Source organism: Thalia democratica, chromosome 1 (assembly GCF_965202585.1).
Source record: "Thalia democratica chromosome 1, ktThaDemo2.hap1.1, whole genome shotgun sequence".
NCBI classification, from domain to species: Eukaryota; Metazoa; Chordata; class Thaliacea; order Salpida; family Salpidae; genus Thalia; species Thalia democratica.
The window spans coordinates 58,675,787-58,819,965 of NC_139165.1; the positions used below are offsets into that span (position 1 = coordinate 58,675,787).

At 26.3% G+C, this 144,179-nt stretch overlaps 2 protein-coding genes across 2 annotated transcripts; both read left to right on the forward strand.

Annotated features, from left to right (window-relative positions):
- The first annotated feature begins 3,541 nt into the window (after positions 1–3,541).
- On the forward strand, positions 3,542–6,572 carry LOC145849171 (mutS protein homolog 4-like). The gene has a single exon (XM_082954270.1). It carries the CDS (start codon positions 3,661–3,663, stop codon positions 6,433–6,435), a length of 2,775 nt encoding a protein of 924 aa, XP_082810396.1. The 5' UTR covers positions 3,542–3,660; the 3' UTR covers positions 6,436–6,572.
- LOC145849172 (solute carrier organic anion transporter family member 4A1-like) lies at positions 3,572–98,080 on the forward strand. The gene is made up of 18 exons (XM_082954271.1): positions 3,572–3,726; positions 13,943–14,071; positions 25,966–26,176; positions 31,447–31,561; positions 34,876–34,991; positions 36,456–36,510; positions 39,210–39,380; positions 44,928–45,021; positions 50,451–50,602; positions 50,953–51,145; positions 57,925–58,079; positions 61,792–61,981; positions 66,906–67,062; positions 72,748–72,796; positions 87,152–87,281; positions 92,818–93,037; positions 97,182–97,281; positions 97,602–98,080. The coding sequence occupies exons 1-18, from the start codon at positions 3,698–3,700 to the stop codon at positions 97,643–97,645; spliced, it is 2,310 nt and encodes a 769-aa protein (XP_082810397.1). The 5' UTR covers positions 3,572–3,697; the 3' UTR covers positions 97,646–98,080.
- Positions 98,081–144,179: the final 46,099 nt, after the last annotated feature.

The window sequence follows — 144,179 nt, forward strand, 5'->3', positions numbered from 1 at the left end:
TTGGTTTCATCGCTATTTAACTGTTTACGATAATAAATTTTCATATTCGATAACTGTAAGCTTTTTTTAAACGTTGAACACTTTCTTCAAAAAAGCTATCTTTTGTGCGCAGTAGAGCGAAGGATCTGTTTGCTAAACGCCAAGCCACCCCTATACAGTAACCTCTCGCTTATTTACGCACATTGTATCCACAGAAAAAGTGCGTAAAGATATGAGAGATCGTAAAGAAACGAGAGGTACCAAATATACTTACTAAAATGGCTGTTTTTTAATATTGCTTCTAGTTAAAAGCAGACTGGGCACTTTCCCACTTTTAACAATTTGTTTACTTTATTCATAAATATGAAAACAACAGATAAAACTATACATATATAAAAAAAAAGGATTTGAATTTCTATAAAATAACAATACGAGTAAAAATAATTTTACTATTTTAATAATAAGTAAAAGTTATCTTTATCTTTATTTATATGTGACATTTATATTCTATTCTACTTAGCAAATTCAATTTATAATTAAACATTTTTTTACAAATATAAAATGGTGTTTATTAATATATAATGCGAGACTGCTGTATTATTTCTTTGTGTTTTAAACTCTCATTATTTCATTATACTTTCATTATTAAAAACAGTCATGTTTTTTTCAGAATTTTGATTTAATCTCTTATTGTTTACAATTTTTCTGATACACTGAGGTATAACTAAATGTTTATCAATTAGTCAAGGAACATAAATTTACAAAGTCTAAAGATATAGAGAGGTGTGTTAGCATTCAAAAACATATTTTAATTTAAAAACATACATTAAACCTATTTTTGCAATATTAAAAAAAAAAAAAAAATATATTTTCTTAATTTTATAGAATTCTGAAATGCGTAACTAAACGAGAGTGCGTAACGTCACGAGTGCGTAAATATCCGAGAGGTTACTGTACTATAACTTTTAAATAGTGATGTACCGGACTCACTATCCGGGTCCGGGTCCGGCCGGATATTGCCATTTTTGTCTGATATCCGGATCCGGCCGGACTCTAGTTTAGAAAAAAAGTCCGGATCCGGTTCCGGCCGGATTCTGATTTGAAAAAAAAGTCCGGATCCGGTTCCGGCCGGATTCTAATTTGAAAAAAAAGTCCGGATCCGGGTCCGGCCGGATCCTAACAGAGATCCGGCCGGACCCGGATCTAGTTAGTAAAAAAGAGCATACTGAAAAGTTTTTTTTTCAAAAACATACTCTGTGTAAATTAATAAGAGTCATTTTCGTCAGTTAAAATTAAACACCTACCGTGATTGGCTAATTTTGTACACTCGACTAGTTTACATTTAAACTATGAAATAAACATTTCAGAAATGCAACTTTTTACATATTTTGTATAATTGAAAACTTTGGAATGACTACTTGCATTATTTATTGTTTAAAGTTGAGCTCAGAGAATATTTAGAGTTAATACGGTTGAATGTACGAGCCAATGAGAATCATATGACGAAATGTTTCAAACTAAATACTGATGCAACAAAACATCAGAACATGACGGGCAGTTTATATGTAAGCAGTCAGTTAGTTTGGTGTGCAGCTTGAAGCAACAAAATATTTTGAACTTTTTTGTGAATGCTTATTGTAAGTAGTGTTTTGTTTTAAAAGTAAATATTTCAACTGGTGTTAAATTGTTTAAATATTTAAGCCAGGTTTATAGTTTAATAGTTTATTAGAAATTTTACAGAGTCTTGTTTACTAAAAGTTTTATTTAATTTTTAGTTTATTTTTTTAAGTCTTTTGATATAGGTTTAAATAGCTTCCAGTTTTCAATGTGTTACCAAAGTAATTAATAATTTTGCATATGCTAGTATTTCTTGTTGTGTTTTATATAAAAGATTCATCACTCAAAACTGTCGTGTCTGATTATAGAAAGTAGATTCAGTTATAATTTAGTATTTGTTAGATATTAATTAAATAAGGTAGGATTTAAAAATGATGTATAGTACTAATAAGTTAAGTGTACCACAATCAGTCCACAACTTTACTACCAAATTGTCAACCTTTGCTAGCTGTTCTACTGATTATTAGATTAAAGTAATTTTTCAGTTTTTAAAAACCTCATTCTGACTCAGGCTTGTTTATAGTCACTCTAGCTAGTTTTATTGACTTAAACAGTGGCAACCCTACTAGTTTGAAAATTTTTGGAAATTTTAGAAAATCTTGGACTGCCTCAGGCTAGTTTAGTTTTTTATAAAAACTAAGGCTAGTTTTCTTTTAGATTTTGAATAAGTTTGAGCTGATCCAGTTTTAAATATTTTGTAATTTTCTAGTGTATTTTGTTCAAGAACTTGATTTCATATTTTTAATAGTAAATAACACCTAAATTTGTAAACCTTGAGGGTAGCTGTTCTACTTATTATTAGATTAAAGTTCTTTTTTTTCAATTTTAAAAACCTCATTCTGACTCAGGCTAGTTTATTCTAGTGATGTACCGGACTCACTATCCGGGTCCGGCCGGATATTGCCATTTTTGTCTGATATCCGGATCCGGCCGGATTCTAATTTGAAAAAAAAAGTCCGGATCCGGTTCCGGCCGGACTCTTATTTGAAAAAAAAAGTCCGGGTCCGGTTCCGGCCGGATTTTAATTTGAAAAAAAAGTCCGGATCCGGTTCCGGCCGGATTCTAGTTTGAAAAAAAAATCCGGATCCGGGTCCGGCCGGACCCGAAATTGTGGGTCCGGTACATCACTACTTTTAAACTTTGAGCTAAATCATTTATTGATAGTTAAAATAGAGTCAAACTTAACTCTTGAGCGACACTCAATGTTTAAAAATTTTATACGTCAACTTTCCTACAAAACTAAAAGGAGGACAATCGATAGCTGAGTAATTCTGGCAACTATGCCTTTATGTACTTAAAGGTTACTGTTTAGGTTGATCTATTATATTTGATGTTATTATAAGTTATAACTTATAACGGTTTTTTACGTTTCTTTATAAGAATGTTTAAATTTAATGTAAATTTTTCTATAATGTAATTATAAAAATAAAACTTACCTTTTTAACCTTTGTCTTTTTAAAAATGATTTAATGGTTTCAAATATGTTTGAAAAAAAAGTTTGTTTGTTATTGGTTTTTATATTTGTTTTTGTAGTATTACGTTTTAGTTAAATAGAAAAATAAATAGTCATATTTTAGTTCAGTAAAAGAGTTAAAAAAAGTATGGTTTTTGTTTTTTAATTTTTAAAATGGTTGTTCTTTAGTATTACTTTAATAAAGTATGATTTAAAATTTTTAATTTTATTCTACGTTACGTGAGTAACAATAAAAATTGATAAAACATGCATATACTACTTGAAAATTTACTATGTATTTTCTAAATAAATCAAGTATAGTTTTCAATTATGTTTTATTTTTCTACTTAGACTGTGTGAATATTGAATAAAAAATGTATTATTTGTAAATAATTTTAACTTTTTTCATTAGATTTTATTTGTTATGAAATATATATGTAGATGTTTGGACCTAGTACAAAAAATACTGAATAGTAAATAAAGAAATAAAATGCAGTTTTGAACATGTCCTTTTAGAAGATATGTTTTTGTGGTCAAATAACCAAGTATAAATATTACTAATAAAAAAACAATACTTTCCTACAAAATAATTAAACAAAATTGATTTCGAAATGTATAAAAGAAAATCACCAAAGTTTAATCAAAAAGATGCACCAAAAACTTCAAGCATTGAGAAGGTATTAAATTTAGAGTTGTTTGAATTTCATTCAAAAAATAAAAACATAGTAAGTAAGCATTCAAAAATACAATCAAATAACATATGCAATTCTAGTGTATTAAATAATGAGAAATTAGGTTTTGTTTTTCCTAAAAAAATCAAATATAATTCAAAATTACTTCAATCTATGAGTGATAAGACTCTGAATATGTCTTCGTTTGATTGTAGTCATGATATAGTTACTCCCTTAAAAACTTCTTTTAATAAGAAAGAAATTTGCTTTAAGATCGCTAATAGTAATAGTTTGAAGCATACTAAAAGAAGTACTAACCCTTTGAAACTCACTCCATTAAATGAAAGTATGAGAAAAACACCAAGATCAGCTTACAGAATGACAGATACACCCAAAAAAAAAAGTTTAGAATCATTAGTGATAGTTGCTTTAGTTGAGGGTAGAGGTCTAGCTAGAGGTGAGATTGGGATGGCTTCATTAAATTTACGTGACCCTATACTTACTCTATCTCAGTTTTCAGACTCTCAAACATACGTCAAAACTGTAACAATGTTGCACATTATTAGACCCAAAGAAGTTTTGTTTCCATCTACAGTTTGTGATAATGGAAATAGAGCTAAAGTTTTTAATGTAGTTAATGAAAATTTTGAATCCATAATCAAAACAACAGTACAAAGACACTATTTTAATGAGTCAAAAGGTCTAGATTTAATTGAACACTTAGCAATAAAAGAAAATAGTTCTGTTGTCATGAATATAAGATCAAAGTACTATTGTTTGGCTGCTTGTGGAGCTCTTATCAAGTATATTGAGCATTCACAAAAGTTAGCTTATGCTCCTCAGAGTTTAAAAGTAGTTTTTAAGGGTTCAGATCAAACAACTTTAATTGATGTAAACACAGCTAATTTGCTTGAACTCACTACCAATTTATCTAACCCAAAGAGTAACCAAAGTTTGTTTGGAATTTTAAACCACACAAGTACTGTAGGTGGGTCAAGACTTCTTAGAAGCAATATTCTTCAGCCTCCCAACTGTTTGTCAACAATACAAGCTAGACTTGATTGTGTTGAAGAATTGTCTTCTAACTCTGACCTTTTTTATGGTGCTAAATCAGCTTTAAGCAGAATAAAAGTGGATGTTGACAGCTTGCTTTCATCTATAGTTCAAATTCCTAAACTTAATAGTGATAAAACAAGAGAAAATAATTTGAACAACTGTATAATTTTAAAACATGTTGTTGATTTAGTTCCAATCATACTGGATAGTTTAAAAGACGCCACAGCAGAACTTTTACAGGCTTATAAAGCTTCTCTTCATGATTTAAGATTTAAAACAATTCAAGAAACTATTAGTTTAGTGTTACGAGATGAAGTTGAGTATCAGAAAGGTCACTTGAAAATGAGAGTACAAAGGTGTTATGCTGTAAAGGAAGGTAAAAATTGTGCTTTAGATCTTTCAAGAATAGCTTATAATGACTTAATTGAAGACATCAATGAATTAGTCAAGCAGTTAAGTGAAAAATATAATCTCACATTAAAGTTATCCTTCAATTCTACCCGAGGATTTTATGTTCAAACACCTGTTGAGAATGCTGATAAACTTCCTGAAATTTTTGTGAATCGTTTTAGAAACAAAAAAGTTATTAGCTGTACAACACCAGATCTTGTCAAACAGAACACAAAAATAGAGCAAACAGTTCGTGACATCAACAGTATTGCTGATGTCGTTATATCTGAATTATTATTAAAAATACGAGAAAGTATTGGCTGTCTTTATAATTTTTCAGAGATTGTTTCAACATTAGATGTACTTTTGGCATTTGCACATGCCAGAACAACTTCTACCTACACTCGACCAGAATTCACTGAAACCTTAGCAATAAAAAATGCTAAACACCCAGTTCTTGACAAAATTGTTTCCAACATTGTCACGAATAATGTTTATAGCTCAGAAGAAACAAAGTTTTGCTTACTAACAGGACCTAATATGAGTGGAAAATCTACATATTTGAAAACTATAGCTGTTCTTCAAGTGATGGCCCAAATAGGTTCTTTTGTACCTGCACAATATGCATCATTCAGAATTGCTGACCAAATATTTTCTAGGGTTGGTGCAGATGATGATATCGAGACTAACTCTTCAACATTCACAACAGAAATGAATGAAGTAAATTATATCATACAAAACATTTCTAACAACAGTCTGGTAGTTATAGATGAGCTTGGCCGCGGTACTTCAATCAATGAAGGAATAGGTTTATGCTGGGCCATTTCAGAACATCTATTAAAGTATAAAGCTTTTGTTTTTTTTGCCACACACTTCTTGGAACTTTCAAGGCTAGAATATATTTTTCCCTCTGTAAAAAATTATCACTTTGAAATAAAAAACTCTATAAGTACTGCTGGGAGCTTAAGAAGAATAGTTTATACTTATGTCCTAAAACCAGGTCATATGGATGAACTTCAGTATGGTATAAATTTAGCAAAGCAGTTTAACTTTCCCACAGTTATAACTGCAAAAGCGAGCATCTTTGTAAACAGATTAAAGAAAACTATAAATAATAGTAATAAAAGTTGTAGTGTAAAATTAGAAGAAAATAAACTTAATTACAGCTTTGCAAGCAAACTGCTTCAGGTGGCCAGAAGCTCTAATCTTGAAAGATCAGTTTTAAGCAATTTTTTGAACCAGCTAAAGTTAAATAACTTTAAAAAGTAATGATAATAAAACCTTTTTTACCTTTGTAAATAGATTTAAGACTGAAATTTTAAAAATATAATAATTTGTTATTTGTAATAAGCTTTTTATGTTTATAGAATTTATAATAAACTAAGATAAAAGACAAAACAACAAAGTACAGTACTAAACAAAAAGTTTATTTAAATTATTTCATACTTAAAAAAAAAAAAAAACTTAAATATTTATTTTTTATGTAAAACTACTACTCTTTATTTTAAACATGAATAAAAAAAAAAATACAGAAAATTGACTTATTCTTATTTTTAGCTTTTTACCTTTTCTTATTCATTTTATCTAATGATATACTTTATATAAGCTTTGTTTCATTTGTTAATAGTTTAAAAATTAGATAGATTTTGCTTATATTTGTTCAAAAGTTTTATTTACATTTCACTTGCAAAATATGTAATAAAGAGTTTGAAAGCATGTAGAGTTGTTTATAAAGCTAATATTAAATTTAAAATCAAAACAGTTTTGAATTTTTATTAAATAATTGAATTTTAAGAAAAAAGTGGTTAAATGAAAAAAAAAAAGAATCCGCATTTAATTTTTTTCAAAGATTTATATAACATTAGTTAACATTGTTATATAATATAAGTTGTAATGAACTTGCCTAAAAAAATTGTTAAAAATCTGAAATAGATAATTTTTAGTGAAATAGTGATTTTTTGTCTTGTCTATGTCTTGAGTTTGCACCTTCCATAGAGGACCTATTAAACTTGCTGATTTTGATCCTGGCCCTTATACCCCACAAGTTACTTGAAATTTAGTCAATAGGTAAAGAGTACCTGAATTTTATGATAAAATATACAACTTAAGACTAACTTGTAAATAAAAAGTAGACTCTTATGTCTGTAAAACAGTAGTTTGTGCCTATCTGTTGGTTTTTGATCAAAAATATTTAAAAAATTTGAAATTACTTACATATATATTAAAAATAGTTATTAACATCATGAATATGTTAAAGAAACAATTACAAAAAAGAATAAAGTTGGATCAGTAAAGTAATTCTGAAATGTAGATGACAACCTTGGAGCAATACTAATATAGACTTAAGTGACTGCTATTTTTTTGCAGTCAAAAAGATTTCTTGTTTTGGTATTTTAAGTGTAACATTAAGTGAAAAAAAGTTTGAAAGGAAAATAAAAGGCAAAATACTGGAGTTGGTATTATTTACAATTGAATGTTTTGCAAAGTACACCAAGCCATTAGAAATTGTCAAAAAAAAGCTTAGAGGATATATGTCTAGGGTTGCCAAAAAAAAATGGAGTCCTGGAATTTGGCAATTAAGGCTAAAAAAACCTGGAACATCGAACAAAAATAATTAAAAAGTTTAGAAAAACCTGAAATTTTAAACAATTTTTACATAAATAATAATAAACTTTTATTTGAAAAAAAAAATTATACTATGTCTATAGTTGAATTTTTTTTTTCTTAAAATTAATTATTTTAAAATAAACATCTATAGTAGCTTTATAGTGTCTTTTCAATGTTCATACATTGTTTCAGACAGTTTTTTACCTTAAATCTGGTTTATTACTCAAAATTTACAAAAACTTGTACTTATAAAATCCTGAAAGAAATTTATCAAAAACCTTTGGCAACCCTGTATATCCCTTAATAAATAACTAAGAAAATCAAATTTTTAAGTATGATTTAAGCTTGCAACTAAAAAGTATAAAGTTTTCTTTGAGGATCCAAAAGCTGATAGTTCCTTCCTTACTGACTTACAAAATACATTTAATGATGATGTTGTAACAAATAACTGAAAAGCTATTTTAAGGTATTCATTGTGGCTTTAAAAATGTTTTCTGTTTTAAGTAGATTTTCAAAACTAACCAAACAATATTAAAGATTCTTTTATATAAGATATGTCATTATTTATTTACCATAGTATTTTTTGTAAATGCTGAAGTAAATCACTCCTGATTGAATGATTCATTAAGAGTAAGTCTCAATTTATAGGATCACAGATTAAGGGCATAGGAAGGGGGGTAAACACCTTTTTTGGTTTTTGATCTTATTTTATATGGTTTTTACTAAGCTACAAAATAGTTTTTACAGATTTAAAAAATTCAAAATAATTTTTCAGATATAGCCGATCAAAGTCGGAGGCAACAATAGGTTCCTTATGGGAGGCGCAAACTAAAACGGCATAATTAGACTATTTCACTAAAAATCTATCTTCTCCTACGTTTTTTGAGATAACTACCTCAAATTTTCAGGAAATGTTCCTTGAAATATTTAGAAAATTCTTTCAGACAAAAATTTTAAAAAGTTTAAAAATACAAGTTTTATACAAAAAAAAACAGTTTATTTTAGTTTTTTTATTAATTTCTTTTAATTTTTTAGTTTTTATATTCTGATCCCACAGTTTATTTTAAATATTGCAAGGAACATTTCCTGAAAATTTGAGGTAGTTATCTCAAAAAATGTAGGAGGAGATAGATTTTTAGTGATTTCTAGTTATTTGACATTTTAGTTTGCGCCTCCCTTAAGAAACCCATTGTTGCCTCGACTTTGACGGGCTATATCTTAAAAACTATTTTGAATTTTTTAAATCTGTAAAAAGTATTTTGTAGCTTAGTAAAAACTATATAAAATAAGATCAAAAACCAAAAAAGGGTGTTTACTCCCCTTCCTATGCCCTTTAAGTGGAGCTTTATTTGTTTTACAAAAAAATATATAAGTAATATTATGAACAGTGTAAGCAACTTAACATAAAAGCCTAGAATTTTTAAGTTTGTAAATTAGTTTTCACTGTCAAGAGTGGGCAATTCCCTATAAGAAATTAGTGATATCATGCTTTTTATTTTTTAATAATTTTTGATGCATCTTAGTTTTATCTTTAATTTGTTTACATACATCAATATTTAAATATGAATAATATTTGTATTATTACATTAAAACTCACTTGCCTCATATTCTTTAATCTGATGCTGCAGATGATTTTTTAAAGTTTATAATGTATTTATTAAATAAAGTATTATCTTTATCCTTAACTAGTGATCTACAAGTTCTGGTTTAAATAATTAAGATCCTGTTTCAAGTCAAAATTGAGATTTAACCAAAACTAAAACTGTATCCTGTTATTTAACATGTTCAATATATTAACAACTAATTTGAAATTAAATTACACTTTAATAATTTTTATTTTGTGTATTACCTACAATAGGGTTAAGGTGGACCAGCAGTCCATATGCCCTCAAGTTTAATTTTGTTCTAAAAATTTACAAAACATTCGCTTTTTAAAAACCTGGAAGACATTCAGAAAACGTGGAAGAAATTTACAAAAAAAACCTTTGGCAACCCTGGAACAAGCAATATGATAAAACAATAATGTTTTAAAATATTGTGTTGTAAAGTTTACAAATGAGTTATACATAAGTAATACAAGTGAAAATTAGAAAAGATAATAAACCTAAATAAAAAAGTTGAAATATCTAGTTAGTGAGGTATGTTTTGTGTGAAATAAATTGTTAATGAGTTTGATTAAAACAAATTATCAGAATTTAAAATAAAAAAGATTGAGCTAACTAAGATATAAATTAAAATTGAATGATGCCAAAACTAGGATCAATAATGTAAAAAATCCTTTCACAGGGTTGCCACACACTCAACATAACTCTGAATTTTTAGCTTTGTTTTTATAAAAAAACTTAAGATATTTTCAAGTTTTATGAAATTGTCAGGCTAGTTTTTTCTAGATTTTGAAAGAGATTTTGTTGAAAAAGTATTAATATTTTGTTATTTTATAACCAATTCTGTTGAAGAGTTTGATTTTTATTGGTTTTGAAAAGCTCTAAATTTTTTTAGATATTTGAAATAATTCCAAGATGATTCAAAACTGTATTAGGTCACTTGAGAATTTTTTTTGATGAATAAAATGGGCACCCTGCTTTCATTAGCACATGGTTGCCACACAGTAGGGTAATAAGGGAAACTCAAGGTTATTTTAAAATTCTAGAAAATCTCAGGGTAACTCGGAATATTTAAAAAAAATAAATTAGAATAACTAAGGGCATTCTAAGCATAGGGCAGTTTTTTTAAATATAAATCTCAGCATAAATAAATACCATTTGCAACTTAAAAGTAAAATAGTTATATTCATTGTTAATTCGAAGCTTTTTGTCTTAATTCCATAAAACTTTATCAAGAATGAAATATGAATTAGTAATTAATTTTGCATTAAGTTTGAAACTTGTAATATTATGATGTAAATAATAGATATTTGAGTTTAAAATGTTAATAACTGTAGATAGTAAACATGCTAACTAAACAAAATTTACACCAGCAGAAAACTATCCAACTATTCCAACAAATAGCAAATAGTCAGTAGCTTTCGATGCGAATGTCATTTATAAATATACTTGCTCTGAAGATCAGAACATCTCCTGCGTGGAAGAGACATTTAGACAACTTTTCTAACAAATCTAAGACCACAAAGGATCTGAAAGAAACAGTCATAAATCAACATATCTACAACTGCAAATCCTGCCAAAGCACAAATATCTGTGACAATTTTGAAGTTTTAAAGTGATGTATAATAAGTAACAATTGTAGTTTAGAATCAATGGTCATTGAAGAAGAACCCCTTGTATTAAATACGCAAATAACGTTGAATGAAAAACAGACAGTTTTAAATATATATTGATTTAAATGTTTTTTGTTATACTTTTGTTTTAAATTTTGTTTAGTTAGCATATTTACTATCTACAGTTTTTAACATTTTAAATCTAAAATATCTATTATTTATGTCATGATATTAACAAGTTACAAACTTAATGCAAAATTAAGGGCATAGGGGGGGGGGGGGGGGTAAAACACTTTTTACACAATTTGTTCTTGTTTTATATAGTTTTTACTAAGCTACAAGATGCTGTTTACAGATTTTTAAAATTCAAAATAGCTTTTGAGATATAGCCGGTCAAAGTTGAAGGCAACAATAGGTTCCTTATGGGACACGCAAACTAAAACGGCAAAAATAGACTATTTCACTAAAAATCTATCTTCTCCTACGTTTTTTGAGATTACTACTCTCTAAGAAAATTTTGTAGTAAAAAATTTCAAACGAATTAAAAAATTAAAACTTTATATAAAAAAATAAACAAAACACAGTTTATTTTTTGTTTTTTTATTATTATTTTTTATTTTTTAATACTTTTAAATTTTGTCTAACAAAATTTTGTATATATTGCAAGGAAAATTACCGGAAAATATGAGGTAGTTATCTCAAAAAACATAGGAGAATTAGATTTTTAGTGATTTCTAGTTATTTGCCATTTTAGTTTGCGCCTCCTATAAGGGACTTATTGGTGCCTTCAACTTTGACTGGCTATATCTCAAAAATTATTTTGAATTTTAAAAATCTGTAAACAGCATCTTGTAGCTTAGTAAAAACTATATAAAATAAGATCAAATTGTAAAAAAGTGTTTTACCCCACCTATGCCCTAATTACTAATTTATCTTTCATTCTTGATAAAGTTTTATGGAAGTAAGACAAAAAGCTTCGAATTAACAATGTTTAAACTATTTTACTTTTTAGTTGCAAATGATATTTATTTACAACAAAAAACCTTCCAACAATAATAAATATTAACCTCAGCATAGTTTAAAAAATCTTAGGGCAGATTTTTTCTTGATTTTGAATTAGATTTAGTTGATCCAATTTCTATATTTTTTAATTTATACACCCAGTTTGTTCAAGAAAATGTTTTTTTTTTGATTTTGAAATGCTTATTTAAATATTTTTTAGCCTTGCATCAAGCTCTTACTATTCCTAGTAATAACATCATAGTTTTTGTTTAAAATATGAAATTAGTATTTTTCATAATTTGAGTTTGTATTTATTCCTTCAAGACTTTATTGTGCAAACTAATTTTCCATCAAAGACTTGTCAGTGCTTAAATAAAAAGTCTAAAAAGATATGTAACAGTCATGAAAAATAGTATTTTAAAATTAAATAAAAACAAATTTTAACTTCAGAACATTATTAAATTTTAATCTTAAGGTTGAATTTATGGTAAAGTTTAGATTTTAGTTAAATTTGGAAATCAATATAATAATAATAATAATAATAATAAGAACCTGTATTTCGGCTTCTTTTTTCTTCTAGTGAGTTTTCAAAATAAGCATTTCTTAAATAAAAATGTGGCTAATAGTAGTAAATGAGCTTTAAGTTGCGATACATTTTAATGTAGCTTATTAAATTGTGACGTAACTATCAAAAGTTAAAAGAATTTTATTCTTGTAATAACTATGAAAATTTGAAAATTTGCTTGAATGCATTTTATAAAAACTTTTAGTTTCAAAAAAATAATAGCTACATAAAAACCTTTCAAGAGCATGCATAAAATCTTTATTACAAACAACTTAAGTTTTAAAGTGGAGATTTTTGAAATGCGGTCAGGAAAAAAAGAGTTTGTACCGTTTATTTAAGTTATCTCTTTTGTTGGCTTTTGCAATCGCGACCTTTTCTAGTATGCAAATACTGCACATACTTTGTGGGTCTTTGGCTTTGTCAATATGGTGGATTATTTACCAGTCTATTTTATAATCAATGTTGTTATTTTTCAGTTTCCAGATGTATTTCAATATTTCTGTGACGTTTTCTTTGTAGATTTTAAATCACTGATATGGTTATACTATCTTTTTTTGAAAGTCCCAACCATTGATCCCAAATAGTTTTTTGTTTCGTTTTCTGATCTGATTGTTGCTTTATATATGACATTTTCAACTAAGCATTTGTTATTGAGAGGACATTTGTTTTTTGTTTGACAGTTGCATCGTTTTTCTTTTTCTTCATCGTTTATTGTCTTTAAGTATTTTCGATTATGATTTTAGATTAATTTCTTAATATTGCTTGTGCAGCAGTATGAAATTATACAATTATTTCTATTTATTATTTTCCTTAACTTGTGATCTTCTTTAAAATTTTTATCTATAATTTGCAAAAAAGCTTTGCTTATATTGGATCTTATTGACTGGCGGTAGGGTGGGTTGAAGTAGATAGTTTTCTTGTTCGTGTTGGTCTCTTTTTGTTTTGATTGTTTCGGTGATTTGAGTATTAAAGTTTGTGTTTGAAATTTGAGTTACTTAAACCATTCTGGTATCCGGTTATTGATTCTTTGAAAGTTTGTTCCAATTTTGATAGTCTGTTAAGTCTTTTTTCGATCATTTTTGAAAGGTTGTTTTTGATAATTGACATAAATTTGATTTTATTTATTAGTGGGAACCCTGCAGTTTCTGCCAGAGTCAAAATTAAGAAATAAAAATTAAAAAAATCTCAGATTGACTCAGGGCAGTTTAAGGTCACTCAAGGCAGTTTTTTTGCCTTTAAGAGTTGAAACCTTCTTAGCATGCTTACAAATTTGTATGAATTTATGTATAAAAGTTTTTTAATTACCAACATTTGAAAAGTTTATAATTAATTTTTACTGTTTAGCTCTAATAATATGATAACTACAAATGTTTACACATTTAAAGGATGAATAATACTGATTATCAAGCAAAAGAATTGAATAAAGAAAATAGCTCTTACAAAATGTCTGAAGAGCTTGAGTTTGTTGACAAAAGAAAACAAATTGTTCAAGAAAATATTACGTTTAATGATTTGTTAGTTTAGCCAAAGTTTAATTTAGGACAGTTATGGTTTAAACTACAATTATAAATGGTTCTTTGCTTTTATAAAATAATTTAGTTAATAAAGATTATAGTAGACAAGTTAATAAATTAAAAAATAATTAATAATGTCTGTTATATCTAAGCTTAAAAAATATAAACTAAGTTTACAATTTATAGAACATATAATCCTACAACAAAAAATTGTAAAGTATCTGCTTTGATTAAAATGATATGTATATATCTCTGTGTTAAACTAGCAAATCAGTTCGCTCAGAATTCTAAATAACAAACAAAACGAACAAAGAATTTGGCTAAAAATGTATCTTCTACTGGTTTTGATCAATTGTTCTAAAGCTTTCTCAGTAAAATTTTTAGCAAACTCTGAACAATTTATAGAAAAGATTTTTAATATTTATTAAATATTTTTTCAATAAATCTTGAACAAAAAAAAATATTTTATATTTATTTTTAGTCATTATATTAAATTAAAATGCAATTTCCAATTAAATATTTTTTTTATCACTAAATTTAAGTGTAAAAAAAATCTGATCTCATCAAATATTAATAAAATAATCATAATATTGATAATTACTACTTTCAAAAATTTTCCTTAATTTAATTCCTTAATTTAATGAAATTTATAATAATAACAATAAATAATTATTTTACTTATTAATCTCAAAACTATTTACTATGGATAAGTTAACAAAAACTTAAAGCTCTCATCTTAATTTGAGTGCGTATATAATATTTTACATTGCATTATTATGTTATAGTAAGCATATAAGCTTAGCAAAAAGTTTTGGAAATTCCAACAACGAAGGGACACTTTTGCACGGCATCAATTTTGCACGGTTGAAACTTTTTTAATTTTTTTTTTTAATTTTAATTTTTTTTTAATTTTTATTTTTGCCATCACTGTCACCCCTAACCCTTACCCTCGATCTGAACTTCTTTTTTCTTCTATTTGTCTTTTTATTAATTAAATTTTTATTTGTTTATACTTTTAATTTTAAATTTTTTGTTATTAGATTTTATTATTTTTTTTTACTATCCCTAACATTTACCCTCAATCAGTAACTTTTTTTTTTTTGCTATTTATTAATTTGAATTTTGTTTATTTATTTTTCTATTTTTTGATTAATAATTTACATTAGTTTTTTATTTATTTTTTATTTTTACTATCACTGTTACCCCTAACCCTCTGTCGAAAACTAATTTTTCTTCTGTATTTTATTAATTTATCTTTTTGTTTTCTGTTTTTTTCGTTTTTATTTATTTATTTTATATTACTCTTGTGCAAAAATGACCTATTGTGCAGAAGTGACCCTCCGTGCCAAAAATTCCTTATGCAAAAGAGACCAATTGTGCAAATGTGACTCTTTGTGCAAAAGTGTCTTTTTGCATGTTTGACCGGTTCCCATATTTGCTACCTATTGTTCTGTTACATTTTCTCTTTTAGTTACGCACTTTTACTGTAAACACATTGTGAGTAGATTCTTAAAGCTTTCAAATAAAAGTCAATGTAAATTAAATAAAGTAGATTGTTGGACCCTCTATAGCATTAATTATTAAGGGCATAGGAAGGGGGGTAAACACCCTTTTTTGGTTTTTGATCTTATTTTATATAGTTTTTACTAAGCTACAAGATGCTTTTTACAGAGTTAGGAAATTCAAAATAATTTTTGAGATATAGCCGGTCAAAGTTGGAGGCAACAATTGGTTCCTTATGGGAGGCGCCAACTAAAACGGTAAGAATAGACTATTTCACTAAAAATCTATCTACTCCTAAGTTTTTTGAGATAACTACCTCAAATTTTCAGGAAATGTTCCTCGATATATTAAGAAAATTCTGTCCGAACAGAATTAAAAAAAAAAAAATAAAAATTTTATAACAATAACACTAAAAAAAAACTGTTGATTTGTTTATTTTTTATATAAAATTTTTATTTATTTATTTATTTAAGTTCTGTTTTGACAGAATTTTTAAAATATATCAAGGAACATTTCCTGAAAATTTTAAGTAGTTATCTCAAAAAACGTAGAAGATAGATTTTTAGTGAAATAGTCTATCTTTGCTGTTTTAGTTTGTGCCTCCCACAAGGAACCTATTGTTGCCTCCGACTTTGACCGGCAATATCTCAAAAAATATTTTGAATTTTTTAAATCTGTAAAAATCATCTTGTAGCTTAGTAAAAACTATACAAAATAAGATCAAAAACCAAAAAAAGGTGTTAACACCCCTATACCCTTAAATAAAATTTTGCAGAAATACAAATATATATAAACATTAAACTAAAAAAAAATATTTTAAAATTTAATTGTGATTTCCTGGTCCTTTTGGCGCTGCTAAAAATCTTTTCTTTTATTCACTTTTTTGCTGATAATTTTTTTTTTAAGATTTGATTATTTGATTATACTCAGTTATCCTGATATTTTAAAATACTTCAAACTGTCTGTAGTTATCCAGAGTGATACTACTGTAAGCTACTGTGTATACTGTTCATTAAACAAGATTGCCAACGGTTTTTTGAGTTTATTTTGCAGTATTTTGAAATTTCTTCCATATTTTTGAAAATACAAGTTTATTGATCTTTTATAGTATAAAATCAAGTTTAAGGTAAAAAACTATTTCAGACGATATAAAAATACTATAGAGATACTGTAGTGGTAATATAATTGTGTTTTATGATAATAAAATCTAATTAATACAAATGAATTGTATATGATAAATTTTTCAAATAAAATAAAAACTTCAACAAAAAAACTTTAAATCAAAATTCAAAAGTTACAAAAAAAAAATTGTTCAAAATTCTAGGTATTTTTAAGTCTTTTAGTTGTTTTGTACATAATTTTAGATTCTTCCAGAATTCCAGACTTTTTAGCAACCCTTTTTAACTTAGTTTTTAAATCAACTGATAAGTTGAAATTTATTTTCATTAGAAGAGTTATTAAGTTCACTTTTATAGAATATAGTTAAGTGTTTCAAAGTCTAAATGACTATTTTATATTTCTTATAGAATATAATAACAACTATTGCATCTTTAATATTATAAGTATCAAATCTTAAATACTTTACCTATTATTCTTTGTTTCCCTCACTTAAAATAAAACAAAAATAGCAAAAAAAAAACTGATTAATATCCTGCTAACTATTTTTATAATATTTAATTCTACCTTTTTTAAGGCATTAAATCTAGAATATAAATAAAGTTTATAAATCAAACAATAATATTAGTTAAATTATGACAAAAATTTTATCATCAAGCAAAAAAAGTGAATTCTATGGATTTTCACCTATTTTAAAATTTTTTTCTAGGAAAGTCAAATGGTTTTTCATAAGATTCCAAAATCTTGGGAAGTGGGATCCCTGCATAATAAATTTATCTTTATCTATATATTAAAAAAAATCCTAATTAAAATATTAATAAATTTAGTTTAGTTTTACAGAATAACCTAATTAATTATTATGTGTTATTTAAAGTTTATACTACATTTTTTTAAATATAAACCTTTCCATGAATTTAACTATATTCTTATAAATTTTTGCATAGTTCGTCAAATTAATTTTTTTTATTGCAGACTTGCAGTTTGATACCCATAAAGCAGTAAAGATTAATAACTGTTTAAATTTGTAAAAAATATTGATCAATAAGCTAGGCATTTAAGTGAATCATTTGATATATAAAACTTTGTTTATTTATACTTAAATGTATTTTTTTGAATTGAATTTTATTTATATGAAAGGTTCCTTTTTTGAAAGCTTTAATTATATACAGGGTGGCCAAAAACCTGGAATTCTGGAAAAACCTGAAAAAACCTGGAATTTGATAATTTAGGCTAAAAATCCTGAAATTTTGGGAATTTTGAAAAAAAAAACCTGGAGTTTTGAACAATCTTTACATATATAAACATTTTGATTTGACACAAAAAATCTCACATAAAGATAATTTTTTTTTGTCATCATCAAAATTTTTTGTATTAAAATACACATTTAAAGTAGCTTTACAGTATCTTTTCAATTTTTTTTACTGTTTAATACAGCTTTTTACTTTAAACTAAAAAATGACCCAAAAGTGTGTACTTTTAAAAACCTGGAGGAAATTTTGAAAACCTGGAGAAAATTTTAAAAACCTGGAGAAAATTTACCAAAAACATTTGGCAACCCTGTATATACTATTAGATACTTTTTACAGAAAAAAAGCTTTTGAGATATTGATAGTTGTGTAAAAAGTTTCAATATAGACATATGAAAAAAAAAATATTGCCGATTTTCTCAAAATTTAAAAATTTGCCTAAAATCTATCTTTTCCATTATAGTTAAGTCATTAACCTCAAGTTTTCAGAAAATGCTCCTTGCATTAATAAAAAAATCCTTGTAAGAATGTTTAAACAAAAAAAAAGTTTATTTTTTAGAATTTAAATTACAAAAAAAAAAAAGATCAAACTTAAAAAATTTTGATAAGAATTTTTTTTACTCAAAATCAAAAATTTCTAAAAAGAAATGTTTACAATTAAGTTTAGATCAAACTTAGAAAGTTTCAGAAAGATTGCTTAAAAACTGTAAGAAAAGATCGAGTTGGCCTGAGTATATGAGGTTATTTAAAAAACTAATTTATTTAAGCCAACAACTGAAACAAAAGTCTCAATCAAACTTTTATATCTAGAAATACAAAAATACTTACGAAAGGACTTCTTAGAATTTGAAAAATAAGAAAAAAATAAGTACCCTGAGATTGAAAAGTAAAGTTAAAAAGTACCTTGAGGTTTTGTACAAAATATCTAAACTAGCCTGAGTTTTTGAAAATAAAAAATTAAAACAACTCTGAGTCAACCTAAATTTTTCAAAAATTAATTAAGTATGTGACAACCCTGTGATAGATAAGAATCATTAAAACATAAATTTTGATAGTTTTCTCCACTCATAGAAACCTAATGTACTCTCTGACCTGAACAGACTATATCTCAAAAATTATTTTTATTTTTCAAATCTGTAAAAAACAACTGTAACTAAATTAAAACTACAAAATCAGATCAATTTCCAAAAAAGTGATTTACCCCTATAGCCTTTATAGGGGAGTGGGTCAGACTGACACAGCAACAAAATGACACGGTCGTCAAATAGACACGGTGCGTCACTTTGACACAGCAACAAAATGATACGGTGCGTCACCTTGGCATGGTGCGTCAGTTTGGCACAGAGGGTCACTTTGGCACGGCAACAAAACAACACGGTGCGTCACTTTGGCACAGAGGGTCACTTTTGCACGGTGACAAAATGACACGGTGCGTCACTTTGGCACAGCGACAAAACGACACGGTCGGTCACTTTAGCACGGAGGGTCACTTTTGCACAGCAACAAAACGACACGGAGGGTCACTTTGGCACAGCAACAAAATGACACGGTGCGTCACTTTGGCACAGAGGGTCACTTTGGCGCAGCAACAAAATGACACGGAGGGTCACTTTAGCACAGCGACAAAATGACTGTGTGGTTATTAAGGGAGGGAAAGATTTGTTGTGAAACTTCAATCTTCATTGGTTTAAACAACTATCTTATTTTTCTAGGAAACTTTTCGGTTTCCTGTCTTCTAACCGGTTTTGTAGAATCAGCAACAATCACATTGATTAATTTTAAAAACAAAGACCGCAGGAATTTTTGATTGTGACTTCATAGAATAAAGTAAAACATGTAATGTTTATACCTTCTATTGTCTATCGTCGTACTTATAAACAACATACTCATTTTTAAGCAGTAGCAAGGTGTTAGGTGTGCTTAAAAGCTGTGCTTAATAAATGACAAATAACTATTTGTATCAAACAACGTTCAAAAAGATGCAAAAGCAGCAACTTTTTTAAACAAAATACGACTGCCAAAATTAAAGGGAATTTATTTTTGATTTCTTTCGAATGGAAAAACTTAAACACAGTTTTGTACTAGAACTTGAAATGAGTAATAAAAATTAGAAAAAGACTTGCCATTTTACGAAAAAGAAAGATAAAAACTCATATAAACATATTTTTTAAACTTCAGCAACATTCTAATTCCCTGACGATTTACGTTAGTAACATCTTCAAAAAATCATTGTGCACTTGACTTAAATAATCGAAGTTTTGCGCCTCTATGCGACTTATGTTAGTTGCAACATATATCGTGCACTTAAAAGTAAAATATAATGCTCTTTCGCAAATAAAATTGTGCACCTTAGCACTAAAAATGCATAGATAAAAGTATAAATACAAATAACCGCAAATAAATTAATTATTTTTAGCAAAACATTCCCTACATCAAGCATCTCTTTAAATAAAACTCAATAAACCACTACTACACATTTGTAATACAATTGTAGACTTGCTTTAACAAAATATAATTTTTTTTACTGTTATAATAGTAAAACTTCGCAAAATAAAACATTTTCGCAATTAATATTGTCAAGATTTGATAATATACACATGAGTGAATGGTACATTTTACTTTACAAAATATTTTGAATGTTTTAAAACTCTTAAAACACAGTTTAATACTCAGACAAAGCTATTTTAGAATATTTATATTTAAAGGTGTTCAACTACTTAGAAATAAAATCAAAAGATACTTAAAAGTAGTAATGAGTGGTTAAAAAAGACTTAGAATAAATCAATAAACAAATACAATTTCAAAAACATGTTGATTCTAGGCTGCAGCAGCAATGTTGTATGTATAACCTCTAGTGCTTAATTTTCTTAAAAGTGATAAATGTATAAATGCGCATGAATGGTTGCATCAGACTCTTAATTTTCTCTAAACTGTTCATAATACTATTTTAACTTTTTCATAAATTTAGGCTCCAGGACCGTTTATTTTAATTATATGCTTTTAGACAAGTTTATTATACAAATTTCAATACAGAGTTTTGAGTAAACATCCTAACTTATTAACTTTTGTTGAATATTTTTTTTGTATGTTTTTGGAAATTTAGGACTTTACATTAAAAAAAATTATTTTTAACTGCTCGTAAAAGATTGTTAAAACATGTGATTCACGACTCGATAACTGAAATGTTCTTTGGTATAACTTTTCGAGCGATAATCTTTTGTCGTTTAAAAAACAGTAATGAAAAAAACTTTTATGTTTAAACAAACTACTAGGTTAAAATATCAAACATATTTAATATAACTGGCTCGTTCCTACAAAAGCAGCTTAACTCTGTATTTTTAAAAACTAGAGTTAAAACACGCATGACTTATTCTTACAACAAATTAACTCTGTAATAAATTAAATCTTAGTTATTTTTTATCACAATTCCTGATAATAATTAATTAAATGTTTAACAAAAAGTACCAAATTTTATTCATCACATAAATATAAAAAGTCGTGAAACGTAAAAAAGAAAACTTTAAAATATTTTTGTTTTTATACTATGACTTAAATTTTAAAGCATTGTATCATATATAGTTTCAAATGTATCAAGCTACTATAGTTTGGAAAAAATGTAAAAAATCTTTTGTTTAACTAATTGCTATCAAAATTTTACAAATAAAAGTTATATTACTGAAGAAGTTTAGTTTAGCTTATAAGTTTGTTAATCCATGCTATAGTGACGCACCGTGTCATTTTGTCGCTGGGTCAAAGTGACGTATTGTGTCATTTTGTTGCTGTGCCAAAGTGACACCCCGTGCCTAAGTGACGTACCGTGTCATTTTGTCGCTGTGCCAAAGTGACCCTCTGTGCCAAAGTGACGCACCGTGTCATTTTGTCGCTGTGTCAAAGTGACGCACCGTGTCATTTAGTCGCTGTGCCAAAGAGACCCTCCGTGCCAAAGTGACGCATTGTGCCAAGGTGACGCACCGTGTCATTTTGTTGCTGTGCCAAAGTGAAGCACCGTGTCATTTTGTCGCCGTGCCAAAGTGACCCTCCGTGTCAAAGTGACGCACGGTGCCAGAGTGACGCACCGTGTCATTTTGTCGCTGTGCCAAAGTGAAGCACCGTGTCATTTTGTCGCCGTGCTAAAGTGACCCTCCGTGTCAAAGTGACGCACCGTGTCATTTTGTTGCTGTGTCATTCTGACACCCACCCCCTTTATAGGACCTTTGTAGGAAGGAACTTTTTTTTAAATTTAGTTTTATTTTTAACATAATTGGGTAAGCCTCTTGTCTTTTTACTGCTTGATAAAATTCAAAGTAAAGCAAGCTATATTGGATTATCAACAAGATATTTAAGGAAAAGGATAAAAGAGCATGTACCAAAGAGTTTAGACAATTTTTACTTTTCAGATAAGAAATATGATATACCGGTCAAGGTTTTAAATGCATCTAAAACGTTCATCCATTGCAGAACATTTGATTAATATTCAACTTGTGTAAAGTTTTAATCTAAATATATTTGAAACTATTAAAACTTGTAGTAATGTTTTCGATTTGATTAAATTAGAAGCCACTTGTATTTTGTTAAGGAAACCTGTTTTATGTAAGCAAAAATATTTTGACTATATTGTTTCTTTATTTTCGTAATACTTTATAAGTGTTGTTTTTATTTTATTTGTGTTTAGTTTTACTGTAGATCAATTATAACGTAAGTAAACTTTTAATTATTTTAATTGTTACTAATTGCTTTTGTCTTTTATTAATCACTTGATTACTTGGTTACTATTTAAGTTTGTAAAATCTTATGTCTTGTTAGCTTTGTACTCTACTGATGAGAATTGCTAAAAATATATCTAGTTTTATTTAAATTGTGTGTATTGTATATCTTTTTATGTAATTACTGGTCTCATATGTTCCAAAATTCAAAGTAACTTTTGAGATATAAGCCATCAAAGTTAGGCATTCAATAGGTTCTTAATGGGAGGTGTATTATAAAAGGGCAAACATAGACTATTTTACTAAAAGTCTATTTTCTTTGGTTTTTGAGCAATTGTGTTAATAATTTTTCACAGTAATTTTAGATAAATTTTTAACGATTTGTATGTAACAGATTCTTGAATTCTGTAAATATTTCTGTTTTAATGAACAAAAAAATCGATTTTTTAAACTTTGGTCATAAGTTTATTTTTAATTTTTTTGAAAATTTGCTTATACAAGTTGTTTGTAATATTAATAGTACATTTACTGAAAATTAAAATAAATTGATTTTAAAATGAAGAGGAGATAGATTTTTTGTAAATTCTTCAGATTTCCTATAAAATAAACCTTGAAATTTTTGATTCTATACGGTTGTATCGGAATTTTTTTACAAAACTTGTTATATCTCAAAAGTTGATAGTATTTTTTTCTATAAAAAGTATCTAATAGTATACACTCTAAGCTTTGAAATAAGTGCCAATGTTAATTTTTGTAAAAAAATATTGGAACTCCCTGCTTAATTAGATGATATAAAAATTATATAAACTACTTTAAACTATTATTATTGTTATTAGTAAAAATTATTGAATTTTAATAATGTTCATAGTGTTTAAATTGTTTTTTTTTTCAAAACGGAAATGTTTGCTCTCCTACACGATACCACATCCTGTGGTAATTACTTCCACATGGTTTTTGTTCTGCGGAAAAATGAATTTTGCCACTGTCCGTTTTTAAAATCATGTTTATGTGTGATTTTTTATTATTTCCTCTCAAATTTTAATTGTTCTGGCAAAAACTGATTGAAAAAACCTTGTTTCCTTAAATAATTTTATAAAGAGTTAACAAATCAAATTCCTATCTTCGATATATTAAAGATTTTAAACCAAATTTAATTAATGCAACATTTTATAATGTATTGGGTATGTTATAATGATTACATACAAGACAGGTAAATTTTCTTTTGTACAAACATCTATTTTATTGATGTTGTTTTTTGTATTTGTTAGATTTGGGTATTGAACTCAAGCTTAAGATGAGTGTATGTTTTAGATGATTTTAAGTCTTACTTTATGAAATAAACTAAAAGTTTCTTGAGTTTGATAAACAAAGTTTAATAATTAAAAAAAGTTGAAAGCAAGTTACATTTTGTAAAACTATCTTATATTAAGGTTTAAATTTTACATGATTTAAAAAGTATTATATATTTTAACTTGATAAACTTTCTGTGACTTTTTAACAGGGTTTCCACACACTCAGACTAACTTATGCTAGTTAGAATTTTTTTTAAATTCAGTCTGACTCAGGCTCGTTTGGAAATTACAAATTTTTGACTTGCTTTGATATCTTTCCTAAATCTCAGGCTATTTTTTACGAGTTTAAAATATTTTATAGATTTCAAGTTTTTCTGTTATTATTTTTATGTTTTAGCTTTTTAGCTTTTAACAACTATAGTCATTTCACTGTCTGACTTAAACTACTAAATTTTAAACTTTCCATTGAACACAGACTAGTTTTTGGTCACTTAGACTGTTTTTTTTCCTTCAAATAGTGGCAAATTGTTCTAGATAATAGTTTTAGTTCAGAAAACCTCTGTTTTTAACTTAGTTATATAAATTTTTTAACTACTAAATGGTTTGTTTTATATAATTCTAAGTACATAACATTATCAAGTAGAGCTTCTTTGTATAAATAATTTTTAGTAATGTATTCTTATTAGGTCATTATGTTTCTATCAATATATTTAAAAAAGTTACAAGTAGATTTGTTATAAGTTGCAAATTAATGTTTAAATGAATATTAATATCCCAAAAATGATAGAAGAAAGACTTTCCAAAAATTCTAGCAATGAAAATCTATTCAATGAAATAAGTAAAGATTACAATGATGCAATAAAGTTAAGTGGCTATAATTACAAAATAAAGTTCAAAGATGAAGATGATGGAAAGAAACGGCCTAGAAAAAGAAAAAGAAAAATAATATGGTTTAATCCACCATACTGCAAATCAATAAAAACAAACATTGGCAAGAAATTTCTCCAAATAATAAACAAATACTTCGGAGTAGACAGTAAATTCAAAAAATACTTGAATAAGAACAACATCAAATTAAGTTACAGCTGTTTGCCAAACATTGAGGCAATCATAAAGAATCATAACAAGAAGCTCACAAACTGCAACAAGAATGATGAAGATGAAACATGTAACTGTAGAAACAAAGAGAAATGTCCTTTGAAAGGCGGTAACTGTAGAGCAAAAAATGTCATATACCAGGCCACAGTAAAAACTGACAATGCAACTAAATCATATATTGGTCTAAGCGCCAACCAATTTAAAAAAAGAGTGGCAACCCACAGAACAACAATAAATAGCAACCCAGAAGATAGAAATTATATTCAATACAAACAAGCAACTGAGCTATCAAAATACATCCACACATTGAAGAACGAAAATAAGAATTTTGAATTGACTTGGACAATACTGGAAAAAGAATATGAATCAAGACCGAGAATCGAGACGTGCAGGTTGTGCTTGAAAGAAGCATTAAAGATCCTACAAGCAGATAAGAACTGTATTAATAAAAGATCAGAAGTAATGAGTTCTTGCAGGCACAGAAACAAATTTTTATTATTCTATTGGAATGAGTCTAAAACCTAATAATTTAAATATTTTTAGCATTTTAATCATCCGTTAGTTTTTTTCAGAATTTTGTTAAGAATTTGTTGTGTTTTCGTTTATATTACTGCATTTAGTTTTTTAATTTCTTTTATTTTTATTTATTAATTAATACCAATATTTAGTTCACCTAATTATGCATTTTTCATTAAAATTTGAATAGTTAATGTTTATTTATTTTTTACGCATCAATGAGTTCAGATTCACATTACTGCCAATGTCTAAATGTTATTTACTGTTTTGAAATTATTTGAAAAGGTCGGCTAAGGCTCACCGAAACCAGGTAATAAACCAAAGCAGTGCTTAAACATTTGTATTATTAAAATGAATATTAAAAACTATCTAGTATGCATCATTGTTATAAATACTAACTTTTAAAAATATATTTTTAGAATGGACTCTAATACAGCTGAATCCTCAAGCAAATCCCAAACTAAGCTGAAAGCAGATTTTGAAGCTGAAATTTCCAGGTATAATGCATATGGATTTGGTATGTTTAAACCCAGTTGGATGCAAAGGTATATGAACAATGGCATTACTTTTGCATTCATTTGTAGCAGTGTAAACTTTCTTACTGGGGCAATTACAAATGGAGCTCTCAGGGTTATTTTATTAATTTTGTTTTAAGCATTGAGATAATTTTTACAACTTAAAAGACAAGTATGTTTACTAGGGTTCATTTGTTGCCCCTGAAAAATGAAAATTTTGGAGTTTCGCTTGGTAACATTTTTTGACGTTAAGAAATCACAAAAATAGACAGCACCAAAAAATTTAGCTTCTTAGCTAAAAGCCTGCTGGAGCAAAATACTTTTGAAAGTTTTACTTTATATCGGTATATTTAAAAAGAGGAAAAAAAAAAACTATTTCACTAGTTTTTTTTTTCTCTTACGTATTTTGAGATAATTACCTGAAACGGTTAGAAAATCTTCCTTGCCATATTTAGAAAACTCTGTATAAACAAAGTTTAAAAAAAAAGTTTTGCAAAAATAAAGAAAGAAGTTCAGTTTTATTTTTTATTAATTTTTTTAATAGTTTTTATTTTTTAAAAATTTTGCTTGTACAGAATTTTCTAAATATGGCAAAGAAACATTTCCAAACCGCTAAAGGTAAATATCTCAAATAACGTAAGAGTAAATAAACTTTTAGTGAAATAGTTTTTTTCCTCTTTTTAAATATACCGAAATAAAGCAAAATTTACAAAAGTGATTTTCTCCAGCAGGCTTAAAGCTAGGAAGCTAATTTTTTTTGTGCTGTCTATTAATGTGATTTCCCAACGTCGAAAAATTTCACTAAGCGAAATTTCAAGGTAAGCAACAAATGCACCCTATTGTTAACTGAAAAGTATAATAAAGTTATTTATAAATACTCATAATTGTATGTTTTTGTTTATAAAATCAGCTCTTTGTAATGATTACTACATACAACATTAAAGGAATGTACATATTCAATGTAAGCAATACACTGTACCAGGGTAGCTAAAAAACCTAGAATCCTGGAAAAATCTGGAATTTGACAATTTAGGTAAAATCCTTAAAACAAAGGAATGTAAAAGAATTTTACATGTGTAATGAAATTCTGATTAGATACAAAAAACTATCGTACACAAAAATATTTTTATCACTTTTTATTAAAAAGCACATTTGAAATAGCTTTACAGTATCTTTTTAATGTTTTTACACCATTTAAGACAGTTTTTAAGTTAAATTTAATTTTATACTAAAAATGGACCAAAAAAATTTGTTCTCTAAAAAACCGAAAAATTTTTTTCAAAAAACTTTTGACAACCCTGACTATACTAAAGTGGTTTGTCTGTTTTCTAAGTTGAATGTTGTCTTGTTTATGAATGGCATAATTTTATAGCTGTGGGGGTCAATATGTTTTTGTTCATAAATTAATAATGACTTAAAATCTACAAGTCCGTTTGTAAAGAATATAAAAGTTTCACTTATGATTACTTTTTTATTGTCAAAATACATAGAAGTTTTAAAATTTACTAAAAGTCTACCTTCTTCTTAAGAATTTAAGTCAGAAACTTCAAGTTTAAAAGAAATAAGTTTTAGATATAAAAAATAAAAAATATTTCTTTTAGTACAAAAAATATATATAAATTTTGATAAAAAGATAGAATTATATTTAATTTATTAAAAAAACAGTTTAAAATTTCTTAAAGTGAATTAATAAAATTTAGTATTGGATTAAATGTAAATTTAAAAAAAGATTATGTAGAATGAAGTCAATAACAAGTTTTCCACTAAAATAGTTTTTTTTGTCATTCCGAAGAAACTTCATCTCATTCAACTTTTTCAAAAAAATCTTTAATTTTGACAATTAAGATAAAAGTGTCTGATAATTTACATAAGATTATAAAATTAAATCAGCAAGTAAAAACAAGTTGTGACCCCTTGTGGTCTTTAGTAATATTCAAATAAGTTTTAATGATTATTTGTTAGACCATTTATTAAATAAATACTAATTGTTTCAGTAATTAATTGAAAGAATAACAGCAAAATTTATGAATGTTTGAAAAGTTATGGTAGTTAATCATTTTATAATTTAAAAATCCTACAGCTTTTAAACTAAATCTAGCATATTCCACGGTTAAAGTTTTGCTTGCCAACAATACTGCCGTATCATTATTATAAAGCCTTATCAGATTGTATAGCAAACACGTTCGTTTGTTGTTAGAAATAAATGATGAATAGGTATAGAAATTTTTAAACGTGTCTAAAATGATCTTAAGTGATTAAAGAAAAAAAAAGTTTTTTTTTGTTAAAAATAGAAATTAGCTAATTGTAGCTGTTGTATTATTTTATTTTTTTAATTTTAGTCAAAAGCTTGTATCTCCTTTTTCTTCTAAAAAAGTAGAAAGAAAATAGCTTCTGACAGTGCTTTATCACAAGTCTGGGTTAGATAAAGAAAAAAAAAACAGAGCAGGAGAAACTTAAAAGCTTGCAAAAACTACACTTTCGGATGTATTGAAAGTGTATTTAAAAAGTTAAAACATAAAGTAAATGTAAGATAATAATATTTTAATAAATATTATAACTTGAACTTTAAATTATAAAAGACTTGAATGAAAACTAAAATATCTAGTTGAAAACTTTTATATAAAACAAAAAAAAAAAAAAATTTAAGTATAGTTTATGGAAGTACACAGCCATAAAAGAAATTTCTGTACAATGCACAATAAAAGTTTCATCAGACGGATTTTCTCCTTTCAAAATTTAACTAATTGTCTCACTATTTTGCATGCTCGTTTTTTTCTGTGCAAAAGTATCTTCGTGTAATTTTGTCCCCTCGTGCAATTTTGTACGCTCGTGCAATTTTAACACCTACCCATGTAAATATTATTATTATTTTTTTTTTCATATTTAAGTTAAGTATAATTTTAATTTAATTTAAGTTCACATCAATACATGTTTATTCTTAATAATGGTTATTTTTATTAAAATAAGATTCTAGTTTTATTTTTATTAAAAACTATTTCAATTTATATTAGTTTTTAAATACAAATATTTAATTTTAATTAAAAATAAGCTAAATAAATTAATCAAAAAAAAAAAAAAATTAAACCTAATTAAATTATAATGAATTCCACTAATACATGCTTACTATTTAAAAAAAATAATATATAAAGGTTTTAATATTTTTTTTTTTTAGTTATTTTAAGTTAGTATTTTTTTGTGCAAAATTGACCCTCCGTGCAAAACTGTCTGTCGTGCAAAATTGACCTTACGTGCAAAATTGTAACTCGCGCAAAATTGACCTTCCGTGCAAAATAGTCTTCGTGCAACTTTGTACACTCGTGCAATTTTGTTCTCGTGCAATTTAGTCCCCACGTGCAATTTAGTAACCTCGTGAATTTTGTCTTCGCGCAATTTAGACCCGTTCCTATTACTACAAGGTCCTTTAAGATTTACTTGAATATTCTTCAAACTTCTAATAATTTTAACTTCCATTACATTTTAATACCTTTTATTAATAAAATAGTTTTGTTTTAAGTAAATTAGTTGATATAAAAGTTGAAATGCCACTTTAGAAAATTATTAGTTTTAGCAGAAAACTTAAGTAATAAATTTAAAGTATGTGTAAGTGAGTTAGAGACATTAAAAATTTTTTGTTTCATAAAATTTTAAATAAAGCATTTATTTTTTGTAAATGTTTAAATTTTAAAGAAAATGTTAAAATGCCACAATATTAATGTCGTGGTCGAAACATGGTCAGTATTTAGTGAACATGGTCAGTATTCAGAACAACCGAAACTTTAATAATAAAATAATAATATCTAATCTAAATTATTTCCTTATATTATTGGAAAAATTTCATAGTAAAAGACTTGGGAAATCTGCTTAAATACCTATCGTCCAAAATTGTCACTCGTGCAAAGTTGTCTTCATGCAAAAAAGACCCTATGTGCAAAAATGACCCTTCGTGCAAAACTAATCCGTCTCGGGTTTTAACAGTGTGTTTTTTAAAGTTGTCATGTCAGACATAGGTCTGTCTCATAAAAATTTAAATTTAAAAATTGCTATGTGATTTGAAGCTCTTACTTGGCAACTTAAAATCTTAAGCTATTGGTGTCTACAAAATGACTATTAAGGTTTTATCTATTCAAAATATAAATTTTAGCGTTTGTTAACAAAAGATCCTAGCGAAACAAGTTCACTGGAATATATAATAACAACAAATTATACAGTATCCTTCTTTTATTGCACTCACATATGTTTCTGTGTGTCAAACGAGTCAACATACTTCAACTGAGCTCTGTAAAAAAATAAATTCTGCAAAGAAAGAATAGAAGCTAAAGTAGGTATATACATATGTCCATTAAAAATAAAAGTAATTACTATAGGTTTTTATAGGTTAATAAAAATATAGTAAAATAATAGTATTTTATCTACTTTAGCTTTTATTCTTTCTTTGCAGTATTTATTTTTTTACAGAGCTCAGTTGAAGTGTGTTGATTCGCTTGACACACAGAAACATATGTGAGTGCAATAAAAGAAGGATACTGTATAATTTTTTATTACTATTGTGTTTTTACCTCTATATATATATCTTTAATATTTATAATTCTTGATGGTTATGTCTCTACTTTTATAGATTTGCTTAGAGCTGTTGCTGTTGCATTTCCCACAAGACAAATTAAATGTATCGTTTGTTGTTAATATGGGAATAATTATAATTTTATATGTCAGTATTATAATACTGTTATTATTTACAACTGTTTTTTAATAAATTGTTTGTTGTTATATTTTACATAAGGTAGTATTCAGACTTACCTCTGCCTCCATTCTGCAACGTAAATAAAAGCAGGATTTTTTAGTCAATTGCAAAATATGGTCAAAAAATAATTTTACAATGATAGTTCAAAAAAAAACTTGTTAGAAACTGTACTGCTGTCATTGATTAAAACATATCTCGTTGCAGCAGTTCCACTTAAGGTCCCTTGTAGACTTCTATGACATCACTGAAAGTATAAAAGCCATTGATACTAAAAAAGTTTGATTGTCTAAAAGACGACAAAAATCTGTTTTAGTTTATAATAACATAGTAATTTAGTTTAGCTATTTTCAAAATTTGATACTATCAGAATCTTAGAAGTTATTATAGTGTTGATTAAAAAGGTAACTATAAAATATGTTATTATTTTATCTTAAATTTCCACGATTATCCTAGAAGTCAACACACTATTATAAAAAAACTGCCTTTTTATTAAAATAACAAACTTATAAGTTAAACTTTAAAAACTTTCAAAACAAGTTTTCTGCTTTGTAACATTTTTCAATATTTTTTTATATTGTATACATTATTTTACTATTAGTTTAGTATTAAATTGGCAAATTTTAAGTTAACGATCCTGTATATAAAAGGTATCCATCACATCACTAGAAAATAGATATAAGATGAGTGCTTCAGAAGTAGGATTGATAGTCAGCATGTATGACATAGCAGGTCTTCTAAGTATTCTTCCTGTCAGTTATTTTGGTGGGTTACTCGATATGTAGTTAAAACATTTTTGTCTGTATTTAAAAAAAAATACTAGTCTGTAGTTTTATAAAAATTAAAAAACAAGACTAGACTTTTATAATTTTTATATCAACAAGTTTTATAGTAATAATTATCTTAAGTGTTTTAAAAGTTTACATTTATTGTAAGTTTTTACCGTTGATTTGCTTTAGTATGATTTTTAATTTCTATAAAGTTTTGAATTTTATTGTCAAAACAATGTTTCTCGCGTTTGAAATAATTCAAACGAGATAATCAGTTGAAAAATAAAATCTTATTCAAGTAGTATAATTTAAACTAATATTTTTTATCAGTTAACAGTAATGCTTTCATAGCATTATCTCTTAGTTATTTATAAATTATAATTTTAGACTCGATTATTACTTCATTTTATATATTATATATTTTTTTAATGTTTAAATTTCAGTATACTTTCATTTCTCTTTATTCTCACTAAAACACTGTTATGGGGCTGGTGGTTTACTTAAAGGTCAGTCTTATTTGCATATTTTCTGAATCAGCAAAATTTTTTTCTTCATGTTATTTTCAATTAAAGTTTTTGAAAATTTATTTTTGATTAATTTTTAATATGTTTGGATAAGAATGGTTAGAAATTAGCTTATAAAATATAAAAATCTATAAAATAAGCCTCGTAAAAGTTTGCTGACTCTGGAAATATAAAAATCAGACTGACCTTCAAGTATACATTTCCTGTTTTGATAACCCTTAGTTGAAAGTACTTTAAATAAAATAATAATAATCAAATGAGTTTTTTAAATGTGTTAATGAAGCTATGCACCGGAAAAAAGTTGTTGAAAAAGTCAATTGATATAATCTTGGGCTACATGGAAGAGAGTTTTGAAAATATTTAACACTAATAGTTTTATACACAACTTCACTATACCATTTAAACATTATTCTGGCCTGTTTTGTCTCCCTTTTTTAACATTTGTTAAAAAGTCAAAAATCTACTGTTATCCTAGATCTAGATGAACCGTTCTTTTTCCTGGTGACCACTGATGACCACCATACTGTGACACCAGCTTACAGGTTCACCAAAACGTTCGAATACACCAACTCTTTATCTCTAGTGAGATCTTGTTCAATCATGTTCTTCCAATCAATTGGCACTTGTGCTGGTATGTAAAAAGCTTGAGGATTGGTATCTTTCCCAAATGTGATTTAAATAGGGGTACTTATTTGTTTGCTCTACTTGTTTGCTGAATTTTGGTATGTTGACATACAATAAAGGTTGAAATTGGAAGTATGTGATCTTCAAGGGGGCACTCAAGCAAACTATTGTGCACCTTAATTTAAGGATGCACAAAATTTATTTTAAAACTTAAGTTAGATATTCTGGATATTTTTGAAAACTTACACGAGGCATTCTGGAATTTCTGGTGAAGAGTAAAAAAAATGTCTAAAAACTAAAAATAATTGGAGGGATGCGGTACAAGCTTTATTTAATAAAGAGTGAAAAATATAGATGATTAATAATTTTTTTCTCTACTATCTTTTTGTGCTCTGTAAAACTATTTTTTAGTAGTTTAATATGCACGCACAGATGCACACTGTGAAGACAACTTTGCTAACAGATAGTTTTTACAATATTAGGTTTGGTTAAGTGTCAATTTAATTTCCGACAATTCAAATTTTTAAAGAAAATGTTTTTTAGTACCGTATGTCAAAAAGTAATATGTATATAAAAATAGAATATAAAAAAGCTCTTGTACGTCTAATTAATGAGATTATGATAGTTAAAAAAAAAAGATTAAACTGAATTACTTAAAGAGAATTTTCAAAATTACTAAATGTTTAAACTAATTTAAGCCATATCTCAAATAATAATTTAATTTTAGAAAATAAAAGAATATGTTAGCGATGAAGAAAAACCTTAAATCCTTGTAAAACCTGGAATTAGTAAAAAAAAAAGAAGACTTTTGAACTAAAATCACTATAATCATGAAAAAACGTTGAATTTTAAACAACTATTATACATAAAATTTTGATAAGATACAAAATCTTATACAATAGTTTTTTGTAACTTTTAGAATTTTATTATGAAATAGCATAACAGTATGTGTTTAATATTCTTTTTACTATTAAAATAACTTTCTTTTAACTATACTTTGTTTTTAAAAAATGGATAAAAAAACTTGTACCTCAAAAAAACATAATAAATCCAGAAAACTTATAAAAATATTTCAAAAACTTTCAGCAACCCTGACATGTAGATCTAATTAATAGGATATTAATGTGAAATCAATTTTTTTGGAAATTTTTTGTTTAAAATAATATATTGGCCACATTAAGCCACGTTTTTTACAAGTTGATCTTATTTTATAGAGTCTTTACTAAGCTTTAAGTTGCTTTTTACTGTTTAAAATAATTCAAATTAGTTTTTGAGATATGACTGGTCAAAGTCGGGCCTTATAAAAGGTGTATTGGAAGGGAAAACTAAGACAGCGAAAAAAGACTATTTTATATAAAATCTATCTCTTACATTTTTAAGCAATCTCCTTCAAACTTTAACAGTCTAATCTTTATAAAATAACAAAAAACGTTACTTTGGACTTGAAAAAAATTTAAGTAAAATTTCTTAAAAAAAAGACTTTTTAAAATTTTTTTGTCATAAACTTTTATTTTTTAAAATTATTAAAATTCATAAGTAACGTTTGATTCTTATAGTGTAAGGAGCATTTCCTAAAAAATTGAAGAAGGTTGCTTGAAAAATGAAGGAGGAGATAGATTTTTAGTAGTTTTTTAAATTTTCAATAAAATTGACCCAAAAAATTTTGTGGTCCTTGCGTTTGTATCGGAAACCTTTTACAAAAAATAAAATATCTCAAAAGTTAAATGATATTTTTAAAATCTATAAAATCTGGCTTGTAGCTCCTACTTCAAAGCTTTCATATAAATACCTAAATTATTTTTTTGTAAAAAAAGTTGGACCCCCTTTGGCCTTAAAAGATATATGAACAATAGCACGGAATTTATAAAATTAGAACTGTCGGAATTTATTTGTTCGAATTTGAATAGTCATGCACCCTTAAGATTTAAAACAATATCAGAACACTTTTTTCATGGTAAGAAATTTTTTGAGATATGCATCAGTAAACAGATTCATATAAGATCACTCTTTAAACAGTAAAAAAAAACTATACTCAATGTTTCAAAAGCATAGTAAACTACTGAGTATTGTTGTATATGTTGTAATGATTTTCCTATTAGGTAAGTTTAAAAACTCAAAAAATATTATAGCTATTTAAAAAAATTATTCATAATATTTTTAGGAGGAAAAGGTCATAAGCCACGATGGATAGGATTTGGAATAATGATACAAGGAATAGGATTATTCGTTTTTTCACTTATCCATCTGTTTGGCAGCAATTTCAAATTTGAGAGTATTGTGAGATGTTGTATGATAGTATTAAAAAAGATGCTTATTTAACACTTATTGAGTTGTTTTGTGTTTAAAAGTATATAAAGTTAAGATTATTAGTTTAGCTATGTTCACGTTAGAACAAGGGTCGACAGGTATTTGGTGGTTGCGGGCATACTGCAAGTATTTGCGGGCCACTGTTGTATTTTCTGTTTTTACTATCATAACATACCTGAAATATCTACTGTAAGTTTCGAGTTTACCGTAAATTGTATCTATCTTCATTTTAAACCTTAAAATATCTATTTAAGTTTAAAAAAGTTTACTTCCTGGAATATTTAGTGTACGTTTTAAATTTCTGTGAAACGTTCGATCTGATGATCTTTTTTCACTCTACATTTTAAGCCCCAGAATATATAGTGTAAATTTAAAAATTTTCTGTTTTGGGCCAAATTTGCATGTTTGATGGCCGCATCCCATTTAAAACGAAAACTTTCTCGTGTGCTGCACTTTTACCCTTCGCGGGCGGCAGTTTTACGACCACTGCATTAGAACATATTTGTTTAGTTTAATTTGCTAAGTATTTTGAAGGGTCTTTTATGAAAGTAGTTAATTTAAAACATGTCTATGAAAAAAGTATTTCATTTATTGTACGTTTTAATAGGGCTTACATTTTTAGAAATATTCAAGTACAGTCACCTCTCGCTAATCAATGCACATTGTGTTTCCCAGCAAAAGTGCGTAACTAAACGAGAGGTAGCAGACGTAACTGCTATATAGACTATTACTTATAATACACTTGATTAAATACAGTTTTGGGACTTTCTAACATTTTTTGTTTACAAATGTAGTTTTTATTCGAGTTGTACAAATATGTGTACCATTATTTAACAAAAGTTTTTTATGCGTGTGCAACTTTTTTTCTACTTAATTACCTGCAAACCTGAGATTAATCTTGGATGGTATTAGAGAAATATGTATTTAAGAATTTTTTTTTGGTAAAATAAGTGTTAAATTTAAAGCTCAGTTTGGTTCTTATTATAGAGCTGTCATCATCTTTTAAAACTTTTAAAACTATAACTAAATTTTCATGTCAAAAAGTTAGTTTTAGAAGTACATCAATAAGGACTTTTTGATAGAAAAGGAGTGGATAATTTTTTTTTAGGGGGGCCAGATTAACCATAATTATTTTTAAATGGGGGTGCGTAATTAAAAATAAGTTGAATAAAACTAAAAAAGGACATTGAAATGAACTATTTATTTAATATGCAGTAATAGGTACTATAAATTAAATTACGAGCACACTTCAAAGCACCTGATATTAAAAGGATCAATTTTATTTTATTTGCATATTACATTTCAGGCCTAAAATTACGTCGCGAACCTGGCCGTACGTTGCTCATACTTGTCATAAATATCTAGTGTCAGAAAAAAAGTTTACGATTCTCATTACCAAATTTAATTTTATTAATAAATTTTTTAATTTATTAGAAAATAGAACCGGAGTCTTTGCTATGTGTTGAAGATAACATGACTATTCATAATGGTGAGATACTAGTTGTTTTTAGTTTTATAACTTAATTTGTATAATTATATATGAATTATGTTCTTCCTAAAACTGTAATTTTTTTTTGTAAAGCAAAATATTATGAAGATTTCTATGATTTCTAAAAAACCAAAGGCCACCCTCCATATATAGTATCTCATTACTTGCACAATAATACGAAAAAATGTTATAAGACTTGTTTGAAAATGTTATTTCTTTAAAACGTTATTATATATTAATATTTTAATTATTTTGGTGTTAATTATATTTACAAAAACAATCTTGTTGTAGAGTGGAATATAAGTTTCATTCACAAATATGTATTTACAAATTTGAAGAACAGTTAGTTTTTAATCTGATCACACGTGTATAATTCTAATTTGTTTAACTTATTGTAATTTTGTTATGTACTAAGTTTCGTTTTTGTTGTTTAATTTTATTTTTAAAGAAAGTTTAAATAAGTTCGTTTCCTCTTATTAAAATTGCTATTTAATGCTTTCAATTTCTAGTACTTTAGCTTTGTACTTTATATATTGTTATTTTTTTAAACTTTATTTTACGCCGTATAAAACCTTTTTAAAGCAGGTATCAACGTAATATTATAATTGATTTTTTAGAAATCGTCTTAACTTAATAATTTGTTTAGTATCTGATAATTTAGTCTTGTGTTTTAAAGTTTTTCATTAATAGTTTAAAATTACTTTATAATAGCATTGCATTGTACATATAAATTTACCTATTATGACGCATACCTTACAATTTTATTAAGCTTACTATTTTACACATATGTATATATTTAGTTATCTACATGAACTTTTGATAAGAGTAGATCGAAAAATTTTAAGTTAACAAAAAATAAATTACAAAATGAGTTTCTGTCTCCATTTTTTATTTAAATGCATTTATACTAACAGTTTTATTAAAACTTAAATATGTAAACGATAACTCAATTACGAATTTAAATCATATTTGTTTTACATTTGATTTTTATAACAACTATTTTTAACAAACATTTTTATACTACACTAAACTTGGATTTTAGTAACCCTTATCTGATAAACAGCTAAATAGAAGTTTTAATAAGCTTTTAAAGTAATTAATTTATTATCAATGTTTCAAATTTTAAGTTTGTTTATAACTATTCTGTGTAGCTATGCAAAGAATAACAAAGTTTTAAGCACAAGTTTATGACGCAATTTTTACTGATATATATTATTCAGGATTGTCACGAAACCTGGAAAAACCTGGAATTTGACAGTTTAGGCTAAAAAACTGGAGTTTGAAAGTTTTTGGAAAAAAAAACTGGAAAAACCTCAAATTTTAGATACTTTTTGCATCTTAGTAGTAAAACTTTGATTCGACTCAAAAAGTCTATCATAAAAATAAGATTTTTTGGTTATCATCAATTTTTTTATTTATCAAAAATCACTTTTAAAGTAGTTTTAAAGTATCTTTTTAATGTTTTTAAACCACTTGATACAATTTTTTAAATTATCTCAAAACTAAAAAGAGACCCAAAATCGTGTACTTTTCAAAAACCTGGAAGAAATTTCTCAAATACCAATGACAGCCCTGATTATCACAAAAAAACTAGTTTTAAGTTTAAGCCTAGGCGAGTTCGGAGGGCTTTTTTGCTCAATTTTTTTCCAACTTTTCATTCTATATTTTTTCAAAGGCGTTCGACGAAAGTCGGGCGCCTTTTTTTTACCCAATTTTTTTATATTTGGCTACCTCAAGAGAGTCATAGTTTTTTTCTTTAGTAAACGACTGTTTTTTTTTTGTAGCTACTGATATATAAGTTTTGAACGGTGCCGCCGAAAGGTGAGCATCGTTTTTTTTTTACAATTTTTTTTCAAAGTTTTGCAGGGTTTTTAAATGACAAAGTTGCCAGTAGCCTTAGTAGAATGATTGTTTTAATTTTTGATACTTATAATATATTAAGTTTTTATTCGAATAAGATACAAGTATGCTCAAAACTATGATGTTAGAAAGGTGGAATTACTTTGAAGTATGTGAAATAAACATTTTACATACTTCAAAACCTACTGTCATCATCTTATGTTTTGATATTTATAAAGCTTCTTAAAAGTAAGCTATTTTGTTATTAATTTATATTTAGTTATTAATTTATATATGTTATTAACCTGTTTTTTAACTATTACTACACAATAATTATATCGTTTTAAATATTTTAAGTTATTAATCTTAGCTGTAACTTAACTGTCATACATTATTATATAGTGTCACTGTTAAAGCTTATTAATTAATGTTAGTAAACTATGACTATTATAAAACTGTCTATGAAACTATATATTATTAGTAGATTTTGTAGTTTTATTAGCTATTACTTTGTCTACTCATACCCGTATATTTATTATTGATAAAATACATACATTTATCTACTTCCTTTTTTTATTATATAAAATACTTACTTTTTCAGAACTCTATTGAACTGTGTTATTAGTTTAAACAGAGAAACGTACGTCAGTTCAGTAAAGCAATTATTTTGTGAACTGTTGTTATTATTATATACTTATGAGCTTGTTTAGTTCGGATATCCCTTAACCAAATATTTTAGCAATCAAATATTTACAATATTTATAACTTTTATCCTTATTCTTTTTACTTTACGCAAAATAAAAGTATATAGTTAAGCTTTAGATTATGGTATCAGTAGTAAAAGTATTTAATTTTTACAGAAATGTCTTGTATAAGCAGTTTAGCATCAGACGAAAATAATCAAAATAATATAAAATATGCTTTCTGGTTAGCTCAAATATTAAACGGAGTTGGCTCTACTCCATTAACTGTACTTGCTATTGTGTATATGAACGAAAATATTAACTCAAACACATACTCTCTATGCTTAGGTTAGTTTTAAAAAGTATTAATTAGTGCCACAAATATATGTAAAACTAGAAACTTATAAAAAAAAGAAAGCATTTTAAACTATAAACTATATATATAAGCTATATAGTTGCCACAAACTCAGGGTAATTCTGGATAGTTTAAAATTTTATTGATCACTTTAGGCCAGTTATTTTCTAAATCTTAAAATGAAATTTAGTTGATGCAGTTTATTTTTATAATTTCTTACCAAATTTGTACAAAAAGTTGGATTTTACTTATTTTGAGAAGTTTATTTAAACTTTTTTTAGTCTTGCAACTAGCTCTAACTACCTAAAATTAAAATTGTAGTTATTTGGATATTTATTTTTATTTGATTTATGTTAAACAGAAAAAAGTTTAGAGCAGCGATTCTTAACCACGGGTAAATTTACCCTTAGGGGTAAATACCCTTGTTTTACGGGTTAAGTTTTCTTTAATATAAGTTACGTAAGTTAATGTTTATTAATTGTCTTTAAATTTTGAAGTTAGTATTCAAGTGTAATTTTTATTAAATACTGTTATGTATATTGGGTGTAAATTGAGTAATTACTTTCTTAAAAGAGGAAATTGGTAATAACCTTCTAAAACATGAAAAAAAAGATTAAGAACCGCTGGTTTAGAGATATAAAAGTATAACTTTGAATTATAAAGTTTTAATACAACTTTCAAATTTTGGCTATTTTAAAGTTTAGTAAAATTGAATAGTTTTGTATGTTTTCATAATTAAGTTTTTATATACCATTTGCAACTTGTTATAAACAAGTTATTCATTTTGTTTTATATTTTATTACAAAAAGCTTTTCAAAACTATACGAGTTTCATTCTCAAGTGATAAATGTTCAATGAAGTTTGAATTTTTTTGGTTAGTTAACAGCTATTAATAATAAGTTGCAAATGGTATATAAGTACGTTCAAAAACCTTCCTATAATAGTACTTATAATAATTAAATTAGTTTTATAAATTTATAAATGTTTGTTTGCAGTTACCAAAGCTAAAAAATGAGTTTAGACTAGTGTTGTCTTACTTTTACATGAGAGATTAGATTTTTTTTCGAAAATAGATGAAATAAAAATGTAATCTAATTTATTGTGATAATAAGAGTATTGTTTTATATTATACAGTTTTAGTTGAACTGTTTTTTAGGAACGGGATCAAAATTGCACGAAGACAAAATTGCACGAGGTTACTAAATTGCACGAGGTTACTAAATTGCACGAGGGACTAAATTGCACGATTGCACTAAATTGCACGAAGACAATTTTGCACCAAGAGTAAATTTTGCACGCATTACATTTTTGCCTGAGAGTAAAAAAAATGAAAAAAAAAACAATAAAAACTAAAAGATAAATCAATAAAAAAAAACTAAAAGAAAATAAAAGTTACTGGCCGAGGGTAAGGGTTAAGGGTAAAAGTGATAGTATAAAAAACAAAAAACAAAAAAAAATATTAAAAAAATAAAATAATTATAAAAAATAATTACCGACCGCGAGTAAGGGTTAGGAGTAACAGTGATAGTAAAAAAAAAAATAAAATAAAAATTGAATCCGTGCAAAAGTGACCTTTCGTGCAATTTTACCTTTGTGAAATTCTATCCCCTCGTCCAATTTTGTCTCAATTTTGTACGCTCGTGCAAATTTGACAGCTACTCTTTTTTTTGCTTTCGACAATGTGTAAAAAACTATGCATTAAAACATATTTTAAAAGAACTTAGCTGTAACATACTCATTTAAAGGATTTTGGTTGTTAAAGGATGAAAATAAAATAACTTGAAGTAAATTGTGTTGTAATACAGAAAGCTTTTATTTTCAAAGTTGTAAAGTATCATATTATTACAAAAAGACGCATTAAAAAAATCAGTCCTAGTATAAAACTAATGAGATTATCGCATACTATGGTGCGGATAGTACTTCCAAAAACTTTTCAGCTTCAGATTCTTCAATAACTGCTGAATTATGTATTAGGCTTTGAAATTTATCAAAGAAAACTGGTCAGGAAACTTAAGTGAAGACAACATTAATTCATTAGCCAGTTTATTGTATTATAACCCTTGGACGGTGACGCATGACGTTTAATATAAAGAAGCAGCTACATAACACTCATAAATAAGTTAGTTTAACTGGTAGTGTGCTTCGTTGACCTGTAGCTTGCTTCAATTCGTACTTATGCTCTAAGCATAGTTGCCATAATTTAGAGCTTTTTTGTTCGCGCTTATGTAGATTATATGGTAATTTACAAAAAAGTCTTAACTATGGCTGTAGACATGTAAAGCTCAACTGTTCTAACATCGCAGCAACGATTAATTTTCAAAACTATCATTTTCTTATACTTTTGATTAATATAAAAAACAAGTTACATGGAAATTCAAATTCATAAAAAAAATTTATGAGGCCACGACTTAATAAGTAGTATTGGTCAAAAAACTCAGGTATATTATATTTATTATGTTAAAAAATCTGATTTTTTCATTAAAACATAAAGTAAATAGTTACTAATAATTACTATATTTTAGTTTTTAAAGCTTATTTTAGCCATATCTCGAAAAATATTTTGAGTTTTAAGAAAATAAAAGTGCTCATGTACGTCTAATTATTAAGATTATCGTGGTATTTTTTTTAATAATCTTTATTAAACTAGATCAGGGGTCGGCAGGCAGTTGGTGCTCGCGGGCCAAATTTCAAGTTTTCAAAATCTTCGCGGGCCACAGTTTTAGTTTTAGTGATGTTTTAGTAATCTTTTGGCTTTAGTTTTGGTCACACCAGATATAGTTTAACTTTTATTCACTTAATTACTTTAAATGACTTTTAGCTACACATAGAATGCCTATTTAGTATATAAATATCTATTGTAATAAGTTTTACATTGTTTAATATATTTAAGCCTTAATGAAATATATACTTTCTTTAATACTTAATAAGTTAAACTTAATTAAATACTTTTATTATTTTACTTACAACCTAACTCTCTATAAACTCAAGCCATGAAAAACATTTATGGGTCACTTTTATACATTTTTTATATTATGAACCACTTTTTCATATTTAAAAAAATGTTAACTTTAGAAATTGTTTGTGCGTCTTAGATAGTTTACACTGTTAATTCAGTATTTAGTTAATTAAATAAGATTAATACCTATTTATACTGTAGATAAGCTAAATCAAAATTTTTTAGTATAGTTCATGCTGGAATACTTTAATAAAATACCTTATTAGTAATTAATTAGTCTTTTATACGGTTGCCACTTTAAAAGCAAAAATGTCTAAATTATATTAAAAGTTTACTAAAAGTTAAAAATCGAAAAACTTTCTGTTTAAAGCTTAAAGTTAAATCGAAAAGCTTAAATACATATTTAAAATATAATTATTTTAAAAAGCACAATTTGTAAATAGACAAAAATTACAATTAGTAAACTACACTACAGTCATAAAAACTATTCTGAGAATTCGAAGATTTATTCAAAGTGTTTGAAATAAAAGTTTTAGATACACCTGAGTTTTATAAAAAATTCTTAAACAGCTTTAACCTAGTCTGAATTAAAAAAAAAATTAAACTAGCCTGTTTGGCAACCCTGTTTAAAATAAAGTTTATAAAATAAAGAAATTCCGAAGTTTATTAAGAATGAATTAATTATATAACTAAAAATATTGAAATTCAGCTTGAATGGACAATTAAGTTTTTAAACATTTTTAACAAATGTATGAAAATTTATTAAGCTATTAATGAATTAGAAAAACCTATTTTTTGTTGAGCATTATAGCAATTCTTTATCTGCAATAAAGATGTTGCATTTAAAAAGAGCAAATGTGAATTATAAGACAAGCTATAAGAGTTATAATACGTTAGTTTGAAGTTATTGTGAGAAACAAAAAAAAACAAATCGCTTAAGTCAGTTTCAACAACGCACATAATTATTTTTAGTTACTACAGACTGATCAGAAAAAACTGTTTAGGTAAGTTATAAAGTAGCAAAAGTAATTACTAAAAAAAGATACCGTTGAAAGTTGAAAACTTATTAAAATAAATTGTGTTTGCATTAGTTAAATATTTTTCTTTATTTCTTCAATATCAACAAGAAGTCGTGTTTAGGAAATGTCTGAAGATTATAAAGCCGCATAAACCAAATTAGGACTTAAATCAATCTGTTAAGATGTGAGAACTGAAACAATAGATATTGCTAGTTTTAAGAGTTTTTATTACAGGTGGTTTTAAAACTTTTGACATTTTAGAAGAATTTGTAGGTTTAGTTCCAAAATAAAACACAACAATAGGTAAAGACATTTTGAAAGCAAAGGTACAATGCACCAATATAAAGTTTTCAGAAGTACAACTTTTTGCTTCTTTTTTAGTATATAATTAAGTTAAAGGTAAAAAAAAACTGTCTTCAATAGTATAGAAAAATTTAAAAGATACTGTTAAGATACTTTAAATGTGTTTAAAAAAAATATATATTTATATGGTAGATTTTTGTGTCAAATCGAAGTTTCATTACTTTACATGTAAAAATTGTTTAAAATTCCAGGTTTTTTCGATAATTCTCAAATTCAAGGCTTTTTCAGATTTTTTAAGTATAAATTGTCGAATTCCAAGCTTTTCCGGGATTTTTTGACAACACTAACTGATCACACTTATATATTTACAATTAGTATAAATAATAATTCAAATTATATCGGCTGAAATATGTAAAATTTAAATTTTAAAATATATTTTAATTCAAACCAACACTTGCATTAAACAAAACATACATCATCAATTTAATTTACTACTCTTTAAAGCAAAAAAATTCAGTCCGAGTGATCAAAACTAGTCTGATATTTTAGGATACAAAAAGCAATTCAATCCAAAAACTGAAAAGTGAATAACTCGGACTGAGATGTGAAGTCTTTAAATAGTCATAGTCTGAGTGTGTGGATATTTTATTTGTTTTTTTGATCGAATTTGAACTACTTTGATTGAATGTACAAACTTAATGAATTACCATTTCTCAATCTAGTTTTTATTAAATAGGTAGTTTCAAAAAACAGCAACTGTTTATATTATTATGCAACGCATAAAAATTAACTTATTTTGCCAAAAACATGGTTTGAAAAATCAAAAAGTACACTAACAAAAACTTTTTTAAATATATGTCATATATATTGTTTTAAATGTGTCTGTACACACTTAGATATTACATGTAGAAACAATAATGTTAAAAAATTATGCATAAACAAAATTTTATCTCGTTAAGTATTAAATAAAAAGTGGTTTAAAATATGAGCATCTTTGTTCATTGATGTGCATAGGAATTAAATTAAAATGCAAAAAAAACTTCTAAAAAATCAAAGGTGTCAAAACCAAAATAAAATTAACCTTATTTCTCCTTCTTCTTCTTTTTAATAATAATAATTCTTATTATTCTTATTATTCTTCTTATTCTTCTTATTATTATTCTTATTGTTATTATTATTCTTATTGTTATTATTATTCTTATTGTTTAATTTTAAATGAATTCGCTTAAAAATATTACTTCCTGTTATTTTATTTTTTTTAGGCTTGTATTTCCTCTCGACACTCATTGGTCCAGCTGCAGGTTTCTTTTTGGGAGTTATTTTTCTCGACAAGTTCGTAGACCAATCAATTCCTATGTAAGTTTAAGTAGTTATTTGTTTATACATTTTACAGTTAGTTTTGCATTAATTAGCTAATTTAATAAAACATGCTAATTGTGTGATCAAAATTTTAAAGAAATTCTGGGGATGAGATGTCAGTTTTTATGTCAATCTTTTCTATTCTTAAAGTTGTCTGTTTTAACTACATTGAATCTAAACGTTTAGTAGTAGCAGAGAGTTTAGATCAGTAGTCCTTATAGTGCACAAAAAATATACAATATAATATGTACAGAAGTTTTAAATATTTGTTAAGGGAATAATAAGTTTCAAAAGCTAGCCAAAATATTAAAATTGTATAACAATAACAATTATTTGCACAGTACTTGCATTATTCAACTGACGAACGTTTCTTTAAGTTAAATGATTAATACAGTTCCACGAAATTTTGATAAAATAAGTATACTGAAAAAATAAAAGAAGATAAAGAAGATGAATAAAATGTTGTTACTAATTATGAGCCTTAATTATAATATATAGTTAGTAAGAATTATACATCTTAGTCATTTACAGTGTATAATGTAGTAAATATAAGTAAATTAAAAAAGTAGTTATTAATTAACTTAAATTCTAGTGCTGTAAACTATATTTTGTTGATTATTGATACAACTTTATACAATTTTCTACGACATTTAAAACTACTTAAGTTAGAAATAATATAAATCAGTTTTAATAAAAACAAAAATAAAAATAAAAAGTAAAAAGATAAACAATACTCACATTCATTAAAACTTTTCAAGCAACTAAAACTTATATAAGATAGTAGCTAAGCAACCGATTTTTTGATTAGTAATTGCGTCATTATGTTATGCTTTAAATATAACTTTACTTATTGAAAAAATAACATTTGATAAGACATAAACTTCATATCTGAAATTAAATATTTTTAATAAAAGAAAATAATTGCACATTTGAAAAACCCAGTTTTGGTTGAAATATCAAGATATTTTAAATGTTACAAGTTAAAAATAATTATTTAATGAGTTATTGCATATTTACTTAGTTTATAAATAAAATCTTAAAAGCTTAGCTTTTTTTATGATAAAAGCAATCATTTTAGCAAATAACTTCAGAGTTGTGAAGAATAATCAAAGTAATAAATTTTCAGCCTACAGAGTTGACTCTCAGGTGAGGATTTTTTTGAAGTTTTTAAAAATATCAGGACAGCTGAAGTCAGCAGATACTGATGGCTCAGTATCTGCAAGACCCGTTAACTTATTTTTTTGTCTTAAGCCCTTCTTAGTCTTAATCATTCTAATGGTATAGTAATCACTTAAATAGTAGCTTAAATTAAAAACAACCGGTTATAAATTACACAGCACAGTTTAATTAACAATATTTTATAACAAATGTGATTTAAAAAATACGTATTAACTCAAGTAAAATTATACAAAAAGTTGATAAAGCTAAAGAATAATTCAATAATTTCTTTAATAAGCAACAAAGTTTAATCTATAATTTGGTACTTCTTTTAAAGCAACAAATTTACAAAAGTTTAAACACTCAACTGCAATCCACTCAGAGTTCCAATTCAATGATATGTCATCAGCCAGAGTTCAACAATAAACTGACCGTTGCTACAACAAGAATAGCATTTTGTATTAAAAATTCGTCGTTAAGCAAACGTCATAGTGCTTTAATAAATTTAAACTTGTCAGTGTTTACAACTAGTTATTTTGTAAACTTATTAACTATTATCACAACGCAGGGCAGATAGCGGTTACATTTTCCTTTCTTTTTACCCTTTTTTGGCATTCTTGGCCAGGCTCCAATGATAAGCCTCAAGGTCATGAGTAGACAGGAAAGAAAAATCACACATACTGGTTTGCTAAACAACTACTGACGTAACTCATTAAACTGCTTCTTTTCTCTTGCAGCTGAAACAGGTTGCCCGCTTGCAACTCGTCACACTTCTCTAGACACTGCTGGTGATTTCAAAAATGTCACGAATCCATGACTTGTCAGTTTTTTTTTAGTACCAAATTAAAAATTAACCACTTTTGAAGATATTAAAAAAATAGAAAAATTAGTTAAAAAAGAGAGAAAAACTTGTATTAAATTTGTACAGGTATTTTAACCAAAAATAATATTTTAATTGCAACAACTAAAAAAAAAAATCAACTACTAATAAATCATTAAATAAACTAGTTACCAAAGAAATAAATAGAAAGAAAAGAAAATTATAACCAGTTGTTTTCCATTCACTACCCTTATATACACATAAACGCTCAAAAACAGTAAAAAAAAAGATACTTACGCCGAATGAACGCTTAGAATTCATCCGAGCTACATGCTTCGGCATACTTATGGGGACTTTTTAGTTCCCTATTGTAGCTATCGATCTCCCTACACGATGCGACCCTTGGAACAAAAGCTTTCACGTTCCCTAGTCCTGAATTGTTCTGAAAAATCATACTTTTTTCTGACTCGTAGCCAGATTCACTTCTTTCTGACGAAGAATCTCGATACTTGTTATAACTGAAGCTTTGCTTGAAGCTTCTAAGATCCTTCCTTGTAAGTTGTAGGCTCAAATCGGAATTGTAATACCTTCTGTAACTATTTGGTCTCCTATTTCGCTGCTGCTGATTGCTTAATTTGTTGCAGCTGTCGTACATGTAACTATTTCGTAGAGGCGGTTGCTGCAATTTGAAACTTTTGTTATAGATGTGTCTCTTATCTTTAGCATACCGTGAACCTCGAACTGGTTTATTGTTTGGACCTGTAACATTAGCAGCCTCTGGTAAGTTTTTACTACCCATGACAACATCAAATTCAACTACCTCCCCTTTTGTAACTGATTTCATTAATTTTCTAGGGTTATTTTTGATTATGGCACTATAATGGATAAAAATATCACTGTTTAACTCTTCATTATGGATGAAACCATAGCCTTTGCGAACATGAAACCACTTGACTTGACCAGTCAATCTAAAGGCTATAGGTTTTCTGGGAACAAAAATTTTCTGCTTAGATACTTTTGACTGCTTTTTAGTGGATTTACTTGTCACGTTGGTTGGAACTAAATGGCATGACAAACAATGAGAAGCTTCAACCATCTTTGTAAGAGGTTTTCTGACCCCATCCTCAACTCCTCTTACTGTGTGTAGGACGGGAGCTCGTTTTTTTGGTGGTGTTGTTGCTCTAACGGAGACATAGGACAAGTTGCGACTGCAGCACAATAGTCTGCACTATATCCCAAGTTAGCATGTTTGTGACAAAGCGCGTTTTGTTCGTAATTCGTGCGCTTGTTATACCCTTCCCCGAAATACCCCTGACTACGACTGTGTTCATAGCTGCGGAAATGTTCCCTTTTTTGTGGGATGTTCTCATGCCATTTTTGTTTGTAAGAGTATCTCTTATTGTGCTTAAATCGCTGAGGTTCGTATGAAAAGTTTTTAGCATTTTCAAAGACCCTCTGTTCTTCAATATCGCATATAAACTCCGTGCGCCTAATAAACTCATTATATTCAAGCCCAAAACATTCCTTAATTTTGTTTTTTAAATTTTAGGGGCATGTCTGTGCATAAAGTATTTAATTCTGTCTTCCTCTTTAGACTTTGCCCATTGCTTAGCTGCCAAAAACAAGTCCTGGAATTGAACTGGCTCTGGCCATGATGGGCTTGCACCTAATATACGAGGCAATTTGCTACCTTTGCCTTGTAAAAAGTTAACAAGACTGCTATACGTTCTGTCTTCGTCATGTGTTTCAACGAAGTCAATTATATCTGAACGGGGCCAAATTCTCTGGAGAATTTCAAACTTCTCCATTTCAGATGTTATACCATAAGCCGTACACCGGTCTGCAAAAAAACGTAACTCCACAGCCGGATCGCGTACGGCATCAATTTTTTGAAAAAGCTTACAATTTTCAAGAGTTTTTTTCTTGAAACTTGTTTGTGTTGACATTTCGCCTAAAGCGTGCGAGGTGTGATTGTTAAGGGTGAGGCCGCTGTCATTTATGGTCTTATTGGTATCTAATCTTCTATAAATTGCTTTTAGTTCATTTTTTAGTTTATTTTTTTTCTCTAAAACCTTAGCTTGCTCTAATAAGTGAGCTAAATCCTCAACGTCTAAGTCAACTTCATCTAAAGCATTAAAATCTACAATTTCATTACTTTCCCTAGTCTGCGCGCTTACTTCTGTTTCATGAGCGCTGTTTATGGTCGCTTGAATATTGCTGGGAGATCGTGAGTTCGATATCAAGTCAGAGTCGCCATTGAAGTCAGCAGATACTGATGGCTCAGTATCTGCAAGACCCGTTAACTTATTTTTTTGTCTTAAGCCCTTCTTAGTCTTAATCATTCTAATGGTATAGTAATCACTTAAATAGTAGCTTAAATTAAAAACAACCGGTTATAAATTACACAGCACAGTTTAATTAACAATATTTTATAACAAATGTGATTTAAAAAATACGTATTAACTCAAGTAAAATTATACAAAAAGTTGATAAAGCTAAAGAATAATTCAATAATTTCTTTAATAAGCAACAAAGTTTAATCTATAATTTGGTACTTCTTTTAAAGCAACAAATTTACAAAAGTTTAAACACTCAACTGCAATCCACTCAGAGTTCCAATTCAATGATATGTCATCAGCCAGAGTTCAACAATAAACTGACCGTTGCTACAACAAGAATAGCATTTTGTATTAAAAATTCGTCGTTAAGCAAACGTCATAGTGCTTTAATAAATTTAAACTTGTCAGTGTTTACAACTAGTTATTTTGTAAACTTATTAACTATTATCACAACGCAGGGCAGATAGCGGTTACACAGCTAAGATAACTTTGAGTAATTTGATTTTTTTCAAACTCAGGCTGATTCAGGATGGTTTTGTTTTTTTTTATGAAAACTCAAGGTATTTTTGGTTTTTTAAAATAAACACAGGATAGGTTTTTCTAGATTTTGAATGATATTTAGTTAGTTTATTTTCAATATTTTGTTTTTTTATAACCAATTTAGTTGAATAAATTGAATTATTATTAGTTTTGTAAATTTTTTTTTTAAGTTTGAAAAAAAACACAGGATGATTTAGAAATAATATAAGGTAACTCAAAGCAGTTTTTTGACTCAAAAAGTGGCAACAAATGATGAGTCATAGGGGGTGTGAAGCAACATAAAGTGCCTTTTTTGAAACTATTTCTAATACTTCAAACATTCCATTTTTTTAAAACTTTGACAAAACTGCATACTATTATATGAATTACAATAACATTAGAGATATTTGAATTGTCTGTTCCCGCTATTACGTCATGATGCGTTGTCCTTGATGTTTTTATTTTTGCAGTTTCGTAATTTTCTCGATCAGCTAAGTATCCTTGCTTTATACAATTGGTTTTAAACAAATTATTATTTTATGTTTGAACCGTTTTAATGAAGTTTTACCATTAAATTATTTTGTTAACAGGCCAACTGACATTACACCTCAAGATCGTAATTGGGTTGGAGCATGGTGGATTCCCTTTTCGGTATTTGGGCCCCTTGTTTTTTTTTTGGGTATTCCTTTGCTTGGTTTTCCTAAAAAACTTCCGTTTCTTGCTAAGAAAGAGCATGAAAGAGGTTTTTTTAAATATATATTTTGACTACTAAAAAGTTAAACTATTTTTATTGGGTTTTTAATTATTATAAAAAGTTACAACTAAAGATTGTATTCATATAAAGTTAAGGATAACATAAGTTAATAAAAATATTTCAACATATTTTTAGTTTGATATTCCCGATATTTTATTGTGAAGTATAATCCAGTAGCAAAGAGTTGTAAAAGAAATTTGTACCATCAAAATGCGTCATAAAAATTTTTAATTATTTTTGTTTCAAAACCTTTGCAGAAGTATCTTAAGCATTTGAACTTTTAAGTAAATTCAGAAAAAAAGTTCTTTCAACATTAATATTTTATTGAACTTCTACAGCTTTAGAAATGCTTTCGCAGAAAAGCAAGCAAAAGTCAAGTTTTGATTCAGGAATAAATACAAAACAACCGCATAATGTGCCTTGTTGTGTTGAAAATACTGAACAAAATGTTACAGAAAACAATAAAAACAGAGATCATTCCCAATATAAGAAACCCAAACATTTCGATTTTTGTCATCAATTTCTTAAATGGTCAGTCTAAAAATACACATACATTGTAAACTAAAAAGTTCATTTAATTTTAATTAAAATCAAGGAATTAAGTTTTATTATGCAATAAAAATGATAAAAATATTGAAGCTTAAAGTTTTGTTACATATCATAACGTAAGTATTGAATAAAAAGAGGATTATCAAAGTTTAATTTTAAATGTTTTCTTTTTTATATTTTCTCTATTTTTATTAAAAACCAAAGTTTAATTATTTGCAACATTTCAAAAGCTACTTACTTTATCAAAACTTACCACACATCTCTATGTGGAATCAGTTACACAGCTCGAAGTAGCATTTAAAAGATTGCTAGCGTACTCTGTTTTTTTAGTTATATACTAAATTAAAAATTGTGTTACTGTAAAAGATTTTTACATGTATGAATAAATATTGTATATTAAAATAAAATATTTCGGTCAATAGTTCTTAACATTTAATTTGGGAGCTAAATATTTAATTATATAATAAACAACATTTTTATACAGCTTTTTAATGTTTTAGATAATTCGTTCTCATAAATTCCTCTGCAAACCTTAATTAAACATGCTTTTAAGAAATTTAAATATTGTGACGTAGTAATAATGAAGGTTTTTGTGCAGTAAATTAAGTTTGAAAATACGCTGCTTTTAGTTTTGTAATTAGTTTAAAAATCTTAAGTGCACAAGTTCCTAAACTAATTACAAAACTATAAGCAGCGTAGTTCAAACTTAACTTACTGCACAAAAACCTTCATTATTACTACGTAACAGTATTTATAAAACTCTCAATTTCTAAGTTGCTGCTAAACATGTTTAATAAACTAAAGCTTTACTGAGGATTATATGAGATAGAATTATTTCATACATGAAACAGCTGTATTAAACTGTTGTTTATTGTATATTTAAATAAATAAATATATGTTAAAGCTCTAGACAACAATAGTACAATAATTATTAAAATAGAAGCTAGATAATTCAAAATTAAGGAGCATGGAGTAAAAATTTTTAAGTCTTTTTTTAACCAAGCTTCCAGCTACCTTTTTTTCGTTAAAAAAACACTAAGTAACCTTTGAAATGTACTCAAACTTAATAAAAGAGTTTATAGGTTCATATGGAAAAAAAGATTACTTTGCACACATGAATCTCATCCTAATACTTTCCGTGTAATTGTTTTCAAGCTTTTACAGTCTAATGTTTATAAAAGTTTTCAAGTGTGTCGGAAGTATTTTTTAAAGTTTGTAGTAAGGATATATACTTAAAAATAAAATTAGTCTATTTTTTGATCATAAAGTTGTTACTATCTGACTTTAAAAAGTTATTCCAACAAGTTTTTTTTATAATGCAATGAACATTTTCTAAAAATATAAAGTCTTAGCTCAAAATACGAAAATGTTGATTAATTTTTAGATTTATCATTAAATGACGATAAAAAGTTGCAAGTTGCTGTCTATTGCCTCGTGCCGGGAATTAAAAGACTAATTTAAAAGAAACAATATTTATTAAAGAACTTGCTATTTTGTTCTGACATGCGATTCTCTGTGTTAAAATTTTTCCACAGTTCCACGAGGTTCTGGAAAAATAAGATTTAAAATTTAAGAAATAAAGAGTAGAATATAGATGTGTGTGTTTTTTGAATATAAAGTATGAGTAAACTAACTAGTTACTACAATATTTATTAACCATATTTACTGAAGATTTACAAGCATTATTTATAAGCTTCAACTATGGCACTGTGAGAGAATGTATGGTTATTATTTAAAACAAATTGAAATGATTATACTAGTAATATTTAAAACGGTATAGTTTAGGATTTGTTTAAAATAAGTAATAGTAATAAAGCATTTAACCTTAAATTTAGTTTCATACTAAAAATGAAAAAAAAAAACCTTACACTTTCAAAAACCTGGAAAACATTAATGATATCTTCATAAGTAGTTCTTACATAGCAATATAAACAAACAAAAATTTAAACTTAAGTAGTAATAAACATAATTGAATTAATAAAACCTTAATTACACAAAAAATTAATTAATATAATGTTTATGACCAAATTTAATTAAGTACAACAGTATATACATAAAAAAACATTAAGTAAATTATGCAACACTGTAATCGAACTCTTTTGGCCTACAAAGAGAAGAATTTATATTTCAATGCAGATAGCTTCCATTTAAATTAAATCAAATATGTTAAAACAACTTTAAATTATTTAAAGCATGTCCAAATTGAAACTTTATTTTAACTTTGATTATTCACTATCTGTTCAGCAATGGACGATCTTTTTACCAATTCAAATTTTCCAAATTTATTTTCTTTTTTATTCTCAGATGACCACAGAAACTTGTTCACGTAAATAGGTATATGCTCATTAACCCTTTTCTTAAGCTGCCTTGTTGTTAGACCGGTATAATTATTGTTACAATATTAATTAAATTTGTATATATATATGCAATTATCAAACCTGGATACCTGGCCTTTTTTGTAGGTGTCAATAAAGGGCTTAAAGTAAAAGTTATTCTCGGTTTTTGAATGTTTTGGTACTGGTTTTAACTAAAAAATTAAACATAAGTCACCCTTTTAATAAAAAGTTTATTAATTAATTTCATTTAGCGCATTATCAGAATAAGATTGCTTAATACTGATAAAAATATAGTGTAAATTTAATTATATACAATGATTTTTAAATGTCTAGCTAAACAAGTTACGTCATAAAGAGTTAAGTGTAAAAATCTGTTTAAAAGGTTTAAATTATAGTTAAGTTATACTTTAGTAATTTAAAGTTATTTTCAAGACAAAATTGTTAAAAAAAGACATTTAAAATAGTAGAAGTCTACTTGAAACTATATTAAAAAATACATTACAAAAAACGACAATAATAATACTAAAAACACGCTATTTATAAAGTTTTAAGTTGTAGAAATTTCGTTTTTTACAAATTTTCGGCTCGCGAGTTCTAATAAACAATGATTCTAGAATTCTGGGTTTGGCAGCAAAAGAATGTAGTAGCAATAACTATTTAACATTCTTCACCACACAAGTAGGTTTTTTATTTTTATATATGGTTTTTTTAAGATAACACATTTTCAAATCAAATTTTCTTGTCTCGTTTTAAACCATGTAAATAATCAATCACTTATAGAAAAACTTCATAAAAACTTTAAACACGTTAACAATAATAAAAGAAACGACAAAAAGTTTCCACAAACTTTTTATTAGTGATGCAACTCAAAGCGAAACGGGTCTCTTAGAGTCGGTTCTTAGATAAACATGTTTTTAAGTTATCTCAGGTAAGTGAAGTTGGCAAGTAAGTCAAACGCTGTTCATCTTAATAGTGGTCTCTCAAACCATGTCATACTTAGAACTCCACAATTGAAGGGTGATATAATTATGACTCAATCCGTTAAATTACTTTGACTTGAATCACTTGAGTAGACTTTTAATAAACTAACGCGTAATCGACAGTAAAACTCCGTTTTATATACGCAATTCATAAAAATATACTCTTTCTAATAGAAAGTATCAATTATTCTTTCAGTCCAAAAATTTCGTGTACTTTTTACTTACAATATATATTTCTTTAATATATACCTGATAAAATTATGATTTATTAGATTGATAGGTTTAAACTATAAGTTTTATTTGGTTTTTTGTTATAGCTTTTTATTTAAAGTTTAGCCTAATGTCTTCTTGCATGTTTATGTAAAAATAAATTACAGATTTTATTCAACTGATTATCTCGTTTGATTAGGTTCAAGCGAGTGAAATATTATATTGTTAATAAAATTAAAAAAATTCAATTAATACAAAAGTTTTAACAAGTGTTTATTTTTTTCTTTATTATAGCATTATTATTATTTTTATTTGTAGCATTATTGTTAATTTTTATTATTTTCAAAATAAAATATGCGATTTCGCTATAGTTTGATCTGTATCAATAAAATAAAGAAATTGACTATAAGTTTATAACTTAATTTTCTATAAAAAAAAGGTTTTCTGCCAGAAAAAAATAAATTATACATTTTTTTGTTAAGACTCTAAACTTGTCTACTAACTTGGATCTGGTGAATCAAGATTAATAAAAACATTTAACATAAGTTTTTGTTTTGATTTTTCTTTTAATTTGTTTAGTAGTAAATTATTTTATTATTTTGTAAAAAATATATATTTTAATCACATTAAGGTACGATAAGTATTAGTTCCACTAATTGGTTGAAAGATGCATATTACTACATCTATCTTAAATAAAAATAATTTTGTTGCTCAAAATAAAGAAACATTAAGTTTTTATACTAATAAACTTTCTAGAATGTTTTTTAAATAATCTTAATAAATTACGCTAAATAGATGATAGGGCATATATATGTTGTAGTTTTTTCTTGAGTTTACATTTAAATTTTGAAAAGCCATTATTACATCGTTTAAAGTTACAAGAGCAATAATAGTACAATTAAAATTTAAAGTTATATAAGCATCTGTTAAGCTAACTATATATATATATATATATATATAGTTTCAGATTATGACGGCTTATTTCCAACAAAAAAACGAGCTCCCGAGGATAAACTTTTAACAAATTTTGAAAACGACCTTTACGAATTAATAAATAATTTAAAATTCCGAAAATACCAAAATTCTTTTACCCGCAAACTTAACAAAGACTTAAAGGAAATAAGATCCACCAAAAAAGTTTTTGTTTTTGCAGATAAATCTAACAGCCTATACAAAATCAGTCCGGATAAATATAAGAAATTAATTACAGAAAACATTACATCTACATACAAAAAATCGGAAAAAAGTCTCATCGAAAAAATTAATAATGAAGCAAAGGAAATAGTATTGAAAAACAAAATAAAAGGTAAAATTCCCAAACTTTCTCAACAACAATGTTACATTACTTTAAAAGATCATAAACCAAACTTCCCAAATAAACTAAGTTGTAGAATAATTAATCCAGCAAAAACTTTTATTGGCAAACCTGCAAAAACTAATTTAGATAGAATCAACAATTTTATAAGATCAAAAAGTAATTTAATACAATGGAAAAACACTTACGAGGTATTGAACTGGTTCAATAGCTTAAGCAATAAACCAACTTCAAGGTTTATCAAATTTGATATAGTGAGCTTTTATCCTGCCATCTCAGCAACAATTTTGGAAAACTCCTTCAATTTTGCTGCAGGCCTAACTAAAATCACGGAAAATGAAAAAGAGCTAATCAGACATTGCTGTAAATCAATACTGTTCCACGAGGGTGAACCATGGTCAAAAAAGCATAACAAGAACAGCTTTGATGTACCAATGGGAAGCTTTCATGGCGCAGAAATTTGCGAACTGGTTGGCCTATACATTTTAGATAAATTGAAGAAGGAAAAGATCTTTAGAGATGGTAATTTTGGTATATACCGTGACGATGGTTTAGCAGTGGTGGACATCCTACCGGGACCAGATATGGAGAGAAAAGTCAAACATCTAAGAAAAGTCTTTAAAAACATTGGTTTTGATGTCACCATCGAAGCCAATCTGTTTGTAACAGACTTCTTAGATGTAACATTAGATCTTCAAAATGAAAGCCATAAGCCGTACAGAAAACCAAATGCGCATACGGTTTATGTGAATAGCAAGTCAAACCATCCAGAGCATGTGTTAAAACACATACCGGTTGCAGTGAACAACCGCCTCCAGAAGATTTCTAGCAGTCAAAGCATTTTTAAGGAAACAACCCAACAATACCAGGAAGCTATAAGAGAAAGTGGATACGATCACGAGTTAGCCTATAGCCACAAAAACGAGAAGGGTAACAACAAGAAAAGAAGGAGAAGAAATATTTTATATTTCAGCGCTCCATTCTGCAAAAGTGTGGCAACACAGGTTGGGAAGCGCTTCCTAGAGATTGTGGACAAGAACTTTACTGAAAACCATCCATATTGTAAAGTTTTTAACAGGAAGACACTAAAAGTGTCCTACTCCTGCATGCCAAACATGAAACAACTTATAATGGCACACAATCGAAAGATGTTAGACACGCAGTACAAAGAGAGGCGAATGTGTGACTGCAAAAAACAAGAATGCCCGGTAAATGGAAGTTGCCTGATGGAAAATGTTATATATAAAGCGACAGTCATAACTGATAACCAGACCAAGTTTTATGTAGGGTCGACTGGACTATCGTTCAAGAACCGCTACACAAAGCACAAGTACAGCTTCAAACACGAAAAACATAAAAATACGACAACTTTATCGCAGTACATTTGGAAATTAAAAAATGACGAAGTTAATTTTAAAATTCAGTGGGAAATATTAACAAGAACGAAAAACAAATACAGTTTAAAAAACGGATGTAAATTGTGCAATGCGGAAAAAATCGAAATTTTAAAAGTTAAGAAATCTGAATCTTTAAACAAAAGAAACGAATTACAAACTGGATGCATACATTATAGAAAGCAATTTATCTAAAAACTCTGTTAATAATTTTGTCTAAAATCAACTATCTATTATTACGTAATACCTAATTTTGTATAATTTTATTGCTGTACTTACAAGTTTGCTTTTCATTGAATAAAACTTGGCTGAGGACGCGTATTAAACGCAGAAACAGCTGTACCAAGCAAAAGTTTATTTTGTGTATGTTATTTCTATATATATATATATATATATATAATAAAAATTATATAATAATAAAAAAAAATATATATATATATGATAGAAATTGACGAAAATCATTATTTGACTAACATATTGTCTAAAATTAAGATCAAATAAACAGTTTTTGTTACATAATTAAAAGGGACATTTGGAAAATAGTATTGAACAAAAACTATATGCTCTTCTTGTTATCTGCTTGTGCTGCCGCTAATGTCATACAAGGGTTTCTATCTTTTGGCCCCAAGTATGCTGAAGCAGCTTTTGGAACTTCATCTTCAGGTGCCGCGAAGTTGTTCGGTTAGTTGTTGTTTCTTTACTTAATGAATACTTAAATTTAATTTTACTTGTATATACATATGTTAAAAAAATATATCTAGCTTAAAATAATTATTGTAAATTAAATATGATAGTTTAATATTACTTTAAATGAAGTATAAAAAGTAATTTAGAAAATAGTATTATGTTAAAGTTTAAATTTTGTTAGTACAAAACTTTGTTTTATGATGAGGCATTGAGATGTGGCCAAGTTTTTTGAATAAGGAGACTTTATGTTTAATGTTACACCAGGTTATTACATGATAATTTTAATTTATTAGTATTTGAATAATAAGTGTTATCCTTTTACTCTGGCTAACTCAATATAGTTTAACTGTTTAAATTAATTTAGCCGGTTTGAAGTTTTTACTCACTCATCTGACTCAGGCTATTTCTATTTTTGCTAAAGTCATTTATATTAGTATCAAAATTTGACTCAAAGTATGCTCAACATTAAAGATAATTTTAAACTATTTTCTTAAGCTTTTGTAGTTTTCTTCCCTTGCTGCTTAAAAATTTTATTAGTTGACTTTTTTTTGTAAGTTTAACCCTGAAACTGAGACAAGTTTGTAATGCTTCAGGCTAGTGTTTTTACTCTAAGGAGGGTTTTCAAAAATGGGACATATGTCCCCTTTGGGTGCTTTGATTAGTAAGGGGGCTATGAAGCCATAGTTTGAAACTTACACTAGATGTTCTAGAGTTGATGATGAAGAGCAAAAAAAAATCATAGGCATTTTTGAGATTAGTTTTATGAGAAATCTTGTTAATGGGGGCCATAGTTTTTTTTAGTTTCTCCAAAGGAATTTTCTTTATGAAATAAAGTTTAGGAAACCCTGCTCTAATAAGTGTTAAACCTGTAATTAACGAAATTGACCATATTTTGTTTTTCTAAACTTTTGATCAGGGTTTCTCAAAGTAAGCCATATGGCTCCCTTTGGGGCAATAAGCAGCATAGGGACATATTTAGTAAACGGGCTTGACAAGGCCATACTTTGAAACTTACACTAGATATTGTGGAGCTGATGATGAAGCAAAAAAAGGTCTTAGGCGTATGTAATGGTAGTTTTAAAACTTATAGTGTCAATCAGCTGTAAAAGGGGGAGCCGCAATGCCATAATTTGAAACTTACACTAGATATTTTAGAGTTGATGATAAACAGCAAAAAAAGTTATTGGCGTATTTAATTTTAGTTTTCCTAGAAATATTGTTGGAGGGGGCCATAGTTTTTTTATTTCTTTAAAGTGGGCCTTATGAAAAAGTGTTATAAACCCTGCACTTGACAAATTAGGTAGTTCAAAATTTTCTTTGCAATTAGGTTTTTTAATTTTTTTATAGTTATAAAATATTTGATTAAGTTTACAAAAAAATACTTATATATTAAAATTGAACAGCTATTTTACGGTGAATAACTTATTGAAAAATATAACCAAACCCATTTCAATTTTTTCCTTTACTTTATTTGAGATCTTTCGTAGTAAGTCTTATCAAAATTAGTTTTTTACAAAATTAAACTGAATTGAAATTGAAATAAGATTATAATGTAGTTTAAAGTTTTAAAATATAAAATGACGTAATAATCGAATGTAAAAACTAATTAAATGCTTACACTGTAGAACTTTGCTGTACGAATAAAACTCGTTAGATTAAAATCAAACTAATATAAACCAGCCATAAAAATTAAAATATAACTACATTTAAAAAAATTAAAAAACATTTACGAGAAACCAGTTACTTTAAAATTACTTAATATAAGGATTTAAAAAGTCTAGTTTGGTATAAGAACTTTTTCTGCTTTCATAAACTTTGCCTTGAAATTTGAATGCATAAAATAGGGGTGGTCAACGTTTTTTAATCAACTGGCCGGATCCGGGAAAAGTTAGTCTTTCGTGGGCCGGAGCATTTCGAATTAGTTATTTACCGGATCCAGCCAGATAACGACTTTTTATATCCGAATCCGGCCGGATCTTAATTTGAAAGTTTTATCTGGATCCCACTTGATACTAATTTTAAATCAAGATTCGGATCCGGACAGTTTATATTTTAAATAAAAGTTTTGGATCCGGCTCGAATCTAACTTTATGGATACGGTTGATTACTTTTTTGAATCCTTCTAATTCACAAAACTTTCTCAAATCTGACAACTTAAGATGTAGAGGAAATATGTTAGATGTTATATAGTGTCTTTAAATAGAATTGACATGGTAATTGACAAAGGTACGTATGTAAAATATCGTACTTAATTTAAAAACTTTGCTCGGGGTAATTTGACAAAAAGATATTCCAACTAAGTTAGAACAACACAAAATATTAAAATAGAATAGTGTATTTATTTGTACACCCTAATTTGAAAAGCCATTTTCAAACATGTTAAGTCAAATTCTTACAATTTTGTTAAGTTAAAATATGATACAAAACTTGATAATTTTTTTTAATACTTTAAAAGGCCTTTGCGGGCCTGTCACTTTGCTCACGAGTCGGTCATTTTAATTTGCGGGCCGGATCCAATTAAAATTTAAAAAATTATTGAGGGCCGGTAATTTTCACTCTGCGGGCCAGATCCGGCCCGCGGGCCGTACGTTGCCCACCCCTAGCATAAAGCTTCTAGAATATGTAGCTGAAAAGAGTTCTCCGCTCTAACTAAAACTTTTTGATAATATTTTGCACACTCATGGTTGTCCAACAAATAGTTGTCACTGTGGTAGTGACTACGTGGGAAAAACATCTCAAAGGTTTCACGTAAGAATCGATCAGCATGTTCCGAACATCTTGAAAAGCTGGTTTGATGGTCATTCGAGAAACCTACAAAAAAATACTTCTCGGTGATTGGGCAACATTTGTTGTACAATCCGGAGTGTGCTAAAAACTTTAAAAAAGAGAACTTTTCGGTTTTATTTAGAGCGGAGAACTCTTTTAAGCTACATATTCTAGAAGATTCATGCATTCAATCTTTAAGGCCTAGTTTGTGTAAGCAGAAAAAGTTCGTATACCATACTAGACTTTTTAAATCCTTATATTAAGTAATTTTGAAGTAACTAGTTTCTCATAAATTTTTTTGAGTGTAGTTATATTTTCATTTTTATCGCTGGTTTATTTTTATTAGATTTAATCTAACGAGTTTTATTGGTACGGCAAAGTTCTACAGTATAAGCATTTAGTTAGTTTTTACATTCGCTTATTACGTCATTTTATATTTTAAAACTTTAAACTACATTATAATCTTATTTTATTTTCATTTCAGTTTAATTTAGTATAATACAATTTTTGATAAGACTTTTTACGAAAGATCTCAAATAAATTTAAGAAAAAAAAAGAAATGTGTTTTGTTATATTTTTAAAATTATATATTATACTTCTATACGTATGTATGTCAAGTTGAGAATGATTTAGTTGCGTTAATTTTTTTAACTGTACGAATGCTTTAATGATAATGTGCCTAGCCAGTTTTTTAGATTCAAATAGCGGTTTCTGGCAAATATGTCTTGTAAACTGTTGGTGGTCGTGGGTCTAGTAAACTGGTGATGGTCGTGGGTGCAGTCTAACGCTTATTAAATATAATAAAATAGAAAATAGAACAGTTTGTTTTTAATAAACCTCTAATCAGTAGTTAATATGATAATATGAAGCAATCTATTTAGTATAAGTTCTAATATGTTATTCTACAATTTAATTAATCCATACCTGTAATACTAAACAGGAGCAGTTGGGGTGCCAGCTGCCTCTCTAGGATTGATAAGTGGTGCAGTTTTAATGTCAACATCTCGTATTTCAGGCAATGTAGCGGTAAAATGTTGTTTCGTTGTGTACTTTTTCTCAACTTTTCCTCATATGGCTTTCTTCCTAGACTGTGGAGATCATCAGTTTGCTTCAAATGGTTTAAGTAATAAGTTAGTTTTTGTAGTTATTTAAACTAGATAAGGTTTCAATAAAAAACTTCTTGAAATAATTGATAATTTTTTGAATTTCCTTTTCAAAATAATAACTTTATTAATGTACAGGATAGCCACTAAACCAACAGTTTGGCAATTTAAGCTAAAAAGCCTGAAGTTTAAGGATTCTGAACAAAATCTGGAGAAACCTGGAATTATAAACAATTTTTTTATGTTAAGTAGTAAATTTTTGGTCAGACACGGAAAACCTATTATATAGGTTAAAATTTTTGCTATCATCAATAACTATGTATGTTAAATAACACATTAAAGTAGCTTTACAGTATCTTTTATCCAACACAGACTATCTACTTTTAAAAGTATTGTATCATTTGGCTTGGTTAGGTATGGCAATTGAGTAATGTTTCTTTTTTGCTAAAAAAAAGTTATTTCAATTTTGATTTTTTTATGCATATACTATTACTTAAAATATCATATTTTGTTTTATGCCAGTTATTTTAATTTAATTTTTAGTTTTATATCATAATGTTAAAGATTTTTAAGTTAAAAATTCTGGTAAAGAGTATTACATGTTTGTGATAACTGCTAATAACAATAATATTTTAGAGTTTTAAAACCATTTGTTAAAGTTATTTTATTATCTTATTGGTAATCATCTAAAATACTTTTAAATTAGTTTTATGGCGAGTAAATTTTTTTTATATATTATATAAATATTCAAAATTTAAAATTGATTGTTTGCTAATAGAGATCCTGCTGAAACAAGTTCACTGAAATATATAATGATACTCTTTCTTTATTAAACTAAGACATGTTTCCGTGTTTTAACAAGTTAATACTTTAACGAAGTTCTGTAGAAAATAAATACTGTAAGGAAAGATAGAAGCTAAAGTAGGTGTATACATATGTTTAACAAAAATAAGGATAATTATTATACATTATTGTAGATTAATGGTTAATAATAGATACAATAATCTATAGGTTTATAAAAGTATTACTCTCATATAATTTAGATTTAATAACTACGAATATTATATAGTTTTATAACAGTCGGAATTATCATTACACATTGTATCTATTATTAACCATTACAACAATCTTCAGTAGTCTGTAGTAATTGTTCTTATTTTCAATAAACTCACACGTACACCTACTTCAGCTTTTATTCTTTCTTTACAGTATTCATTTGTTTACAGAGCTCCGTTGAAAAGTGTTAACTTGTTAACACACAGAAACATGTGTTAGTTTTACAAAAAGCGATTGCTGTGTTAATTTGTTATTATTATATGTTATCTATATAATTATATAATGGTTTATTTAAAGATGTAACACTTGAAGGACTCGAATTTTGTGCTTATGCACTCATCAGCTTCAAAACAAGTTAAGAATAAAGCACAAAACAAAACACACAAATGAAAATTAAAAAGTTTAGCATAAATAGATTATGACTTTTATGAAATTCAAGTTTTACATCTTGAAATAAACCTTTTTTATTAATAAAGCCCTTAAGGTGGGCTCAGTGTGAAAGATTCGATTTATCAAGTTAAATAACTTTTCTATATATATAATATATTAGGAAAACTTGATTTAAAATATTCCAGTACATACATTTCATAAAAACAAAAAAGATTGTCTTTAATTTTTAGCTGGTTCAATTAAAAATAAAAATCACTTTGGTAAACAGATATGCAAAAGTAATACAAAAAACAAAAGAGTATGACGTATGAATTGAACATTGTACAGTAAAAATGTTCGGTGCAGAAATTGATCATCCATCTAACCAAACAAACAACTAAAATTCACAAAAACCACAGTTAAGTGGCTATAAAATACTTCAAAATTTGTTGTATTTTAAGAGGAGCTTTTTAATATGTCGACAAGACGATATGAATTCACTCCTCTTATTTAAACAACCTTCCTTTTTTAACGCATACATAACGACTGTTAATTCTTTTAAGCACAGCCGACAAACAGGGTTATTACCATCTGCCATTGGCTGTGCTCTTTTTATCACCTCTCAAGTTAATCTAAAATCAATGATTTCGCGCATTAGGCCGCAAACATACTTTGAAAGCTCAGTCTCATTTTCGTATACACCACCCTTAAAATATTGTTTATGGTTAGCATACCGAAATCTGAAATGAGTGGAGCATAAGCCGATGTAGAACTTCATTTTAAGGTCAGAGTTAACTGTTGCCTTGTAAATAATGTTCTCTGAACGGCAATTACCCCCCTTCAAATCATATTTACAGCCACCAGCGCAATTACACTGATTTTTAATTAAATTACTTCTGTTTAAAATCCTTTGATTGTGTTACTTAATTAATCTCTCCAAATTCGCCATACATGAATAACCGATTCGCATATTATGTTTGTTAAAGATCTTTGTTAATGGATTATTTTTGTTGAAATGTTTTTTTATTAGATTTATTATTTCTCTGCCGATGTTTGTTTTGACTGAACTACAGAATGGGAGATTATACTAAATAATATTTCGCTTTCTTTTATTTTTATTGGTCGTTTTGATTTTTTGCTCCGTTGTTTCAAAATTAAGTTTATCTTTGTAACCGCATTTTTTCATTATTAATTCGTAATCTCGCTTGGTCTTTAAAAAATATCCTTCGTTGCTTGATCTTTTATTTAAACGTTGATTAATTATTTTTGGTATTTGGTTTATAATATTTTTTGGGTGGCTAGAACATTTATTTATGTACATAATTTTTGCGTTTTTCTTTTTATAAGGCATATAGGAGAGATCATACAAGTTGAGCTTCACATCCAAGTAGTCAGTCGTCAACATTGGTGATTCAATAGTGACTCGTAACCCCTTAGACTTGAAGAAGGAGTGTGTTTGTTTTTTAGCCTTTCAACTTTAAAGCCAGAAGAATTGGGCAGTACAGCTAGACCATCGTCCCTGTACAACCCAACTCTTTCTAAACCAAAGATATTTTTAACCCGCCCAGTAAAAAAAGTCATACTAATTCACATAACTCTGTACCCATGAACGATCCCTGCGCTACATCAAAAAGAGAGCTGGTGTTATTTGCTCTCTTCTTTTGCCACAGGTTTCCTTGTTCATAAAGTATTGATTTACATGCGTTTTTTATTAGACTTATGTCTTCAGTAGGTACGCTAGTATAATTACTAGCAAATCTTAGTGATTTTATTACCAATTCTTCGCTGATAGAAGGATAAAAATCAACTACATCAAACTTGAAAAGCTGTACGTTTGTTTTTCCAAACCAGTGAACCAATTTAAGACTTGGTCTGTATCAATCCACTGCATAAGTTTAGATTTTAAACGCACAGCCTTATTAATGCAGTCAATCTTTACCTTAACTATGCGACCTACATCGTACTTAGAAGTATTGATTAATCTACACTTGGGATGTGTCAAGAAATTTTCTTTATGGTCTTTGACCGTTATGTATATGCGTTTTTTAACAGAAGTCTTTTAATCCTATCATTTATTTTTAAGTTTTTAGTTAAATTTAAGGTTGTTTAAATAAGAAGAGTGAATTCATATCGTCTTGTCGACAAATGAAAAAGCTCCTCTTAAAATACAATAAATTTTGAAGTATTTTATAGTCACTTAACTGTTGTTTATGTTAGTTTTTAGTTGTTTGAAAGTTAAATGGTAGATCGATTTTTGTACTGAATTATTGTAATGCACAATATTATGTCATACTGTTTTTTGTTTTTTTGTATAACTTTTGCTTCTATGTTTAGCAAAGTGCTTTTTATTTTAATTTTAGCTGGCTGAAGATTAAGGCGTCTAGTCTAATGAAACACGTGTACCAGTATTTTTGAAATCTTATTTTTCTAAATTATATATATAAATTCACTCCGTATGTTTTGCTGTTTATCGATTAGATTTAGGCACAGTCTGTCATGAGAATATATTTTCATATCTTTGCGACCAGCAAGGAGGAAGGGTAGAGTAGAAAATCTCTTTTTAGCAAGTGGAAAGGGGTAGTGTTTCATCTTTCATTGCTATTTCATTGTTTTAATGTTGAATGTCGAGTGTTAAAAAATATCAACATAAGAACGCGACGTTTGTAAAATCTATAGAAGTGCATTCAAGCTTAACATTCAATTAAATACTTTTAAACGAATCACAGTTTTTAGTGTGAGATCGCCTGCCCGAAGTTACTTCCCTGAAGTCTACAGAAGCATTTTCATGCACAATAATTCGATATATATCTGTTAAAACTGCATGCCAATTTATCATTTGTTTTCATATTTTGATATTTGATTAAACAATAACCTTTATTAGAAATATATTATTTTTATTAAAGTTTAAGTTTTTATAGTTGTCATATTAGTTAAAAAAATATTAAAAATACTTTTTATTGGACATAATATATTTTTTGATTTCATTTAAATTCTCTGGTATTTTTTTATATGAGAAGTATAGTTAATATAATATTAGTTTATGTTTTTTAATAGATTCATCCACTAAGTTGTTGTGTCTAGTTTATTTAAAGTAGCATTAAGTACTTGTTGGTTAGCAGTTAAAAGTTAGTAATTATGAGTAATAGTATCATTTCTTTAATTTATACTATGCAACATAAAAGGGATAATGTTTTTTTTTTATAAACAAAACAATATTTTACATATGCTTCGAGAATGAAGTTTCATGACTCAAGTCTTCGCCAGACTAAGTTTATTATCAAAATTATTATTTATTCAAAGTATTTACGTAATATGAGGTAATGTTTTAGTAATCTATTAACTGGATTTAAAAACACTATGCAAATTAAACAATAATTGTTTTTTTTTTGTATAAATAATGTTATTAATAGTTTAATTTAAAAACTATTTGTTACGTAAAGGCTAGTAAAACTGTATTTTATTAACAGTTTTAGTATGTCTAAAATTATGCCATACTCTTTCTAATTTAACATAAAAAAAAATTCAGCAAACTCTCAACGATTGGATCCAAAGATGTCAATTCGTGTACGTCTCTGTGCAAATGTAGCAATTATATTTATTACCCAGTATGTGGAAATGACGGTTTCAGCTACTATTCACCATGTCATGCTGGTTGTACCAGATATACTACCAACAATACCGAAGTTTTTGATTTTATTATAAACAATATACGAAGTTTACTGTAAAAAGTTTAAAGAATAAACAGAATATTTAAACAGTGGGCTATAAACTGCTCTTTAATATTGTTATTTAAGCAGAAAGTAACAAATTATTTATTACTTGTGTTAATTTTTCACAATTTATAACTGTCACAAATGTTTTTTAACATCTTAGGTTTATTGGGTCATGGAAACTGATTTTGCGTACTCTAGATTAAATTATAATGGTTTTCTAGATACGACTTCAAGTGTAAGGTATAATGTATGTAAGCCATATATTAGGAATCAAGATAAAACAGTCAGAGTTCTAGAATTATTGCGAGCGTAAAGTCGAACATGTGTTAAGTTTTATATGCTACATATACATTTTGTCGTTTTGAAAAAATGTTAATGAAAGATCTTCTACAATAAATTTTAAAATAAATACTAGTTAATTTTTTTCTTAGTTTTGTTACGGAAACAGTTATTTGCTCAAAAAGCTCATCAGAGCTTAAACTAAAATTCTGAAAAAATTATTTAAAAGTCATTGAAAATTTATATTTATTTAACAGATTATTCAAAATACTGGTATTAAACAAAAAAAAATTTAAACACAAACGAATATTTACTTTAAAAACAAAATCAAATTATTATCCTAATATTAAGCTTAAGTGACTAGTTTAGTAATTAATGGTGAAATCATAATTTGAAAAAAAGACTATGGGGTATAAGATTAATTAATTCTTGACAAACATGCAAAGCTGAAGTTTTTTAAAGTTCAATTTAAATTGGTTGTTTTAAAAATATAGAGCTGTTCAACTGAAAATTAGTAAAAATCTAAAAAGTTTGATACAAGTTTAATGCTATTGTGTTTTTTTGCAAATTTAAATTTTGATTAAGTTGTATCTTGATAATTTTGAGGCAGAAAAAGTAAAACAAAAGTCAAATATAATAATAAAAAAAAACAACTTAGTTTTTATTATAGCTGATTATTATTTTTACATTTTTGGCGATTAATTACTAAGATACCACTTAAATAAAATTTAATTTTTCAAAAAAAAAAAAAAAAAATTCAAAGCAGATAGTATGAAATATGATGAATTTAATACCTTATACTATAGAAATCCATCATTTACTAGACAATAATCAAACTTCCAATCATATTACAGTATTTTTGAAACAGCTAACTAAAACTGAAATGTCTAAACCTCAGATAAAAACAAATTGTACAGTAATCTTCCGTTATTGTACCAACATATGTTACTGTGTGTTAACGAATCAACACACTTCAACTGGGTTGTTAATAACAGTTATATTTTTGAACAGTTAAACCTCAGATATGTATTTTTATCAAAAGTTTATAGATCTTATAACCTCAGCCTTTCTAAAAGTTACAATTTTACCATTTTTTACTAAATTAGTCATTTAACTTTAATCTTAAGACAATAGTTTTGGTTTAAATTAAATTTTGTTTTTATACCAGTATTTTAAATTACCATCCATTTTCCATGACTCTCAAATATAAATTTTTTTAGTATTTTAGTTTAAGCACTGATGAGCTTTTTAAGCAAAACACTGTTTGCGTACTAAAATTAAAAAATATCATTAGGAAGTTTTGTATGCTCTAGTTTATAAGTATTTTATTAAATAGTTTGACTAATTTTAACAAAAATGAAAGTCAGTAAATACATTTACCAGTGTGTTTTTAATACTATTATTTAATCTCTATTTAATAAAAAAGTACATGCTTAGTGTCAAATCTTTTATAAGGTTAAATTACTACAATTAAAATCATGTTGTTGTTTTTACGAATAAGAGTTCAATAAAAGTTATTGTTTAAAGTTGTGATCTACCGTATCCAGATCTATTTAAAAGTTAAAATCCGACTTACTCCGGATCTAGATTAGTTAGGAACGGATCCATATTTCATAATTAGAGTCCAGATGTTAGTAAAAAAAAACGAATTCAACTAGTTTAAAATCTCATTTTCAAATCAATGAAAATTATTAAGGCCATAAGGGGTACAACTTTTTTATAAATGTGGTACAACATTTTTATTATAAGGGGCTCTTATATGAAAGCTTTAAGTACAAACTACAAGCCAGTTTTGTTAGTATTAAACATTTTTTAACCTTTGAGATTTTGTAATTTTTGTAAAAATTTTCGATACAAACGTATGGACCGCTAATTTTTCATGGTCAATTTTCTCATAAATTTTAAAAGTTACTAAAAATATATCTTCTCTTCATTTTTAAGCTAGAGACCTCTAAATTTACGAAACGTTCCTTTTAAAGGTTTAAAGACTTTGAGTGTTGCGTTTTAAAAAATATAAAAATAAAGTTTTTAGATAAAATGAAAGGTGTTTTTTGTTATTTAGTTTTTATTCTTTTTATTTTTTAAAATAAAAAAAAATTCCTGCATTCTATGTAATTAAGTTTTAGTAAAAGACTTTCTGTAAAAATTTAAAGAATAATTAAAAAATGAAGGAAAAGATATATTTTTAATATAGATGTATTTTTTTTTGCTTTTATGATTTACGCCTTTTCAAGTATCATATTGAAGTCACCGACTTTGACCGCTTGTATCTCGAAAGTTACTATGAATTTTGTTAAGCGGTAAAATGTCTGGTAGCTCAGATTGAACTCTACAAAACAAGATCGACTTGCAAAAATCAAGGTGGACCACCAGCCCCTATGCCCTTATCTATAAGTTATGTATAAGTACATTTTTCGATACTCGCTTTTCAACTACTGTTGTGTATAACTAAGCTATAGAATATTATATTAACAATTATTAAGGCTTGACAAATTATATATCATAATGAGTTCAAATATAAATCTGTAGTAAATGTTGTTTAGGTAAGAAATTGGTTAAATTAAGTTTACAAGACTTTTTAAAGCATACGTAAGTAAATAAAAATTTGAGATGGTAAAAGGATATAACATTAAAGTATATACATACAAATTTCAAAATAATTTAAATGTAAGTAATAATAAAAAGGCTATAAAAACAATAAGTTTCTGGAAAATAAAGTACAACACACAATCAGTAGTATATCTGGAGCAGTTAATTTTCGAACTACTCATTTCACTAGAAAACCTTTGAATGGAATATTTAAAGATGTTACTTCCGATCCTTTTGATTCCGATGAAAGAATAACGTTATCTATCATTTTAAGTGTCACTGTGACAGTATAAACATTAAGACTACTATTCACAGGGTTACCAAAAAACCTGGAATTTAGAAATTTAAAAAAAAACCTTGAATTTTAAACAAACTTTACATGTTTAGTAAAAAAGTTTCGATTTGACACAAAAACTTTATCATATAGATAAAAAAAATTGTCATCACCAAAAATTTTTTTATTAAAAAACACATTTAAAGTAGCTTTACAGTATCTTTTTAATGTTTTTATAATATTTAATACAGATTTTAACCGTAAACTTAATTTTAGACTAACAACAAACAAATATGCTTACTTTTGAAAACCTTAAGGAAATTTTTAAAACTAGGAGAAAAATTGCAAAAAAAAAAAGTGGCAACTCTGTTCTCAGAGATTCCATCTGAAAAGGTATCAGCATGTATCAAAAACTGGATCGCCAATACAGGTAATAAACCTACTAAAAGTCCCTCGGAAATTTGAGATCATTTACTAAACTACCCGGAATACTCCAAACATTGTAATGATAACAATTTTAATTAAAGAACGTAACATTATCTCATTTAAAACTTTTTAGAATCTCTCTTTATAAAAATGTATCAGCCTAAGCTTTGTAAACAAAAGTTTGTTTACAATACTGACTTGTATAAACTGGTATAATTATTTTTATTTAGTTTTATTTTAAATTTTTTACTTAGTTTACTTTAATTATTTTTTAATTGCGTAAGTGATATTTTAATGTATTTGTTCTGAAGTTTTAATTCTTTAATACTTTAGCTTTTTTTATTTTTAATAAGTACATTAACTAAATTCCGATAATTATATTTTAACCCAAGCGTTTTATTGTTATTACTTACGTTTATATAATTTTGAAAATTGTAAGTATATTCTTTAATGTAATATCCTTTTACCATCTTAAGTTTCTAATTACTTACTTATGCTTAACAATTTAAAGATTTATAAATAATTCGCAAATCGGTTAATTAACCATCGTTTAATTAAATCGGTTAATTAATTTAAACCATCGTTAATTTATTTTTTGTATTATGCTTAACAAGTCTTGTAAGCTTCATTTTACCAATTTCTTATCTCTGCAGTATTTATTTTAGATTTTTTATTTAAACTCATTATGACGTATCTGTTATCAAGCCTTTATAACTGTTAATATTATATTCTATAGCTTAGTTATACACAATAGTAGATGAAAAGCGTGTATCGAAAAACTTCTATTTCAATAAAAATGCAATGTACTTTTCGATATTTTTTATTTAAATTTTGTACCCCGAAAGAAACTAAACATTTATGAAGTTTTTGTTGCTCATTAATCTGTAGAATAAATAGTTTTTTCTATTGTGTTTTGTACATTTAATTATTTTATACAATACCTAATGCTTAAAACAGTTTGTTTTTTAATAATCTCAGTGTAAATTTAAACTTTGTAATTTTTTGGATCCTAATTGTTTAGCTATCTCTGGATATAACTTCTTATAAACTGAGTGTCTCACAAATTTCTATGTCGAATTAATCTCGCTTGTTATGTACAAGCGATGCCGTACCGGGTCCACCGACTAGAGCAAAGGTCCATACCGGGTCCGAATCAACACATTTCAACTGGGTTTATAATGGAAAGAAATATTTTATTAGCAAACGATTAAATCTATATTTTGAACAGTTAGTTACTAAAGATATCTATATTTTAGTGATAAGAAAAAATTAGCCATATCTTAAAACATATTTAAATTTTCAAAAGCAAAATATATTCCTTAATGTCAAATAATAAAGTTGTCGATGTACAATAAATTTAAAGAAATAGTTATTGATGTACAAAAAATTTAAAGAATTAGTTTTCGATGTACAAAAAATTTAAAGAAATAGTTCACAATAACTGAAATTCATTAGAATTTTTAATATGTCCTAAACCCAATTGTCAGAATTTGAGCTATCAACTACCAATATTCTTACATGAGTTACTAGCTATCTAGTTTCTACAGAATAATTTATATAACAATAAAATTAAAAAAACTATCTGCAGTTTGTTAAAGAATGATTAAAGAATACACCTTATATAATAATTTCATTAATTTTATAAAAAATATATTTTCTTACAAATACATTAATGTTCTCTGAAACTACATTGTATTGATCAGGTTACTGAGTTTGATTCGGGGTTACTTGACCGCGTAAATTTACTGGTACCAAAATTCTTTTCAGCTGTCTGCGCACGTTTGGCATACTAAGTAACCATCTTAGAGAGGCTATTTGTCGATATAGGCTTAAGTTTCCTGTTACTTGATCACATAGTTTACACTAAGAGCTGACATTATAACGGTGGTAGTTTATTACATAAAAATAAAATAAACTTAGTTCAACTAATTATTATTTTTTTAATAAACGTTGAATAAACATTAAAAAAAGTAAGAGCAGATGTTTCTGACTTTAAAAGTAATCAAAATATCTTAATGTTACTTAGTAGTTTAATTAAAAAAGTTAATTGTATAATTATAATTAGAAATCGGTATAATTTTTTTCAGTTTATGAATTGTCATTGTTTTCTAAACACAACATCACCAGCTAAAAAAAGTAAGTGAAAATATCATAAACTTTGAGTTTTGTTACTTTATGAAATTGTATGTTGTTTAAACTTCACTTTTTTTGAAATCGACTGTAACTGTAGATCTGTAAATTCTTTTGTTTTTTAAAATATTTAGTAATTTTGTTTGATTCTTTTGAAATTGTCAAGTGATCCACAAACTAATAAGTTTCTTACATGGTTCATACGCGTCAGAATAAAATAGATTTTTGGTAAATTTTCAGTTTTAATGATTTAAGAATTTGTAATTACAGTAACATCTCGCATCTTTACGCACTCTCGTTTAGTTACGCATTTTAGAATTCTAAAAAATTCAAAAATAAAAACTTTAATTTTTTAAATATTGCACAAATTAGATTTATTGTAAATAGCTTAGGTGTCTTAACACCCCTCCTTTTATACCTTTAAATAGATAAAAAATTTCAATTCCTCAAACTTTTATGGCATGAAATTTCATTCCTACTCAAAAAATCTATAAATATATCTTTAATACAATGCAAGACAAGTTTATCCTTATGTGGGCAAAGGTCAAATTAAAAAAGTTTTAGTAACATAAACAATTTTTGTTAAACATTTTTCTTATATTTTATATAATTTTGTTCAAAAGAAGAAATCCATAACAGCACCAAAGGCATATTTCTGTAAAAGGCTATAGAAACAAATTTTTATATAGACACCACACAATTTTTTAACTATAAATTAAATATGCTAAGTAAAATTGAATATAAGTGTTAACTATTAAATAAGTCACATATGAATAAAGATAAAGAAAAAATCTACTTATATTAAAATGAGTAAAATTTTTCTACAAGTATTATTATTTTATATAAATTTAAATCCTTTTTTTTTAATAAATGCATAGTTTTATCTTTTTTTTTCATATTCAAAATAAAGTAAACAAATTGTTAAAAGTGGGAAAGTCCCCAGTCTGCTTTTAACTAGAAGCAATATCAAAAAATAGTCATTATAGTAAGGATATTTGGTACCTCTCGTATCTTTACGATCTCTCGTATTTTAACGCATTTTTTCTGTGGACAAAATGTGCGTAAATAAGCGAGAGGTTACTGTACTAAAAACTTAAAAACTGTTTTGTAGCCTATCACTCCATAGATAGAATGTTGAATATGTTTGATGCGGTAAGATAACAAATAAAGTTCAGACTACTCGAATTCTTTCAAATTATATTTTCCAGTGCCTTATAAATTTATTCAATTTGAAATTTTAAAAATTGCATTAATAAGTCGGATTATTAGTAGGCTACGCCATTACAACCTAACTACGTCGTTTCATTTGATTAGCCCCATTAGGCGCCAACCAACAAGGGCTAACAAAATGTAAGTTTAAATCAGGTAATGTAGTGTAAACTGCAAATTCGAATCCTGAATCCGAATCCTAAATGTTGTAGATAACTTAATTAGATTATAAATTAAAAGAGGTTTCGAAATAAATAAACGAAAATGATTTAAAATTATAAGTAACACTAAAGTGTTTTTATCATTCTTTATTAGCTTCTCTATCTTAAAATTAAAGAGTTTAGATAAAAATTTAATTTTGTTGAGTTTAGTTTAAATTAACTTAGTTATTGAACGTTAAATTAAACCTTACTTGGAAAATCCTGCTCTAGGGACATATATAGATAGTTTTGGGAATAACGTAACAAAATTGTTACATATTAAATCATTGTAGTTATTAACAAAATCGGCGAAAGTCTGCAGAACAAGTCCGGACTTTCGTTTGCCGTGAGACAAGCTCAAATTTATGATTGTGACTGACTGATGAGTCCTAATAAGGACGAAACCGGTCTCAGTCTACCGAAACTTGTGGTCTGATGATCGAATTGGCATGATCAACCCTTTTGTAGTTATTAAGAAAATAGTTTAAAGTAAATAAATAAAAGGCCCGCTATCAGCCGGGATCGGCTATGCGTAATTGTGCATAGACAATGAAAATAAATGATAATAAAAGAATAAAAAACACTGTGATGCAATAAATAAAAGTAAAGATAAATAAAAAATATACGAAATTCATTCTGATTCCCATTTCTTCATCTTCTTCGGTTTCTTAAAATATTCTTTTTCCCCTTCTTTCAGTTATTTGGGTGCTGTAGATCCTCATTTGGCGCGGTCATTTGCAAGCAACGCTTACTCATTTTTTCTTATCTTCAAGCTTTTGAGGTCGCGCTTGCATACGTACTTGAAACGTAATTTTGGACGACCTCGGTTGCGTTTGCCAACGACCAACTCGCCATACAACAGAGACTTTGGGGTTTGCTTAGCACCCATCCTCAGAACATGACCTAACCACTGAAGCCTGCGCTGACTGAGGGTAAAATATATGGTGGTAAGACTAGTACGTCTCAACACTGCCTCGTTGGTGATCTTTTGTTACCATGCAATTCTAAGGATGCGACGAAGGCATCGTAGGTGAAAATTAATTTTCTTCTTCTGCACGCTAGAAAAGTCCATGTTTGAATATTGTATAGCAGAGTACTGCATACACAGGAACGATAACGCTAGCCTTTGTGCGAATGCTTAGCTTTTAGTTATTCTAAACTCTTGTAGTCAAACGAGCGAACGTTGAGGCGTTACCAACGCGTCTATTTATTTCTGTATCCAATGATGCGTTTGGCGCAACATTTGAGCCAAAGTATACAAAGTTTGTTATATTTTTAATATCCTTGCCATTGATTTTGATTTATGGCGGAATATCTATTCCTTGACTTCTTGAGACTGATAGTAAGGCTGAAATCCAAGCATGCCGATGAAAACTGACTCAGTAGTGTCTGCAGGTTTTGGGGAGGGTGAGCCACGAGTGCTATTAACACGTTTGCTATATTAAAGCATGCTGCCATTATCAGCAAAGAGAAGATCACGTATTGTGACAATTTTCAGATTGCTCTTAGACTTGCAAGATTGAAAAGTCGTCCACCAGTTCTTGTATGGAGCTTGTAACCAGTTTTTGAAGAACCAAAAGCATGCTTTAATAGCAATAAAAAGAAGATTCCAAACAGAATTTGAGCAAGTACGCAGCCTTGCTTTACCCCATTTTCGATTTCAAATAAATCAGAAACACTACCATCATATTGGATGGTTGCCCTTGTGTTTGTGTAAAAAGACTTCACAACGTTAAATAAGTTTTGAGGACATCCAATCTTCAACAAGTAAATAAACACAGTATATAACTGTAATTTTCATTACCATTTAATGACACAGACAAAGAGTGAAAATAGCATTAGTCATCAGCAGTTGACTAATAAGCTAAGTTAGAAAATTTTCACATTCTTTTTATTAGTTCAACAAAAAACAGTTGTTGCATACAGAGTTCCCACTTCCCTATAATTCCCTATAAATTTGCAATACTCTGAAAAATCCCTAGAAAAAAGTGAAAAATATGTGAAAATCCCTTATAAATTACGTTTTTATGCTTGGTGATTGAAATTTGAAAGCCAAAACAGCAACACCGCAAGGTGAAAAAAACATAAAAAAATTATTAATTTTTCATTCAAAGTATATGCAACCTCAGTACAAAATTGTGACTCCATTGTGCCACCTAGCGGATAATATTTTTTATATAAAATACAATTTATCTAAATTATGCTTGTTTATCTAAAATTAGAGCTCAAAAACTCTCTTTTTGTAAATTTTAATAAGACTGTTATTAACGGTTTTTGACCTATTTTACTTTATGTCACTTAAAAATATGTTCGTAACGTTTAAAGTTCATTGTTTTTTTTTATATCCTTATAAATTTGGTATATTTTATAAATTTCCCTATAATTTTTTTTTTAATTTTAGTGGGAACCCTGTACATTTTTAAAACTTGTTCATAATTACCATAAAAATAAATGTAAATGCTAGACAAACTATTGAAGTTTGCCTACATTTCAATTTTTTTTCAGAAAAATTGTTGCTTTTTGCTCGCTGATCAACATAGTTCTTTTACGAATAACCACAATGCTGCTTAAAAAATGATTTAAATTTATGCAGTATAATGAAATTTAATCAGCTATTATAAAAAATCTATACGTAAAACTTTGCAAGGTAAAAAAAAAATCTATCTACAGTTTATTAAAAATATATAACAAGTTTGCCACAAAAACCTAGGAAAAACGTCGGACTTGAGGAATTTTGAACAAAAAAAACTGGAATTTTGAGCAAAAATCACTAAAACACCTGGAATTAAGTACTATTATAGGAAGGTTTTTGAACGTATTTATATACCATTTGCAACTTAATATGAATAAGTTATTCATTTTGTTTTTTATATTTTATTACACAAAGCTTTTCAAAATCATACAAGATTTCTTTGTCAAGTGATAAATTTTAAATGAAATTTGAAAAAAATGTTTGTTAAGTGAGTAGCTTAAAAAATAACTTTAAATTATGACGTATGAATAATCATACGTCATAATTATTCATACGTCATAATTTAAAGTTATTTTTTAAGCTACTCACTTAACAAACATTTTTTCAAATTTCATTTAAAATTTATCACTTGACAAAGAAATCTTGTATGATTTTGAAAAGCTTTGTGTAATAAAATATAAAAAACAAAATGAATAACTTATTCATATTAAGTTGCAAATGGTATATAAATACACCTGGAATTCTTATAGAATTTTCACATTTTAAGTAATTAATTTATGATTTGACACGAAAATGTATCAAATATATAAAAGAAATTGTCATGATCAAAAAAATATTTTATTGAAAAACACATTTAAAATTGCTTAACAGTATATTTTATATGTTGTTTTACTACTTAACACAGTTTTTAACGGGTGGCTTCAGATTTAAACTACTTTTTTGAAAATCATGCAAATAGTTTCCATATTTGATGAGTCAGTATTTTTTTCTTGTTATTTTTTATTTTAATGATAAAGTTTTAAATTTTGTTTAATTTTTATGTTTGGGTGAGGTGGGTTAGAGTTGAGGGTATAAATTTAAAAAAAAAACTTTTTTTTGCTGACTCAGCAAGTATGCAAATTATTTGCATGATTTTCAAGCAATTTAAAAACAATAGCGAAAATTTGAAGCTGCCAGTTTTTAACCGTAAATTTAAATTTAAACTAACAATAGACCCAAAAACGTGTACTTTTTAAAATCTATAAGAAATTCGGAAAACCTGTAAAAAAAATCTCAAAAACCAGTGGCAATCATGATAAAAATAATTCAACTGTTTTTAAAATCAGCTAACTAGTAGCAACATATCTAATAAATTCAAAATAAAATCGTGGTCCATACCATAAAAGACTTATATATCATAAATATTTCTATGTCGAAAGAAATTGAATTTATAAGTTTAAATATCAGAATATCGAGCTGTAAGTGTTATCCAATCTGATTTTGTCCAGTGAAAATGAGACTATAAATATCAAGCTATTTTTTTTTTATTCGGTTGAAAAATGACTATAGTTGTATTTAAATTGTACAGTAATCTTCCTTTATTATAACTAGTTATCTTTTCCATTAACAACCCAGTTAAAGTGTGTTGATTCGTTTAAACACAGAAACATATGTTGGTACAATAAAGAAAGATTACTGTACAATTTGTTTTTATTTATATTCCAGTGAAGTTACTTCACTAGGATCTTTTGTTAGCAAACGATTAAATCTTTATTTTGACAAGTTATAGTTGTATCCTATATTTTATATACTTAATGTTTCTTATATTCTATTATTTTCTGTTATATATTATTTTAATGTTTTTTTTGGTCGTAGACCTTACCTTTTATATTTTATAATTGCCAAAAGATATTTATACTCCATATTTTAGTTATTCATTCATTATAAGGCAAATTTTCAATATTCTTATACTTTATTTCCAAATTTATTTTAAGGTTAATTTTCCACTATCTACATAGTATATAGTAGTATATTTTTGCCTTGTACAGCTGTTCGGCGCTCTAAACGCTTTACCCAGCGAGATATTTTATTTAATGAAAATCAATCTTATAAATACAATAACAAAATTTTATAAAGTAACATATTACGTAATGTTAGAATAAGTAGTACATTTTTAACAACAACATCATCACAGTTTTTAAATAAAATGTTTTTGGTAATACATACAGCCACTTTGTTATTTGTTCCTCTTTAAAGTTGTAGCGTTGCCATATTTTTCATGTATAAAACTTTAATTATGATTTGTGCAGTGATATTTGAATAATAATCCTGTTGATCTAACTTTTGTGTCATTTTCAGATTTTACAGTCACTTAATATATTAAATTTTTTCTCAGACATTTGCCATTGACCGGAGATTCTTTATTTTTGCAGTCAAAAATTTGCTTCTTTTTCTCTTGGATATAAAGCAACGACAGTGCCATGATTAATTGTCTCATATTTTGCATACAGAATTAGGACACTTTTAGTTTTTTCCTGTTAAAAACTTTACTATATAGATGGTCTTCCGTAAATTTTTCATCCACAATCTCTAGGAACAGGGTTGCCACACACTCAGGGAATTCCGGGAAACTCAAGGAATTTTTAAGTCATAGAAAATGTCAAGGAAACTAATGGAATTTTGATTCTTTTTTTTTTAACTCAGGGAAACTCTGGGCAGTTTTGGATTTTTCTAAAAATTTCAGAGAAGTTTTAAGATTTTTTCTTAAAGCTAAGTTTTCAGACAAATATCTACAATAAATGATGGTGACGAACTTGAGTTTTTGGATGTCAACCACGTCATTGACAAGACAGAAATAAGCGGGTTTTATGTAAAAAACTACATAAAACCAACAGCAAAAAATCGTGTATTTGTAAATGGAAAATCACACCATCCACGCTCCATTTACAAATCAATTGTATTCGGAGAGTCAATACGACTAAGAAGATTGTGCGAACGTGACAATGGTTACTTAGAAGCAATAAAGTCTTTAAAAGATAAATGTTTAAAATCTTGCTTCTGTAAGGCTTTAGTTGAGGATATGATTAATATCACAGTAGAATGAAAAGATCGGTTTGGACCTCCAATGAAGAAGGCAAGAGAAGTTAACGATAATATAAGTGTTTGGACGACAAACTTTCCGAAACTATTAAAACTCACTAAGAAAGAAAGAGAACTAAACCCGAATGTTTTAGTGGCATATAAACGTCCACAAACAATTGCGGCACTATTAAGGCCATAGGGGGGGGGGGTCCACTTTGTTTTTTACAACTTGATCTTATTTTGTAGAATTTAATCTGAGCTATCAGACACTTTTAACTGCTTAAAAAAACTCGAAGTAATTTTTGAGATATAAGCGATCAAAGAAAGGGCATTCAATAGGTTCCTTATGGAAGGCGAAAACTAAAAATGCGAAAAAAGACTATTTTACTAAAAATCTATCTCCTCCTTCATTTTTTGAGTAATCTTTCTCAAATTTTTACAGAATGTGTATCATTAAACTTTAAAGAGATCTATTGTAGGAATTTTTTTAATTTTGAGTAAAAAAAAAATTATTGTCAAAAAACTACCCTTTTTTTTAGTTTTTTGTGGATAAAATTTTTATTTTTAAAATTTTCAAAAATTCCAACAATAGATCTCTTTTAAGTATTAAAAGGAACATTTCCTGAAAATTTGAAGTCTCTAGGTCAAAAAATGAAGGAGAAGATAGGTTTTTAGTGAATTTTAAAATTTCCGAGAAAATTGACCTCGAAAAATTTGCGGTCCATACGTTTACATTGGAAAATTTTTACAAAAAGTTAAATATCTCAAAAGTTAAATGATATTTTTGAATTCTATAAAAACTGGCTTATAGTTTGTACTTTAAGCTTTCATATAAAAGCCAAAAATAATTTTAGTAAAAAAAAAAATGTTGGACCCCCCCCCCCTATGGCCTTAACAAACTATAAGATCCAAGCCCATGGAAATAGTGTAGCAATTGGTGGATCTCACCCTTGTGGAAAATGCTTATTATGCAACCGAGGGGGAGTAGGCGGAATGGTGAAAAAAACCAACTTAATAAAATCAAAAAGTGGTAAAACAATTGAATTAAAAAAGAATTTGAATTGCAAAAATTTTGGGATTTATGCGGCAAAGTGCGTGATCTGTGGTGAGCACTATGTGGGACAGACAATTACGTCTTTTTCCCAAAGATGGTGCTCTCACAGACATAACTGGAAGAACATGACCACCAGCGAGACAAATGATCGAGCTGCACTCAAACTTCACTACGCCAACAAGCATCCAACATCGAAAAAAACCTTTGAAGAAGCATATTCAATCACTTTTACAGACTCAACAAGCAACCATACGAACTTAGATTATTTAGAGAGTAAATGGGTTAATTTATTACAAGCAAGTATAAACATAAATAAAACAATACTGCCTTTTTATAGATAATAGCAAACTTATAAAATCAATAATTTTACAGAAATCGGTTTTTAATAGGATAGTTTCACAAAGAATATTTTTTGTTTCACAATAGTTTTTAACCGTTTGTTTATTTGATAAAATGTTTACCTTAAAAAACAATATATTAGAAAAAATAATTTGCTTCTGAAACAAGTTAATTTAATTCTTTATATAATTTTTGTATTATTATCTTACTTAGATTTAAGTTTTGTTTCAAAGTAGTTATTTTTATTCAGGGATTAAACTATTTCTTTAAGATAAAAAGTTTGTAAGATACAGCTTCTTATTAATATAGGTTTTTATAATTACTTTAAGTATTATTTGGGAAAAGTTTTTATTTTTATTTATATTTCGCCGATAGCAGTCAGTAATTATTTAATAACAATAACTTACATTAAACATTTCTTTACTAAGATAGGTTTTAATTTAAAGTTTATAACGGTAAAGTGTTTGTTTTTATACGCATTTCATTTTAATTTACTTTTACATACAAAAATATCATTACAATGTAAAAATCGTCTAGCTTTTAAAATTTTAGTTTTATACACAGTTTTGAACTACTACGTCATGATATATTTTTTAACTTTTATTTATTTTGTTGTTGCATGAATGTGTTTAGTTCTACTAGTTTTAAAGTTCACTGATGAAGGACGGTTGTCCGAAATTAATTTGAACAAAATGTTGCAATAAACTGGTAGATTTTTAAACCATCGTTAATTTATTTTTGTATCAAGATTTTTTTTAAAATCTCAGGGAATTTTTTTCTAGATCTAGAATGAGATTTAGTTAATCCAGTTTCAATTTTTTATTCAAAAAAGTTAATTTTATTTATTTTTAAGTGCTTATTTATATAGTTATTTGCCTTAACTAATAAAGATTGCTCAATATACTGGAATGTAAATAGCTTATTAAAATAGAAATGTGCAAATTAAATGTTTTATTCACGACCGGTTTCGGTGGCAAAAAATTGCGACTTCTTCAAGTGCTAAATATTTATTTTGCTTGAAGAGGTCGCAATTTTTTGCCACCGAAACCGGTTGTGAATGAAATATTTAATTTGTGCACCTTTATTTAAGTGCTTATTTAGAAACTTTTAGCCTTGCGGCTAGTTCTTCAATTTTCTTAGAATTAACATTGTAAATTTTCAATATATAATAAAATTTTTAAGGATTTGAAAAACTCATGCAAGTTTAAGGTTACTTATGGAAGTTTATGGTCACTCACGGAAGATTTTTTACTCAAAGAGTGGTAACCCTGTTAACAGCGTTTCCTAACCCGCGTTGTAACACTTTTGCAGAAACGAGCATTGAGATATAGTATATTTGTTTTCTTGTTATTAATTTTCTCGTGTGTTTGGGCTATAAGCGCTAACTCGTATTCTTACCCACTTACTCTTATAGCTTCTTGGTAGTTGTTTCTTTAAATATGCTTGGACTGCTCAAAATCTTTTGAAGGTTTGGCTGTTGTTTACTATGGACCGGAATATGATTCAACACATGCTCTGAATGGTTTCGACTTACTCAACACATAAACCGTATGCGCGTTGGTTTCTGTACGATTTTTAGCTTTAATTTAGTTTTGATCTAAAGTTACATCTAAAAAGTCAGTTAAAACCAAATTTGCTAAAATGGTAACATCAATGCTAACCTTTAAAAATGAAACTCTTGTTTGTTTAACTTTCCTTTCAATACTTGGTCCGGTAGAATGTCTACCACTGCCAAACCATCATCACGGTATATGCCAAAGTTACCATAACTAAAGAACTTCTTTTTCAATATGTCTGAGATGGGTAGCTGTCAAATTTGCACGAGCGTACAAAATTGCACGAGGGCACGAAATTGCACGAAGACACTTTTGCACGGGGGGGATAAAATTGCACGAATACATTTTTGCACGATGGGTCACTTTTGCACGAAGACACTTTTACACGAGCAGACAATTTTGCACGGGTTGAATTTTTTTTTTTACAATAACTGTTACACCTAACCATTACCCTCGGTCGGTAGCTTTTTTTTTAATTAATTTAATTTTATTTAACGTTTTTATTTTTACTGTCATTGTTACCCCTAACATTTACACAACTTTTTTTATTTTTCCATTTAGTCTTTTTTTTCTGTTTAATTATAATATATTTTTTTCTGTTTTTTTTTACTCTTGTGCAAAAATGACCCTCCGTGCAAGAATGTAACTCGTGCAGAATTGACCATTGGTGCAAAATTGTCTTCGTGCAATTTAGTAACCTCGTGCAATTTTGACCCGTTCTCGTCTAAGATACATAGACCAACTAATTTGCAAACTTGAGCCCCATTCAAGCTTTCCATTGGTACATCAAAGCTGTTCTTGTTATGCTTTTTCGATCATGGTTTACCTTAGTGGAACAGTACTGTTTTGCAGCAATATCTGATTAATTCATTTTCATATTTCGTGATTTCAATAAGGCTTGCATCAAAATTAAAGGAAATTTTGAAAATTGTTGCTGAGGTGCAAGGATAAAAGCTAACTCTATCGAATTCGATAAACCTTAAATTTGTTTCGTTATTTAAGTTGTTGAACCGTTTCAATTATTTGTATGTATTTTTCAATTGCTTTAAACTACATTTTAATATTATTTAACTTTTGAGCTTATATAAATTTATTTTAGCAGGTTTACTAATAACAGTTTTTGCCGGATTACTTATTCTACAGCTTAGTATGTTAAAGAAATATGGTTTATGATTTAAAGTATTATAACACTGTTGTTGAGAAAGTTCAGCAGTTTTATTGTTTTTCAAAACAATTTTCCTTGCTTCAATATTAATTTTTTCGATAAGACTTTTTTCCGATTTTTCGTTGATGTTATGTTTTCTAAAATTAACTTGATGTATTTATCCTAACTGGTTTTATAAAAGCTGTAATGAAATGCATCTATTAAATGTCATTCCATTGTTTGAATGTTAATTGTTTTAATACTGAATGTCAAATGTCACAAATTAGGTAATCAGAATGAGGCTTGATGCTAGTGATGTAATTGCATTAGAAGATAACACAAAAAAAATATACAAGTGTTATTATGATATGGAGTGTTTATTGAGATCTTGCTAAAAGTTATAACTAGACCTATTGTAGAACTGTTTTTTTATTTTTATTGCATGTTTATGGTATAAATATAAGAGTTATTGTTTAAACATTATTTGATTGTTTTAGAATTTTAAAACTACTTTATAGTTTACATTACTTAAAGTTATGTATTTTTCACTTAAAATTAAATTTTTATTAAGTTTTAATTATTTCAAGTTAGTTAGAAAAGTAACTTGCGTTTTTGAAATAGAGTTTTAGTAATAGCGTTTTTTGTTTTTTTTTATAACAGATACATTATTCAATTTGTCTCTCTGATTTGTATAAAGTAGACTAAGAATAGCACGCATAAGATAATAACTTAACAATTATATTATGATTAGTATCAATAAATTAAGTAACCCACAATCTCTGTTTGCTTACAAAGCTTATAATTGCTATCCAATCGTTTACCATTAGAACTATTCCTTATTCAAATCTCATTCAATCTCAAATCGATTTTAATCCGATTAATTACCTTTTATTTTTTTAAACCAACTAATTATTTTCAATACAATCTTAACTAAAACATCTTCTAAGATAAACTTATGTTATAGATATGCATTATAGTTAAACATATTTATGTTTGTTCGTGTAATGTTATTTAATTTTTAGCAAAATCATATAACGTTTTTCATTATTAAGATTCTTTTGATATTTTCTGCAGCAAAGATGATCCCTTGCTTCGCTAGGATCTATACAAATAAATTTTTAGCTTGAAATTTTAAGTATTTTAATTATCTTTTTACAGATAATTAAGCAATGTATTATTATTAAGTATTTTTTATTGTATTTAAAAAGTTCCATTTTTCAACTTATTTAATGCTTTAACAACTTAATTCTAAAATTTAAAACTCTTTTAGTATGTTTAAATATTTGACAGAATGCATTTCATTTTCTTTAAATTTATTTATGTACTTTCAAGTAGGACTCGTCAGATATTGTTTCCTACTGGATTGGAATGAATACAAATTGAAATAAAATTATACTGCAGTTTAAAGTTTTAAGATATAAAATGACGTAATAATCAAATGTTAAAAATTAAATAAGTGCTAATGCTAAATAAATTTGGTATACTAATAAAACTCGGTAGAATTAAAACAATCTAAATAAAGAAGCGATAGAAATTTTAAATTAAAACTATGCTTAAAAATAAAGTATAACAAGAAAATAATTACTTCAAAATTACTAATATAAGGATTTAAAAAGTCTAGTTTGGTAAACGAACTTTTTCTGCTTACATAAACTGGGCCTTAAAGATTTAATACATAAGGCTTCCAGAATATGCAATTGAAAAGAGTTCTCCGCTCTCACTAAGACTGAAAAATTGTCCTTTTTATAATTTTTAACACACTCAGGGTTGTCCAACAAATGTTGCCCAATCGCCGAGAAGTATTTTTTAGTTGGTTTCTCAGAACGGCCATCAAACCACTTTTTCAAGACTTTCGGAACATGTTGATCGATTCTTACATGAAACCTTTGAGATGTTTTTCCCACGTAGTCACTACCACGATACTTCTCGGCGATTGGGCAACATTTGTTGGACAATTCTGAGTGTGTTAAAAATTATAAAAAGGACAATTTTTCAGTCTTAGTGATAGCGGAGAACTCTTTTCAATTGCATATTCTGGAAGCCTTATGTATTCAATCTTTAAGGCCCAGTTTATGTAAGCAGAAAAAGTTCGTTTACCAAACTAGACTTTTTAAATCCTTATATTAGTAATTTTGAAGTAATTATTTTCTTGTTATACTTTACTTTTAAGCATAGTTTTAATTTAAAATTTCTATCGCTTCTTTATTTAGATTGTTTTAATTCTACCGAGTTTTATTAGTAAACCAAATTTGTTTAGCATTAGCACTTATTTAATTTTTAACATTTGATTATTACGTCATTTTATATCTTAAAACTTTAAACTGCAGTATAATTTTATTTCTAATTGTATTCATTCCAATCCAGTAGGAAACAATTTCTGACGAGTCCTACTTGAAAGTACTTAAATAAATTTAAAGAAAATGAAATGCATTCTGTAATATATTTTTAGTTTAAATATTTTTAAATAACAGGTCTTTGAGCACAAAGAGGCAGTAGATTTTAATTTTAATTTATAGCACAAATAAGAACTAAATAGCTCACTTGCTTAAAATAATTTTTAATGTTACGTATTTTTGTATTAATAATTATTTTACATATGTAAATATTTATTTTTTCTTATATTTTTCGTTTGTCTGAGGAAGACTGCATGAACTTTTAAATAAAATTACTAAGCTGAGTAAAAATTTAGTTAATTTTTTGTATTTTTATATAAATAATATGAACAAGGTCTAAACAAAAATATCTTAAAAACCAATTGTTGACATATTAAGAACAATGTGAGGATCTAACTTATTACTATTTTATTAAGGATTTGAAAATAGTTGTAATAGCAAAATAAAATTAGTTTATTATTAACTTGAGGTTACTAAGACTAACATATATGCACTGTTGTATACAACATAGATGCAAAGTTGACTAAACGCTATCGAGTTTAAATTCAGACCTACCTTCTTTTCTAGCAGCTTGAATTTTAAAAACTTTTTGTTTATTATATTAGTATATTTTTTTTAGTCAAACATTTCTTTTATATCTTTTTTTTCATCAAGTTTGCATCATAATTTATTTTATTCTAATAAAATGCTGGTTAATTACAATTAAAAGAAAGGAATTAAAAAAAAATCATTTTTGTCATAAAGTTTAATTAATTAAAAAAAAAATTAAGACTTACTAGTGGTTTTTAAAGTAAAATGGTATATTGTCCTGGACAAGACGTTAAAAGGTATATAAGTGGTGTGCGACTCGATAGCCGAAAGGTTTTTCAAACACCAGGTCCTACGACCAAATTTGTTAAGCGCCAATAAACTCTTATATAACCTGTTTCTTAGACAAAGCAACTAACCGAAGATGTGGTCAGGGAAAAAAATGTCCTTACGAAAGCATCATACTTGTTTGCATGTTTTTTATCAACTTCGGATTGTTTTTTGCTATTGTACCGGGACTTGAACTAAGCCTTGGGTTTGTTTGATTGATAGTTAATTACCTCTACTATTTTGATGTGTTAAGCTTTAAGTATAAATCCTAAACTTTTAAACATAAGTATGTAAGATTATTATAAATTTTATTATTATTATTTTTGACATTATTGTAAATAATATTTTACTGTATAAATGTCATTTTTATTTATAACTTACAGTGAAAAGTATGTTTTTTTAAGACTTAGATCTTCAAACACCTTTTGTTATTTAGTTTTCATTTTTCAACTTTCCAATCTGTAAAAATTTTAGTATATAGTACTTTAATTAAATGTCCTAAACTTTTATTAGGAAATATTACTATATAAAAACATTCAGTAAAAAATATTTTGGCCCTTGTCAAATGTATGTATACTTTGTATTGCAATAATTTTAAATGCTTAGATATATAATTTTTTATGTCTCTTCTAGTAATCTACCGGATCCACTATCTAAAAACTGGCCGGTCTGGATCTTTTTTCTAATTTAAGATCCGACCGGATCTGGTTCCAGTTCTAAATTTTCAAACTAAGATCCGGTAGGTTCCGAGTCTATTTTAAAATTTTAGATCCGGCCTGGATCCTAAGTGTTTTAAGTTTTATGCAGCTTCACAAGAGAAAAAAAAACTTAGAAAATTTAATTATTATAATACCATTAGTTAGTAAAAATTTTTTAATACAAATATTTTGTTAAACACAACACAATGTTATTGTCTAAATGTTTTATTTGAACACTAGGAAAAAGAACGTTGTAAAAAAACAAAAAAATCTACTTATACGAAATCTCAGTTTGAATGTTAAATTTAAAGCTACTTAAACGACTAATTTTGAATTTTATAATTGTATGAAGTAAAAGAAAATTAAATGTTACAATGCTTTAAAAAAATAATCAACTTTTTTTATGTTAGGCTTTACATTGAACTTTTACTTACAATAACTTCTTTAGCAACTGTTTACATATACAAAAGTAAGTAATCTAGTAAATAACATTTACTCATATTAACGCAATTAAGCTACAAAAAAACCTATTCTTGTTTTTCAATTTGTGATGAAGAAATAAAAGTTTTTTGCAAGTTTTTTTTTAGCAGTCGATTGCGCTTTTGTTCTTACAAGTTACCAGATTATGAAATTAATCTTTCAGAATAAACAAAAGATGGTGGTGCCAAAAGATACCTTCTTGCAAACCTGGAAAGATATGTTTATTTTGTTGTTGTTAGAGCTCCACCGAAACAAGACTTCAGCTTTTTTAACTTCTTCAGCAGATATTTTTTTTTCAGCCGTAAAAAAACTTAACTTCTGTCTTAATCTCTTGATCAACTGAATCTTGTAGCTCACTTTCGTGAGTGTTGTTTTTGTTTTCGATTTAAATGTAGAATGATACGACAAAAGTTTTTTAAGAAAATCATTTGTAGGTAGTTGAGCTTTAGGTTTATTAGGCGGTACTAAAGGAACTTGAACACTTTGACCAGTCTCACGACAACTATGAATTTCACTTGTGATTTCAGTAGCCTTACAATCTTCTGTTTGAGATTAGCAGGGAAATAGTAAAGTCGATACCGTGGATCAACAGCTGTTGTGAGTAAAAACAAGTCGTTATCATGAAGGTTTATTCGTTTGCTGCTATAAGTAGTATAAAACCTTCTTTCAAAAGCGTCTTTTACATTTTCTGCCAAGGTTGCTAAGGTTGTAGAACTACTTTGACCTCCTGGACTTTATACTTAAAAAATTTTTTTTTGTACTGCTGCATGCGGGAATACACTTGACAGCAATGCGTTGTTTTTGTACACTTCTGCGTTACTAAATAAAAAGGTTCGAGCAGTTTATTAAAGAGGCTAACAAGTTTCCATTCATCAGCTGTAAGTATATTTTCGGCTTCTAAATTTGTTGTTAGCCACGTAGTTCTGGACACTTGTTTTTAACTTTTCTAATCTTTTCAGCATTAGGTAGGTTGAGTTCCACCTTGTTTCAACATTTTACCTGAAACAAAATTAAATAAAAATACATTGGAATAATACGACAACAATAATACTAAAACACGCTATTTATAAAGTTTAAAATTGTAAAAATCTCTTTGTTTGCAAATTTTCGGCTCACGAGTTCTAATAAACAAAGATTCTAGAACTGAGAGATGGTAAGTGTTTCTCGCTCTAGATAGAATTTTGAACCTACTATCCAGGTAGTTCTTAGCACAAACATGGTTGTTGAGGAGGCGCTCTTGGATAGATGACTGTTCACCTTTCGGCTTAACGTCGTCATTGAAAATAAACCTTTTTAGCTTTTTCGTGACATGCTGCTCTCGCCTGACGTTGAAACGTTGAGATGTTCGACCTACGTAGTCATTTCCGCAATGATATTTAAATATGTATACTACATTACTTAAATCATGGATAGGTGTGGCATCTATAACCATTCCGTTAAGCGGGCGGTTGGTGTTGTACATATTTTTTATTGTTTCAGAGAAATTTTTCCTAAAACTTGTATTTTCTGATAGATATTCTTGGCTATATGAAAATTCAAATTCGGACAACTCAAATTCTTGAAAAATATTTAGAAGACTATATCTCAATAAGTAATATGAATTATTAAAAAAAAAATATGTAGATATTGATAATATCTACAAGCCACTTTCTATTTTTTTTCAAATAATAAAATACTTTTCAAGATATTTCAAAATTACTAAAAATAACTATATTTTTTTACTTTATTTAAGCCATATCTCAAAAAATATTTAATGTCTTGTCAAAAAAATTACTTGTAGATAATAAAATGACCTACATATGTATTTTTTATATTTGACATATATATACATTATTTTTTTATTTGTGGCTGTTTCAATTTTTTTTTAAGAATTTGAATTGTCCGAATTTGAATAGTCATGCACCCGATATTCTTACAACTTCATTTCAATATGTAAACAAAAAAAGTAAGTTTTCTTTCTTATCACTATATATTCTTAGGTTTTTTTGGATTGAAAAGTTGAAAATAATTTAATTTATCAACAAACAAAGCAACTAATATCTGCTCTCTCTTGACTGTTTGGATGAAAAGTTAAAAATTAAGTATATATATAAATTAAGTAGCGCACTTTTTAATGTTATTTGAAAGAGTAACGTAAAAAACAGTTTTTCTAGCACAATTAATAATTGTTTTTTGAAAATACTGGGCTCTTATCGTAAATGTTGTTCCCTTTTGTATATTTTTTAGTTCGGTTTTGTTATCATATTTTTTACTAAAGTAATTCTATGTTGATTAACATATTGTGTTTATTTTAGTTGTATAATTTTTAAAGGCTTTGTTAACTCATTTGATAGTTTATTTTAGACTAATTGTTTCTCTAGTATTGTGTTTAAATATCGGATCCTTAAGTAGTACAAAATCTAAAGGAGATCAAATCATGGTATCTGTTCATGGTATCTCTTGATCTGTCCCAAGACAGCAGAGCACTATAATAATAGCACCATTTTAATCTTATCATTAGCTAGAAAAGCATACACAACTAAGTTATAGATTTGATAAAAAACTCGCGAGCTAAAAGTTTGTAAACAACGTGATATCTACTTCTTTTCGGTACTAACTTTATATAAAAATTTGAGACAACAATTCATTTTGCGGTTTATTTTATTTTTTGTAAACTAAAAATTTTTCAATCCACCCTTTTCAATAGTTCTTGTAGATAACTGAATAGATTTTTGTAAAATAGTAAACTTAACAAAATTGTAAGATTATGCGTCATAATAGGTAAATAAAATTAAATGTACTATGCGATGCTATTATAAAGTTGTTTAACAAAATTTAAAGTATAAAGCTTATTTTTACTATTACTGTTGACCCAAACCCTTACCCTCGATCGGTAACATTTTTATAATATTATTTACTTTTTATATATATATTTTTTTACTCTCTGGAACAATGACCCTTCCTCCAAAAAAGACTCGGCGTGCAAAAGTGACCCTTCGTGCAAACATGTCTTCTAGCATATTTCACCCGTCCCAAAAAATGATATGCTTATATATTTTTTGTGTTTTGTAAACTTTTCGTTATTTTTTCAATTATTTAGGTGTTTCCGTCTTTTTGAAGTTTTTTTTATTTGTTATTTATAGTTTGTACTTAACTTTATATCGTGGTATACAATTAATCTCAGTTTTTAGTTTAATTTAAACTAAATTCTGAGATTTTTAAGCTTATTTTTATAGTTTAGCTGTCTGGACAAAATTTATGTAAACAGTTTGTTTCAATACTCATTAGTATTTAGCAATTTTTGACTAATAAAGTGCTGAAGAGTTTTGAAATAATTTAAATAAGTCTTATTTACTTTTAAGTAAAACTGTCATAATTATATTGTTTTTCAATGTACTACTAAAACCAAATGCTTAATTGTTTAGACTTTAGTGCAGTGGTCTTCAAGCTAATCAAAATCTGTGCACCCTAAAATGCTAAATAAAATTTCTGTGTACCCCAATGTGTGAATACCTAGTACAGGGTCGGAAAACTGCGGCCTGCGGGCCAATGCGGCCCTCAAAGTCAAAATTTGCGGCCCGCAAACTCCTCTATAGCTAAAAATATACAACTTAAAAACAATTAAAAAAAGTTTTTTAAGTAAAATCTTATAAATAGGCTCTTAATTTAATAAATACTCTTTATTAGTGATCTAATATTGCTTAATTTATCATATTTTTGATCTTAAATATTATTTTTCTACTGATTACTAGATCTTTTTTTAAATAACTGCGACCCTCAAAGGTGTTTTTCTAAAAAGTGCGGCCTGCGAGCAATTTTTTCTAGAAAAGTTGACCCGCGAGTTACAATAGGCTGCCGACCCCTGATCTAGTATAAGTTTCAAATTTCCCGTAATATCTAGTGCAGGGTTTCCCAAACTTTGTTTAACTCTCCAAAAAGATTTTTCAAAAAACTGCCTAAGACCTTGTTTTGCTCTTCATTATAAACTTCAGAATATCTAATGTAAGCTTGAAATTATGGCCTTGTGGCCCCCCAAAATTTCTTTTTTTTTCTCCATAAAATCTAGTTTAACTTTCAAACCTACCATTGAAAACACTTAAGACCTTTTATTTTTCTCTCGTCATCAACTCCATAAAATCTAGTGTAAGTTTGAATTTTATGACCTTATGGCTCCCCATTTACTGCTCATGGCCCTCTAAATTTCTATAATGACTTCCAAGGGGGCTACTTGGCCCAGTTTGGTAAACCCTGATCTAGTGTAACTTTCACAAACTTATCTTAATACCTAGTGTAAGTTTTAATATAAGCTTTAAATACACCTGAAAACAACTTTTTTTTGCTCTTCTTCGCGAGCTTTAGATATCTAGTGAAAGTTTCAAAATTTAGGATAATTTTTAAAGTTACGATTCACAAACCCCAAAAAGTTTCATGCACCCCACAATAAATTTTGTCCACACTAGTACACACTACTTTGAAGACCACTGGTTTAGTGTGCAAAATCTTTTTTTATTAAATGATATGCTGTGTATTTTATAAACGTATATTTACAAAGCTTAAAGTGACGTATATTTATAATTTTCGTAGACTTTTCGATACAAATCTTCGAACACTGGCACTGGGTGTTCAATGGATATTTCTAAGATTACTTGGAACTATACCTGGACCAGTCATATTTGGATATTTATTTGATATTTCCTGCAGAATTAAGTTACCAAAATGCCATGACAGTGAACATTCCCAATGCGGGTTATATAGCAACAAACTGCTTGCCACAAATTTGTTTTATGTACCAGTTATGTTTAAGGTTAGTTTAATTGTTTATTTTTTCTAAATTTTAATAAATTTAGAACGTTTTAAAGCTATGTATTACTATAATAAGTCTTGTGTGGATTTTTAGATTTAAACCTGTTGAGTATTTTCTGTATAGTAATGTACAGTACTACAAATATTTCAAAACATACGCAGATTACTGTTTACCGCAAACTTTTTATAGTTTAAGTACTCTCATTGATCTTGACTATTTTAAATCTTTTTTTTCCTTGGAAATTTCTGCTCATTAGTTTTAGTTCTCACACTTTTAAACATTCAAATATTAAACGTATAGTAAACAAAGCTTATAAAACTAAATGTTCTAAAAAGAAAATTCATAAGAAAAATAGAAATGAGTAAATACTTTCACAATAAGTGATTGCAAATTAACGCCCAAACTTTTCAAACTACGTAATATATATTTAGGATAGTGAGAGAAAGACAGAAACTCACTTTCGCTAAAACTTTTTTGTTACGTAAAAAAAAAACATTGGCTGATTACATTTCTAAATTTCAAAGTGAAAAATTGATAAGTTAATTTTTTTGCTATGGATGAACACGTAGTTAGGGTATAATCCTCTACGATTACAGTATCATCTGTTAACACATTATGTTGGTCAGGAACTGTGTTAGGCTCAGGATAACTTTTACGAGTAGGGCTACTAGTACCTGAAGTCTTTTCAGCCGGGCACGCGTAGAGTGCTAAGAAACTGGCTTTGTAAGAATAGAGGCCGAAAGTATCTTAGGTTTTTTATTAGAAGTACCCAAAGCTTAATAAAAGTTAACTATTTTATTAGTGGCTAAACTAGACAGAAGTTATTAAAATTTGACTAGTGGTCTTAACATATAATTTAATGTAAAGTTTAATATAACTTTTAATTAAGCTCGATAGTACTTTTTCAACTTAGTCTACATTGATTCTGATATATAATCTTACTAGATATATAATAGACTAGAAAATAAATCTTTAATTTAGTCTTAGTGAATTTAACGTTTAACTTACTATATAATCTTAATAAAGAATAAAATACGATACACTAATACTAACAATATCAAATTTACTTATCTACGTTTTACCGATAATACTAAAAATATAAATTCAGCTATCAAGATTTATTTTACAATTTAACAACAAAGCGATAAAAAGAACACTCACACACACATTCAAGTCAAAGCTCGCCGGTTTGTTTGCACGGCAACTTTAACTAGATATATTTGCGTTTGTTCTTAGTTCATAGCAATTCTTACTGTAGTCAGAGAAAAGCTAGGACCTGAAGAGTATACAATTTTTAAAAGTTCTATTGTACAACAATAGAAGTTTCTACTTGAGAAACAGTTGTCAAAATACAACGAAAGCTGGAAATAGATACAAACCAGAATAGACTTGTTTTCGTTTATTAGCGGTTTTTACAGAACTATAAGAGCAATGCTGAATAAAACTATCCAAAACCAAAGAAAACTGAACGCATATACTAGCTAAGACACACTCTAGGGGACGTTCACAGTTAGATTGAAACACGTTATTGTAAACGTTTTTCTAGGTCTCGTTTGTTACTAAGTCAAACAATACACAAATAAAAAAACAGTGTATTCTTGTTCACAGGGAATCTAAAAAGTGCCTGCTAAAAAAAAGAGCGTTTGCTTTCATTGTAACTATTCTTGCTAACTATAATAGTCAGCCCGACCGAAAAGTGAATGAACTTGCAAATGTAAACCGTACTCGCTTTAATCAAAAAGCTGCGACGCTTAACTACGACGGGAGTTTTAACATTGGTAAACGCAACCGAGGTCGTCCAAAAATACGTTTCAAGTACGTATGCAAGTGCGACCTTAAAAGCTTGAAGATAAGAACGGATTAGCTAGATTTGCTTGCAAATGACCGCGCCAAATAGAGATCTACTGTACACAAATAACTGAAAGAAAGGGAAAAAGAATACTTTAAGAAACCGAAGAAATGAGAAGCAGAATGAATTTTATATATTTTTATTACCTGTATTTTTATTTATTACAAGTTTGTTTTATTTACTGCATCACTGTCTTTTTTAATTTGTTGTTATAATTTATTTTCATTGTCTATGCTTAATTACGCATAGCCGATCCCGGCTCAAAGCGGGCCTTTCATTTATTTATTTTAAATTATGTTCTTACAAACTACAATGATTTAAGTCTTGAAATGTAACAACTTTGATACATTATTCCCAAATTTATCTAGAAATCACCTGAAAGCAGGGTTTTACCAAATAAGGCTTTATTTAACGTTCATAAAGTTAATTTAAACTAAACAAAGCTAATTTTTTTATCCAACTTTCTTAATTATAAGTAAAAGAAGCTAATAAAGGATACTAAAAATCCAAATTAAAAATTGATTTAGTATTATATATATATATAACTTTAAATCCTTTTAGAATATTTATTTCGAAACCTTTTTTAATATATTTTAGCTATAGTTATCTACAAGATTTAGATTTCGGATTCAGTTTTTCTTTTTTTTACGATCAGGGTTCGTACGCAAAATTTTGCAATTTTGCACTAAATGTCCTAATTTAAACTGACGTAAATAAACACGGCAACAAACTAAATATAAATTTGATACATGTAATGAAATCATTTGGAAGTGAAGGAACTTTAAATTATGACGGATATTAATTCAAAGTTAAACTTTATATACCGAGTCATGATCAGGGTTGCCATAAGGTCAGGAAAAGTCAGGAAAAACTAATAAAAAAAAGACAAAAGTCAGGAAATTTGAAAAAACGCCAGATTTTTTCAGTTCAAATTTACAAAATTCCTTATTTTCCAAAGCCTTTAAATGGTAAAAAATTAAACAAAAATAATTTAAAAAATAGAAATTTTCCTAGAAATTTACAGAATTACCTTATTTTCAATGCCTTCATCTAGTAAAAATTAATAAAATATTCTTTTATAAAACTGCAAAAATTTTCTATTAATATATTGAATAACAACCCTACTTGAACAAGCAGTTTTTGTATGTTTTTTAGTATTGATAATCTGTGACAAGTACACTTATATTATAACTTAGAAAATACAAGTAATTTGCTGATAGAGCTGTTTATTGCAAATGCATCAATCATACACAGATGGTTCAAATGATGTAATAGAAATTAGATGATTGAATTCAGCAAAAAAAAAAAAAAAACAGTTGTTTCAACCTGTATAAAAATAAGATTGAAAGCTTTATATAGTTTCAAGTGTTTGATCATGTATTTTAGAATAAGTTTAATTTAAGAGTTTGATTTAGTAAAGTTACTCAGGAAAATTTAAGAAAAAAGTCAGGAAAATTTTCTCAGCTTGATCTGTGGCAACCCTGCATGATGGTTATTCCATACTTTTATATATTGAAAACTTTTTTCTTATTAGTTTGTTATGTGACAGAAAAAACTATGAATTTAAATTCGTTTCAAAGATATGGTATGCAAGCACGGAAATATTCGCCTAATTATAAAAAATGATAAATTTAAGCTATTTTAATTTAAACTTCAAACGAAGTATTTTTGACTATTTTTAATTTCAGAAAAATATCAGTATTACAAAAGTATGTGATTTACTGCAAGTACACCTAGAAATTTTTCAATTAGTAGTTTGGGCTTAATTTAATAACAGCAACTGATTGTTACCTTACGCAATCGTTGTAGTATGTTCTAATAATTTAATTATGAACTACATCTTAAAAAAGACAAATTATGAATAGTTTTTTTATAATTTTAACATATAAGAATTTTAATTAATGTTCATATTGACTTAAAACAATACTTTAAAAAAAATTTTTTAACCAAGCTTAAAAACTCGAAAAATCTGAAAACTAAATTATTAGTTTACAAAAAAAAATTCTTACACATTAAATTTACAGCCTTAAGGTACTTGATTAAATACTTAAGTATTATCGTTTCATAGCAGAAATAACTATTTTCTTAAAGTACATTTCTACGGGTTTCCTATACTTACTATAATGGATGAAAACCTATTTTCTAAGTTTAACAAATTTGAAAACAAACTAAACTATTAATATTTTTAAAGTAACTTTCTATTTGATTTAATTTACAAAATTAGTACGTATAATAAATATGAATAAATTTCATAGTTTTTTTTGTCATAGCCTATTATCTTTATTTGTGTTGCAGCTTTTATCAACATTGGGATTTTTCGTATTATGTTTCATGTATAAGGATGGTGGAACAAAGCTAAACTCCGTGAATTCTGTTGAAGATAATATAAGCATTCGTAAGTTCTTTTTTATCTTAAGACTAGTAATTATCTAAATGTTTTTTACAGAACTTAGTTTATCAATTCAGTTTAAAAAAAAAGCTAAAAAAAATTTAAACTACTCATTAGCTAAAAGATTTTTTTAACTGTATAATTAATTTTTGTTTTGTTGGTTCTCGATCAATTTTGGAGTATTTAATGTATTGCAGCTATAGATTCGTGGTAATAACTATTTATTATGATCGTTAAAAAAATATTCTTAAATATATTTATAGTGATTATTTAATTTGTCGAAAACTTGTTCTGTTTTACAAAAATTTAATAGTTATATATTACAGAAACAGTTGCCGAAACAAGTCATATACCCAGCGGTTTTGTTTAAAAATGGCCAAGTTTATGCATTCACTTAACAAATATTTTGCAAGTTAAAACTTAAAGCAGATAATTGTTTCTTTTTCAGTTCATTTCTTTGTACAGTGTTACACTTAGAAATGATTGCAATAAGATTCAATTAACCTTTATAGTTATATACTCACCTTTTTTAATTTTTACCATAACATTGATAATAAATACGAACTAAACTATTACAAAAAAAAATAGTTAAAATTTTGCTTTCATTTAAATAAAATTAAAAAGAAACCAAAAATGATTGGTGTTTTTGCAGACTTATAAAAAAAAATTTTATGTTATTTGTTTAATTTTCAATTTAATTTGCGAAGTATGCCTTAGTATATTTTTTAACTTTTTTAAATGTTTAGTTTTTATTTATCTAAATATAAATTTTTTAAACACTAGCATCTAAACCGCATTTATATCATTGTAATTAATTATTATTTTAACTGTTTTAGATTTTTGATTTCGCATTAACAATGTTTACACTGTCAATGTAGTGTTTTTGCACATTTAAAGTTTTATATGCATTTAGTTTTGAATACTTAGTAGCTATATAAATTTTTATTACAATAAAAACTTTAAATCTATGAAGTTAAAATTTTTTTTATCATCTACGTACGTACATGTAGAGCAGTGAAAAACACTAATGTTTGCAAAATTTAATATACTTTTTGTTTTCTATCGTAAAGTTTATTTGCTGCTATCGTTTCTAGTTTTCATATTTGCTAATGAGTTTCCTAAATTAAATAAGTTTATTTTATAAATATCACTGAGCTGTATATATTTTTTTAGGTTTTGTTAATATGACTATGTACAAAATTTTGTTGTTTTTATACCATGTTAAACTGTTATAACTTTAATTTAACACAAGTACTATTATAGGAAGGTTTTTGAACGTATTTATATACCATTTGCAACTTAATATCAATAGGTTCATTTTGTTTTTTATATTTTATTACACAAAGCTTTTCAAAATAATACAAGATTTCTTTGTCAAGTGATAAATTTTAAATGAATGAAAAAATTTTTGTTGAGTGAATAGCTTAAAAATAACTTTAAATCATGACGTATGAATAAATTAAAATAAATACAAAAAATAGAGATTCAGTAATTAAAACTAAAGGCATGTTTATTAATAGATTGTTAATAATTTTGTTTTACCATTTAATGCTACTTGCGTATTTAAGTTAGGTCGCTCTTCTTCAATCAATATTGATTCCAGGCTGTAAAGTTCGCTTTTCTTACATCGTTTTAAAACTTTAAAATTTTGAACAATGTCAGAGTTTTGACAGGATGTGCAATTAAAAAGATGTTCAAATATTGCGCTGTTTTTATCTGTTCAGCAGTGGTCTGTAATTCGTCGGAATATTTGCCGTGATGTTTCTCCAATGTAAGAGATGCTCTGATCTGCAGAGCAGGTATATTTATAAATAACATGTGCGTCAGATACTTCCGAGCATACTACTTTGACGCAAATGTTATTTATAAATATACCTGCTCTGCAGATCAGAGCATCTCTTACATTGGAGAAACATCACGGCAAATATTCCGATGAATTACAGACCACTGCGGAACAGATAAAAACAGCGCAATATTTGAACATCTTTTTAGTTGCACATCCTGTCAAAACTCTGACATTGTTCAAAATTTTAAAGTTTTAAAACGATGTAAGAAAAGCGAACTTTACAGCCTGGAATCAATATTAATTGAAGAAGAGCGACCTAACTTAAATACGCAAGTAGCATTAAATGGTAAAACAAAATTATTAACAATCTATTAATAAACATGCCTTTAGTTTTAATTACTGAATCTCTATTTTTTGTATTTATTTTAATTTATTCATACGTCATAATTTAAAGTTATTTTTAAGCTATTCACTCAACAAAAAATTTTTCAAATTTCATTTAAAATTTATCACTTGACAAAGAAATCTTGTATGATTTTGAAAAGCTTTGTGTAGTAAAATATAAAAAACAAAATGAACCTATTGATATTAAGTTGCAAATGGTATATAAATTTAATTTAACAATTTTTTTATTGTTTAAAGCTGACAACGTACGGACTGCGACGTAATTTTAGCTTGAAAAAAACTCGTGCAAAACAAATAAAATTATACAAGAAGTTTTTAAAAAGTGCTCTTGATTTTATTTCCTCGACACAGTAGGGTTTACTCTCTTTTATAACTCGCAATCATTTTAAACTTGATTATTTTAAATTGGATCATTTTGAACTTTATCATTTTAAGCTCGAAGAATTTAAATTAATGATTTACCAAATCCAAAAATTTCGGATACGGATCTGTTTTTTTTTTTTAATCAAAATCCGGCCGGATTCGGTTCAAGTAAATTTAACAATTATGACAAAAGTTAAATTGTTAAAAAGTTTATTACTTAACAATTGTTTCACGCTAGTGCGATGATCACAAGTAAAAGTAAACAAACTAATAAGTTGCAACGGACAAACATTTTATATAGTTTTAGATAAGTAATTAGTTGATTAGGTGATTAGTTAACTAATTGAATTTTAGTAATATTCAGCAAGATAAATTATAATTAACGTAAATGCAATCATAACAAAAATCAAACGATAAAAACAAAACTATATAATGAAAACAAAGGTAGATTAAACTTAAATCTAGCAAATTAAGACTTTAAATAAAATTTTATAAAATGTCTACATTTTCCCACCAGTTCTGATCTCAAGTTTAAAAGTTTGTTTTTATCCGCAAATGCGATTTCGAGTCTTTCTAAGTTACATAGGGTGCAAATTTTACTGGGCTTGTTTTGGTTACTGCGATGAACAATTTCCCATTTTATCATATTTCTCCAATCAGGGTTACTATTCTTTATTTTGTGAATGAATCTACTTAATCTTGTGCTTTCTTTCTTCTTTACATCATTAAAGGATTGTGTATGTTCGTAAAATCTATTTTTAAATTGTCTCCCAGTTGAACCAATATAAATATGTTCTTTCTTGTTATACATGACTGCTGCTTTGTAAATAACTCCTTTGGTAAGACATTCACCTTTAACTGGACAATTGTTTTTTGATCTACAATTGCATAATTTGCGGTTTTTTTCAGTTGTATCATTTGAGTTTTGAAGTAGTTTCTGGTTGTGATTGGACAATTCTTTTTCCAAGTTGGACATGCAAGAATATGAAACTTAATTGTGTTTCTATTAAATATAGAACCATAAAAGCCTGATTTGGGAAAATGTCAACAAGTAAATTTAATGCTTTCAAAACTTCAAAGGTGCATAAGACTTCTTAATTATGCTCATTCGTTTAAAATAGAGGTGGCAACGTGCGGCCCGTGGGCTGGATCAGATCCTCAGAGTGAAAATTAGTTAAAGACTATTAAAACGTCCTAAAGACACTCAAATAATTGAAAACAAATAAACTATTATCTATACTAGACATGAAAACACCATTACAAAGTCTTAATTAGAACATTGTTATGTTATTACAAAAAATGGTTAAAACATGAAAAACTGATTACGAATAGCTTATTTAAATAAACAAAAAAATTAAATATTATTTATTAAAGTAAACTTAAGAGTTAAGCAAAACGTCTAAAAACATGGATAAAAGTGTCAAAAAATGGTCGACTATTCAATTTATATAAAGTAAAGTTTGGGAACGGGTCAAAGTTGCACGAGGGGACTGAATTGCACGAAGACAAATTGCACCAAGGGTCAATTTTGCACGAGTTACAATTATGCACAAGTTTAAAAGAAACAGAAAAAAAATATAATAAAAAACAGAAAAAATAACTAAAAGATAAGTTAATAAAAGAAGAAAAAGAAAGTTACTGAATGAGGGTTAGGGGTAACAGTGATAATAAATATAAAAATATTTAAAAGAAAAAAAAGTTACCGACAGAAGATTAGGGGTAACAGTGAAAGTATAAAAAAAAAATATTTATAAAAAAAATTAAGTTACCGACCGAGGGTTAGGGGTAACAGTGAAAGTAAAAATAAAAAACTGTTTAAAAAAATTCAACCCGTTTAAAAATTTCTTCGAGCAATTTTATCCCCTCGTGCAATTTTGACAGCTACCCATTTTTGTTACATACGTTTTAATAGGGTAGCTGTCAAATTTGCGCGAGCGTACAAAATTGCACGAGGGGACAAAATTGCAACAGTGCACAAAATTACGCGAAGATACTATTGCACGAAGGAATAAAATTGCACGAAGATACTTTTGCACAAAGGGTCATTTTTGCACGAGCAGACAATTTTGCACGGGTTAAATTTATTTTTACTATCACTGTTACCCCTTACCCTCGGTCGGTATATTATTTTAGTTTTTTTTCATTTATTTTTTTATTAAGTTTAATTTGTTTTTTTTTTACCACTGTTACTCTTAACCTCGGTCGGTAAGTTTTTTTTTTTTTATATATCACTGTTACCCCTTACCCTCGGTAGGTAGCATTTATTTTGTAATTTTTTTTTTTTAATGTTTTTTTCATTTTTTCTCTATTTTTTACTCTCGTGCAAAATTGACGCTTGGTGCAAAACCGTCTTTTTAAAAATTTAAAAACTTCCATAAATTAAACTTTTTGATTAAAAAGACTCATTGTAAGTATGTTTTCGCAAAAGTATTCCAATAAAGTTACGCATTATCTTATTGTACTTAAAATAGGTGCACGACTATTCAAATTCAGATAATTCAAATTCTTTAAAATAAATTGAAACAGCCACAAACAAAAAAGTAATGTATATTTTCCAAATTAAAAAAATACATATTTAGGTCATACTAATATCTACAAGCCATTTTTTCTTTATGCAAGACATTAAATATTTTTTGAGATATGGCTTAAATAAAGTAAAAAATGTATTTATTTTTAGTTATTTTGAAAAATTGAAAAGTATTTTTGATTTTGAAATAAGTAAAAGTTGGCTTGTTGATATTAATAAGATCTACATATGTTTTGTTTTTCAATATATACTACTTATTGAGATATAGTCTTTCAAATATCTTTTTTAGAATTTGGTTTGTCAGGTAACCTAGATCAGGGTCGGCAAACATTGGCCTCAAAGCCAAAGTTCGAGGCATGTGAGGTACTTTTTAGCTCAAAACATACTTTTGAAAAACAGTAATAAGAAAAGTTTTTGTAGTAAAAGCTTAAAATAAGGTTATTCATTTGATAATTACACATTTCAAGTCCTAATATTGCTTACTTTATCATAATAATGCCTGTTGTTGGCGAAGAAAATTTTGAAAAAGAAAAGTCCACTAGATATTCTGAGGTTCGGATTGAAGAGAAAATTAAAAGTTTAAAATTCTTATAAAACTATTGAATTGTGTTATTTTATTAAAGTTTTGTTCTAAAGCAGGAGTCAGCGTAATTTTGAAAATAAAATTATTCATGAGCCGCATTCGTAGTTTCAGTTTTTTCTCTTTAAAGCAGACCCAAAATATCTTGTGTAATTTTCGAGTTTCCCCTAAAATTTACCTACGACCTTTTTTTGCTCTTTTCTATGCGGTCAAGAAACCTGAATTTTTTTAAGTTTTAGTTTCTAAACAATTTTGATATAATTGTAACGACATCGCGTTTGAATAAAAAAAGGCGCTAGAGAGTTTTCTCAAATTAGGGACTTTTTTATCGCGTTGTTTACTTCTCGAACTAATTTAGCATGACGTTCAGTCAGTTGCAGCAGCCTTTCGTTAAAGATCGTTTGTAATCGTGAGTATTGTTTATTCTTTTGCATGTTATTTCTGTTTCTCTAATATAAATTGTACATTTGAATTTGTTTAGTAAGAAATATTGTATTTGTTTACATAATTTTAAATAAAATAAGTTGCTTTAAAGATTGCTAACATTTTATTAAACACAGTTGTACACTTAGTTTCACATAAGATTTAATAACTTAAGTATAGTTGTTTAGACTAAATAAAGATCGCTAGCAGCTTCATTATCTCTTAACATCTTAACGTAATCATAAACTAATGTAATTTACTAAATTTGTTGTTGGCCATAGTGAGACACGTTCCTCTGGCTAGTTAATAAAATACAACAGATATATTAGCAACTCCCTCAGAATAGCACTATGAGTACAGGTAATCGCAGTAAGCCTAAGGTTAGTGATAATGACGGCAAGTTCTCAAAAGAGAACATGCAAGCCGCTTTTAGCGAGACCACAGAAATCAAGGCTCGTAAGAGCAAGAGGTTAGAAAAAGCGGGCGTATCCAAACGTCCTATTGACCCGAATTACTCTTCATCGCACAAACAGGGTACTACAGGCCAAGTAGCCCCACAGCGAGAAAGACATAATAAAAAATGTAAATCTTATCATTTTGAGACTCTAAAAGAGTGTTAACAAGTTTTCAATTAGTTAATTTTTTACTTTTAATTAATGAAACTATTTTTTACTTGCATTTTCATTGTTTTGAATGTCATGTAAAGTCAGTCAACAAGAACCTATTTCTGATTGATGCAATGTATTAGAGCAGAGGTCGGCAAACTGCGGCCCGCGGACCAATTGCGGCCCTCGAAGGGTAAATCTGCGGCCCGCGAGCACGTTATTTTTTTTAATGGAATGCGGCCCGCGAAAGAAATTTTTGTGGCCCGCGAGCATGTAAATGTGGCCCGCTGAGCAAAAATATATTTCAAGTTAATTTTTTTTCGGTAACTCGATTAAATTTGATTAGTTTGGTTTTAAGTCTATGTATAATATTTAAAAACAATTAGAAGAAAATACTGCTTTAGTCTAAAAATGTGAAAAAGACAGATTAGCATTCAAACAGGATATTTTTCTGAGTTTCATAATAACTTCTTTTTTACAACAGCAAGAAATTATCTGAAAAAAGAGTGCAAACAGTGCTTGAATTTAATAAGTTAGTTATATAATACCTATTTATTAAATAAACTTAATGCAAATGTTTTCCATTTTGTACAAAAGTAATGCACAGTAATTAACTAAAGTGTCATTTCTTTATAGTCTAGATATTCTTTTTCACTGTTTTTTATACCTAAGTTTCTTTTATAATTTTTTTTATCGTAAATGTTATTTTTTAGTGTAAAAACATTTAGAATAACATAGTAATAAGAAATAAGGTTTATTTAATTTTTTTTTTGACACATTTTAATTTTTTAGAATTTTTCTTAGCACTTAAATTAATTTATATGCACACCAAGTTAAAAAGATGCTCATATTTTAAACCACTTTTTATTTAATACTTTAGTTAGTTTAAGTTTAGTTTCTGCATAATTTTCTAACTTTGTTGTTTCTACTTGTAATATCTAAATTTGTACAGACACATTTAAAACAATATATATGACACAAACTAATATAGTTTTTGTTAGGTATATATTTTCATTTTTCAAAAATTGTTTTTGTCAAACTAAGTTAACTTTTATGCCTTGCATATCAATACACACATTTGCTGTTTTTTGGAGCTACCTAATTAATATAAACTAGACTGAGGGATGGTAAATTTATGAAGTTTGTACATTGTTAATCAAAATAGTTCAAATTCAAGCAAATAAACAACTAAACATTGACACACACAGAGACTATCACTATTTGAAGATTTCAAATCTCAGGCCAACCAAGTCATTTTATAAGTTTTTAACTAGAATTGTTTTTTGTATACAAAAATATCAGAAATAATTTTGTTGACTCAGGCTGGCTTTAATTCTTGAAAGAGTGGCAAATTAAACTTATGATGTAAGTTTTGCTCAACCCACAGTGTTAGTTTGAGTAGTAACATATGTTAAATTTTAAGTTTTGCTTAATTCAATATATTATTTGTATTATTGTGTACATTTAAGTGTGAACAATCAGTGTTGCAAAAAAGCTTGAGTCCCGAAAAAGCTTTAAAATTGAAAATTTATGCTTGAAAATTTTGGAAAAAAACTTGAATTTGAAATTTTTTGAAAATACCTGGAATTTTAAACAGTTTTTACATGTAAAGTAATGAAATTTGGATTTGACACAAAAAAATTTAGCAAATAAACACTTCTTTATTAAAAAATGTATTAAAGTAGTTTAACAGTGTTTTTTAATAGTGATATATTTTTAAGACACTTTTAAAAATTTAATTAAACTTTATACTAAAAATAAAAGAAGGATATGTACTCCTCAAAACTTTGTATTGTTGCATTGCACCTTTACTTGTAAAATTTCACCGATTGTTGTGCTTTGTGTTGGAACTAAACCAATAATTCTACTAAAATGTCAAAGTTAGTAAAAACATCTCTAATAAGAATTCTCAGATGAGCAATAGTTTTTCTATCAGTGCTCTCATTTTAATATATTGATGAAAGTCCTAATTTGATTAATGCGACTTTATAACCTTAATGCATTTCCTAAATGCAACTTTTTGTTGTCATTGAAGAAATAAACAAAAAGTTTTAAATTATAAACGGTATCCCATTTTAAATAATAAACTTTGCTACTTTATAACTTGCCTTAACAATTCTTTATGATAATTCTGTAGTTACTGAAGATAATCATGTTCTTTTTTATAACTGACTTTGGTGATTTTTTTTTATCGTTTCTCGCAATAACTCCTAACTAACGTTTTTTTTATTGTTGTCGTCTTGTATTTTATAGTTGTTATTTTTAAATGCAATATTCTTATTGCAGATAAAGAATTGCTATAATGCTTAATAAAAAATATTTTTTTACTATTTCGCTAATGACTCAATAAAGTTTTATACTTTTGTTAAAATTGTTTAAGAAACTTAATTGTCCTTTTCAGCTTATAATTTTTTTTGGCATGTAATTTATTTACTGTTAATAACTTTCCTTATTTCTTTATGCTGTAAACTTTTTTTAACTGGGTTATTACACAAACAGGCTATTTTAAAAGCTTGAAAAATCAGGTTTGTGTGAAACTTTTATTTCAAACACTTTAAAGAAATCTTTTAATTCCCAAAATAGTTTTTATGACTGTTGTGTAGTTTACTATTTGTAGTTTTTTCTTGTTTTTTTTACACTTTGTGTACTTTTTGATGATGATGATATTTTTACTAGGTATTTAAGCTTAATTAACAATGATTTATTAGCTTTTTCAACTTTTAAAAAACTTAGGCTGGTTTGATACAACTCAGACATTTTTGCTTTTTAAGTTGCAACTATGTAAAAACTAGTTACTAATAAGATATTTTATTTAAGTATTCGAGAATTAATTATGTTAAAGAATTTGTTCTAGCTTTCTGGAATACAAACAGGTATTAATTTTATTAAGTTAATTAATTACTAAAGTTTTTAATGAATGTAAACTATTTAACACGCAAAAACTTTTTTTTGAAGTAAATACTCTTAGAAATATGAAAAAAGGGGTTAATAATATAACAAATATATAAAAGTAACCCTTAAATTATCTTTCAAGTTTGTTTTTTATAGAGAGTTACGTTGTAAGTAAAGTTACAAAAGTATTAAGTTTAACTTATTAAGTGCTTATGAAAGTACATAGTTTATTAACACTTAAGTATATTAGTCAATGTAATTTTTGTTCTAATAAATATTAATTAATAAGCATTTTATGTATAGCTTAAAGTCATTTTTAATGATAAGGTTAATAAAGGTAAAACTTTTCTCTCGTGTGACTAAAACTAAAACCAAAAGATTATTCAAATGTCACTAAAACTAAAACTGCGGCCCGCGAAGACTTCGTAAACTTGAAATTTGGCCCGCGACCACCAACTGCCTGCCGACCCCTGTATTAGAGTTTAGATTAAAAGAAACCGAACAGCAAGAGCCAATTAAAAATGTCTGATGCAATGATGTATAGTAGCTAAAATTAAATTTAACTTTGTAGCATAAGTCATTAGTTATTTAAAAGTTTATTTAAAGAAGTTATAATAAGTATTATTTAGTTAGGTTAGAGTTTTTATTTAATTATGGTAAATAGTTCGGACTTAGATAAAACCACACAATTTTTTATTCATTCTTTGTGGGGTATTTAGACTTTTTGATCAAGTGTTTTCGTTTCCTTTTGTTGGTTAGTTTAGTTTTTAAGCTTTTTGTCATCTATACATTATACACTTAAAACTTTGTTTTAACAAAAATAAAAAATGGTTAGAATCATCAAAAACATCGGTCTCCGTTTTATACAAACATATAGAAGAGATCTTTCGTTAATTAAAAAACAAACATTTTCAATTCTTATTCTAATAGAATTGACAACAAATTCTATTTGAATAAGAATAGAAAATGTTTGTTTTTTAATAAACGAAAGATCTCTTCTAAATGTCTGTGTAAGACTGATTTTTTAATGGTTCTAACCATTTTTTATTTTTGTTAAGTCAAATTTGCAATCCTGTCCAGTCTTTAGAATCAAAAGCGGCTGACTACCTTCATCCCATTTTAATTTTGTTGTTTTCTTTTTAATAAATTATTTCAGTTAAGCGAACATCATAACTTTATCATATAATCCCCGGCCTGAGTTTAATGATTACTTTAAGTAATAAAATACACATTATTATTTACTACAAAATATACACTTAACACTAGTAATAACTGTGCTCAATAATGTTTATTCAACAATACGAACATACACTAACTAATCTTGTAACAACTGATAACACAGAATAATCATAAAAAAAAGTTATATACTGTCTGGCGCCAATTTTACAAATAAATTTGGTAAGAAATTAAAGTCAAAAATAACTAAGGACATTTTGTTATAATCTTAAATATAACTAAAAATAAATCTCATGTTTAACAAAAGTTATTGTTGTTTAAAACAATAAGTAATTTAGAGAGGCTATTAGTTCCAACAACTTTAAGATGACAGTACATAATTTAAACTACATAACAATTGTTTTTTCAATCCTTAAGTTATAATGCATAATTTAAGTAGTTTAAATCTATCAAAAAAAAACACCTTTTTAACTTAAGATTAATCTATTACTAAAAATGACCAAAAAGTACTTTCAAAAATCTAGAAGAAATTTTAAAAACATGGAAAATTTTTTTTTTAAACTTTAATCTTTAGAATATCTTTGTAAACTTTTATTCCCGGATCGCAGGTTTATTCTTCATGAGCCGCATTCCGTTTCAAATAAAAACATGCTCGCGGCCAGCACAGCACCTTATAGCCCTAAAATAAACTATACAACAATGATAATTAAAATACTTATGTATGTTTATAAAAAATTTACATTTGTTTTAATCTATTTAACATGCATCTTTTTCGTACACAGTGCGAAAACAGCGCAAGTCTTTGTGCTCAATATGAAGTGAGTAGTTGCTAGAATTTTAGTATGGCGTGAATCTAGCGCTTGTATAATAAATATACTATAGTGATATAGTCTTTAAAGTTTGGATCATAAAACAATGAATTAATTCAAATAAGTAGGTTATTTTTTAATGCTAAATTTAATTAAACTAAAAATATAGCGGAAGTGCCTTGATAAAAAGTAATAGGAAAAATTCAAAAATGAACTGGAAATGATTCGGTTGGGTAGGTGTCGCGCGTACTTAAGAAGTACTATGTACGTATCCAGATGAAAAATTGCATTTTGAACATTAATTTTTTTGCTCAAAATATATTAGGAAATGTAGAAACATGGATATTTAAAAATAAAGTTTTTCTAAAAAGATCAAATTTAACTGAGTTCTGAATGGCTGTAAACAAAATCTCCAAATTTCAAACCTGCCTTTTTGGTATTTTTAGCTGTTTGCTCACGCATGGCATGGTTCGTGACCATATTAGGGAGGCCATTAGCTGTTATAGACTTAGGTTTTTTATTACTAAAATTTATAGTTAACTAAAAACTAAACCTATCAGTAGTGGTGCTAGATCAGGGGTTGGCAAACTGCGGCCCGCGCGCCAACTGCGGCCCTCGAAGTGTAAATCTGCGACCCGCGTGTATGTTTTTTATTTAAACAGAATGCGGCCCTCGAAAGAAAAAGCTGCAGCCCGCGAGCATGTAATTGTGACCCGCTGAGCAAGATATATTTTAGGTTAATTTTTTTCGGTAATTTAGTTTAATTTGATTAATTTCGTTTTAAGTCCCTGTATAACATTTTGAAACAGTTAGAAGACTTGACAAATTAGCATTAGAGCAGTGTTTTTTTTCAAATTCTTAATAATTTTCTTTTTAAAACAGTAACTTTTGATCTTAAAAAAAATGTTAAAAATGATTAGACTCAGTTATTTTTAAAATACCTATTTAGTAAAGAGACTAAATGAAAATGTTTTCCACTGCGTACAAAAGTAATGCACAGTTATTAACTAAAATGTCATTTTTTGACGAATTAGGTATTTTGTTTAAGATTTAATTTATATTTAAGTTTACTTTATAGAATAATATATGATATGTGTAAGTATACACAAAACCATTTAAAATTATACGAAATAAGTTTTTTTTTGGACAAACTTTTATTGTTTTAGAAGTTTTCTGTGCACTTTAAGTATATTACTTGCACATTTATGTACATAGATGCTCATTTTTAAACCACTTTTTGATTTAATAATCAAATTTAATCTATATAAAGAGTTTTTATGTTTTAGTTTAAAACTATCTACATAATCAGTTGTTAGTATATATAAAAATTGGTCCAGCACTAAAATCTAAATTATAAATTAAAATCTAGGGAACTAAGTGTATTAAACGAGTTTTTTTTTAATTTTAGCCAATGCTTCCCTGTGATAATGCAACTAACCATGCAAGTATTAATTAAACATGTAATTCATTATAACAACAAAGACACTTCTATCCTATATGACTACTTAGTCATATTAATTTCATACTGTCTTAAATTTTATATGTTACACTGAAACTTAAACAAATTCTAATTTTTAATGAATAGATGAACACTCAAACTTTTTCTTTCCAATATATTTCGCCAAATTTACTTCAGGGAAATTACAGTTGAAACAGTACAATAAAACACAACAAGTATATGTAAAAAAAAAATTACAAATTAATTAACTAGTTGTTTAAGTAAACGTGAATGTAATCAACAAAAATGTAATCAACAAAAACTTTAAAAATCAACACAAAATGTTCTTAACTAAATAAGGCTAAGGTGTAGTCAAAATCTTACTTATTACATAAATTTGGTTTATTTAAGTGTATTAAAATGGCTTCAAGTCTAATTAATTCCAATTTATTTGAACATTGTCGCATTACACTGAAATTGGATAATGCTAAACTTTTTCTACAACTTAGATTATGCACAAGGTGTTCTGCTATTGCAGATTTTTTTATTGCATTTTTCACTGCAACCTTCTTTTCGTCTTTTTTGTCTTTAATATACGAAGTGATACACTTGGGAACATGTTCCTTTATTCTAATTGTGAGGTGTCGAGAAGTTTGACCAATGTAGCTGCTGTCACAGCAGCATTTAAACTTGTAAACTACAAGACTTTTTTCTTGAGGTGTCATTAGGTCTTTTCCCGAACGTTGAAGCCCAGTTAGTTATTTCAAGTCCCAAAATAAAATTTCAAAACAAGTAAAAAACTTAGTCTTAAGAATGTGTATAAAGAGATATTGGTATTCTAGCAGTATTTATTTTAAGTTTTTCTTCCCTACAATAACAACTGGAAAAATCAATAAAAATTTATGATTCAGTTAAAGCATTTCTGTTTATTGGATTCAGTAAGTTTCTAATGAAGTAAATAAATATAATTAATGTAGTTGTATATCCATGTGTACAAAAGCTTTGCACAACGCACAAATAACTCAAATTTCGATTCTTTACAACTAAGATGTTTTTTCACACGTAGTATATACAGAAGTTTCTGTTATAATTGTTTTATTTTAGTTTTTTGTATTTAAAATGAACGAAAAGATGAATTTAAATAAAAACAAACCCTTGAAAAAACTCATAAAACCTTTTGAACAACATAAGATAACATACTTTGTTGATCAGATCACCTTTTTTTTTATAAAAATATTTACTGCTCATTGATTTTTTTTTCCAATGCTCACTAAGGTACTCATATTTTGAAAAACACTGGTTTAATGTATACTTAGTTTAAATGTTGAATTGGTTAAGTTATATATATTGTTAATCAAGTTTTAAAAACTTTTTTAAATAAACAATCAAATATTGCTAGAAACTCACGCTAGAAGTCAGGCTAGTTAAATTTTTACGTGTATATTATAACTAATATAGTTTTTTAAGATTTTAGTTTGTATTTACTATTATTTTGTATATTTTTATAAACTGCAGCAAACTCAGACTAGCTTTTTTGCCTGAAAGAGTACCAACCTCGTTTAAATATACGACTTATGTTTAACAGTGTTGTATCTCATGGTTGGTAAACTTTAAACCTTGAAACTGCTCTAATTAAAATTTAAAACTATATTCATATAAGAGTGTACTGCACAATGCACACTGCCTCAAAGGTATTTTAAGACTGAAATTTCTTTGAGGTATTTCAACTAAACTCAGGCTGACTTAAGCTAGTTTATTTGACTAGTTTTATTTTATTCTTGTTAGTTTTGTTAAAGCCCTGATCCTCTTAAAACTTATAAACTGTTGAAATACATATTTCATCAAACAATATTTTTAATAATAATGCCTAGTTTTGCAATATTAAAGAACAGACAAAATAAATAAATTAAAAAACAACTCCATTTTACTGGTTTTTTTTTCTTGTTTTTAAACACAAAGATGTCTTAAACTTAAAAAAATTTTTGAATTCTTTGATATATGTCATGATTACCATACAAAAAAATTAACGAATTTGAAAAGAACACGTAGAAAAACAATTAAACCACTGAAAGCCTTTTAGTTTATTTTATAGGTATAATAGTTAATAGAAAAAAAGCGAAAAATAACAAATTTTTGCTCAAAAAATTTTTTGGTTCAATGACCTGGATAGCAAAAAGACCTCTCGGTCATCGAGTTGCATACCCAAGCTTAATCAAAATTATAATGAGCTAAAAAAAAAAAAAAATTAATAATTTAAACTCTAAAACGAAAAGCTCTATGAAAAATGACACTATTAAACTTTACAACATTAAATACTTTTCTAAAAAATAATAAACAAATAAATATCCAAAAAAATTAAAGAAGTATTACACACACATATATGAACATTTATTGAGTATTTCGATTTTTGATTATAATATTCTTGTAATATTTCGTACCGCCACTTAAATAAACATCTTTGGTTAGGAATATTAGCATTAAAATCTTAAAACTTCTTTTGACGTCAAAATCGGCTGTTTAAGACGAAATACTTGCAAAAAACATTGTTTATCGAACATTATTTGAGTTATTTCAAAATTTGGGTATAGTATTTTTGAAATATTTCGTAAAAGTAATTTATTATACGTCTTTGGTTAAAAATATTAGTTTTAAAGTATTCTTTTGACGTCAAAATCGGCTGTTTAATACTAAATACTCGCAATAAACATTGTTTATCGTACATTATTAGAGTTATTTAGATTTTTGGTTATAATATTCTCATAATATTTTGTATAGGTAATATAATAAAGAGCTTCGGTTGAAAATATAAGTTTCAAAGTTTTAAAACTCCTTTTGACGTCAAAATCACGAAATACTAGCAATAAACATCGTTTATCGTACATTATTTGAGATATTATGGTTTTTAGTAATAATATTTTCGTATTATTTCGTATAGGTAATTGTAAAAACGTCTACGGGTAAAAATATAAGTTTTAAAGTATTAAAATTCTTTTCGAGTTCAAAATCGGCTGTTTAAGATAAAATACTTGAAATAAATATTTTTTATCGTACATTATTTGAGTTATTTCGATTATTAGTAATAATATTATTGTAATATTTCGTAGAGCCATTTTAATAAACGTCATTGGTTAAATATATTTGTTTCAAAGTATTAAAAGTTCTTTGACGTCAAGTTCGGTTGTTTAGGACGAAATACTTGCAAATAACGATGTTTATTGTACATTTTTTTGAGTTATTTCATTTTTTTTGTTTTAGTATTATAGTAATATTTCGTAAAGGTAATTTATTAAACATCCTAGGTTATAGATATTTTTTTTTAAGTATTAAAACTGCATTTGACGTTAAAATCGGCAGTTTAAGACGAAATAATAGCAATAAACATTGTTTATCGTACATTATTTGAATTATTTTGATTTAAGGTGATAATATTCTTATAATATTTAGTAAAGTTAACTTAATAAACGATTTCGGTTAGTAATTTTAGTTATACAGTATTTAAACTCCTTTTGACGTCAAAATCGGCTGTTTAAAACGAAATACTTGCAATATACATTTTTTATCTGGCATTATTTGAATTATTTTGTTTTCGGTTAAAATATTCTAGTAATATTTCGTAAAGGTAAATTAATAAACGTCTTCGGTTAGAAATATTAGTTTTAAAGTAATAAAACTCCGTCTGACGTCAAAATTAGCTGTTTAAGACAAAATAATTGCAATAAACAATGTTTATCGTATATTATTTGTATTATTTTGATTTTAGTTTATAATATTCTTGTAATATTTCGTAATGGTAATTTAATACACGTTTTAAATTAACAGTTTTAGTTATACAGTATTAAAACTCTTTCTGATGCAAAATTGGCTGTTTAATAAGAAATACTTGCAATAAAGATTGTTTATCTTACATTATTTTAATAATTTTGATTTTCGGTTAAATTATTCTAGTAATATTTCGTAAAGGTAATTTAATATACTACTTAGGTTAAAATTATTAGTTTTAAAGTATTAAAACTCCTATTGACGTCAAAATTGGCTGTTAAAGACGAAATTCTTGCAATAAACATTATTTTTTGTACAATACTTGAGTTATTTCAATTTTAAGTAATAATATTATTGTAATATTTTGTAAATGTAATTTATTAAACGTCTTTAGTTAAAAACATTTGTTTTAAAGTATTAAAACTCCTTTTGACGTCAAAATTGGGTGGTTAAGACGAAATACTTGCAACAAAACTTTTGTTTATCGTACATTATTTGAGTTATTATAATTTTTAGTAATATTATTATTGTAATATTTCGTAAAACTAATTTAATAAACGTTTTCGGTTAAAAATATCAGTTCTTAAGTTTTAAAACTCCTTTTGGCGTCAAAATCGGCTATTTAAGACGAAATACTTGCAGTAAACACTGTTTATCGTACATGATTTGATATATTTAGATTTTTGGTTATACTACACTTGTAATTTTTCGTAATGGTAATTTAATAAATGTCTTCGGTTAAAAATGTTGGTTTTAAAGTATTAAAACTCCTTTTGACGTCAATAACGGCTTTTAAAGACGAAATACTTACAAAAAACATTGTTTATCGTACATTTTTTGAGTTATTGCAATTTTTTGTTATCTTAATATAAACATATTAAAAGTACTATAGACGTTACAAAAGGCTGTTTTAAACAAGATACTTATATTAAACACTTTTTATTGTACACTATTTGAATCATTTTGATTGTTGGTATTAACATTCTTGTAATTTAACATACATCTATTTAAATAAACCTTTTTGGTTAGGAATATTAGTTTCAAAGTTTTCAAACTCCTTTTGAGTCAAAAATCGGCTGTTTAAGACGAAATATTTGCAATAAACATTGTTTATCGTACATTATTTGAGTTATTATGATTTTTGGTAATAGTTTTTACGTAATATTTCGTAAAGGTAATTTAATAAACGTCTTTGGGTTAAAAAATTAGTTTTAAAGTATTAAAACTCCTTTTTAGTTTAAAATCGGCTGTTTAAGACGAATACTTGCAATAAACATTGTTTATAATACATTATTTGAGTTATTTTGATTTTTGGTTATAATATTCTTCTTATTTTTGTTAAGGTAATTTAATAAACGTCTTCTTTAAAAATATTAGTTTTAAAGTATTAAAACTCCTTTAGACGTCAGAATCGGCAGTTTAAGAAGAAATACTTGCAATAAACATTGTTTATTTTACATTATTTGAGATATTTCAACTTTTTGTATTAATTATACTGTAATATTTTGTAAAGGTGATTTAATAAACGTATTCGGTTAAAAATATTAGTTTTAAAGTATTCATTTGACGTCAAAATTGGCTGTTGAAGACGAAATACTTGCAATAAACATTGCTTATCGTACATTATTTGAGTTATTATGATTTCAGGTAATAATATTCTCGTTATATTTTGTAAAGGTACTTTAATAAATATCTTTTGGTAAAAATATTAGTTTTAAAATATTAAAACTTCTTTTTAGTCAAAAATCGGCTGTTTAAAACGAAAAACTTGCAATAAACAATATTTATCGTACATTATTAGAATTATTTCAATATTTGGGTATAATATTTTTGTAATATTTCGTAAAGGTAATTCAATATAAGTCATTGGTTAAAAATATGAGTTATAAAGTATTAAAACTGCTTTTAAGTTCAAAATCGGCTGTTTAAGAATAAATTCTTGCAATAAACATTATTTATAGTACATTATTTGAGTTATTTCGATTTTTGGTAATAATATTATTGTAATATTTCGTTAAAGTAATTAAGTAAGCGTCTTTGGTTGAAATTTTTAGTTATAAAGTAATAAAACTCCTTTTGACGTCAAAATCGGTTGATTACAAAGAAATACTTGCAAAAAAAATTTTGTTTATCGTATATTATTTGATTTATTTCGATTTTTGGTTATAAAAATCTTGTAATCTTTCGTACAGGTAATTTAATAAATGTCTTCTGTTAAAATTACTAGTATTAAAACTCTGTTTGACGTCAAAATCGGCTGTTTAAGATGAAATACTTACAATAAACATTGTTTATCGTATATTTTTAAGTGATTTCGATTTTTAGTTAAAATATTTTTGTAATATTTCGTAAAGGTAATTTAACATACGTCTTCGGGTAAAAATATTAGTTTTAATGTCTTAAAACTCCTTTTGACGTCAAAATCGGCTGTTTAAGTCAAAATACTTGCAATAAACATTGTTTATCTTGTATATTTTGAGTTATTTTGATTTTCGGTTATAATATTCTTGTAATTTTTTGTAAAAGTAATTTAGTAAACGTGTTCGGTTGAAAATATTAGTTTAAAAGTATTAAAACTCCTTTTGTTGTCAAAATCGGGTGTTTATGAAGAAATACTTGCAATAAACATTGTTTATCGTATATTATTCGAGTTATTTCGATTTTCGTTTATGATATTCTTGTACTATTTCGTAAATCCAATAAAATAAACCTCTTCGGTTAGGAATAATAGTTTTAAAGTATTAAAACTCCTTTCGACGTCAAAATCGGGTATTTTAGAAGAAATACTTGTTATAAACATTGTTTATCGTACATTATTTGAGTTAGTTGGATTTTTAGTTATAATATTCTCATAATATTTCGTACAGGTAATTTAAAAATTGTCTTCGGGTAATAATACTAGTATTAAAACTTTTTTTGACGTTAAAATTCGCTGTTTGAGACGAAATACTTGCAATAAACATTGTTTATCGTACATTATTAGAGTTATTTCGATTTTTTCGTAATTATATTACTCTAATATTTTGCACAGGTAATTTAATAAACGTATTTGGTTAAAAATATTTGTTTTAAAGTATCAAAACTCCTTTTGAGTTTAAAATCGGCTTTTTAATATGAAATACTTTCAATAAACATAGTTTATCGTAAATTATTTGAGTTTTTATGATTTTTAGTAACAATATTCTTTCAATATTTGATACAGATAATTAAATAAAAGTCTTCGGTTTAAAATACTAGTATTAAAACTCCGTTTGACGTCAAAATCGGCTGTTTAAGACGAAATACTTGCAATAAACAAACTTTATCATACAATATTTTTAGTTTCTTCGATTTTTCGTTAAAATATTCTTGTGATGTATTCGTAAAGGTAATTTAATAAACGTCTTGGGTTAAGAATATTGGTTTTAAAGTATTAAAACTCCTTTTGACGTCAATATCGGCTGTTTAAGTCGAAATACTTTCAACAAATTTGTTTATCGTACATCATTTAAGTTATTTCGATTTTTGTTTATAATATTCTTGTAATATTTCGTACATCCAATAAAATAAATCGCTTCGGTTGAGAATAATAGTTTTAAAGTATTAAAACTCCTTTCGACGTCAAAATCGGGTGTTTTATAAGAAATACTTGCAATAAACATTGTTTATTGTGGATTGTTTGATTTATTATGTTTTTTAGAGTTGTATTCTTGTAATATTTCGTAAAGGTAATTTATTAAATGTCTATGGATAAAAATACTAGTATTAAAACTCCTTTTGACGTCAAAATCGGCTGTTTAAGACAAAATACTTGCAATAAAACATTATTTATTGTACATTATTTGAGCTATTTATATTTTTGGTAATAATATTATTGTAATATTTCGTAAAGGTAATTTGAAAAACGTTTTCGGTTAAAAATATTAATTTTAAAGTACTAAAACTTCTCTTGACGTCAAAATCGGCTGTTTCAGACGAAATACTTGCATAAACATTGTTTATTGTAAATTATTACAGTTATTATAATTTTTTGTATTAATATTCTTGTAATATTACGTAAAAGTAATTTAATAAACGTCATCGGGAAATAATATTAGTATAAAGTATTAAAACTCCTTTTAAAATCAAAATCGGCTGTTTAAGACGAAATACTTGCAATAAACATCGTTTATCGTAGTACATTATTTAAGTTATTTCACTTTTTGGTTATAATATTCTTGTAATTATTGTAAAGATAATTCAATAACTGTTTCGGTTAAAAATATTAGTTTTAAAGTATTAAAACTCTATTCAACGTCAAAATCGAGTGTTTAAGAAGAAATACTTGCAAGAAGATTGTTTTTCGTTCATTATTTGAGTTATTTCAATTTTTGGTTATAATATTCTTGTCATACTTCGTACAGGTATTTTATTTAATGTCTTCGGTTAAAAATACAAGTTTTTAAGTATTAAACTTTCTTTTGACGTCAAAATCGGCTGTTTAAGACTAAATACTTGCAATAAACATTGTTTATTGTACATTATTTGAATAAGTGTAAATTTTGGTCTAAATTTTTTGTAATATATCATACATTTAATTAAATAAACCTATTCGGTTAGGAATATTAGTTTAAAGTATTAATATTCTTTTAAGTTCAAAATCAACTGTTTAAGACGAAATACTTGGAATAAACATTGTTTACGTACATTTTTTGAGTTATTTCGATTTTTTGTAATAATATTTCTGTAATTTTATATAAAGTTAATTAAATAAACGTCTTCGGTTAAAACTATTAGTTTTAAAGTATTAAATTCTTTTTGACGTCAAAATCGGCTGTTTAAGACTAAATACTTGCAGTAAACACTGTTTATCGTACATTATTTGAGTTATTTCGATTTTTGGTAACAATATTATTGTAATTTTTCGTACCGCAATGTTTATAAACTTTTTTGGTTAGTAATCTAACTTTAAACATATTAAAAGTACTATAAACGTCATAAAAGGCTGTTTCAAACAAAATACTTGTATTAAACCCTTTTTAACGTACATTATTTGAATTATTTTGATTATTGGTACTAATATACCTATAATATATCATTAAGCTTATTAAATAAACCTATTCGGTTAGGAATATTAGTTTTAAAGTATAAAAACTCCTTTTGACGTCAAAATCGGCTGTTTAAGACGAAATACTTGCGTAAACATTGTTTATCGTACATTATTACAGTTATTATGATTTTTGGTATTAATATTCTTGTATTATATCATACAGCTAATTGAAAAAATTTAATTGGTTGGGAATATTAGTTTCAACGTATTAAAACTCCTTTTGACGTCAAAAACGGCTTTTTAAGACAAAATACTTGCAATAAACATTGTTTAACGTACATTATTTGATTTATTATGATTTTTAATAATATTATTATTCTAAAATTCATAAAATAAAATAAAACAAACCTCTTCGGTTAAGAATATTAGTTTTAAAGTATTAAAACTTCTTTTGAAGTCAAAATCGGCTGTTTAAGATTAAAAACTAGCAATGAACTTTGTTTATCGTACATTATTTGAATAATTTTTATTTTTCGTAATAATATTATTGTAATATTTTATAAAATTAATTAAATAAACGTCTTCAGTTAAAAATATTAATTTTAAAGTATTAAACTTTCTTTTCAGTTCAAAATCGGCTGTTTAAGACGAAATAATTGCAATAAACATTGTTTATCGTACATTAATTTAGTTATATCGAATTTTGGTTATATTATTCTTGAAATATTTCGTACAGGTTATTTGATAAATGTCTTCGGTTAAAAAAAAAAGTTTTAAAGTATTAAACTTACTTTTGACGTCAAAATCGGCTGCTTCAGACGAAATACTTGCATCAACATTGTTTATCGTACATTATTTTAGCGATTATGATTATTGGTATTAATATTCTTGTAATATATCTTTAAGCTGATTAAATTAACTTATTCGGTTAGGAATATTAGTTTAAAAGTATTAAAACTCCTTTTGACGTTAAAATCAGCTGTTTAAGACGAATTACTTTCAGTTAGCATCGTTTATCGTAAATTATTTGAGTTATTCCGATATTCTTGTAATTTTTCATACAGCTATGTTGATAAACTTATTTTTAGTTAGTTATCTAACTTTAAACATATTTAAAGTACTAGAGACGTTATATAAAGATATTTTAAACAAAATACTTGTATTAAACCCTTTTTAACCTATCTATTTGAATTATTTTGATTATCGGTATCAATATTCTCTTAATATATCAGACAGCTAAATAATTAAACCTATTCGGTTAGGAATATTAGTTTTAGAGTATTAAAACTGCTTTTGACGTCAAAATCGGCTGTTTAAGGCAAAATACTTGCAAAAATCATTATTTATTGTACATTGTTTGAGTAATTGCGATTTTAGCTTAAAATATTCTTGTAATTTTTCATATTGCTTTTTTAATAAATTTTTTTCGTTAAAGTATTAGTTTTAAAGTATTAAAACTCTTTTTGACGTCAAAATCAGCTGTTTAAGACGAAATACTTGCAACAAACATTGTTTATCGTATAATATTTGAGTTATTGCGATTTTTTGTTATAATAATTTTGTAATATTTCGAAAGCTATGTCAATAAACTTTTTTAGTTAGTAATCTAAGATTTAACATATTAAAAGTTCTATAGACGTTATAAAAGGCTGTTTCAAACAAAATACTTGTATTAAACCGTTTTTATTGTACACTATTTGAATTATTTTGATTATTTGTATTAATATACTTGTAATATAACATACAGCTAATTTAATAAACCTATTCGGTTAGGAATATTAGTATTAAAATATTAAAACTTTCTTTGACGTGAAAATCGGCTGTTTAAGACGAAACACTTGTAGTAACCATTGTATCGTACCTTATTTGAGTTATTTCTATTTTAGAATACAATGTTCTTGTAAAATTTTGTGAAGGTAATTTAATAAACGTCATTGGTTAATATACTAATTTAAAGTATTAAAATACTTTTAAATTCAAAATCGGCAGTTTAAGACGAAATACCTGCAATAAAAATTGTTTATCGTACCTTATTTGAATTATTTCAATTTTTGGTTATAATATTCTTGTAAAATTTCGTAAAGCTACTTCAATAAACTTATTTAGTTGAAAATAATAGTTTTAAATTATTAAAACTCCCTTTGACGTCAAAATCGGCTGTTTAAGATAAAATATTTGCAATAAACATTGTTTATCGTACATTATTTGAGTTAATTCGAATTTGGTTATAATATTCTTTTAATCATTCGTACAGGTAACTTAATAAACGACTTTGATTAAAAATACTTGTTTTAAAGTATTAAAACTCCTTTTGACGTCAAAATCGGTTGTTTAAGAATAAATACTTGCAATAAACATTGTTTATCGTACATTATTTGAGTTATTATGATTTTCGGTAATAATATTCTTGTAATATTTCATAAAGGTAATTTAATAAACGTCTTCGGGTAAAAATATTAGTTTTAAAGTATTAAAACTCATTGTAAGTTCAAAATCGGCTGTTTAAGACGAAATACTTGCCATAAACATTGTTTATCGTACATTATTTGAGTTATTATAATTTTTAATAAAAATATTCTTTTAATACTTCGTCAGGTAATTTAAAAACCGTCTTCGGGTAGAAAAACTAGTATTAAAACTCCTTTTAACCTCAAAATTGGTTGTTTAAATCAAAACACTTGCAATAAACATTGTTTATCGTACATTATTTTATTTATTATGATTTTGTTTGTATGATTTTTCTAGTTTTTCGTACAGGTATTTTAAAAATCGTCTTCGATTAAAAATACAAGTATTAAAACTCCTTCTAACGTCAAAATCGGTTGTTTAAGACAAAATACTTGCAATAAACAATGTTTATCGTACATTATTTGAGTTGATTCGATTTTTGGTAATAATATTCTTGTAATATTTCGTAAAGGTAATTTTATAAACGTCTTCGAGTAAAAATATTAGTTTTAAAGTATTTAAACTCGTTTCGACGTCAAACTCGGCTGTTTAAGACGCAATACTTGTAAAAACATTATATATCGTACATTATTTGAGTTATTTCGATTTGTTGTTATAATATTCTTGTGATATTTAGTAAAGGTAATTTAGTAAACGTCTTCGATTGAAAATATTAGTTTTAAAGTATTAAAACTCCTTTGACGTCAAAATCTCGTGTTTAAGAAGAAATACTAGCAATAAAATTGTTTATCGTACATTATTTGAGTTATTTCGATTTTTGGTTATAACATTCTTGTAATATTTCCTACAAGTAATTTAATAATTTTCTTCGGTTAAAAACACTTGTATTAAAACTCCTTTAGACGTCAAAATCGGCTGTTTAAGACGAAATACTTTCAATAAAAAATGTTTTTCGTACATTATTTGAGTTATTATGATTTTTTATAATAATATTCTTGTAATATTTCGCAAAAGTAATTATATAATAAATAATAATAAAATTCGATAATATAAACGTCTTCGGGTTAAAATATTAGTTTTAAAGTATTTAAACTTCCTTCGACGTTAAAATCGGCTGTTTAAGAAGAAAAACTTGCAAAAACAATATTTATCTCACATTATTTGAGGTATTTCGATTTTTGGATATAATAATGTTTTAATATTTTGTACAGCTAATTTAATAAACGTCTTCGGTTAGTAATCTAACTTTAAACATATTAAAAGTACTATAGACGTTATAAAAGGCTGTTTTAATCAAAATACTTGTATTAAACACTTTTTTATTGTACTTTATTTGAATAATTTCGATTTTTAGGTATAATGTTCTTGTAATATTTCTTACAGCTAATTTACTAACCTTCTTTAGTTAGTAATCTAACTTTAATGATATTAAAAGTACTGTGGGCGTAATAATATGCTGTTTTAAAGAAAATATTTGTATTAAACCCTTTTTATCGTACACTATTTGAATGATTTTAATTATTGGTATCAATATTCTTGTAATATATCATACAGCTAATTAAATTAACCTCTTTTGTTAAGATAGTTGTTTTAAAGAATTAAATTTCGTTGGCGATATAATCGGCTGTTTAATACAAAATACTTGCAATAAATATTGTTTATCGCACATAATTTGAGTTATCTCGATTTTTGCTAATAATATTATTGTAATATTTCGTACAAGTTGTTGAACAAACGTTTTCAGGTTAAAATATTAGTTTTAAAGTATTAAAACTCCTTTTGAGTTTAAAATTGACAGTTTAAGACGAAATTCTACAAAAAAACATTGTTTATCGTACTTTATTTGAGTTATTTTGATTTTTGGTAATAAAATTATTTTTATATTTTGTTCAGGTAATTTAATAAACGTCTTTGTTAAAAAATATTAGTTTTGAAATATTAAAACTACATTTTATCTTAAAAATCGGCTGTTTAAGACGAAATACTTGCAGTAATCATAGTTTATCGTACATTATTTGAGTTATTTAGATTTTTGGTAATAATATTATTAAAATATTTTGTACAGCTAATTTAATAAACGTCTTTAGTTATTAATCTAACTCTAAACATATTAAAAGTACAATAGACGTTATAATAGGCTATGTTAAACAAAATACTTGTAGTAAACCTTTTTTTATCGTACACTTTTTGAGTTATTTCGATTTTTGTTATAATATTCTTGTATATAATTCTTATAATATTTCGTACAGCTAATTTAATAACCTTCTTTGGTTAGTAATCCAATATTAAATATATTAAAAGTACTGTAAAAAATACTTGCAATAATAAGATAATAACAAGTATTACAATAATTATTTGGGCTATTTCGATTTTTGGTTGTAATATTCTTGTAATATTTAGTACAGTCACTTTAATAAAACTCTTCGGTTAGAAATATAAGTTTTATAGTATTAAAACACCTTTTGACGTATAAATCGGCTGTTAAAGATATAATTTTTGCTATAAACAGTGTTAATCGTACATCACTTGTGTTATTTCGATTTTTGATAAAAATATTATTGTAATTTTTCGTACAGGTTTGTTAATAAACTTCTCTGATTAGTAATCTAACTTTAAACATATTAAAAGTACTATAGACGTTATGTTAGGCTGTTCAAAAAAAACTACTTGTATCAAACCCTTTTTTATAGTACACTTTTTCAATTATTTTGATTATTGGTATTAATATACTTGTAATATATCATACAGCTAATTAAATAAACCTCTTCGGTTAAGAATACAAGTTTTGAAGTATTAAAACTCCTTTTGACGTCAAAATCAGTTGTTTAAGAATAAATTCTGGCAATAAACATTGTTTATCGTACATTATTTCAGTTATTATGATTTTTGGTAATAATATTCTTGTAATATTTCGTAAAGGTAATTTAATAAACGTCTTCGGGTAAAAATATAAGTTTAAAAATAATAAAACTCATTTCGACATTAAAATCGGGTGTTTAAGAAGAAATACTTGCAATAGACATTGTTTATCGTACATTATTTAAGTTATAATGATTTTTAGTAAAAATTTTCTCGTGATATTTCGTACAGATAATTTAATAAATGTCTTCTGTTAAAAATACTAGTTTTAAAGTACTAAAACTCCTTTTGACGTCAAAATTGGCTGTTTAAGACAAAATAGGTGCAATTAATATTGTTTATCGTACATTATTAGAGTTATTTGGATTTTTGGTTATAATATTGTTTTAATATTTCGTACAGCTAATTTAATTAACGTCTTTGGTTAGTAATCTAACTTTAAACATATTAACAGTACTATAGACGTAATAATAGGCTCTTTTAAATCATACTACTTGTATTGAACCCTTTTTTTTTGGTCACTACTTCAATTATTTTGATTATTAGTATTAATATACTTGTAATATATCATACAGCTAATTGAAAAAACCTCTTCCGTTAAGAATAATAGTTTTAAAGAATAAAATCTACTTTTAATATTGAAATCGGCTGTTTTATTCGAAATACTTGCAATAAACGTTGTTTATCGTACATTATTTGAGTTATTTCGATTTTTAGTTATAATATTCTTGTAATATTTCGAACGGCCACTCAAAAAAAACTCTGTGGTTAGCAATATTATTTTTAAAGTATTAAAACTTTTTTTGACGTCAAAGTCGGCTGTTTAAGATGAAATCTTTCCAATAAGCATTGTTTATCGTACATTACTTAAGTTATTGCGATTTTATCTTATAATATTGTTGTAATTTTTCGTACAGCTATTTTAATAAACTTCTTTGGTTAAAAATATTAGTTTTAAATTATTAAAAAACTTTTTGACGTCAAAATCGGCTGTTTAAGACGAAATATTTTGAATAAACATTGTTCATTGTATATAATTTGAGTTATTATGATTTTTGATATTTTTAATCAAATAATATTTCATACAGCTATTAAAATAAACCTATTCGTTTAGAAATATTAGTTTTAAAGTATTAAAACACCTTTTAACTCAAAATCGGCTGTTTAAGACCAAATATTTGTAATAAACATTGTTTATCGTACATTATTTGAGTAATTTCAAATGTTTTTATAATATTCTCATAATTTTACGTACAGGTAACTTAATAAACGACTTCGGTTAAAAATACTAGTTTTAAAAAATTAAAAGTCCTTTTGACGTCGAAATCGGTTGTTTTAGAATAAATACTTGCAATAAACATTGCCTATTGTACATTATTTGAGTTATTATGATTTTGGTATTAATATTCTTGTAATAATTCGTAAAGGTAATTTATTAAACGTCTTCGGGTAAAAATATTAGATTTAAAGTATTAAAACTCCTTTTGAGTTTTAAATCGTCCATTTAAGACGAAATACTTGCGATAAACATTGTTTATCGTATAATATTTGGTTTATTATGATTTTTAGAAAAAAATATTCTCGTAATATTTTGTAAAGGTTATTTAATAAACGTCTTCGGGTAAAAATATTAGTTTAAAAGTATTAAAACTCCTTTTGACCTCAAAATCGGGTGTTTGAGAAGAAATACTTGCAATAAACATTGTTTATCGTTAATAATTTGAGTTATTTTGAGTTTTGTTTATAATATTTTTGTAATAATTCGTACAGGTATTTTAAAAATGTATTCGGTTAAAAATACTAGTATTAAAACTCATTTTGACGTCGAAATTAGCTGATTAAGACAAAATACTTTCAATAGACATTTTTATCGTACATTATATAAGTTGTTTAAATTTTTGGTTATAAAATCCTTGTAATAACAGCCGATTCTAACGTCAACAGGAGTTTTAATACTTTCAAACCAATAATTTCAACCGACAAAATTTATAAAATTACCTGTACGAAATATCACAAGAATATTATAACCAAAATTCGAAGTAACGAAAATAACGTACAATAAACAATATATTTCGAAGTATTTGGTGTTAAACAGCCGTTTTTGAAGTCAAAAGTAGTTTTAATACTAGTATTTTAAACCGAAGACATTTATTAAATTACCTGTACGAAATATCAAAGGAATATTATAATCAAAAATAGAATTAACTCAAATAATGTATGATAAACGATGTTCATTGCAAGTACTTAATTTTAAACACCCGATTTTGAGGTCGAAAGGAGTTTTAGTACTTTAAAACTAATAGTTTTACCCGAAGACGTTTATTAAATTACCTTTAAGAAATATTACATAAAGATTATTACAAAAAATCATAATAACTTAAATAATGTACGATAAACAATGTTTATTGCAAGTATTTAGACTTAAAAGCCGATTTTGAACTCAAAAGGAGTTTTAATACTTTAAAACTAATATTTTCAACTAGCAGATGTTTATTAAATTACGTTTACGAAATATTACAAGAACATTATTACCAAAAATCGAATCAACTCAAATAATGTACTATAAACAATGTTTATTGCAAGTATTTCGTCTAAAACAGCTGATTTTGACGTCAAAAGGAGTTTTAATACTTTGAAACTAATATTTCTAACCGAAAAGGTTTATTTAATTAGCCCTATGATATATTATAAGAATATTATGACCAATAATCATAATAACTCAAATAATGTACGATAAACATTGTTTATTGCAAGTATTTCGTCTTAAACAGCCGATTTCGAGGTAAAAGGAGTTTTAATACTTTAAAACTAATATTTTCAACCGAAGACGCCTACTAAATTACCTTTACGAAACATTACAATAATATAATAACAAAAAATCTAAATAACTCAAATAATGTACGATAAACAATGTTTATTGCAAGTATTTAGACTTAAACAGCCGAATTTGACGTAGAATGGAGTTTTAATACATTAAAACTAATATTTTTAACCAAAGACGTTTATTAAATTACTTTTACGAAATATTTCAAAAAGACTTTACCCAAATTTTGAAATAACTCAAATAAAGTTCGAAAAACAATGTTTTTTGCAAGTATTTCGTCTTAAACAGCCGATTTTAAACTCAAATAGTGTTTCAATACTTTAAAACTTATATTTTTACCCGAAGACGTTTATTATATTACTTTTACGAAAAATTACGAGAATATTAAAACCAAAAATCAAAATAATTCAAACAATGTACAATAAACAATGTTTATTGCAAACATTCGTCTTGAACAGCCGATTTTAACCTCAAAAGGAGTTTTAAGACTATTATTTTTAACTGAAGACATTTATTAAATCACCTGTACGAAATTTTACAAGAATATTATAACCAATATTTATAGCCAAAATGATAATTTAATAAAGGTCTTCAGGTAAAAATATTAGATTTATAGTATTAAAACTCCTTTTGACGTTACAATCGGCTGTTTAAGTCGAAATACTTGCAATAAACATTGTTTATCTTATATATTTTGAGTTAATTTGATTTTCGGTTATAATATTCTTTTAATTTTTTGTAAAGATAATTTAGTAAACGTGTTCGGTTAAAAATATTAGTTTAAAAGTATTAAAACTCCTTTTGTTGTCAAAATCGGGTGTTTATGAAGAAATACTTGCAATAAACATTGTTTATTGTACCTTATTTGAGTTATTTTAATTTTTGGTTATAATATTCTTGTATGTTTCGAAAAGCTACTTTAATAAACGAATTCAGTTAAAAATAAAAGTTTTAAATTATTTAAACTCCTTTAGACGTCAAAATCGGCTAACTAAGATAAAATATTTGCAATAAACATTGTTAATCGTACATTATTAGTGTAATTTCAATTTCTGGTTATATTATTCTTGTAATTTTACGTTTTGGTAATTTAATAAATGTCTTTGGTTAAAAGTACTAGTATTAAAACTGCTTTTGACGTCAAAATCAGCTGTTTAACACGAAATACTTGCAATAAACATTGTTTATCGTATATTATTTGAGTTGTTGCGAATTTATGTTATAATATTTTTGTAATTTTTCGTAAAGCTATGTCAATAAATAAAGCTTTTTTGGTTAGTAATTTAACTTTGAACATATTAAAAGTACTATAGACGTTAATAAAGGCTGTTTCAACCAAAATTTTTGTATTAAACACTTTCTAACATACACTATTTGAAGTATTAATGATTTTTGGTATTATTGGTATTAATATTCTTGTAATATTTCATAAAGCTAATTAAATAAACCTATTCGGTTAGGAATATTAGTTTTAAAGTTTTAAAACTCTTTTTGACGTCAAAATTGGCTGTTTAAGACGAAATACTTGTAATAAACATTGTTTATCGCACATTATTTGAGTTATTTCTAATTTTGGTAATAATATTCTTGTCATTTTTCGTAAAAGTAATTTGATAAACGACTTCGTTTAAAATAATTAGTTTTAAAGTATTGAAACACTATTTGACATCACAATCGGCTGTTTAAGACTAAATACTTGCAAAAAACATTGTTTATCGTATTTTATTTGAGTTATTTCGATTTTTGGTTATAATATTCTTGTAATATTTCGTATAGCCACTTATATAAAACTCTTCGATTAGGAATATTAATTTTAAAATATTAAAACTCTTTTTGACGTCAAAATTTGCTTTTTAAGACGAAATACTTGCAATAAACATTGTTTATTGTACATTATTTAAGTTATTGTGAATTTTGGTAATATAATTCTTAAAATATTTCGTAAAGGTAATTTAATAAATGTCTTCGGTTAAAAATACTAGTTTTAAAGTATTAAACTTCCTTTTAACTTCAAAATCGGCTAAATACGATTTCAGGTTATAATATTCTTGTAATTTTTCGTACAGCTATGTTAATAAATTCTTTGGTTAGTAATCTAAATTTAAACATCTTAAAAGTATTATAGACGTTATAAAAGGCTATTTCAAACAAAATACTTGTTTTAAACCCTTTTCAAGGTAACTATTTGAATTGTTTTGATTATTGATATTAATATTCTTGTAATATATCATACAGCTAATTAAATAATGCTATTCGGTTAGGAATATTAGTTTCAAAGTATTAAAAAAATTTTTGACGTCAAAATCAGCTGTTTAAGACGAAATACTTGCAATAAACATTGTTTATCGTACATTATTTAAGTTATTTCGATTTTTGGAAATAATATTCTTGTAATATTTTGTACAGGTAATCTAATAAATATCTTCGGTTAAAAATACTAGTTTTAAAGTATTAAAACTACTCTTGACGTCAAAATTGGCTGTTAAAGACAAAATACTTGCATAAACATTGTTTATCGTACATTATTACAGTTATTATGATTTTTGCTATTAATATTCTTGTAATATTTCGTAAAAGTAATTTAATAAACGTATTCGGGTAAAAACATAGTATATAGTATTAAAACTCCTTTTAAGTTCAAAATCGGCTGTTTAAGACGAAATATTTGCAAGAAACAAAGTTTATCTTACATTATTTAAGTTATTTCGATACTTGGCAATAATTCTATTTAATATTTCATAAAATTTATAAAATAAACCTCTTCGATTAGGAATATTAGTTTTAAAGTAATAAAACTCCTTTCGACGTCAAATCGACTGTTTAAGAAGAAATACTTGCATTGAACATTTTTTATCGTACATTATTAGAGTAATTCTAATTTTTGGTATTAATATTCTCGTAATATATCATACAGCTAATTAAATAAACTTATTCGGTTTGGAATATTAGTTTCAAAGTATTAAAACTCCTTTTGACCTCAAAATCGGCTATTTACAACAGAATACTTACAATAAACATTGTTTATCGTACATTATTTAAATTATTATGATTTTTTGTAATATGATTGTTGTTATATTTCGTAAAAGTAATTTGATAAACGACTTCGGTTAAAAATATTAGTTTAAATTATCAAAACTCCATTTGACGTCAATATCAGCTGTTTAAGATGAAACACTTGCAATAAACATTGTTTATCGAACATTATTTGAGTTAAATCGATTTTTGGTAATAATAATAATAATAATGTAATATTTCGTAAAATTAATTAAATAAATGTCTTAGGTTAAATATATTAGTTTTAAAGCATTAAAACTCCTTTTAATGTCAAAATCGGCTGTTTAAAACGAATTACTTGCAATAAACATTAATAATCGTATATTATTTGAGTTAATGCAATTTTAAGTAAAATAGTCTCGTAATTTTTTGTAAGGCTATGTTAATAAATTCTTTTGTTAGTAATCTAACTTTAAACATATTAAAAGTACTATAGACCTTATAAAAGGCTGTTTTAAACAAAACCTGAAATAAACACATTTTAACGTACTCAATTTAAATTATTTTCATTATTAGTATTAATATTTATGTAATATAACATTTAGCTAATTAAATAAAATTTTTCGGTTAGGAATAATCCTTTTAAAGTATTAAAACTCCTTTTGACGTCAAAATCAACTGTTTAAGACGAAATACTGGGAATAAACATTGTTTAAGTACATTTTTTTAGTTAATTCGATTTTCGATTATAATATTCTTCTAATTTTTGTAAAGTTAATTTAGTAAACGTCTTCAATCAAAAATATTAGTTTTATAAGATTTAAATTCCTTTTGACGTCAAAATCGAGTGTTTAAGAAGAAATACTTGCAATAAGCATTGTTTTTTATTCATTATTTGAGTTATTTTGATTTTTGGTTATCATATTCTTGTAGAACTTCGTACAGGTAATTTAATAAATGTCTTCGGTTCGAAATACTAGTATTAAAACTTCTTTTGACGTCAAAATCGGCTGTTAAAGACGAAATACTTGCAATAAACATTGTTTATTGTACATTATTTGAGTTATTTTGAATTTTGGTATTAATATTCTTGTAATATATCATACATTTAATTAAATATACCTATTCGGTTAGGAATATTTGTTTAAAGTATTAAAACTCCTTTTGACATCAAAATCAACTGTTTAAGACAAAGTACTTGGAATAAATATTGTTTACGTACATTTTTTGAGTTATTTCGATTTTTGGTAAGAATATTTCTGTAATATTTCATAAAGTTAATAAAATAAACGTCTTCGGTTAAAAAAATTAGTTTTGAAGTATTAAATTCTGTTTGACGTCAAAATCGGCTGTTTAAGATAATATACTTGTGATAAACAATGTTTATCGTACATTATTTGAGTTCTCACGATTTTTAATTATAATATTCTTGTAATATTTCGTTCAGCTAATTTATTAAACGTCTTCAGTTTAAAATAATAGTATTAAAATTCCTTTTGACGTCAAAATCGGCTGTTTAAGACGAAAAACTTGAAATAAACATTGTTTATTGTATATTATTAGAGGTATTATGATTTTTGTTATTAAAATTCTTGTAATATAACATACAGCTAATTTATTAACCTATTCGGTTAGGAATATTAGTTTAAAGTATTAAAACTCCTTTTGACGTCAAATCAACTGTGTAAGACGAAATACTTGCATTAAACATTGTTCATCGTACATTATTTGAATTATTTCGATTTTTGCTTATAATATTATTGTAATATTTAGGAAAATTAATTAAATAAATGTCTTAGGTTAAAAATATTAGTTTTAAAGTAATAAAACTCCTTTTGATGTCAAAATCGGCTGTTTAAGACCAAATACTTGCAATAAACATCATTCATCGTATGTTATTTGAGTTATTGCGATTTTACGTTATATAATAATATTCTTGTAATTTTTCGTACAGCTATGTTAATAAATTCTTTGGTTAGTAATCTAACTTTAAACATATTAAAAGTACTATAGACGTTATAAAAGTCTGTTTTGAACAAAATACTTGTATTTAACCTTTTTAACGTACATTATTTGAATTATTTTAATTATTGGTATAAATATTGTTGTAATATTTCATACAGCTATTTAAATAAACCTATTTGGTTAGGAATATTTGTTTTAAAGTATTGAAAATCCTTTGGACGTCGAATTCGGCTGTTTAAGATGAAACACTTGCAATAAACATTGTTTGTCGTACATTATTTGAGTTTTTTTAATTTTCGGTAATATTATTATTGTAATTTTTCAAAAAAATATTTAAATAAACGTCTTCGGGTAAAAATATTAGTTTAAAAGTATTAGAACTAGTTTTGACGTCAAATTCGGCTATTTAAAACAAAATACTTGCAATAAACATTGTTTATCATATGTTATTTGAGTTATTACGATTTTAGGTAATAGAAATCTTGTAATATTTCATACAGCTATGTTAATAAACTTTTAGGTTAGTAATCTAATTTTAAACATATTAAAAGTCCTCTAGACGTTGTAAAAGGCTGTTTCAAGCAAAATACTTGTATTAAACCCTTTTAACGTACACTATTTGAATTTTTTTTTGATAATTAGTCTTAATATTCTTGTAATATATCATATAGCTAATTAAATAAACCTCTTTAGTTAAAAATAATAGATTTAAATTATTAAAACTCTTTTTGACGTCAAAATTGAGTGTTTAAGACGAAAAACTTGCATAAACATTGTTTATCGTACATTAATTAACTTGTAATATTTCGTAAAGGTAATTTAATAAACGTCTTTTATTAGTAATCTAACTTTAAACGTATTAAAAGTAATATAAACTTTAAAATAGGCTTTTTCAAAGCAAAATACTTGTATTAAACCCTCTTTTATCGTACACTATTTGAGTTATTTTGAATTGACGTTAAAATATTCTTGTAATAATTCGTGTAGCTAATTTAATAACCTTCTTTGGTTAGTAACTCATTTTTAAACATATTAAAATTACTAATGACGTTATAATAGGCTGTTTGAAACAAAATAACCCATTTTAATAGAACACTATTTTAAATATTTTGATTATTTGTATTAATAATCCTGTAATATATCATACAGCTAATTATACAAGCTATTTAGTTATGAATAATAGTTTTAAAGTATTATAACTCCTTTTGATGTCATAATCGACTGTTTAAGACGAAATACTTGTAATAAACATTGTTTATCGTACACTTTTTCGATTTTTGGTTATAATAATCTTGTAATATTTCGTACAGCTAATTTAATAAATGTCTTCGATTGAAAATACTAGTTTTAAAGTGATAAAACTTTATTTGACGTCAAAATCTACTGTTGAAGACGGAATACTTGCAATAATCATTGTTTATCGTACATTATTTGAGTTATTTCGATCTTAGGTTATAATGTTCTTTAAATATTTCGTAAAGGTAATCTAATTAACGTCTTTGTGAATATTATTGATTTTATAGTATTAAAACTCTTTTTGACGTCAAAATCAGCATTTTAAGAAAATATACTTGCAATAAACAATATTTATTGTACATTATTTGATATATATTGATTTCTGGTAATAATATATTTGTAAAATTTCAGAAAGTTAATTTAATAAACGTCTTCGGTTACAAATTATAGTTTTAAAGTAGTAAAACTCCTTTTGACGTTAACATCGGATGTTCAAGACGAAATACTTGCAATAAACATTGTTTATAGTACATCAATTGAGTTATTAAAATTGTAGGTATTAATATTCTTAACTATATCATACAGCTAATTAAATAAACCTATTCGGTTAAGAATATTAGTTTTAAAGTATTAAAACTCTTTTTGACGTCTGAATCGACTGTTTAACACGAAATACTTGCAATAAACACTGTTTATTGTACATTATTTGAGTTATTTCGGTTTTTGGTTATATTATTCTTGAAATATTTCGTAAAGGTAATTTATTAAAAGTATTCTGTTAAAAATTTAAGTTTTAAAGTATTAAAACTACTTTTGACGTCAAAATTGGCTGTTTAAGACGAAATACTTGCAATAAACATTGTTAATCGTACATTATTTAAGTTATTTTCATATTTGGTATTAATATTCTTGTTATATATCATACACCTAACTAAATAAACTTATTCGGTTTACAATATTAGTTTCAAAGTATTAAAACTTCTTTTGAATACAAAAATGGCTTTTTACATCGAATTACTTGAAGTAAACAATGAACACGTACATTTTTAATTTATAATGATTTTTTATTTATAATATTCTTGTAATATTTCGAAAAAGTAATTAAATCAACGACTTCGGTTAAAAATATTAGTTTTAAAGTATTAAAACTCCTTTTGACGTCAATATCGGCTGTTTAAGACAGAATACTTGCAATAAACATTGTTTATCGTACATTTCATGAGTTATTTTGACGTTTGGTAATAATATTCTTGTAATATTTCATAAAATTAATTAAATAAATGTCTTAGGTTAAAAATATTTGTTTTAAAGTATTAAAACTACTTTTGATGTCAAAATCGGCTGTTGAAGACGAAATACTTGCAATAAACATTGTTTATCGTACATTATTTGAATAAATATGATTATTTTTCATAGTATTCTAGTAATACTTCGTAAAGGTAATTAAATAAACTTATTCGGTCAGGAATGTTAGTTTTAAAGTATTTAAACTCCTATTGAGTTCAAAATCGACTGTTTAAGACTAAATACTTGCAATAAACATTGTTTATCGTACGTTTTTTGAGTTAATTTGATTTATGGTTAGAATATTCTTGAAATTTATGTAAAGGTAATTAAGTAATGTCTTCGGTTCAAACTATTAGTTTTAAAGTATTAAAACTCGTTTTGACGTCAAAATCAGCTATTTATGACGAAATATTTGCAATAAACATTGTTTATCATATGTTATTTGAGTTATTTCGAATTTTAGTTATATTATACTTGTACTTTTTCCTATAGCTATGTTAATAAACTTCTTTGGTTAGTAATCTTTCTTTAAACAAATTAAAAGTATTATAGACGTTATAAAAGGCAGTTTCAAACAAAATAATTGTATTTAACCCTTTTTAACGTACACTATTCGAATTATTTTGATTATTGGTATTAATATTCTTGTAATATATTATTCAGCTAATTAAATAAACTTATTCGGTTTTCAATATTAGTTTCAAAGTATTAAAACTCCTTTTGATGTCAAAATCGGCTGGTAAGACTAAATACTTGCAATAAACATTGTTTATCGTACATTTTTTGAATTAATATGATTTTTTGTCATAATATTCTAGTAATACTTCGTAAAGGTAATTAATAAAACTTATTCGGTTGGGATTATTAGTTTTAAAGTATTAAAACTTCTTTTGAGTTCAAAATCGGCTGTTTAATACGAAATACTTGCAATAAACATTGTTTATCGTACATTTTTTGAGTTAATTCGATTAATGGTTAGAATATTCTTGAAATTTTTGTAAGAGTAATTAAATAAACTTCTTCGGTTAAAATATTAGTTTTAAAGTATTAAAACTCATTTTGACGTCAAAATCGGCTTTTTAAGACGAAATACTTGCAGTAACATTGTTAATCGTACATTATTTAAAATATTTAGATTTTCGGTTATACTACACTTGTAATTTTTCGTAATGGTAATTTAATAAATGTCATCGGTTAAAAATATTGGTTTTAAAGTACTAAAACTCCTTTTGAGGTCAATAACGGCTGTTTAAGACAAAATACTTGCAATAAATATTGTTTATCATGTATAAAAAGAATTATTGCGATTTTAGGTTATTATATTCTTGTAATTTTTACTACAGCTATATTAATAAACTTCTTTGGTTAGTAATCTCTCTTAAACATAATAAAAGTGTTATAGACGTTATAAAAGGCAGTTTCAACCAAAATACTTGTATTAAACCCTTTTTAACGTACACTATTCGAATTATTTTGATTATTGGTATTAATATTATTTTAATATATCATTCAGCTAATTAAATAAACTTATCCGGTTAGGAATATTAGTTTAAAAGTATTTAAACTTATTTTGACGTAAAAATCGGCTTTTTAAGACAAAAAACTTGCAATAAACATTGTTTATCGTACATTATTTGATTTATTATGATTTTTTTGTAATAATATTCTTGTAAAACTTGGTAAAGGTAATTTATTAAACCTCTTCGGGTAAAAATATTAGTTTTAAAGTATTAAAACTCCTTTGAGTTCAAAGTCATCTGTTTAAGACGAAATACTTGCAATAAATATTGTTTATCGTACATTATTTGATTTAGATTGATTTATGGTTATAATATTCTTGAAATTTATGTAAAGGTAAATTAGTGAACGTCTTCGGTTAAAAATATTAGTTTCAAAAGAATCAAATTCCTTTCGACGTCAAAATCGAGTGTTTAAAAAGAAATACTTGCACTAAATATTGTTTTTAGTTCATTGTTTAAGTTAATTTGATTTTTGGTTATAATATTCTTGTAAAACTTTGTACAGGTAATTTAATAAATGTCTTCGGTTAGAAATACTAGTATTAACCTCCTTTTGACGTCAAAATCGGCTGTTTAGGACGAAATACTTGCAATAAAAATTGTTTATTGTACAATATTAGAGTTATTTTAAATTTTTGTATTAATATTCTTGTAATATATCATAAAATTAATTAAATAAACGTCTTAGGTTAAAATATTAGTTTTGAATTATTAAATTCTCTTGGACGTCAGAATCGGCTGTTTAGATGAAATACTTGTGATAAACATTATTTATCGTACATTATTTTAGTTCTTACGATTTTTGGTTATAATATTCTTGTAATATTTCGTTCAGCTAATTTATTAAACGTCTTCGGTTTAAAACACTAGTATTCAAACTCCTTTGGACGTCAAAATCGGCTGTTTAAGACTAAATACTTTCAATAAACATTGTTTATTGTACATTATTTAAGTTATTTTGATTTTAGCTATAATTATTCTTGTAATTTATCATATAGCTTATTAAATAAACCTATTCGATTAGGAATATTAGTTTAAAGTATTAAAACTCATTTTGACGTCAAAATCAACTGTTTAAGACGAAATACTTGCGATAAACATTGTTTACGTACATTTTTTGAGTTATTTCGATTTTATGATAATATTTCTGTTATATTTCAAAAAGTTAATTAAATAAACGTCTTCGGTAAAAAATATTCGTTTTGAAGTATTAAAACTCTCTTTGACGACAAAATAGGCTGTTTAAGACGAAATAAACATTGTTTATCGTATATTATTTGAGTTTTTCCGATTTTTGGTTTAATTATTCTTGAAATATTTCGTACAGTATGTTAATAAACTTCTTTGTTTATTAGTCTAACTATAAACATATAAAAAGTACTAAAGACGTTATAAAATTCTGTTTCAAACAAACAAATTGTATTGAACCCTTTACAACGTACTCTATTTGAATTATTTTAATTACTGGTATTAACATTCTTGTAATATTTCATACACCTAATTAAATAAACCTATTCGGTTAGGAATATTAGTTTTAAAGTATTTTATCTACTTCTGACGTCAAAATCGGCTGTTTAAGACGAAATACTTGCAATAAACATTTTTTATCGTAAATTATTTCAGTTATGTTGATTTGTGGTAATGATATTTCTGTAATATTTTTTTAATGTAATTTAATAAACGTACATAGTTAAAAATATTAGTTTTTAATTATTAAAACTCCTTTTAAAGTAAAAATCGGGTGTAAAAGACGAAATACTTGCAATAAACATTGTTTATGGTACATTATTTGTGTTATGGCAACTTTTGGTTATCATATTGTTTTAATATTTTGTACAGCTAATTTAATTTACGTCTTTGGTTGGTAATCTAACTTTAAACATATTAAAAGTACTATAGACGTTATAAAAGTTTGTATTTAACAAAATACTTGTAATAAACCCTTTTTAATAGTACAATATTTCAATTATTTTGTTTACTGGTATTAATATTCCTGTAATATATCATACAGCTAATTAAATAAACATTTCCGGTTAAGAATAATAACTTTAAAGTATTAAAACTTCTTTTGAATTCAAAATCGGCTGTTTAATACGAAATACTTGTAATAAATATTGTTTATCGTACATTATTTGAATTATATCGATTTTTAGTAATAATATATTTGTAATATTTCGTAAGATAATTAAAATAAACGTCTGCGGTTAAAAATATTAGTTTTAAAGTATTAAAACTATTTTTGACGTCAAATCGGCTGTTAAAAACGAAATACTTGCAATAATCATTGCTTATCGTATACTTTTGGAGTCATTTCGATTTTTGGTTATAATATTCTTGTAATATAACGTACAGCCACTTATATAAACCTCTTCGGTTAAGAATAATTATTTTAAAGTATTAAACTCCTTAAGAGTTCAAAATCGGCTGTTTAAGACAAAATACTTGCAATAAACATTGTTTATCGTACATTTATTGAGTTATTTCGTTTTTGGTAATAATATTATTGTAATATTTCATAAAATTATTATAATAAATGTCATAGGTTAGAAATATTAGTTTTAAAGTATTAAATTCTTTTTGACGTCAAAATCGGCTGTTTAAGACAAAATTCTTAGAATAAACATTGGTTATCGTACATTATTTGATTTATTATGATTTTATGTAATAAAATTCTTGTAATACTTTGTAAGGGTAATTTAATAAACGTCTTCGGGTAAAAATATTAATTTTAAAGTATTACAACTGCTTTTGAGTTTAAAATTGGCTGTTTAAAACGAAATAGTTGCAATAAACATTATTTATCGTACATTATATGAGTTATGGCGATTTTAGGTTATAATATTCTTTTAATTTTTCGTACAGCTATGTTAATACACTTCTTTCTAACTTTAGTAATCTAACTTTAAACGTATAAAAAGTACTATAGACGTTATATGAGGCAGTTTTAACCAAAATACTTGTATTAAACCATTTATAACGTACACTATTTGAATTATTTTGATTAGTAGTATAATATTCTTGTAATATATCATACAGCTAATTAAATAAACCTACTCGGTTAGTATTATTAATTTTAAAGTTTTTAAACTCTTTTTGACGTCAAAATCAGCTGTTTAAGACGAAATACTTGCAATAAACATTGTCTTTCGTAAATTATTTGACATATTTCGATTTTTGGTTATAATATTCTTGTAAATTTTCGTAAAGCTATGATAATAAACTTCTTTGGTTAGTAATTAAACTTTAAACATATAAAAAGTACTATAGGCGTTACGAAAGGGTGTTTCAAACAAAATACTTGTATTAAACCCTTTTTAACGTACACTTTTTGAATTTAATTTATTATTGGTATTAACATTCTTGTATAATATCATTCACGTAATTAGATAAACTTATTAGGTTAGGAATATTAGTTTTAAAGTATTTAAACTCCTTTGACGTAAAAATCGGATGTTTAAGACAAAATACTTGCAATAAACATTGTTTATCGGACATTATTTGTTTTATTATGATTTTCTGTGATAATATTATTGTAATAATTCGTTAAAAAAATTTAATAAACGTCCTGGGTAAAAATATTAGTTAGAAATGATTTAAATTCCTTTCGATGTCAAAATCGAGTGTTTCAGAAGAAATATAGCAATAAACATTGTTTTTCTCTTTATTTGAGTTATTTCGATTTTCAGTTATAATATTCTTGTAAAACTTCATACAGGTAATTTAATAAATGTCTTCAGTTAGAAATACAAGTATTAAAACTCCTTTTGACGGCAAAATCGGCTGTTTAAGAAGAAATACTTGCATTAAAAATTGTTTATCGTGAATTATTTTAGTTAATTCGATTTTTGGTTATATTATATTTGAAATTTTTGTTAAGGTAATTTTGTAAACGTTTTCGGTTAAAAATATTAGTTTTAAAAGATTTAAATTCCTTTTGACATCAAAATCGAGTGTTTAAGAAGAAATACTTGCAATAAACATTGCTTTTTGTTCATTATTTGAGTTATTTCGATTTTTGGTTATAATATTCTTTTCATACTTCGTACAGGTAATATATAAAATGTCTTTAGTTAAAAATACTAGTATTAAACCTCTTTTGACTACAAAATCGGCTCTTTAAGACGAAATACTTGTACTAAACATTATTTACGTACATTATTTGAGTTATTTCAATTTTTGGTAATAATTCTGTTGTAATATTTCATAAAATTAAAAAATAATTTTTTTTGGATAGGAATATTAGTTTTAATGTATTAAAACTTCTTTCGACGTCAAAATCGATTGTTTAAGAAGAATTACTTGCATTAAACATTGTTTATCGTACATTATTTGAGTTATTTTGAAATTTGGTTATACTATTCTTAAAATATTTCGTAAAAGTAGTTTAATAAACGACTTCGGATAAAAATATTAGTTTTATTGTACTAAAACTCCTTTTGACGTCGATATCGGCTGTTTAAGATGAAACACTTGCAATAAACATTGTTTATCGTACAGTATTCAAGTTATTTCGACTTTTGGTAATAATATTGTAGTAATATTTCAAAAAACTAATTTAATTAATATCTTCGGTTAAAAATATTAATTTAAAACTATTAAAACTCCTTTTGACGTCAAAATCAGCTATTTAAGACGAAATACATGCTATAAACATTGTTTATCATATATTATTTGAGTTATTGCAATTTTAGGTTATAATATTCTTGAAATTTTTTGCACAGCTATGTTAATAAACTTTTTTGGTTAGTAATCTATTTTTGAACATATTAAAAGTACTATAGACGTTAAAAAAGGCTGTTTCAAACAAAATCCTTGTATTAAACCCTTTTTAACGTACACTATTCAATTTTTTTTTGATATTGGTATTAATATTCTTGTAATATATCATACAGCTAATTAAATAAACCTATTCGGTTAAGAATATTAGTTTTAAAATATTAAATCTCATTTTGACGTTAAGACCGGCTGTTTAAGACGAAATACTTGCAATAAACATTGTTTATCGTACATCATTTTAGATATTGCGATTTTACGTTATAATATTCTTCTAATATTTTGTACAGCTATGTTAATAAACTTCTTGGTTAGTAATCTAACTTTAAACATATTGAAACTACTATAGACGTTAGAAAGGGCTGTTTCAACCAAATTATATGTATTTAACCTTTTTAACTTACTTTTTTTGAAATATTTTGATTTTTGATATCAATATTCATGTAATATATAATAAGCTAATTAAATGAACCTATTCGGTTAAGAATATTAGTTTTAAAGCATTAAAACTATTTATGACGTCAAAATCGGCTGTTTAAGACGAAATACTTGCAATAAACATTGTTTATCGTACATAATTTGAGTTATTTTGATTTTTAGTTGTTATATTCTTGTGATATTTCGTACAGCTGATTTAATAAACGTTTTCGGTTAAATATATTAGTTTTAAAGTATTAAAACTTCTCCAAAGTCAATATCGGCTGTTTAATACGAAATACTTGGAATAAACATTGATTATCATACAATATTTGATTTATTATGATTTTTGGTAATATTATTCTTGTAATATTTTGTTAAAGTAATTTAATAAACGACTTCGGTTGAAAATATTAGTTTTAAAGTATTAAAACTCCTATTGACGTCTAAATCGGCTGTTAAAGACGAAATACTTGCAATAAACATTGTTTATTGTACAATGTTAAAGTTATTATATTTTTTGGTATTAATATTCTCGCGATATATCATTCAGCTAATTAAATAAACTTATCCAGTTAAGAATATTAGTTAAAAAATATTAAAACGCCTTTGGACGTCAAAATCGGCTGTTTAATACGAAATACTTGCAGTAAACATTGTTTACTGTACATTATTTGAGTTATTTCGAATTTTGGTTATCATATTCTGGTAATTTTTCGTACGGCTTTGTTTATAAACTTCTTTGGTAAGTAATCTAACTTCAAACATATTATAAGTACTATAGACGTCATAAAAGGCTGTTTCAAACAAAATACTTGTATTATTTTCTTTTTAACGTACACTATTTAAATTATTTTGGTTATTGGTATTAATATTAATGTAATATATCATACAGCTAATTAAACAAACCTATTTGGTTAGGAATATTAGTTTTGACGCATAAAACTCCTTGCGACGTCATTAACGGCTGTTCAAATAAAATACTTGCAATAAACATTGTTTCTCGTACATTATTTGATTTATTATGATTATTGGTAATAATATTTTTGTGAAATTACGTGAAGATAATTTAATAAATGTCTTCGGTTAAAAATATTAGTTTTAATGTATTAAAACTTCTTTTGACTTCAAAATCGGCTGTTTAAGTCGAAATACTTGCAATAAACATTATTTATCGTATATAATTAATTTATTATGATATTTGGTACAATATTCTTGTATTATTTCGTAAAGGTAATTTAATAAACGTCATCGGGTAAAATTATTAGTTTTAATGTATAAAAACTCCTTTTGAGTTCAAAATCGGCTGTTTAAGACGAAATACTTGCAATAAACACTTTTTATTGTATATTATTTGAGTTATTGCGATTTTAGGTTATAATATTCTTGTAATTTTTCGTTTAGCTATGTAAATAATATTCTTTGGTTGGTAATCTAACTTTAAACATATTGAAACTACTATAGACGTTATAAAAGGCTGTTTCAACCAAAATACTTGTATTAAACTCTTTTTAACGTACACTATTTAAACCATTTTCATTATTGGTAACAATATTAATGTAATATATCATACAGCTAATTAAATGAACTTATCCGGTAAAGGATATTAGTTTTAAAGTATTAAAACTCCTTTTGACGTCAAAATCGGCTGTTTAAGACGAAAAACTTGCAGTAAACATTGTTTATTTTACATTATATGAGTTATTTCGATTTTTGGTTATTACAACCTGTAATTTTTCGTACAGCTATGTTTATAAACTTCTTTGGTTAGTAATCTAACTTTAAACATATTAAAAGTGCTAAAGACGTTATAAAATGCCGTTTTAAACAAAATACTTGTATTAAACCCTTTTTAACGTACACTATTTGAATTATTTCGATTATTGTTATTAATATTCTTATAAGATGTCTTACAGCTAATTAAATGAACTTATTCGGTTAGGAATATAAGTTTTAAAGTATTAAAATTCCTTTTGACGTCTAAATCGGCTGCTTAAGACTAAATATTCGCAGAAAACATTGTTTATCGTACATTATTTGAGTTATTATAATTTTTGGTTATAATATTCTTTTGATATTTCGTACAGCTATGTTTATAAACTTCCTTGGTTAGTGATCCAACTTTCAATTAAATAAATTTGTTCGGTTGTGAATATTAGTTTCAACGTATTAAAACTCTTTTTGTCGTCAAAAACGGCTGATTAAAACAAAATACTTGTAATAAACATTGTTTCTAATACATTATTAGATTTATTATGATTTTTGGTTATAATTTTTTGTAATATATCGTAAAGGTAATTTAATAAACACTTCGGATAAAAATATTAGTTTTAATGTATTAAAACCCCTTTTGAGTTCAAAATCGGCTCTTTAAGACGAAATACTTGCAATAAACATTGTTTATCATATATTATTTGAATTATTGCTATTTTAGGCTATAATATTATTTATTTATTTATATTTATTTATTATTATTTGAATTATTTTGATTATTGGTATTAATATTCTTGTAAAACTTCATACAGCTAATATTATAAACCTCTTCAGTTAGGAATATTAATTTTAAAGTATTAAAACTCTTTTGACGTCAAAATCGGCTATTTAAAACGAAATACTTGCAATAAACATTGTTTATGATATTTTATTTGACTTATTGCTATTTTAGGCTATAATATTTATGTAATTTTTCATACAGATTTATTAATAAACTTTTTGGTTAGTAATTTAATTTTAAATATATTAAAAGTACTATAGACGTTAAAAAAGGCTGTTTCAAACAAAATACTTGCATTAAACCCTTTTTAACGTGCACTATTGAAATTGGTTTGATTATTGGTAGTAATATTCTT

What these genes read in the sequence shown, in the direction of transcription:
- LOC145849172 (XM_082954271.1), top strand. Translation starts at nt 3,698, where the DNA reads ATGCACCAAAAACTTCAAGCATTGAGAAG. An exon ending in ATACTACCAACAATACCGAA is followed by an intron (nt 67,063 to 72,747) that starts GTTTTTGATTTT and finishes AATTTTTTTCAG; the next exon opens with TTTATGAATTGTCATTGTTT. An exon ending in AACATCACCAGCTAAAAAAA is followed by an intron (nt 72,797 to 87,151) that starts GTAAGTGAAAAT and finishes CCTGTTTCTTAG; the next exon opens with ACAAAGCAACTAACCGAAGA.
- LOC145849171 (XM_082954270.1), top strand. Translation starts at nt 3,661, where the DNA reads ATGTATAAAAGAAAATCACCAAAGTTTAATCAAAAAGATGCACCAAAA.